This window comes from Panthera pardus, unplaced genomic scaffold (assembly GCF_024362965.1).
Source record: "Panthera pardus isolate Hobbes unplaced genomic scaffold, ASM2436296v1 HiC_scaffold_21, whole genome shotgun sequence".
NCBI lineage: Eukaryota > Metazoa > Chordata > Mammalia > Carnivora > Felidae > Panthera > Panthera pardus.
Genome location: NW_026526777.1, coordinates 40,873,622 through 40,982,742, shown reverse-complemented (window position 1 = coordinate 40,982,742; position 109,121 = coordinate 40,873,622). Strand labels below are relative to the sequence as shown.

The window sequence follows — 109,121 nt, the reverse complement described above, 5'->3', positions numbered from 1 at the left end:
CAGCATATAAAAAAGATAAACTCTGGTGTTGGGGAATGGATCAGGATTAGGTGAGGCTGGTCATTTTATTTCCAAGATTTGCTTCCATCTTCTAAGGTTTCCTCAACAAGATTTGTGAGTGGACAAACAATGTATTTACATCTAAGCCCCACGTCTTTCCTATTTCCCCCAAATTAAGTTTTATACTTAAGAGGAAGAATACTTCTGAATGGGTGATTTTGAAATGTTTTTAAGCCTTAAAAAATTATATTTTCCTATTTTTATCTCCATGAACCTTCAAAGAGTAGTCTCTTCTAATGTTCAGCACCTTCTTTTTGATATTTTCCCTATTGACATTTCTTTTAAACAGCTTAGCTAACAGACATGGAAATCCCTTTACTGTACAAAGACAACCTCTTTTTTTCTCAGAACACTCTAAAGAGAAGGGTATCTCTTTTTAGGGCATCTCTCTGTTTCGATGCTGTTTTATGGACCAATAATACAAATGAAATATGCAGTGGAACATCTCATAGCAAGACAGCTGCAACTTAAAAAATTTTAAAAATTAAAAAAAAAAAAACGCTAAAGAATAGAAGTCAGAATAAGGTTACATGTAACCAAACCAGGTTATATTTTGAAAGGGGTGAACCACCTATTTACAGGCTGTGGAAAGTTTTAAACTCTTGACAGGAGATTTTCTGTGGCCCTTCCAAAAATAGAAAAAGGCAGCTGGGTGCCCAGCCTGGAAGAAGACCCACAGATTTAAATGAGGCTTATCAGCCACTAAAACCACTCCTGGAATCCCGGGATTGGGTTCTCCCCACCTGTTGGACAAGAAATGAGAACATGTGAGCATTTGGTTACAAATCCTACTGCATTAACAAAATATTATAAGGGGCCAAGAGCAGCTGGAACTGCCTTACAGAAAAACTGACAGGCAGGAATAAGATTGATGGCAAAGAGAGAGCTGGTTTTGGAAATATAAGTGATTGCATACATTAAGCATGAACTGAAAAATTTGTCCACACTCACACACAAAAAAAGGAGGTTGGAGAGGACACCGGAAGAGCTCAGTCAGTTAAGCGCCCAACTTTTGATTTCTGCTCTGGTCATGATCTCACAGGTCCATGGGATCGAGCCCCCTGGTGGCGGGCTGTGCATAGAACCTGCTTAAGATTCTTTCTCCCTCTCGCCCTGCCCCTCCCCTGCTTGCATGTTGCATGTGTGTATATGCATGGTCTCGAAAGAGAGAAAGAAGAAAGAAAGAAAGAAAGAAAGAAAGAAAGAAAGAAAGAAAGAAAGAAAGAAGAGAGAGAAAGGGAGGAAGAAAGGAAGGAAGAAAGAAAAATAAAAATTTGTCCAAACATAAATACTGTTCTAATACATGCTAATACTTATTTTACATATATAAGTGGTTATAACTAATACATATGTATTTTATGTAACTAATTTTAGATAACATGTATGTATAAATAACTCTTGCACAAACTTTAATAACCTCAGTTATTCACACACATTGTCTTGTTTAATTCTCACCAACTCCTGTGGTGTATCACCATAATCCGTCTCTCAGAGAGGGGAAGCTGAAGCCTGGCGTCATGACATGGCTTGCTTTTGGTCACAGGTTGAAGAGTGGTAGGGCTACCCGTGGAACCTCCATCATTTGAATCCAGAAGGCATGCCTGTTCAAAGGTGCTCAAAGAAGTTGGATTCTCTTTAGAGAGAAGACTGGCATGTGCATTTCTGTGCTTTGGCTGAACCAAAAAGATAGGAGTTACCTAGTGACAAATCGTTCTGTTCGCTGGGTTCATGATTTCTCTGTTTCCCCAACTCTCAGGTTACCAGCCCACACAGGTGGGATGGGTATAACTGTGGATGTTTATATGCAGCTCTCTGCCCTAAATTAACCTGATGTCCCATCAGTAACCTTAATCCCAAATTCAGGTCAAAATGAAGGAGAAATGCATTATTTCTCCATTTTGAAATATACAGTTTACATGCAGGTAATATTCTCAAACTTTATTTTTGTCCTGTGATTAGTTTGCTTCTAGCACAAGTACTTGCTATTAGTATATAAACATATATTTGTGTTTGTGATTTTTGCCAGTTTCTGTTTATGGAGCAGACTGTAACAGATTTATAGGAGCTTGGAGATGGGGACTAAAGTCAAAATAACATTTTTGAAAGGGTAACAACCAAGAACCACTCCCTCCTCTCATAATTTGTTCCCATAAAAATTACAGAATTTTCAGGGATAATGCTTTCTTTTTTTTTTTTTTTTCTTAAGTAGGCTCCATGACCCTGAACTCACACTGCTGCGATCAAGACCTGAGCTGAGATCAAGAGTTGGACGCCTAACCAACTGAGCCACCCAGGCACCCCTTCAGGGACAATTCTGAGTTGAGTGGGAGTAGAAAGTATAGAACAATCCCTAGACCTTTCCTATTCATGCCCACCTTACCAAAAATAATGTATGACACACAAGCACAGAATAACCATTAGGACATCGGATACTAACTGATATAATTTCATAGGGTTCTATACTAGACACCTAAAATAGGTTGTACTAAATGACCTAAACCTAATGTGGATACTTTTTGGAATCTGGGATAATGTATTTTTGAATTACCTCTTAAATGTCTCCCATGAAAAGCAACTGTGACTTACAATAAAAGCATTTTCATTTAATTGTTTACAGAAGATAGTGTCAGTTTTAAAAATACATTTAATACAGGGGCGCCTGGGTGGCGCAGTCGGTTAAGCGTCCGACTTCAGCCAGGTCACGATCTCGCGGTCCGTGAGTTCGAGCCCCGCGTCGGGCTCTGGGCTGATGGCTCGGAGCCTGGAGCCTGTTTCCGATTCTGTGTCTCCCTCTCTCTCTGCCCCTCCCCCGTTCATGCTCTGTCTCTCTCTGTCCCAAAAATAAATAAAAAACGTTGAAAAAAAAATTAAAAAAAAAAAATACATTTAATACAAATTTACACCAATAAATGCCTTTTGAATCTGGAAAGCTGACCTAGTGATATGAACAGAAAAGATTAGATTCCTGACATAAATTTCTGGTTCCATCACCGACTCGTTGTGCATGCTTAAGGAAGTTATTTAATCTCTTGGTATCTTAGTTTCTCCACCTATAAAATTGGGGTAATAATATTTGCTATTAGATAATGTCAACAAAGCACTTGGAGCACCTCAGAAGAAAGGCACCACAAGTATTTTGCTATCTTAAGCATGACCTCATACTGTCTGAAGAATGAACATTACCAGGCTTGTTGATTATCCCAGCACCTTAATTCCAAACTTTTCCCGTTCAACTGCTTTCTGGCTTTACTCGTTTCTGTTTATACTCTTTACATATTTTAACTTCATTGTGCTGTGTGTATTGTTTTGAGGAAATTTGGTTCTTTGAGGAAACCATGAGACCATGCTTCAATTTGTTTGGTTTGGGTTGTTTGTTTGTTTGTTTAAACTCATATGCCTATGTTTAAGATATGAAACAAACACAGAGCACTTAAACAACTTTCTAATCATAGGAGACAACTATAGCTATGCAAATCATATTAGCCTTATCCATTCACTGCTCTTGTTTGTGTTCTTTATATTTCATTTCATATTAAAAGGTCATTTTTAGGGGCGCCTGGGTGGCGCAGTCGGTTAAGCGTCCGACTTCAGCCAGGTCACGATCTCGCGGTCCGTGAGTTTGAGCCCCACGTCAGGCTCTGGGCTGATGGCTCGGAGCCTGGAGCCTGTTTCCGATTCTGTGTCTCCCTCTCTCTCTGCCCCTCCCCCGTTCATGCTCTGTCTCTCTCTATCCCAAAAATAAATAAAAAACGTTGAAAAAAAAAAAAATTAAAAGGTCATTTTTAGCATGCACATATATATTTATATTCCTCCCTGAACACTGTGTGCAAGATTTAAGGCAGATGTTGAGACTATTGTAAAGTTTGATGTTTGTGTCACTTTCCTAGGGGAATGAGATAACATGATAAAAAGGCAAAAGATTAGTTGCTTAGGACTAAATCTGAGCATAACCTATAGTCCAATCCTCTAATACACATTGATCTCCTTGGGGAAAATGGTAAGGGTCAAATAGTTACTTCAAGAACAACCACATGACTCAAAAAGCAGAGCTGCTAATTCAATAACAATTAACACTTAGATGAACAAACCTTTGGTTTGGGGGACCTACCAGCTAATGATAGAAAATCTAATTCTCTGAGACTATTCCCAAAGAGAAAGACTTCATTGGAACGTACCCATGAAGATGTTATATTTCATACAGCAAGTATTACACTATACAACCACAGTGGGAGTCATCTGTTCAACTATAGACAGAGTATGGCCTTCTAGAGATAAAGGCTCTTTCAGAGGAGACATCCAGTGAAATACTTTGGGGTTTACAGTATTTTCAGATATTAGAAACTTTGCCAGTTTTATAGAATCAGCATTGACAGAGATTTTAAATATCTACTTCAATGTACACTCAGGTTGGGAAATCAGAACTATAGTCTGCCTTTGTTATTGGAAAGGTACTCTTTCGAACAGAGTTCTAAACATTTTTGCCAGATTTTATCTCTATAGAGAGGTGTAAATTTCATCAGGTAATGAAGTGATCCCATAGGTCAGGCACTATGTTTCCCTAAATTGTACCCATTATATGTATAAAAAAAAGAAAAAGAAATGGATATTATGATGGGATAGAATGTAGTGTGATGGTTAACAATGTAAGTACAATGTAAGCTCTGGAGTCATATGGTCTGAGTTCAAATTCTATCTTCAAAGTATAGCTTTGTGTCTTTGTTTTCTCAACTATAATAGGGAGAGAGTAATAGTATTTACTTCAAAGGATTATGAAAATTAAATGAGATACTATATGTATGGTGCAAATCATGGTGCTTGGCACATGATAAGTGCTCAAAAAATGTTAGCTATCATTCACTCCATTTATAGACTTCACTAAGCTTGAAGTGTGACACAGTTTGGGATCTCTGAGAAGCAGACTCTGACAAAACTTAATGTGCTAGATGTTTACTAGGGAATGCCCTTGGCGTGAACACCTATGGAAAGGAGGTGAAGGAAGAAGGATGGGGTTGAGGGGGGAGTCACATTATAATACAGGTACCATAGCCTCATCTAATCCCATGGGAAAGCTCTACAGTGCAAATGGTCCGTCCAAATTGTACTATGATGGACTGAGAAGGCCTGGCCCTTATATTCCGTTAATCAGTCATTGGATGTGTACCACTCTCCCCCTAACCTGGCATGACCTTGGGCAAAATGACTCTCTGCAGCTGAAGTAATCCATGAAGTGACTGACAGTGAAGGCTCTTCCCTGACCACATGCCCAGTATTTGGTGCAACACATCTTTCCTTGAAGGTGATCTAGGTGGCACATCTTTGTGTTCAACACCGGGTAGTCTGTGCAGCACTTGGGAAATAATCTCAACCAGTTATAATTGTTTGAATAAAAGTGAAGTCTTTAAAAATAAAAGTAGGATAGTGAGATGGAACAAGCCATGGAAAGATGGGAGAAAGAAGTCTATATATGTGACAAAAAGCTTTCTCGTTCTTTATAAAACCCCCAGATTTTTACAGACGGGGTTTCTGGTGACTAGAACTGCGATGGTTGGGGTTTGTAACGGAGGTGTAAGCTAGGAGAAAGTCCAAATACTCTGCATCATAAGGGTCACTTAAGAGGGCGGAAATAGAAGCCAGCCAGTTGATGTCACACAGAAAAGAATTGAGAATAAGAATTTAAGTGAACAAAAATAACTGACATTGTACCCTTTGATGTCCTCAGCACTTTCAAAGTGCTTCACATATAGCAACTGACTTCATCCTCACAATAACACGGTAAGATTTATTTACATTATTTCCCCCATTTTAGAGATGAGGGAACTGAGGCAGAGAGAAGTTAAGTGATTTACCAATGTCGTTGAGCAAGAAAGGTATGGAGCTGGGATTTGGACCCAGGAGGTCAGACTCCAGACTCCAGACAGTAGGACTTGTGCTCTTAGTCATACGTTCCCTTCTGTTTCTGTGCAATTACCAATGTTATTGATGCAAACGGACTCTTTCTCAGCAAGTCAAAGAAGTGCCATTTTGCATCTAGGCTGAGAGAGGACGAAAACAGAGGCTGTACGGTATGCAGGGACAGCTAAGACCTGGGTTACATATAGGTGTTTCAAAAAAGATGAACTGTGAATCTACACTGCAGGTCTTTAGTTACAACAGCACGATGCCAGTGTAGGCGAGTATGAGTCAACAGGACTGTGTGACGACGGTCTTCAGACTTTTGGTGCGGGTAGTACTTGGATTCCACAAGCTGAGCAAGGAGGAAAGAAAGAAAAGGGTTTAAAGGAGAGCCACGAATAAGAACCTACAAATTGGAAAAATACTCCAACCTGTATAGAGCCTGAATAGATTGGGGGGAAAGTACGGCATATGGCGTTTCTAGAGACTAGGCGCTTAGTGGTTGACAATAGATGTTTTAAAACCAGACTGCCCAAATTCAAATCTCTGCTTGTTACTTTTTACTTGGATATTCTTAAGTGTCACTGTACCTTTCTGTGCTTCCGTTTCCTATTAAATGGGAGTAACAGTACTACCTGACAGTGTAATTATGAGACTTGAATCTGTTAATACACATGAAGCACTTGAAACGGTGTTTGGAGCATGAATAAACACTTAGGCAAATAGCTGACAAAAAGTAAAAAGGGTGACAGACAACTTAACACGTATTCAAATATAAAGACCTTTATGTAGATCTGTTCCATCTATTTTGTGACACGATGAGAGAAGGCCACTTAAACTAGGAGAGATTGAAAGAAAATTGCCCATCCAGAATAAATACTGAGTGAATGTTCTCTATAAAGGAGTATATAGCATGGAGTAGATTCTCAAGTTTAGCCTAAGAATGGTACTGTCTACAATTGGGGGGCAGGGAGGGACTTAAAGAATCAAGTTTGAATCAGGTACATAGTCTCCTACCATTACACTTGCCCAAGAAACAGTCTGAAAACTAAAGAAGGTTCTCAGTGTTCTTTTGAGGGACTTATAACAAATTAGTAATAGCTATTATATATTAAGATAGTACCTGAAGTGTTAATAACTGTTATTTCTTCAGCATAAAAAATATCAACGCAATGGGAAGAAATCAGAACACATTTGTAGCAGAGCTACAAAAAGGACAAGATTGCCTAGACAAAAGACGCAGATTTTAAAATTTTGATAGTGTTTCCATCACCCTTTATTTCATTTTTTAAAGTGAAAATGAAATTAATTAACCAGTATAGCATCATGTCATATAAAGGTCTTTATAAATTGGAAGATGTATTCAGTTGTCCCTTAACCGTATCTGCCCACTTGTTGGCCTGACCTTGGGAAAATGCCGTTCCCCATCCCCACCCCATGGTCCCTGTTAAAGGAGTGACCTAGACAGCTATGCTTCATCATATATTCTTTTCAGGGATCATCCATACACTGGGTTGAGCCAAGCAAGTTCATTCTCTTTGTGCGTTTAAGTCACAAAGGGGAAGTTACTAAGGTGAAGTAAGCCAGAAGTAGAGGCAGGGGGGATGGTGGCTGAGCTCTCCATCGGAAGTCCTCTCATTCCCAGTCTCCTGTCTGAAGAGTCTGAAATGCATTCTTACAATACCCACCCCACCCCTCTTTCTCTCTTCTGCTTGTTAGCGTTTTTTTTGTTTTTGTTTTTTTGTTTTTTTTTTTGTTTTTTTACAATCAAATAATCCCTGACTTATTATGTGTCTCTCTCTACTTCAAACGGCTAAAAGTCAACAATGACATACAGAGATAAGAGTTGAGTCTACCACTGTGTATTTTGTATTTGGGGAGAGAAGATACATGAGCTAAATTGAATGAAGAGTTATTTTTAGTAGTACAGCACTTTGAAGAGTCCTCTGTGAGGTATTTTCCCTAATATGACATTCAATTAACCAAACCTTGTCATTTCTACCTAAATATTTTTTCTTATCCATTTTCTCTCCACACTCATAGCCATCACTTATTTGGATTATACTACCCTCTTAGGCATTATAAAAAGGTGTAAGGAAACTTGCTTTTTTATTATTTTTTATTTTTTTAATGTTTATTTTTTAGAGAGAGAAAAAGTGGGGGTAGGGACAGAGAAAGAGGGAGAAAAATCCCAAGCAGGCTCTGCGCTGTCAGTGCAGAGCCTGACATAGGGCTCAACCCCACGAACCATGAGATCTGAAATCAAGAGTTGGATGCTTAACCAACTGAGTCACCCAAGTGTCCCAGGAAACTTGCTTTTTATAGAAAACTCAAACTCCACATCTCAACATAAAGACCTCATGTCTTCCCAGTTTTGTCTTTTAACATTCACCTTCCCCTTGAAAACCCCTCCCTAATAATCCTTGCTTCCACCAGAAAAGAACCAGTTTCCCAGGGCATTGGTCCCCTTCCTTAAATTACTCACAGCACTACTGAATTGAGGCTGACGTAGTTATATCGCTTTAGAAAAAGGCTCAGAATAACAGGAAAAAAGCAAAGAATATACTAAGATGTCACTTACCTATTTTTAGCTAACTAGGTAGGGCGTGCAGTTTTTATTCAACCAATATGATCGAGCAGTCTCTGTCGTTATCACTGTGCATATATTTAGGATACTCTCCCGCTCTCAAGAGGTATATGGTAGTACAAGCGTGCTAACTGTGGTGTCAGGGGTAATACATGATGAATGAGAGCATAAAAAAGAAGCACCTAAATAGTATTGGGGGAAGGAAAGTAGTGAAGATTTCAGTGAAGTTCTGCCTAAAAAACTCAGCCCTGGAGAACAAATAATTAGCAAAGCATGTAATTGGGGGAAGGGAGAGGGCCTTGAAAGTCTAAGAAAGTGCAAAAGACAAGGGTACAATATGAAAATGTGAGGGGTTTCGCCCTATTTATGCTCAGGTGACAGACTCTATCTTCCCCACAATCCAGAAGAGGCTGCAAGCACACCAGGACTTCTCTGAATCTGCGCCAAAGAGAGAGAGGTATTCAAGGCAGGAGTTTCCTTTCAGTCAACAGCAACCTCAGCTTGTTTTCCGACTCGGAACCCACATCTTCATCCCAGGTGGCTAAGGCTAGTAGAATCCTCATACTGTAAGATGTTACTCTATGACTTTGATAAGGACAACATAGAATAGTCCATGATCTACTCAAGAGAAATGCTTCCTTACGTTGCCAACATACAGTCCACTTTCCAAAGACCCAAGATCAAAGGGAAACTGGATTTTTATATCTTTAGGCATTAACTAATGGCATGAACTATGCAAACTCATTTCTAAATGACAGTTCTCTTTATAGAATGAAAATCAAGTTTACTTCCAATCTTTGTCTTGAGAATTGGAGCTTTAGAAAACTTCCTTAAATACAAGACGGTCATTAAAAGAAGGGAAGCAAATTAAGTTTCTAGAAATCTGTAAGACCAGTACTGTACTGTGGTTTTTCCTGAGCCGAACTTGCCACCCAAAGTCACACTGTGCCTAATTTCTAGAAACCCTAATCCTATGTTCAAGCTGATGAGTTATTAAATTTTCCCTTCATATGTATAAGGGACAAAAATGTATATAGTCCATAGATAGATATACGGTATATGCATGGTATTAAAATTTCAAGGGGGTAGATGGTTAGGGAAAAAAAAAATCTGAAAACACTCTTTAGGGAGGGGAGAAGGACAAATTTGAGAAACACTGCTGTAGATTCTTTTGCCAAGTCAGGAAAACCTAAATTAATTCCAATATAGTGATAATTCAAAAATCCCTGGATGAAACAGAAGAGCATGGTGATTATATTTTTAACCAATGTACTTGTAAATGGCTACAATTCTCTGGCCTTTGTTTCTCCTAGCAGAAATTACTAAAATTGTTCAAGTGTAAAGAAAACTCTAGGATTAACTGGAAAAAAAAAAGGTTCATGAATCATCATTAAGTTTACGACACACAGAGTACAAACCAAGAAAGTAAATTTATTTAAATTACTAAAATAGCTTCTAAAGTCATTTACAGATCAGCTGCTACAATTATTTCTCCTGAAAGACATAAGTAACATTAATTTCTTTAAAATTATTTTGGTCAGCGAAACATTTAATAAAAACATTTGTCTCTCCATATAATATATGTGTATAAAATAAGCCTTTTCAAAAACTCTTGTTTTTAGAATCCTCTATAAATCAGATGACCTGACTTCTGACAGTCAGGAACAATTTTCAATAAAGGGTATAAATTTATGAATACGGGTTGTCCTAGTTGGAAGGAACCGGACCACACTCTACTACCAGGCATGGGAGGATCCTCAACAGGTGAATGATAAAGCCAATGACTGCCTCTAGTATTCTAAAAACAGTATTTTCATTTAAGGTTTGTAGAAATTAAAAAAAAAAAAAAAAAAGGTGTATCTAGAATCTTACGATTTTAAGAATAACAAAGCAGTCAACAGATGAGAAAGGTCAGTAATAGATGCCAGGTTACAACTGAAATACAACAGCGGTACAGGAATGCACAGTAGTACATCTCAACATTCTCCACATATGGTAAAGTTCGCTTTCTCTTTGGCTCGAAGCACTCTTAATAAAATTTATCACGTGCATAGTACATCTTTATATTTGTAGAACTGCACGCAGAAAATCAAATCCTTCTTCGATAGCCCAGGAAAGCCGGTTAACCAGTGATTTACCAATTCCTGTGATTATATTTCTTAATTCAAAACAAAGGCTTCAGGATATGTCCAAAATAAACTGCTCTGAACTGACCACACCCTTAAGAGTCAAATGAACAAATATGCTAAATCTTATTATATACATGCTTTAAAATCCTTGGGAGGACCAAAAATTTCTTAAAGGAAAAGGACACGTGAAAAACAAACCCCAGCAGAATTCACTGAGAATAGAGTTCATATGGCTATACCTGAATGACCTAAGTCTCAGTGGCTTATTTTAAATTTCATCTTGAAGATTTTCCCCCTTACCTTCCTCATTCCACAATTTCTCCTTTTCCTTGCCTCCTTCTCCTGCCCTCCAAAAACAAAGAAAACAATCCAAACACACTCAGATGACCTTTCATTACTCTTGCTCCTAAAAGTGGAAACTAAGGAACTCGCACCTAAATGATGGTAAAAGAGAATAATGGGAAAACCCACAGTTGCATTTATAGAGCTGCCTTACTAATAGCAAACTCTGTGAAATATCTAACTTATAAACTTGGGAGGATTCATAGAAAGGAGCCCAATCCCCCCCAACCTGGTCTGGTCATAACACGGCAGTAATGATTCAACCTCGAGTCTAAACAGACTAGGGGACTGCGTGTAAGTTGTAGTCCTCAGAGATCATTAACGCAGATCTTAATGGAAACAGGGAAATGATTCTCTCAAATAACAGATCATTAGGGTGAACAAATGAGTTAGATGTTCCATGTTTACCTAAGAATTTAACATCCTTTAAAAAGAAACCAGTTCTTTCATAAAGAGCTCTGAATTCTGTCTCTGGTTACAAAGGCTGAAAAATTCTCCAAATTTGAGACATGATTTTGTCTTCTGTCACCCTTTATAAGCAGATGCCACTTTTCAGGGCATTTTCAGGTTGGACAGGCAGGACCAAGTGAGAAATACGGCTCCAGAGCCCACTCAATTTATCCGGGTCCATATGTTTGTGGGAGTTGGGTGTGTCAGCGTTGGTGAACTTGACTCTGAGGAAATCTCTCACTTTTTCTTCAATCTCCTTTAGGCCTAGACTGGTTCCAAGCGTCTCCTCCTCCAACAAGACAGTCAGGACTAAGGCTACATCTTTGAAGGCTGCATTTTCATGGTCACAATACTTATAGAAGATCAAAGTGGAGCCTGCAGGCAGTGACTCAAAGCGATGTACCACCGCTGCGTTCTGGCCATTCGTGAACCCATTGCTCAGTTCCCAGTCTACCTCTTCTTTGACAGTATCACTGTCTTGAGTAGCTTTGTCCGCCCCATCAATCCGGATGGCACGGACACTGTGGAAAGAAGAGTAGGCATCAGCAATTTGTTCACTGAGACACTTCAGTGCTTCTTCAGCATCTCGAGCAGCAGTGAGCAGCAAGATAGCAGGCTGAGGCCGAGGCTGGGAGCTATTCAGATGTCTTTCTAGGAATGTAAGGCTCCTTTTCCACAGCTTCTCATCTTGACCTTGGTACTTATTCATAAGTTGTTTCATCTGGTTCTGGAACTCTTGAACAGGAGTGGTTTTTACCTCAGGAGTACGAACGAAGAGAAAACTCCCGATGGCGAAAGAAGCTACCAGAACGAGTAGGCACCACCACTTCATCTTGACAAAAGATGCACTTTTGGGTTGTCCAGCTGCTTCTGCTCAGGAAAAAAAAAGAAATGCCAGTGATCATTTTCTTAGATTCAAGGACAAACGACTTGTAAGACCAATATTAATTTCCATAGACATTAAAAGTGGAAGGAATTTAAAGAATGGAGCGGGTAATTTATTTTCTTAAAGAAAGGTTTATCACATGTATTCAAGAAAATCTCACACCCCTAGGTTTTAAGTTATGTGTGTAAGTATGCGTATGTCTCTTCAATGTCAAAATGATAAAAAGTCTTAGAGTAAAAAATAGAATTTAAATGTATGAAATGACATAAGTCAGAAATAAGATAATTTCTAACTATTATTACTACTATTAATATTTGAGAGATAAACAATACTAAAAGGTTAATAATACTAAAATACAAAATAGGTTTTTAAATTTAGGTGCTCAGAATTCACGTAGCTGATCATCCAAGGTGGAATGTTTCTGAAGCATACAAAGGGATTAAAAAAGGATGCACTGTAAGTGAATATCTTCCATATATTATAATAGGTAGCTGTCCCTTTAATTGCAGATGCCTATCTTTTGTGGAATGCAAGTTAACACCAGTAAAACTGAGTTTGCAACTCATGGAGTGCCTGGGTGGCTCAGTAGGTTAAGTGTCCCACTTCAGCTCAGGTCGTGATCTCACAGTTCTTGAGTTCAAGCTCCAAGTTGAGTTTTGTACTGACAGTTCAGAGCCTGGAGCTGCTTTGGATTCTGTGTCTCCCTCTTTTTCTGCCCCTCCTCTGTTCCTGCATGTGCTGTCTCTTTCTCTCTCTCTCTCTCAAAAATAAATAATAAACATTAAAAAAAATTGAGTCTGCAACTCATCCTTAATTATTATTGGCAATAATGATACCAATTACATTTACCTAGCACTTTCCAGTTTAATAAAGGACTTTCTCATATACCACTTCATTTAACAGGAAAACAACAATAATACTTTTTACCTTCTATTTATTTATACTACAGAGTTTTTAGAGAAATAGTTCTCAAAGTGTGACTGGTGGGTACCTTGAGATCATTCCAAGGAGGTCCTTGAGGTTAAAGCTATTCTCACAACATTAAGATGTTATCCGACATTTCCCACCATGTGGACATTTGCATTGATGGTGCAAAGAAAGCAATGGTGGGAAAAACAACTGATGCCTTAGCATGAATCAGGGTAGTGCTAATACAGTTTTTGTATTCACACCCATTCATTTAAGGTTATCAGTGAAACTGCTTCATAAAGCAAAATTTTTCATTTAATTAATACTCAACTCTTGAGCACAAATCTTAATATTTTTTTTTTAATTTTTTTTTTTTTAACGTTTTTATTTTATTTTTGGGACAGAGAGAGACAGAGCATGAACGGGGGAGGGGCAGAGAGAGAGGGAGACACAGAATCGGAAGCAGGCTCCAGGCTCTGAGCCGTCAGCCCAGAGCCCGACACGGGGCTCGAACTCACGGACTCACAGACCGTGAGATCGTGACCTGAGCTGAAGTCGGACGCCCAACCGACTAAGCCACCCAGGCGCCCCCAAATCTTAATATTTTATGTGAAGAACTGGGAAATATACCTAAAGTACTTCTGCTACCTAGCACAGCACAGTAGTTGTCTCGAGGAAAAGAACTCTGTGCAGCTGAGTTGAACTGAACTAGTACTTTTAAGAACAAGTGACAAAGAATGGTTAGTCAGACTTGAGTATTTGGCAGACATTTTCTTGAAGATGAACAAAGTAAGTCTGTTGTTTCTAGAAAAACAGCTGACAATATTTGTTGCCAATTACAGAATTCATGGTTTAAAGTGAAAATTAGGATTGTAGAAATACTGTATCTGCCACTATAAGCTTGACAGCTCCTGAATACTTAAGAACTTTTGTCTTGAGATCGGTGGTGATATCAACAAATGTTATCTTTTTATACTGTCTTAAAAATGTGTCAACATTTGGAAGATCTGCATAACTTAGTGAACCAGTATTTTCCGAATGATCAGTACATGATATTCCATTCAAAGTATAAGAAAGACCAATGGATTTTAAGGTAACAACATAAAAAGTTCATTAATATGGTCTCAGGTTTCACATTTCAAGTACCTTGTTGAGTTTATCAGAATATCCACAATTACCTGAAGACTATTAAAAATCTATATTATCAGTATAAAGCTGGAATGTGGCGTATACTGCAACCAAAACAACATATTGTAACATACTGAATGAAGAAGGAGATATGAGAATCCAGCTCTATTTTATTAAGCCAGGCATTAAAGAGATTAGAAAATACAAGCAACTGGTCACTATTCTTACTAAATTATTTCAAAATAAATAGGCACTTTAAAAATTTTTCAATTTTAATTTCTAGGTAAATACAGACAGGTATAACACACACACACACACATATACATATACACATATATACACATGTATGTATACATATATACATATATACACATGTATGTATACATATATACATATATATACGTGTGTGTGTGTGTGTGTGTGTATATATATATATATATATATATGTATATATTCTATTAATTTTGCTAGTAGAAAGCGATATGAGACCAAACCCTGAGAGTTACTGTGAAGATTTTTCTTAGTACTTATTCAGGACAATAAGGAGGCTTAGAGAATTAAAGAAACTTGCCCCAAGGCTACACAGAAGGCTAAAGTGGTCGAGTCTGTAGACTCTAAAACCCATGGTAATCCTATTATGTCATGCTATGTGCCATCTTTCTTTTGATTCAGCAAGGTTCACTTGGTTATTATTAGTAGTGCTGCTTATTAACTTTTGCTCTTAGTCTTATGGATAGTCTTATGGATAATTGTTCTTAGTCTTATGGATGTTATTTCATATAGTTTGTCCTTAAAGAATTTCACTGCTAGTAAAATATATACTTTTTCCTCTTAAGTGTTTAAAATACAATTCTTCAAATTGCTGTCAAACAAAAATTAATTATGAATGACCGATTTCAGAAACTTGCTTATAAAAACTGAACAGAAAAACTTACTTTGGCTGGAAGTTGATGGAAACTGGTTTCCAAGTTCTGATTTCTGAATGCTGTCATCTAATGATAGAAGTAATAAAGACTTATCAATTTATGGTTCATAATATAAGTATTTCCAACAGAGAAAGAAAATACAAATTCTACCATGAGAATATGAGGCAGAAATCAGCCAGAAATAGAAGAAAAAGTGGAAGATCTAAGCACCCATTAGAATGACAGCTCCTTGAGACTCAAAAGTTATTTCTTTCATAATTATTCACAGCATGCCATGGTCTAGTATAAAGCATACTTTTAATACATTTGTTTTGTGAGAAAGCCTTAAAGTATTTGATCCAAATTATTTAATGGAAGTGGTGAAACTTATAGCACAAAGTTAATAGAACAAAGAAAATAAGTACAACTAAAAGAAAATAAAACGTATTATACCATCTGAAAAACTGCCATATATTGAACTCCTGTCTGGTGATGATGCTGTAAGAAGGGGAAAAAAGGACAAAATATGGATTATGGATTACTGAGCTACTGGATAAGGGGTTTTAAGGTAAAACTCAATCTTAATCCTACTTTCTACCTCAAAATGATTCAAATATTTACTCTGGTGCTTCTGATCATTTCAAATATCAGTAATATTTTTTAAATTATAGTACAAACTTTTCACCGTTTCTATTAATAGACAATTCTGTTTTATTTAGGTTTGTGGTCAGATTTCAAAAATAATTTTCTCATGACTCCATCAAATCTCTACTTCTATCATTATTTTAGCAAACAAAATTATCCTAAATTTTTCCTTTTTCCCTCAGTGCTTCTTGGCATGACCACAGATTTTAACATAAGAGAGAGAAGAAATGGAAGGGCAACTCTCAGAAGGGAGAGAGTTACTAATTCATATGACCTACATTTGCTAACACTGCCATCTATCACTTGCCTGGGATTTTATAACTTACGTATATATAAATGACCTTCCTGGTATTTACCAAGAGCTTTCATTTGAGAAACACAGGACTAACCTAGAGGTATAAAATTAGCACTGCTAAGGTATAGAAATAGCCTTATTTTTGCTTATATGACAAAAAATCTCAAATGAAACAAAATGACGTCAACCTTAAGGCATATTGTTTCACAATTACTAGTGTAGCCTAGAAAATAACATCATTTAGAAACTTGTAGTTTAGGTCACCAAAGTTAACAACTGAATTACTAAAACAAACAAGTAAATTCCATCAAGTGATATTTATCTTGAATACCTTACTCTATGGTTACAAAGATCCAATGAGAAGTATATAATATTATAATATAGTAATACATAACTATAATAATATAAAACTATATATAACACTGAATCACTAAATTCTATTCCTGAAATAATTAAATTATAATACATATTATTATATAAAAGAATCAAATGAGACATTTTATATAACACATATAACATATAGCTACAATATATATTATACTGATTATAATATATAACATTATACAGTTATTATATAACATGTAATATTTACATAACTCAGAGAACATCTTAAATTAAAAAAAATTTTTTTTTAAGTTTATTTATTTTTAGAGAGAGAGAGGGGGAGACAGAGTGTAAGTGGGGAGGTGCAGAGAGACAGGGAGACACAGAACTCAAAGCAGGCTCCAGGCTCTGAGCTGTCAGTACAGAGCCTGACACGGGGCTCAAACTCACGGACTCATGGACTGTGAAATCAAGACCTGAGCTGAAGTCGGCCGCCCAACCAACTGAGCCATGCAGGTGCCCCAAACTTAAAATTTTTTTTAAATTAATAATCCCTTTATAATAATATCAAAAAGAACTAAATATAAGGAATTAACTTATTAGCAAAGAAGGTAAAAGACTTGTACACTGGAAACTACGAAATACTAATAAAAGAAATTAAAGCTGACACAAATAGATGGAAAGGTACCCCATGTTCATGGATTGGAGAATTAATATTCTAATAATGTCTAGGGGAGCCTGGGTGGCTCAGTCGGTTAAGCGACCAACTTCAGCTCAGGTCATGATCTCACAGTTTGTGAGTTCAAGCCCCACGTTCGACTCTGTCCTGACAGTTTGGAGCCTGGAGCCTGCTTTGGATTCTGTGTTTCCCTCTCTCTCTGCCCTCCCCCCCCGCAACACACACTATCTCACTCAAGAATAAACATTAAAGCAATCTATAGATTCAGTATAATCCTTATCAAAATTCCAACGGCATTTTTTACAGAAATACAAAACAATCCTAAAATTCACAAGGAAACACAAGAGACTCCAAATAGAGAAATTCTGAGTAAGAAGAACAAAGCGGGGTGCATCACATTTCTTGACTTCAAAGTACATTACAAAGCTAGAGTAATCAAAACAGTATGGTACTGGCATAAAAACAGACATACAGACCACCAGAAGAGAATAGAGAATCCAGAAATAAATCCATGCAGATATGGTCAACTGATCTTTCACAATGATACCAAGAATACACAATGGGGAAAGGACAGTCTCTTGAATAAACGGTGTTGGGAAAACTGGATATCCACAAGCAAAAGAATGAAACTGGGACTCTTATACCATACACACACAAAAAAAATCAATGCAAAATGGATTAAATACTTAAACATAAGAACCCAAACCATAAAACTCCCAGGAAAAAATGCAGGGAAAAAGCATCCTGACACTGGCTTTGGCAATGATTTCCTGTATATGACACCAACAACACAGGCAACAGAAGCAAAAACAGACCATGTGATTACAGCACACTTGAAACATGTGATGAGTTATGTGATCAAAATCACTTTAAGTTTTACTTTGCACCTGTTAGGATGAGTATTATACAAAAGTCAAGAGTAAGGTATATGGACAGAGGATGTAGAGAAATGGGAACCCTTGTGCACTGTAGGTGGGAATATAAATTGCTGCAGCCAGTATGGAAAAAGAGCATGAAGGCTCCTCAGAAACTGAAGAATGAAACTACCAATACGATCCAGCAATCACCCTATTGGATATATATCCAAAGGAACTGAAATTAGGATCTTGAAGGGATATCTGTACGCCTATGTTCACTGCAGTAATATTCATGATAGCCAAGACGTGGAAGTAACCTAAAAGTCCACTGATGGATGAGTGAATAAAGAAAATGTGGTATATCCAGTTAACCCTTGAACAACATAGGTTTAAACTGTGCAGGTCCACTTATATGTGGACTTTTAACACACTGAACAATTTTTTGAAGATTTATAACAATTTGAAAAAACTCACAGTCGAAATGCATAGCCTAGAAATATTTTTAAAAATTAAGAAAAAGTTAAGTATTTCATGAATACATAAAATATATGTAGATACTACTTTATCATTGACTACCATAAAATACACACAAATTACAGTAGAGTTAAAATTTATCAAAATTTATGCAACCAGACTGTACATGGTGCCATTTGAAGCTGAGGGAAATATAAACAAACATAAATATGCAGTATTAAAATTTTTTTAATGTTTATTTTTGGGAGACACTACATGAGCAGCTGAGGGTCAGAGACAGAGGGAGACACAGAATCAGAAGCAGGCTCGAGGCTCTGAGCTGTCAGCATAGAACCTGAAGTGGGGCTCGAACTCACAGACTGCAAGATCATGACCTGAGCCGAAGTTGGGACACTTAACTCACTGAGCCACCCAGGTGCCCCTAAATATACAGTATTAAATCATAATTGCATAAAATTAACATATGTATATACTTTAATAATGCCATAATTGTTATAGAAGAAACCATCAAACCCAGAACAATAAATTCCTGCTGGAGAAAACTGTGTCCAGATGTGTGTTATCTTATAGGATTTACAACACAGCTGATCAAGGAAATCATGAGAGAGATCATGAATATGGCAGAAAGGTGGGGGGTGAAGGGTATCAAGATACGGATTTTAGATTTCACGATATACTAAAAAGCTAGAATAAGCAAAATAGTATGGTACTCACACAAAAGCAGACACATAGATCAATGGAACAGAATAAAGAGCCCAGAAATAAATTCATGATTATATGGCCAATTAATCTTCGACAAAGGAGGTGAGAATATAAAATAGGAAAAAAGACCATCTCTTCAATAAATAGTGTTGGGAAAACTGGACAGCAAAAGACTGAAACCGCATCACCTTCTTACACCATACACAAAAATAAACTCAAAATGAATTAAGGACCTAATTCATTAAATGTGAGACCTGACACCATAAATGTGAGACCTGACACCATAAAAATCCTAGAAAAGAGCACATGTCTCTGACATTGTCCAGGCAACATTGTTTCTAGATATATTTCCTGAGGCAAGGGAAACAACAGCAAAAATAAACTGTTGGAACTACACCAAAATAAAAGGCTTCTGCACAGCAAAGGAAACCATCAATAAAACTAAAGGACAACTTACTGATCAGGAGAAAATATTTGCAAATGACATATCTGATAAAGAGTTAGTAACCAAAATATAGAAAGAACTTATACAACACACACAAAAATAATTCAATTAAAAATGGGCAGAAGACATGAACAAGGAAGACATTTCTACAAAGATGACATACAGATGGCCAACAGACACAGGAAAACATGCTCAACATCACTCATCATTAGGAAAATGCAAATCAAAACCACCAGGAAATATCACTTTACACTGTCAGAATGGCTAAAATCAAAAACACAAGAGGGATGCCCAGGTGGTTCAGTTGGTTAAGCGTCTAACTCTTGGCTTCAACTCAGGTCATGATCTTGTGGTTCGTGGGACAGAGCCCTGTGCAGGCTTTGTGCCACCAGAGGGGAGCCTATTGGGATTCTCTCTCCCCCAGCACCCCCCTCCACCCCACTCTGTGCCCCTCCCCCACATGCAAGTACCTTCTCTCTCAAAATAAATAAACTTAAAGAAAAAAAACAAGAAACAAATGTTGGCATGGACGTGAAGAAAAAAGAACCCTTGTTGTACTGTGGTGGGAAAGCAAACTGGTACAGTCACTGTGGAAAACAGTAGGGAGGTTCCTCCAAAAATTAAAAATAGAACTACCATATGATCCAGTAATTCCGCTACTGGTTATTTATCCAAAGAATATGAAAACACTAATTTGAAAAGATATATGCACCCTATATTTATTGCAGCATTATTTACAATAGCCAAATTATGGAAGCAGCTTAAGTATACATCAATAGATGAATGGATAAAGAAGATGTGGTATAAAAAAAAAAGTGGTATATATGTGTGTGTGTAAAAGAATAAAATCGTGCCATTTTCAACAACATGGATGGATCTAGAGAATGTAATGCTAAGTCAAATAAATAAGTCAGAGAAAGACAAGTACCACATGACTTCACTCATATGTGGAATTTAACAAAGAAAGCAAAGAAAAAAAGAGCCAAACAAAAAGATTTTTTTTGTTTGTTTTTGTTCTTTCTGTTATTTTTTTAAAGAATTTTTTTAAGTTTATTTATTTTGAGAGAGAGTAAGTGTAAGCAGGGGAGGGGCAGTGAGAAAGGGAGAAAGAGAATCAGAAGTAGGCTGAGTGCACTGTCAGTGCGGACGGAGCCCTATGTGGGGCTCGATCTCATGAACTGTGAGATCACGACCTGAGCTGAAATCAAGAGTCCACAGCTTAACCAACTGAGCCACTCAGGTGCCCCACCCCCCCAAAGAGACCTTAACTGTTGAGAACTCATGGTTACCAGAGGGGAGGTGGGGGGGGGGTGGCGAATGACATAGGTGAAGGGGATTAAGGAGTGCACCTGTTGTGATGAGCTCTGAATAACTGTGGAGTCATTCTATACTGTACTCCTGAAACTAATATAACTAGACTGCGTGTTAATTATACTGGAATTTAAAAAAAGACACGGGTCTTGGAGAAGTTCAAAAGCTAACAAACACGCCAGAGGAATTAACAGAAGATGACTTGACGGAGAAGGTGTGCTTCTCCTTGACGGAGATGTGGCATCATCTGATGCCAGCCGATGAGGAAGAAGATGTAGAAGCAGCAGCGGCAGAAAACAAACTGACATTAGATAATGTGGCCAGTTATTCAAGACTGCTTTTGACTTAACGACAAGGACCCTTTTATGATAGAGGTACTGAAACTAAAGGAAATGGTGGAAGAAAAACTGGAACCATATAGACACACTTTTAGAGAAATGAGAAGGCAAAAAAAAAAAAAAAGTGAGACAGAATTTAAGTATTTTGGAGCATGCCTGCCTCCCGTTTCATGTTCTCCACCTTTTTGGCCTCTGCCACGCTTAAGACAGCAAGACCAACCCTTCTTCCTCCTCCTCAGCCTACTCAACACAAAATGACAAGGTTGAAGACCTTTATGATGATGCACTTCCACTTAATGACTAGTAAATAACCATCACGCAGCACAATGAACTGATCTGTTGCGTGTGTATGAGTGTCTTGGTGTGAAAATCTAATAAACTGTATGGCAAGAATTGTACGAAGTGTTTTTGTGTCATCATCTTCTCCTAAGTGTTCACTGTGTAGCACACTGTGTCCAAGGCTTGTACGGAAGAGGATAGCCTATCCTTACCCAGGCATAAGAGGAGTGATAATCAATACAAAATTAATAAGGTTAGTTTTCTTACTGTTTATTAACTTTGCTCAAGGAATTATGATACCATATACCTCTCTCTCTAAGTAATTGGAGAAACTGCCTGTCAGCCTATCATCACAGGTGAATGTTTTGTTTTGTTCTTTAAAGTAACATTATGTTTCCAAATACCGTATTATGAATCTGACTGTAACAGTGTCTGCCATAAAAATTTTACAATGATTCATTTATTAGTGTATCAGTTAGGCTACTATGAGGCAATCGTATCGATTACACGAGGCCACCATAAAACAATCATACTGCTGCTTCTTCATTATCAACTCGTGACTCGTTACACTTGCAAATAAATACAAATTGCTTTTTTACACTGTATTTTCATTTTTAATGCCTAGTGTTAATAATATGTATAAAATCTACAGTGTTTTGCATCATATAAGACAATATAGCTGTAAGTTCTGAAAATTCATTTTGTGAGGAATCTAAAATAGTCAAGTTCACAGAAGCAGAGAGGTGGAATGGTGGTTGTAGGAGGGAGGGGAAAGGGAAAATGAGGAGATTTTAGTTAAAGGTACACAGTTTCAGGTATACAAGATGCCTAAGTGCTAGCAATCTACTGCAAAGCATAGTACCTATAGTTAACAATACTGTACCATATGTTTAAAAATTTGCTAAGAGGGTAGATCTTATGTTAAGTGCTCTTATCATACACACACATAGTAATAAATAAAGAGAGTGGGAGGAAACTTTTGGAGGTGACAGATACACTAACAGTATAGACTGTGGTTATAGTTTTGTGGATGTATACTCATCCCCAAGCATATCAAGCCTGTAATACATTAAACGTATGCCAATTATACCTCAATAAAATGTTTTAAAAAGTTACTATATGAGGACACCAAGTAGAGGAACCAATAGTGAAAGAGCATGTGAAACATAATACAATTGTCTTAGAAAAAAAATCCATCAAGAAAATGTTTATCTTGAATATCTTAATCCATGGTTGCAAAGATCAAATGAGATAATGTAAGAAAATTCCGTTAAGTGCTCTTCTATGATGATTTTAATGATAAAGAATAGCTAAATAACAGTTACTATCTAACACATGTAATATATATAAAATTCATAGAACACAAACTTATAAGCAGAGTATATACTGTTCAGGCAGACAGCATTCTCTAAGAGGTAATCTCTATCCCTCTTCTTATTAAAAATATCATCAGAAATAGTGACAAAAATTCCTAAAAAAACCCCAAAAAATAAAAAACACACCACACACATACACACCACACACACACACACACACACACACACACACACACCTTTTTAAAAGATAAAGCTCAAGGTTTTCCAGTCAGAAGAGTATGGTAACAATCACTCTATAAAAGTCAAGTGCAGAGGACATGAATCTTTCATAGTTGTTATTACTGATTATTACACAATATATTGTTAACAATAAATAAGTAATCATTTAGTAATTATTTACTAATTAGTAATTATTCATTTGGTATTCAGACTTAAAAAGTTGTGTTCACATATATAACAAGATAATTAGAATAACCAGTCATAGGCACTATTGTCCCCACGTTAAAGGTAAGAAAAGGTAAGAAAACCTTAACAAAGGTTAAGTGGCTTTACCAAGGTCACTCAATTAGTAAGTAGAAGAGCTGGGACTGCAGCTCTAACTCCAAACTCTTTGTATCTCTGAATTACTTTTATTTTATTTATTTATTTTATTTTCATTTTTTAATGTTTATTTATTTTTGAGAGAGAGAGAGACAGAGCATGCGCAGGGAGGGGCACAGAGAGGGGGAGACACAGAATCTGAAGCAGGTTCCGGGCTCTGAGCTGTCAGCACAGAGCCCAATGTGGGGCTCAAATTCACAAGCTGTGAGATCATGATCTGAGCTGAAGTTGGCTGCTTAACTAACTGAGCTACCCAGGCATTCCTCTGTGCAGAGACAGGTTCCAAAACATGTATATCAATGAGGCACAGACTCATAGAGGCCTGACCTCTCCCTAGATACTCTTCCCTATTCTCACTGTTTTATTACCTGGGAAATAGGAAAAATAAAGACAGTGATTCTATCTTCTCCAAAAGATTAGAAAACAGGCAGAAACCCAAACTGGGACCTGTCTACCTAAGGAACTGTGCTATCATGGGTTGACAATAAGGATGTGAAAGTCCCAGGTTCTTGAACACCTAAGTCTAAAAATTAATTTTTTTCTCACTAAAGAAGATGGAAATATAAACTTAATGAAATAATGAAATTATTAGAATGCTAAGCAAAAACCATTTTAAATGATCTTGGATTAAAGAGGAATCTGTCAGTCCATATGAAAATCACTGCAGGCCTCTACTTTCACTAAAAATATTTTCATGTTCACTGTTCTTAAAGTTCTTATGTAGCTAAAGGTCTAAAAAATTCTGTTATCTGCACCTCAGTGTGCAAACTTCTGGCATATAATTTCTATATAATTCTCAAAGCTCTGTATATGTAGTAGATGGCTATCAATCAGTATGCAGATATTTAAGCCATAATAAATACACTAAGACAAAGCAGGGACGCAAACAGACTAAGCCTTACCTATTAATTTAGCAACTAAAAAAAAATCTATTTCTGCATTCTAATCAGATCTTCAGTATAATTATTTTCCCTTCTCCATTGCATTTGCACAATGTCTTATCAGAGGAAATAAAAATTATATATTTTTGGTAACAAAGTGTACTACAGTAACCTGGAAGAAATATATCTGTTATCAATTACCCGGAATGTATAGTTAAGAACTAAGAAATAAAATAAGAACTGAGTTTTTCATAGAAAATATACTTAAACTCATCCATTTTTACTTCCAAGAGTTTATTTCTTAGATCTTCAAAGTAAGTTTTAATTCTGATACTGGTTACAAACAAAATCCTAGTAAGCTAAAAAATATTTGCTTTCCTAACTATAACAGGTCAGGAAGAGCAAATTGTAAGAAGAAATAGTTTTCTAACACCAGGTACATACAACAATAAGGAATGACAGCCAACAATAAGGCAAGGACAGAAAGTTTTTTCAGTTTTAGACTGAAGAACTCACATGTGGGGTAAAACTTCAACTGTTGGGAACAATGAATTATGACCACCACTACTTTACTGATGGTAAAACAAAGCCACAGAGGTTTGTTTACACAAGCTAACTTTGTCAATTACAGTTAGTCATTTTTTGAGCAAGAGATGGAGCTTTTTTTTTTTTAAATGTTTATTTATTTTTGAGAGAGAGAAAGTCTGAGAGTGAGCAGGGGAGGGGCAGAGAGAGAGGGAAACAGAGAATCCAAAGCAGGCTCCAGGCTCCGAGCTGTCAGCACAGAGCCCAATGTGGGACTTGAACTCACGGATCGTGAGATCATGACCTAAGCTGAAGTCAGATGCTTAACTGACTGAGCCACCCAGGAGCCCCTTATATTATCTAAATAAAAGAAAAGGATGGGGCGCCTGGCTGGCTCAGTTGGTTGAGCGTCCGACTTTGGCTCGGGTCATGATCTCCCGGTTTGTGAGTTCGAGCCCCGTGTCAGGCTCTGTGCTGACGGCTCAGAGCCTGGAGCCTGCTTCCGATTCCGTGTCTCCCTCTCTTTCTGCCCCTCCCCCGCTCATGATCTCTCTCTCTCTCTCTCTCTCTCTCTCTCTCTCTGTCAAAAATAAATAAAACATTAAAAAAAATTTTTTAAATAAAAGTAAAGGAATACCAAATGACCTTGAGATTATTGTGGTTAGAGTATAAAGAAGGGATAAAGGTGAAGGGTAACTTAATTTTTTTCTACACGGTCAAGGTTTAAAGTGGAAACTGCTATAGAAATTATGATAGACACTGAATTCAAAGCATGATTATTTCATCACATCTATATATGGTATTTTTCAGATTCTGTGATACTTAATCCATCCTAAACCTAAACAAGAAAATACTATTTGTAGATTTCATCCTTTATTACTTAATATAATGGGTATGCAGAATTTCTCTGATTATTTACATAAAAGTAAATAATGTCTGCTACAAATAAAAAACAGGTATTGTCAAAAGAGTAGAATTTCATTATCATGTACAGATTGGACTGCAGCTAATAGAACTGAAAACTTCATCCACTGGTTTTCTCCCACCACTGTTTACACTTAACACCAGACCATCTCCTGACATTCCAAGCAGATGGAAATATCGTGTAGTCATAGCTCTGCTTCAGTAATGAAATCACAATCTAAATGCCTATCTGAAGAACTAAATATTTTTGTATACTGAGTAATAAAGAAAAACAGCAAATATACGTGAAATTACTTCAGTAACAGGTAAAGATTTAGCAACTTACTTTGCATCTTAGTCCTTATTCTTGTGGATTGTTCCAACCATTCCTGAGGTTTTTTTTGATATCCCGAGCCTAAAGCAAATGCATATACCAAGATATCATTTCAATATTTTGAAAACGTATACCATACTCCTGTTATCAAAAGGTAAAACAAAGTTGGGGAAGAAAACAATAAAAGCAATAGGTTCAGAAGTAAAAGATAATGTCAAAGGATCACACCAGTGAAGGATGAACCACTTCCTATAGCAAAATAGACAGCAAATAAATATATAATCACCTAATAGACAAAACTAGGTACCAATCCTTTGTTCTGGTCTATGAGAATGACTGAGTTCAATAATACATGAACTTGGTTTCAATGTATTTAAGAAGAAAAAAGTTAACCATTCACTCTTGCAAATAAGTTACTTTAGGTAAAATAATCCTGAACACATTTCCACATCACAGAGTAATTATATACATTTGATACTAATGTGTGGCGGATTAAAAGGCAAAGAGGGTAAAATGACTTAAAATCCCATTCAAACATTTTGTTGGCAGAATAAGACAAGGTGAGAATTGCTTGACTGATAAAAGAACAGACAACCAACCACTTACTTAGCACTGAAGTTTGCTTATCAAGAGTTATGAAGTCTCGACCTATAACAGAAAACAGAGATAAGGTCATGGAATACTTGGAAATAAGAACAATGAAAATACTGCATAGACATTATACTTGTATACTATGGATACTATAAACCAAAAAATCACCACAAAAATCAAACCTTTCTTTCATCAGTCCCAAACATATATACTATATTCATTGTTTTCCCTTTTCTAAGCATCAAAGTGTTCAGGAATTGGATACTAAGTCAACTTTAAAATCAATACCATCAAAATAATGGCAGCACGTACTAAATGTTCGCCAGGTATCAAGTATAATTTTACTTAATTCTCACACTTTATGTGGTCAACACCATTATTCCCATTTTACAAATATATGGAATATATACATACATATATATACATACATATGTATATACATAATATATAGAAATAGTATATATATATATATATATATACATATATATACATATATATAAAATATGGAAGTAGTAAAGCTCAGATACAAACCCACGCAGTCCATATATGTTATGCTATGTACTGGTGTATATGGCATATACTATATAAGCAATTTTGTGGACATTGCAAAGTAGTTATGAAGTGAAAGTTATGAAGTAAAAAAAGTAGTTACTTTTTTGTTTTGGGATGGTATTTAAGGACAAATGGGATGATTAGAAATGATATTTCAAACAATTATAACAAGGGAAATTTCTAAATCTGTTCTGAAGAAATGAGTTATTTCTACCCAATGATACAAGTATTATTGTAAATTTTTCAAATTTATTTTTTCTAAATACAAAGGTAATATATACATGCTAACTGTAAAAGAAATATAATATTCTGAATTTTTTTAATGTTTATTTTTGAGAGAGAGAGACAGACAGAGCATGAAGTAGGCAGGGGCAGAGGGAGAGAGGGAGACACAAAATCCAAAGAAGGCTCCAGGCTCCGAGCTCTCAGCATAAAGCCTGATGTGGGCTCGAACTCACAGACCGCGAGATCATAACCTGAGCTGAAGTTGGACACTTAACCGACTGAGCCACCCAGGTGCCCCAAGAAATAGAACATTCTAGAAATGTGTAACTTAAAAATTCATGAATATCTACTAAGTGGAATACCATGTCGAATAAGACATATGAATATTCTTCCAGATTTGTTTTCAGTCTATCCCAACAAAAGAAAAACAGTAGACCTGTTTTTTAACATGTCTTTCATTGATTTGAAAAAGTAGGCTTCATGCCCAGTGTGGAAGCAAACCTGGGGCTTGAACCCACAACCCTGAGATAAAGACCTGAGCTGAAATCAAGAGTCAGACACTTAACTGACTGAGCCACCCAGGAGCCCCAAGGAGTAGTTTTAAAAAAACACCTCTGATGTAGGGCTGTATCTTATAATTGAGGGTATATCATAGTTTAACTGGATGATTTTTCTTTTTCAGTTATACAAAAAATAATGGCATCTTAAATTCAAGGATATATACCTTGATCACCTATTCACTAGTACACAAAGTACTCACTTTTCATAATTGTATGCATGTAGCATAATTTATATAGAGAGATACATTTAAGAGCTTCCAAATATCAAAGATTTAGCATAACAAAGGGCAAACATATAAGATGATTCAGCAAGTAATTTTCCACAAATGATTTTTTAAATTTTTTGTTTTTATGTTTTATTCTCTTTGTTGAGAGACAGAGAGTGAGCAGGGGAGGGGCAGAGAGAGAGGGAAACACAGAATCCAAAACAGCAGGCTCCAGGCTGCCAGCACAGAGCCCAAAGCAGGGCTCGAACCCATGAACGTGAGCTCATGACCTGAGACAAAGTGGGATGTTCAATCGACTGAGCCACCCAGGTGCCCCACAAAGGATTTATTTTTGTGTCTCAGTGGCTTTTATTTTATCTCAGTTTTATCCCAGAACCTGCTAAAAACTAAATATATATAATGTGAAATATGTGGAATTATATAAATACAATGATTAATAAAACAGATTTACAAAGACTTTTTCTTTAAAAACAGTTTCATGTTTCAAGAAAGGTGATGTGGAAGGAAAAAAAAAGTCCTTGAAGATTTTACATACAAGGATATTTTAGATTAATAATTAACTCAAATTCTGGGACTTAATTAAACATGGGAAAGAGGGGCACCTGGGTGGCTCAGTTGGTTGGGTGACCGACTTTGGCTCAGGTAATGATCTCACGGTTCGTGGGTTCGAGCCCTACGTCAGGCTCTGTGCTGATGGCTCGGAGCCTGGAGCCTGCTTCGGATTCTGTGTCTCCTCCTCTCTCTGCCCCTCCCCTGCTCATGCTCTGTGTCTCTTTGTCTCTCAATAATAAATAAATGTTAAAAAAAAAAAAATTAAAAAAATAAATAAACATGGGAAAGAAACAGCATCATTTCTGCTTAACCTAAGAAAATACATATCTACTTTAGATAATCTGTAAAGTACAGGAAAAAAAGGAAAAGAAAAATATCACCAATTATTCTACCATTCTAAACAAATGATTGTTATCAGCACTTTAGTATATTACTTTCCAATCCTTTCTTTTGTTATATTTTTTCAACGTATTGTGAAAATTTTCAAAATTGCAAGGCTATAAGATTTTGATATACACACCACCTAGCTTTCCATTAACTTCTTATTATACTTTGCTTTATCACTTGTTTATTCATCCTTCCAAACTTTTGCAATAGAGCTCAAATCATACTGCATATAAAATTTTATATCCTTATTAGAATATGTCCATGTAAGTAGGCTCAAACTACGTTAGTTAATTAAACTAAGAATAGTCAACAAATTTATATGGCAAACAAGGACATTCAACAAGTCACAGAAAGCAGATTTTTGTTTTTAAATTCGAATTCAAGGTTGAGTACAGAGATGAAGCAAATTCAAGATGCAGGATGAGTTTTTTAGCATTCACTATACCTCTTTTTCAACACTTTACATTAAAAGAGGATCTTCAAAAATAAAAAAACAGCATTTGACCACACACACACAGGTAGAATTTCAAGAGTTTAAAACATGGTTTTACTTACTTTGTGATGACCGCCAAAGTGATTCTGGATATTGACTTGATTTCGTAGTTTGATCTGAAAGAACAAAAGAAATAAAGTGCACTATAAAGGATATTGTACTTTAAAAAAAAATTTTTTTTTTTAACGTTTGTTTGTTTTTGAGACAGAGAGAGACAGAGCATGAACGGGGGAGGGGCAGAGAGAGAGGGAAACACAGAATCGGAAGCAGGCTCTAGGCTCTGAGCCATCAGCCCAGAGCCTGATGTGGGGCTCGAACTCACGGACCGTGAGATTGTGACCTGAGCTGAAGTCGGAGGCTTAACCGACTGAGCCACCCAGGCGCCCCAAGCATATTGTACTTTTTAAACGCATATTTTACCAAGAGAACAGTAAGTAATCAAAAGAACAAAAATATTCAGTAAAACCCCAGGGAATTCAACACTTGGGGCAGTGTTGAATATTTAATTTTTTTTATTTTAAGTAGGCTTCATGCTCAGTGTGGAATGCAACACAGAGCCCAACCACTCAGGTGTCCCAGGAACACATTTTATTTTTTTTAAGTTTCTAAAGAGCCATGTTGTATCTAAAAACTTAACTAAATAATTATCTTTTCCCTAACGACTTTCTAAAGAAAAAAAAATAGAAGATGTAGAACATGGCATGAGGTAAGGAAGATAATGAAACCTTTGAGTTGGGGAACACTTTGAAAGTTTATAATGGATCTTCTTGAAATCATTAATACCCATTTTGCCTCAGATTTTTCTTGTAAATGGTTAATATGTTACATATTTTAGCCTATTCTTTAAAAACTTATTTTCATATAAAAGTGGAATTTATAACTAACTCTGTTCAAAAGTGATCAGATTGTTAACTCGGAAGTAAAAGCATTTGACACATCCAGGTGTGGTAGCTAAATATTTTTGTTAGTGTACTCCTATTATTAAAAAAAATTTGAGCATTGATTTCTAAAACATATTTCTTTTTAATTAAAAAAATGCTTATTTATTTTTGAGAGAAAGAGAGAGAGAGCGAGCGAGTGAGCATGAGTGGGGAAGGGCAGAGAGAGAGGGAGACAGAGGATCCGAAGCAGGCTCTGTACTGTCAGCACAGAGCCCGATGTGGGGCTCAAACTCGTGAACCATGAGATCATGACCTGAGCCGAAGTCTGACACTTAACTGACTGAGCCACCCACGCGCCCCTCCAAAACATATTTCTAACATTAAATACGTGTGTTATTGAAATAATGTATTAACTAATGTGTTGTATCTATTATAAAACAAAAAGACATTTTAATTGGATGAAATAAAATATAAATATACATGAAATTCTAATATTCTCTTCTTGCATTCCAACAGATCTTTTTTTTTTAAGTTTTTATTTAAATTCCAGTTAGTTAACATACAGTGCAATATTAGTGTCAGATGTACAATTTAGTGATTCAACACTTCTACACAACATCTGGTGCTTATCACAAGTGCACTCCTTAATTCCCATCACCTCTTTCATTCACCCCCCCATTCCCTCCTCCCCTTTGGTCACCATCAATTCGTTCTCTACAGTTGAGTCCGTTTCTTGGCTCGCCTTTCTTTTTTTCTCTATGCTTGTTTGTTTCTTCTTGAACCTCTTCAAGGGATAACTGGCTCAGAAAATAATCTAAGAAGATCAGTATTCTTCTTAATATGCTCCCTTTTTTCTTCTTTAGCTAGAGTTTTCTTCTGCACATGGGTATGTGTGCTTCATTAAGAATTTATTAGAATTCTTAAAGGGATCACAGACCCTTCAGTGTATGAAGTTTCAAAGAGCTATATGCTGCTAGCAATAGCATCAAACTATTGGCTACAGGAATGGCTTAATTAGTTTTTAATTTTTAGAGCTTTATGTATACATATACCAAAACTAATAAGAACACTTAGTTTAGTGTTTACTATGTGACAGGTACCTTCTAGGTGCTTGCACATATGAATTAACCTCTTACCAACCCAGATGAGGATACTGAGGAACACAGACATTAAGCAATTCCCTGAGGGCACAAACCTAGTAGTGGAGCAGTGAAACCCAGGGATTCTGGCTCCAGAGCCCATGTTCTTAACCACTATGCTAGAATGGTGCATATCTCCTTTGGGATTTCTGTATCAAGAAAGAATGGGGAACAATGAGGAAGGGTGGGAAATATACAGAATACCAAATGCCCATAAACCAGCCTATGAGCCTATTTTTTAAATGGAATGATAAAGTAAAACACAGAATTATGGAAATTCTCAAAAGATGGTGAGGGGAAAATAGAGAATTACTCTTTCATGGGACTAAATTATAATATTATTCATTATTTACAGAGTTTCAAATTGGTTCAGCACCCTCTTAAGCCTCAATTGGTATTTTCCCCCCACGGTCAATTCTTTCCTTGAATAAACTTAAACACAAATTCACATGAATAGTCATAAACTGTTGCTACTAACTTGGTGTGAATTTGAACAATCCAGAAATAAAAGTGATTACCTAGGGATAGTAAAACTTCCTAAGAGCTAACATCCCTGATAATATAAGGAATACCACTACCAATGAGATCCGCTTCTCTGTAACATTTTAAACAAACTACAAATAACTTCTTTGAGCACAAAAATATCTTATATTCCATAAATATCAAAGCAGGCTAAAAAGTGACTTATTTGTGGGGTGCCTGGGTGGATCAGTCAATTAAGCGTCCAACTTCGGCTCAGGTCATGAACTCGCTTCGTGAGTTTGAGCCCCAGGTCGGGCTCAGTGCTGACAGCTCAGAACCCGGAGCCTGCTTGGGAATCTGTGTGTATCTCTCTCTCTGCCCCTCCCCCGCTTGTGCTCTGTCTCTGTCTCTCTCTCTCAAAAATAAAGATTAAAAAAAAATTTTTTTTTAAAGTGACTTGTTTAGATATTATATAGACATTACATGTTACTAATCAGATGCACACATGGAGTCAGTAATTTTAATAAATATTAAAAAGTATACTCTCTAAAAAAGTAGTTTTAATAAAATATTTTATGGAAGTATTTTTTAAAAAAGTAAATTCACAAAATACCTTTAGATTTTTACTAAAAACACAGCTCCTAAGATAAAGTCATATGAATATGAAGATATGTTACCTCCAGAATCAAGAGAATCCCCGGATCTGACCTTAAGAATAGTAATATCACTGTCAGAGCTGTCTTGATCGTCTTGTTCAGTTTCTTCTAAAAAGAAAGAAATAATACACTAGTATAGTCTTTCTTCTAATGCTCTAAAGATCTAGATTAAAACAAGTAATTCAACATTAAAATGAAGCCTCTTTAATTATCAGACGTAGAATCACTATTTATTACACTTACTATTCTGGATCACAAAGTTTTATATGAGCTAAAATTGAGCTCATTAATGTTATCTGAGGCATATAATTATATCTCAAGCAAATATTCTGAGTAATATCTACAAGATTATATTCTGAGGCGTTAATGTAAAGTCAAAAAGGAAACAAAGGAGCATTAATAGTGGAGAAATTTTACCTTTTTTTGGGGGGGGGGTTACATATAGTGTGTAAATTCAGCCAAAATTAGTATATGTACATGTGTGCTTACATATGAGTATCTGCGGTTGTAAAGGGGGGGATGTACACACACACTCATATACAAGCATTTCAGTATGCAGGTAATTAAAATTATGGTGGGTTTTAAAATGGACTAAGTTTTACTGTCCTATTCATAGACTGATTATGAGAATTTAGAAAAAATGATTATATTAATACCATAATCAAAGGCCAGCATATGCCAAAGTCTGTTTTCATTGGCTTTACTTAAAATTAACTCAGACAAAAGACGTTTGAAATGCATATAAAGGCTATCATCACTCACCCTATCCCATTTTATCTAAGACCCAATTATGAATTTAGATAAGCATGAACTTTTTTCCTGAAGAAAAATTTTCTTCTTTAAGTAACTATCAAAATTGTTCACGTTAATGAAAAAAAATTTAGAATATTTTAAAAGAAAATACCTCCTTCAGAAAAATTGACCTTCTGTTGGCTGCTGGTGGCTTCTAGAAAAGAAAAGCAAACACATCATACATGACATCAAAAGCTAAAGCTTAGGAATAAACAATATATAACTATATAATATATAATATGTAATCTATAATATACAATTTAGGGAAGTGAACATAAAGACAGACCAACTAAAATTTTTCTTCTGTTAAATGTTAAAAAATATGTTATTTCCCTTTAGGTTATTTCAGAAATAAGTACGATACAACCTAGAATCAGGAAGAGTTTATTTTTCTTTCAGCCGCAGGTCCGTTTGTACTCTAAACTGTAACCTGTTTGCAGAAAGTATGAAATTCTCCATTGATAAATATTCCAGTCCCTATAGGTTTACTGAATTCTCATTCTCCTATTTGCCACACTCCCCATGCCGTCTTGAGAAACCCATCATACTGGTGGAAAAGACAAATCAGTTCTTTACTGCACTAGTATGTCCAGAAGAAGAAAGGGAGAGAAACCCTAGCTCCAGCACGTCCACGTATGCTATTTTTTTTCAGAGCCAGAGAATTTGGACAAAGATAAATGAGCAACGTGTATCGAACACAGTATTTTTATATGGGCTATACTGAAAAAAAAAAAATTTAAGGGAGATAAACCCAAAGGGTGGCATTGTACAACTGGGCTAAAATATTGCTGAGTTATCTTTTGAGAAGTGGCATGAATCAGACTGCTCACAAAGCTGAAATCTTTCTTTTCAGCTTTCCCTCTGTTGCTTTTAACCCCTTTTGCTTTTCAAAAGGGGAAAACAATACCGTGGAAGGCAAGTGCCAACACATTATACGGTGAACTTGGAAATATTTTCTTCAGATCAGTTTAATTATATTAATATAACACTGGTCAAACCACCACTATGACAGGGGCAAGTGTAAATCACTATGTGAAATACATTTGCCAATATTTTTGGTATAGGAAAAAACTAACCAAAACAGCAAATACTATGTCACTCTTATAAAGCTAGGACCTGGTATATTATATTCCATTTTAATCTAGGGTCATAAGGGAAACTGTCTTTTCAATTTTCTTTTTCAAGCAGAAAAATGGAAAATCAAACTTGCCTTAGTGCTATTCTCTTAAAATTTTTTCATTAATATTTCCACTCATACAAAAAGATATCGTTCCATAACACACATATTATCCCTTTTGTAGAGTTTATTTTCATTTATATAACTATTCACATAGCATGCAAACAAAAGATGTTTTCTTAAGAGCCAATAGTTACATCTTAGTCATTATCTTAATAATAGTTACTTCCTTGATATTTGCATGCTGCCAGTTAGTTTTCAAAAATACCCTTCATATCTGCTGATTCCCTAATGTCACAAGAGGACTCTCATAGGTAAGGTTTATGGTATTAAGTGACGTGTCTAAGGGTGTCAGGATGAACAAGTGATAAAAAAGGAACTGAATACAGGCTCTTCTGATTTCTAGTCTACCACCCATCTACCACTGCATCAGTCTTATTTATAATGGTATGTATTCAGCACTTAATGATAATTATTTTGTTTTATTAATTTTCTTTTAAAGAGCAGCTTAAGATTCACAGCAAAACTGAGGGGAAGGTAGATAGATTTCCTTTATGTTTCCTGCCCCACACATGCATAGCTTCCACCATTATCAACATCCCCCACCAGAGTGGTATATTTGTTGAATAGTGGTAAAACTGATGGATCTACATTTACACATCATGTTCACCCAAAGACCCTAATTTACATTACAGTTCACTCTTGGTGTTGTGCATTCTATGGGTTTAGACAAACATATAATGACATGTATCCATCATTATGATATCATACAGAGTATTTTCATGCCCTAAAAACCCTGTGTTCCACCTATTCATCCTTCCCCTACCACCACCACCACACCCTTGATGACCATTAATCTTTTTGTTTCTGTTTTAATGTTTATTTATTTTTGAGAAAGAGAGAGAACGTGAGCAGATGAGGGGCAGAGACAGGGAGACACAGAATCCAAAGCAGACTTCAGGTTCTGAGCTGTCAGCACAGAGCCTGACACGGGGCTCAAACCCACGAACTGTGAAATCATGACCTGAGCGAAGTTGGGTGCTTAACCGACCGAGCCACCCAGGTGCCCCAATGACCACTGATCTTTTTACTGTCTCAATAGTTTTGCCTTTTCCAGAACAGTCATATAGGTTCCTCCATGTCTTTTCATGGCTTGACAGCTCAGTGCTTTATAGCACTGAATAACACCCCACCGTCTGGATGTGCCAGTTTATCCATTCACCTACTGAAAGACACATTGGTTGCTTCCAAGTAGAATAATTCCAATAATTATTCCAATTATGAATAATTCTGCTATAAGCGTGTGTGCAGGCTTTTGTGTAAACATTAAGTTTTCAACTCATTTGGGTAAATATCCAAGAGTGTAATTGCTGGATCATATGGTAAGAATGACAATGTCATGATGACATACAATGTAGGACATCTTTTCATATGCTCATTTGCCATCTGTATATCTGTTGTTGGGGTGTCTGTTAAGTCTTTAGCTCATTTTTTAAATCAGGTTTTTTTTTTATTGTTGAGTTCTAAGAGTTCTTTGTATACTTTGGATAATTGTCCTTTATTAGATGTGTCATTTGCAAGTATTTGCTCTCAGTGTCTTGTGTTTTTATTCTCTTGTCATTCTTTTGCAGAGCAGAAGTTTGTAACTTCACTGAAGTTCAGCTTATCAATTCTTTCATGGGTTGTGCTCTTTGTTTTCATCTAAAGAAGCATCAGCATACCCAAAGGCCTTTAGATTTTCTTCTGGGAGTTTTGTACAGTTTTTTAAAAAAACTTACATTTAGGCCTGTGATACATTTTTAGTTAATATTTGCAAAGGGTTTAAGGTCTGTGTCTAGATTTTTTTTTTTTGCATGTGGATATCCAGTTGTTCTAGCCATTTGTTGAAAAGATTCTGCCCTCCATTGTATTGACTTTGTTAAAGATCAGTAGACTACACGTGGATCTGTTTATGGGTTCTCTATTCTGTTCTATTCATCTATTCTTCTACCAATACCACACTGTCTAGATTACTGAAGCTTCACCGTCAGTCTTGAGGTTAAGTCCTCCTACTTTATTCTTCAATACTGTATCGGCTATGCTGGGTCTTTTGACTCTATATGAACTTAATCATTTTCTCAAAATAAGTTGTTGGGATTTTGATTGGGAATGCACTGAATTTACAGATTAAGTTGAGAAGAACTGACTTCTTGACAATACTGAGTCTTCCTATCCATGAACGTGGAATATCTCTCCGTTGGTTTTAAGTAAATTCTTTGATTTCATTTATGAGTTTTATAATTTTTCTCACATAGATCTTGTACATATCTTCTTAGATATATACCTGTAAGCATTTCGGTGGGGAGAGGGGTGCTAACTAAATTGTGTTGTTTTTAATTTCAAATTTTTCTTGTTCATTGCTGGTATGTAGGACAGTGATTGGCTTTTTTATATTAACTTTACATTCTGCAACCTTGCTATAATTGCTTATTAGTTCCTATTTTTTGTCCATTCTTTTGGATTTCCTACACAGATGATCATGTTACCTGTGAACCAAGACACTTCTTCCTTCCCAACCTGTATACCTTTTGCTTCCCTTTGTCTTACTGCATTAGCTACGTTGCTCCAGCACAATGTTGAAAAGAAGTGGTGAGCAGGGGCATCTATGCCTAAATATCCATTTAGGTTCCTTCCTATCATACCTTGATGGCTTATTCCTTTTTAGCACTGATATTAGTACAAAAGCTTCCAGTGTCTCACCATTATGTTACCTGTAAGGTTTTTTTTTGTAGATAGTGTTTATCAAGTTGAGAAAGATTCCCTCTATTCCCAGTTTACTGAGAGTTTTTATCATGAATGGGTGTTGGATTCTGTCAAACACTTTTTCTGCATCTATTAATACTATGTGTTTTTTGCTTTTTTAGTCTGTTAATATGATAGATTCTCAAATGTCGAGCCAGTCTTTCATACCTACGACAAATCCTGTTTGGTTGTAGCATTTTTTTTTTTTTTTCAGTTTTAAAGTAATCTGTATAGTCAATGTGGAGCTTGAACCCACAACCCCAAGATTAAGAGTTATGTTCTTTACCAAGTGAGCCAGCCAGGTGCCCCTAATTCTTTTTGTAGTTTTTTAAAATTCATTTTGCTAATATTTTGTGAAATACTGCATCTGTTCATGAGATATTGATCTATAGTTTTCTTGTGTTTGTCTGGTTTTAGTATTAGGGGAATGCTGGCCTTACAAAATGAGTTAGGAAGTATTTCCTCTACTTTTATCCTCTGAAAGGTACCTTAGAGAACTGGTATAATTAATTTCTTTAAATATTTGATAGTATTCACCAGTGAACTCATTTAGGCCTGGTGCTTTCTGTTTTGGAAATTTATTAAATATTGAGTCAATGTATTTAAATAGATATAGATGTATTTAAATAGATAACAGATTATCTATTTCTTCTTGTGTGTTTTAGCCGATTGTGTCTTTCATGGAAAGGGTCCATTTCATCTAGATTATCAAATTTGTGGGCTTCAACATGTTCATAGTATTTCTATATTATCCTTTTAATTTTCATGAAATCTATACTAATTTGTGTCCTTTTACCTTAGTTTACCTCTTTTCTTTTTTTATCCTTAGCCTGGTTAAAGGCTTTCCCTTTGAATGATAATTCTGCAAGATACAGAATTCTAGGTTGGTGGTTTTTTCCTCTCACACTTAAAATCATTCATTCCACACTCTCTTCTCACTTGCATGGTTTCTGAAGAGAAGTTGGATGTAATTCTTATCTTTGTTCCTTTATGGGTCAGGTGTCTTCTCTTCCTATAACTTCTTTCAGGTTTTCTTCATCTTTGATTTTCTGTAGTTTGAAAACGATAAACACCCAGGTGTATTTTTTGTGCATTTGTTCTGCTTGATGTTCTCAGAGCTTCCTGAATCTGTGGTTTGGTGTCTGACATTAATTTGGAGAAATTCTAGATCATTGTCTCAAGTATTTCTTCTGTTCCTTTTTTCTCCTCCTTCTGGCACTCCCATTATGCGTATGTTATATACAATATTTTATAGTTGTATAGTCCTTGGATGTTCCATTTTGTTGAGTCGTTTCCTCTGCTTTTTGGTTGAGAATTGTATTTGAGAATTGACATATGACACTGTGTAAGTATGTGTAGATGTTGACTTGATACATTTATATATTGATTACCACCATAGCACTGGTTAACACCTCTATCACATTATCATTTATTTGAGGATTCTATCAATATGCCCTCTAGCACAGAAATTTTTTCCTCAGCCAAGTCCAGTCTAATATGTCTATCAAAGGCGTTCATTTCTATTACAGTGATTTTGAATCCCTTGCATTTCTTTTTGCTTCCTAGGATTTCCATCTCTGCTTACATTGTCCATCTGTTTGTGCATGCTGTCTACTTTATCCATTAGAATCCCTAGCATACTAATCATAGTCGTTTTAAATTTCTGGTCTGATTATTTCCAACACCCTTGCCATACTGGTTCGGATGTTGGCTTTGTCTCTTCAAATTGTTTTCTGCCTTTCATTATGTCTTGATACCATACCTTAATGTTAAGATTTTGTCTTGATGGTGGACATGATGTACTGGTTAAAGGAACTTCTGTAACTAGGTCTCTAGTAATGTGATGATGAGGTCCAGAGAGAAAGGGAAAGGGCTTCATAGTCCTATAATTAGGTCTTAGTCTCTTAGTGAATTTATGCCACAAATGGCTCTCAGTGTTTTTCTTTTCTCCTTAGGTGGGACATGTTGTCTACGGTGGCCTGGAATAGAGTATTTTCCTTTCCCCAGGTCAGTTGGGCTGATAATACCCCAGTAGGTCAGGTTCTGGGTAACTAGATTGCCCTGAAGGCAGGCCTTATTAAGAACAGAGTGCTCTGGCATATTTCAAAATGATTCTTTCCCCCCCAACCCCCGCTCCCTGCTGAAGCATGAGGGGACTTTTCTCTGATATTTACTATGGGAATTTGGTCGAGCCCCTGGAGGTATACCTCAAAATCTAGTGGGGTACTCCCCATGACTGGGTCCCCTTGGAATATTTAACTCAGACTTCTGCACACCAAGCCTCCTGCAGTTCATCAGTTACAGTTCAGATTTTGCTACCCCAGAACTGGTTCCTGGAGACATCTCCACTTTTGAGCCTGAGCTCTTGGTAAGCCACAATTTCCTGTATTTGCATCTTTCTCCAACTTTGAGGGCAGGGGTTTGCCCTGCGTTCTCTCCTTTCTCACAGATCCAAAAAAGAGCTTTTGATTTTTTAGATGTGTTTATTCGTTGCTAGGTTAGCTTCTTACACGTGGAACAGGAGGGAAACCAAAAGTCTCTCTCAATAATTTTTTGAATTAATGACAAAGAAAAGGCTGAGGGCTGAACTCTTCTAATACAAGAGGTTCCAATAACTTCTAAGTGTAACTCGTTTAAAATAGAGCTTTGCAGGGAGCCTGGGTGGCTCAGTCAGTTATGCATCTGATTTCGGCTCAGGTCATGATCTCGCAGTTTGTGAGTCTGAGCCCATCTGGGAGTCCCTCTTTCTTCCCCTCTGCTCCTCCCTCGCTTGAGCATACACATGTTCTTTTTCTCAAAATAATAAATAAACTTAAAAAATAAGATCTAACAGTAGCTTTGCTAAAGTTACAACTATATTTGAACATTATGTTTTATATAGTTTAAAATTATTTGGTATAGCAAAATTTTAGGCTAAATTGATTTTAGAATCTGTGTGTTTCTTCACTGAGTCACCAGAAAGAAAATGAATAGTGCAGTAATCCCTCCCTTTCTGATCCTGATATAATTTATTTCCATGTACTTTTTAAACTCCAGGTCAATTTGTTCAGAGCCAAATCACCTAGTAATTAATCACTCATATAAAAGTAAAATTAAATCTCCTTTATTGTTTATGTATGTGTTGTCCAATTAGCATGGGGAGAATTTAAGAATATTTTTTAACCAACTTATATAAGGGAGCTCCCCATTTATTTTTTATATCATTATATTTCAAGTATTTAATATATCATGGATTTCTGAACACTTTAATCTAGTGTCCAAAGGTCTTTTCTTTAGAATTTTATGTTTCTGGGGCGCCTAAGTAGTTCAGTAGGTTAAGCGTCTGACTCTTGGTTTCAGCTCCGGTCATGATCTCGTGGCTTTGTGAGTTCAAGCCCCACATCAGGCTCTGTGCTGGTGGCATGGAGCCTGCTTGGAATTCTCTCTCTCCCTCTCTCTCTTCCCCTTCCCCACTCATGCTGTCTCTCTCTCAAAATAAATAAATAAACTTTAAAAATTTTTTTAAAGAATTTTATGTTGCTAACAATATCAATAGTATTCAAAGGGTGAACAATAACTTGTTAAACAAGGCTGTCTTCAATATTATTACTAATATTGTGCCTTATGCATAATCCAATAATATCTTATGAATTAGATGTTCTATACATTTGACAATAATCATCATTGTTATCAGTCTACTCGTTGTCTTGGCTATAGACTTTTTAACTGTGGTTTTCATTTTCTGGTACATGAAGGTCAGGAATTTCAAGTCCTCCTAAATGCCATTTCCTCCATGAAACCTTCCCAACCTCTCCTGCAGAATAAGGCACTTCTCTTCTAGGCTATCAAATACATATACCACCATTTTAACACTTACAACATTAATTTATCTAGCTTGTTTTTTTTTTTTTTCTTTTTTTTTCCATTATCTCTCTAAGAGCTACTACTCTAAGAGCTAGGGGAAAAAATTATCATGGCTCTTTATGGTTCCAGCATTTAGGCCAGTCACTGATACATACAGAAGGTGGTTAAAAATAAATGTTTGTTTAATAAATGAATAGACTTTTGTATCACAGAATAAAAACCTTTAAGACTTTTGCTAAAATTGTTCATACCATGACAAAAAAAAACCATGACTTAACAACTCAAGAAAATAGTGTGAAATTAGTGCTTAATAATGAGGTTTCATGCAAGGTTTTAAACATTCTACATTTTCACCTTTTTAACCCAAGCCACAAAGAATGCATAAATATTTAAATACAATCTGATGATGAATCAGTAGCATTTAGTACCACATGAGAAGTTTTCATTTTATTTCCCTGTTTCGCATTCATCTTCATTTTAAACCTCTTGGCTTCTACGTGTAGAAGGTTAAAATACTTTTTTTTTAAAAAAGGTATTACTCTTCCCTATGCTTATGCAGAAGCTTTGAGAAATTCAACTCTTATTTGGAGTAATGATACCTTCAATTAAAAAAAAGTTAAAATATTATAAAAGTTGTAGCAAAACAGAGAAAGAATAGGCTGGGTCACAGTAGATCTTCCCAAAGCTGGGGACATCCTGGCTAAGGTTGGTGGGGTTGCGGGGGGGTTTAGCCTTGGGCCTGGGGTGGCAGCTTCACCACCTAGGATCCCCAGGACCCACCACTCCCCCAACTGGTGTCCCCCAGATTCACGGTGAGAACATGGCACTGGCTCTTAGTTCTGACATACTGGCCACTGACCTCGCCTACACCTGGTCCACAAAGGGATGCGATTTCACCGGGCCCACAAGACCTCTGAAAAAGCCGTCTTCACGGCCTAGACCAAGGGGGTCGCCCTCAACCAGCTGTGGCCGAAGGAGCTACGGACTGTCAGCCCCCTGTTCTCTGGTGGTGTGAGCCGCCTGTGGTACTCAGGCCACAGCATGGAGCAGTATGCTGCTCTGGGTGGCACGGCACGCGCCAGTGAGCACTGCTGTGGGCCCAGGAGGCCTAGAGCCCTCGCCACCCGGCTCCCAAATAAAGTGGGCCCAAAAGGAAAACAAAATTATACAGGCTGTGGCATTTAGTAGACAAATGGCAATAAATAAAGGAGCTGTTAAGGAGGTACCACTTTTCCAATGATCTCAACCAACTAATAAAAGGACTTTCAGAAGACCTAGGGCACTTGTTTGTTGTAAGAATAGATCACATACAACCATCTCTTCAGGCAGAGACAAACCACTAATTATACCACTTTCCTTTCCTCAGCTACAGTTTTAAAGGAAAACACAAAGTTCCAGGTATACCTGTACTATAAGGTTTTCTATTCCTAGAGACTTATTGCATGTGTTGGTGTGAGCAGTGAAGTGAAGGATACTCAAGGAACTCATACTTTGTATTTTGTCTGGGGACAAAGACATGAAGGTTTCACAAATGAGACTCTGATGCTTTCTCAAAGAGAAGGCTAGACAGAACACAAGAGTCCGTGTGTCTCCCATCTTCTTACGCTGTCAGTACAGACTAGGGTGGAGTGCTTTAACATGGATTGGAGTGCTCAATCTATGTTGAGGCAAGTATGCAACTCTCTGAATTTACTCTTAGAACAAACAAATGACCGTTTGGGTGATTTGCTGTCTTTATTCCTGCCACCGGTATAAACCAGGGAGCGGTAAGCTTTTTCCATAGAGGGTCATATAGTAAACATATTTGAGGCTTTGCTAGCCACACAAGGTCTCTTTTCTTAGCTCACAGGCTGTGCAAAAACAGGACTGCAGGTCAGATTTTTAACTAGAGGCTGATCCACAGCATAGACACCTTTAAGAGTGGTACCTTTAAGATTATTCAATGCCAATATGTTTTTGAGAACAGAGGCAGAGTGGGGCAGCAGGAAGGAGTAGAAAGAACAGTCTGGGGATATTACTAGTATTCAAGCTCCATGAACAGTCATTTTTGATATTCTAAGAGGTACTAGCATTACTATAAAAAAGAATCAGAGGAGGCCATTTTCTGTTAATCCCACAGAAATGTTCTTTAAACTGGAAAGCACTTTTAAAAGTTACTTCTCACTATAAAGTACTTATAAAAATCATTTCTAACTCTAGCATAAAGAGTAAAAGTGGATTATTTCAACTTCAAGTTCTTTACCAATTAAGAAACTATGACTTAAAAAATTTTTTTTAAGTTTTTAAATAAAGCACTTGAGAAACTCTACTGGGTACCAGTACACATGATGAACTGCATACTGTAAGGATCACTTTCAGACACTATCCTGAGGTCTCCAAGAAGTCAACCCGAGTTTAACTGAAAGATGAATTTTTAAAAAGTTGCAGCTATTTTTTTAAAAAAGGGGAAGTTTCCTTCGTTTTGACTCATCTCTAAATTTAGAAAAATACTGTAACTTAAAACTAAGTCTAACCACAATCAATGTAGGTTCTCTTAACGCTGTGGATCTGGGTATCTCATGTCCTACACCAAAGCAAACACTGGAAAGTGAATCTCTAATTCACTTTCTAACTCAAGAAAAACTATGAATTGGTAAGCTGATATTCCTTTTTCTCACAGAAATGTGAATTCAACAAAGTCTAATAAAAATTAAAATGTGTTTGTATTACATGTTCCTATATGAACTTAAATAACAAAAGACATAATTTCAGACAGAATTAAGAATCAGGGCAATAAGAAAGGTCATAGCCATAGGCACAGTGTCCCACAAGCTGAGAAAATGAACAAAGAAATATTCTCAAGCCAGTGACCAACTGTGTATACTCCTGTGTTCTGATCCTCAGAACCCTTGAAAAGAACCTGTAAGAATTAGAGATAAACAAACCTAATTCACTCATTTTAGTATTTCCATTTGTTTTGTATGCCGAATCTGCAAGAGAGATAGCAAGAAAATGATTAGAGCTTAAGAGGAAATGCATCATGTGGTCCTTTACCACAGGTTCATCATCAAAACCTTAACAGATCTTTGTCATTGTAATACTTAAAACGACAGTTATCAAAAAAAACCCATCCTAATTCTTTCTTAAAGAGAAGGATCAAGAAGTAGAAACCTAATGTGAAGATAAATAAGGTTCTTCTTTAGTTCCCATGATAAAGCACCCCTATGTGCTAATGAACTCTGACAAGGAAGCAGAAGTAGACTGCTTGGATGCCTTTACTGGTTATCTCTCACAGTCATGAAATCAACTTAAGGGCAATACTTGTTAGAGGTTTTCATCAAAAAGAAATGTAAATGAGGCAGAAAAATTTGATAGCACTGAGCTAGAAAGCCTCGGTCTTGATTTTTTTATTAGCATTATGCTGGGAAGAATAAAAAGCCCCTGATCCTAGTTTAAAATCATCATACTAACAAAAAGAATCATAGAAACCTCTTAAAAACAATGAGGAAGGCCTTTATATATATGTGTGTGTATATATATATATATATATATACACACACACATATACACACATACACATATGTATGGAAAGATGTCTCAATAGATTAAGTAAAAATAAAAACACAATAAGAAGGTACAGAAAAGAGTGTTTATTGGGCTAACATTTGTGATAAAAGGAAGGAAAATATCATTTATGCATGAATTTCTTTGTAGCTCCATTAAATATCTCTAAAAAAAGACCTAAGAAACTGAAAACACTGGTTCCCTCTAATGAGGAGGCTAGGTGGGTAAAGGACAGAGGGACAGGGAGATTTTTCACCATGTATTTATAATAACTTTTAAATTTCGAACCATATGAATACATGCACTAACCTATTTAAAAATAAAACTCTATTTACAAAACATTTAAACCAACAGACAAAACAATCTCTTACCAGGTCTTGGGCTTCTTAGGGGGCGTCTACACAGGCTGATTACAGGATCTTCACTCAGCACTAATATAGGAAGAAAGAACATTAAAAAATATATAAAATGTCAAACATACTAGATTTATTATACAATTATCTATTTATTCAACAAAGGTTTTTCTGAACCCTTCATTATTTTAAGTATGGGAATGTAAAACTGAACTACCAATTTCCTGCCATAAAAAATTTATGAACATGATAGAAAAAATATGCAATTTTTCTCAGCAGATCACATTTATATAAGAAAGGAATACCAAATAAAACTCTTCTAAATTTCTCATATGAGAACCAAATTTGTACTGTAGCACCAACTCAATTATTCCATTTGAGGCTTATCCTCATTATGGATTATTCATGGCATACTTTAATTTAGGGGTTAACTTCCTGAGAGTTAATATAGTACCTCCAACTATTTAACCTTGTGTGTGTGTTCAGGAAATGCAAACTCTAACTTTTTAGTTTAAGTGTTACCATTAGCCAGGGTTTCAGACTGTCTATGGTTCAATGGTATAGGGCTAATGGGGAAGCCAATCCCATCATATAAAATGTTAACCTAGAAAGCCAAGCTGTGTTCTCAAAAAACATCAAACATTATCTAAAGTCCAATATATATCTGAATTTGGATTATATTATGTTTGTTTCATTTATCTTTATAAAAAACATCATGGAGCCCCTGAGTGGCTCAGTTGGTTAAGCATCAGACTCCTGATTTTGGCTCAGGTCACGATCTCACGATTTGTGAGTTTGAGCACCACATCAGGCTCTGCACTGACAGTGTGAAGCCTGCTTGGGATTCTCTCTCTCTCCCTTTCTCTGTCCCTCCCCTGCACATGTGCACATGCTCTCTCTCTCAAAATAAATGAAACTTAAAAACAACAACAACATTGTGTTTGGCGCTGTAGGAGAACAGTGAAAACCATTCTGAACTGGTTATCACTGGTCCCCGCCATTACACTGACTGCCTATGTTTGTTTTTACAAAACTGACTTCACGCAATTTCCCCATTAAGAGTATCCAGAAGAGAAACTGTGATGGGCCAGGCACTTGTTTGTTCGAAAAACACTTATTGAACATGTTTCTATATATCTTAAAGACAGAGATGTAGAAAAGCAATTAAACTTCTGTAGCTCAAAAAGGCAGAACTAAGATCAACACACAGAAAGTAAGAGAAAAGTTAGCTTTTAATTACTTAAGTTATTAATGTTGTCTCCAAAACAGAACAGATAGTGAGGGAATGATTTTCACCTCACTGAAAATGATCAGGCAGTATATGAATGGATGCTAACAAAGGGATACTTGCATTGATAGAGACTTTGGGTAGATGAATTCCCTAAATCTTCCAGCTGTAAGATTCTATGAAATATCTATCTCAGTTGCTAGTATTTCAAACATCAGGTATTTAAAACTTATAAAAATAGTTTTTAAAATAAATTTTGTACATGTTCATAATCCCATTATTACAACTACTTTCCTCTTTTTCTCTTCTGCATTCTCACCTTTATCAGGCTTAATTAAAACCTAAAACTCAACTTAATCTATAGACATCAATTACTACTTTTTTTCCCTATCTTTTAAGAAGTATTTCCTGGGGGCGCCTGGGTGGCTCAGTCGGTTGAGCGGCCGACTTCGGCTCAGGTCGTGATCTCGCAGTCCATGAGTTCGAGCCCCGCATCGGGCTCTGTGCTGACAGCTCAGAGCCCGGAGCCTGTTTCAGATTCTGTGTCTCCCTCTCTCTGACCCTCCCCTGTTCATGCTCTGTCTCTGTCTCAAAAATAAATAAACGTTAAAAAAAAAAAAATTAAAAAAAAAAAAGAAGTATTTCCTGTATGCTCTATTATGTACATATCCTTAGAGAAGATGCTTCAAGGAGACAGAGTACCAAAGAGAGATATTATTAGAGAATAAAAGACCAAGTACCCTTATTTTGTAGCAATCTTCTTCCCTTGTCTGCTTTTGCTCACTGCTGCACCCCCAGCATCTAGCATGGGGACTGGCATAAAGTAAGTACTCAGTAAAGATCTAGAGAATGAATACTCCAAAAAAATCAAATGTTCAGCAGCCAGAGAATCAAATGTTCATGACAAAATGGTAGATATTCAAAAATAATTATCTATGATTATTTAACTAGAAACCACAACTGTTGGAACAAAAATACCTATTTAACTTTAGGAAAAGTAAATGAAGTTCTCCCAATATAATTTTATATTGTAAAATAGTTCCATGATTTCCAGAAAGGAATGAATCTGACCACAGAACAGTTATGTAAGAATACATGGACTGGGGCACCTGGGTGACTCAGTCTGTTAAAAGTGTCCAACTTTGGCTCAGGTCATGATCTCACAGTTTGTGAGTTCAAACCATGCATCAGGTTCTGTGCTGACAGCTTGAAGCCTGGAGCCTGGAGCCTGTTTCAGATTCTATATCTCCCTCTCTCTGTCTATGCTTCTCCCTCACTCAAGAATTTCCTCTCTTTCAAGAATAAACATTAAAATAAATACATACATACATACATACATACATACATGGACTGAACTGAATGAACAACTCAATGACTATTTCAATGTGAAAACATTTCAATTCTGGAACTTCAAACAATAAGAGTTCAATCTGTATCCCTGTTCTAAACTAATCAGTATTTCTCATGGCTTAGAAAAACAGGAAGGCAGATGATGTAGTTGTCTTTAGTAGGTTGTTTTAGAAGGTGGCCCGTTGGCTTTGGTCTTTATTCTTAAGGGTATTTTTGGATAGATTTCTCTCAGTCCACACCAGTGGTCCTATATACAATTACAGCACTATTTTTCAACATGAAAGTTAAACAGAAAGTCTATAAGGGGAAAGGTCTACTTAAAGTAGTACTCCATCAAAGAGTGACTACTATTTACATAATTCCTCCGCTAGACACACATTATAAGCATTTGTTCAATAATTCCCTAAACTCTTTCCTTGAAGCATGCCAAGTGCTAGATGCAGGATGATATTTAAAAAAAAATTTTTTTTTTTAACGTTTACTTATTTTTGAGACAGAGAGAGACAGAGCATGAACAGGGGAGGGGCAGAGAGAGAGGCAGACACAGAATCTGAAACAGGCTCCAGGCTCTGAGCTGTCAGCACAGAGCCCGACGCGGGGCTCGAACTCACGGACCGTGAGATCATGACCTGAGCCGAAGTCGGATGCTTAAGCCACCAAGCCACCCAGGCGCCCCTGCAGGATGATTTTTAAAAGTACCACTGAATTCTTGGGGCGCCTGGGTGGCTAAGTTGGTTGAACATCGACTCCTGATTTCAGCTCAGGTAATGATCTCACCGTTCGTGAGCTCAAGCCCCACGTCTGGCTCCATGCTGTCAGCATGGAGCCTGCTTGGGATTCTCCTCCATCTATGTCTGTCCTTCCCCTGTTCACTCTTTCCCTCAAAATAAACAAACTTTAAAAAAGCTCTTTTATAAATAAAGAAATAAATAAATGTACCACTGAATTCTTAATATCTCAAATCTCCCAAAGATGTAAATATCCTCATTTCTACTTATATGCACGCTACACTACTGATACATTCCAGGTAATTTATGCATAGGTTCCATCAATTTATCATCTATACTGAGAAATGTTTTTTCTTTTCCATTTCTAATTATAACATAAGCTTCTTGAGAAAAGGAAATGCTTAAGCAAAACTTTATGAACTTCACACCTCTTGTAAAGTACCATAAGGGGCAGGGAGCGGGAGGGACTCCTTGTATCTGTGTTTTACTGTGTACAAAATATGCATGCACTGTATCATTTCCTCAGTGGCCTTGCAGGTTAGGCAGGGGAAATGATAGGATAAAGGCCTGTGTCTCAAGGTGGGTGGGTAACACAAGCAAAGTCCAGTGCGCTTTGCACAACATTATGCAGCTGTGTACCTCGTTAGTGGTCCTTAAACATAGACCTAATGTGAACTCCAAAAGACTGTTCAAGGTATTTTATTATATAACAGTTTTATAATGGTCTATAGGCTGGTGTTCAACAGTCTTCATTCTATCAATTTACTTAAATTAACACCATAATTTTTATACGTTTACTCTAAATTTTAGAAAAGTTTGCTTCTCTAGGTGTAAGAGATAAGCAAATAAATATGCTATGATAAAATTTCAAGAATATGATTTTTCCACATGGCTGGGAAAATCTATAGCATTTATTACTCAAAGCATTTTTCTAAGATAGTTTATAATCTTAACCCAGTAACATAGGCAATGCAAGGAATTAAATATAAAGGGTGTGTTTACTTAGAACTAAACTTGAACTAGATGTACCTTATTCTAAATTGAGAACAGACTAGGTCAAATCATAAAGCATAATCTTATTAGAAGCAATGGCTAAAGAAACAAGTCAAGATAGGAGTTTTACTGTTGTGGGACTTTCTTAATATCAAAAACAGCAAACTGAAAATAAACAGAACTAAAAACCAAAGGAACTAAGCATTAGCAAGTGAACTAAATCCATTTCCTTGCTTTCCAAAAGAGTTTTAACAGCTTTTAAAACTTAAGTAGACTGTCAACATAGCCTAAGTCTATGTTACATTGATAATAAAATGCAAATGTTTTTACACTTTAACATCTCTGAAATTGAGGGGGGCGGGGTGCCTGGGTGGCTCAGTCTGTTAAACATCCTACTCTTGTTTTTGGCTCCGGTCATCATGTCACGATTCATTAGTTCGAGCCCCATATCGGGCTCTGTGCTGACAGTGTGAAGCCTGCTTGGGATTCTCTCACTCCCTCTCTCTCTGCCCCTCCCACATGCGCTCACTCTCTCTCAAAATAAATAAACTTTAAAAAAAAAAGTCTTTAACATCTCTGAAATTGGGATGCATCATACAATCTATGGGATGTTACAGTTTAATTGGCAGCATTTCTTCCTTCTAGGTGGTACATAAAACGATGGTGGATCTTACAACTGATGACATTTTAGATTTGATGAAATATTGACCATATCATGCCATGATTTGACTATACAGATCACTCAATCCATTTTATTTTTAGTTTCTTATTTATTTTAAGTAGGCCCCATGCCCAATGTAGGGCTTCAACTCACCACCCTGAGATCGAGAGTCTTCACTGACTAAGCCAGCCAGGTGCCCCCACTTAATCCATTTTAAATGGAAGGTAGTGAGACATATTCACTCACAGCACACTTAATGAATTTCACTGAGTGGCTAATTATTACATGGGAGAGTGACAATGAGGTACTTGGGGAAAATGAAAGGGTTTTGAAGAAGACAAATCTGGAGCCGATTTTGGCTGTCACATTATCATGTAAACATACAGAAGGGTCTTAGCCTCTCTGAGCTTCAGTTTTCTCACCTATAAAATGGGCACATCTATCCTGCAGAGTTATGTGAATGAATTACCATATCCAAAGTGGCTCGTAATTAGTAGATACTCAAGTATCCATTCCATCTTTTCATGACATATACCTATATGGTTTAACTCAATAAACTATAGAGAAGATTCACTGTAATTCTGAATAAGTTATGATTGGGACCCTTGATGAACCAGGCTATAGTGTGTACATTAAAAAAAAGAAATGAAAAAGATGGCAGGTAAGGCAAAAAATAAAATCACTCTTCTTACCTGGAATTTCTTGTGTTCTCTGGATAGTTTTCTTTGAGACTGTTTGGCTTAAAATAGTTTGTGAAGATGGTTCATCCTCTAAAGAACAGAAATGACAACTGTCAAAATTCAGAATATATGATCTGGTACAGATTATGCACCTTAACGGTAATATAAAAGCAAAAATGCACATAATTCATTTCTTTAGCAATGTGTAATTGAGCCTACCAAAACTTAGGAATTTGGGTCTAACTACTCTTGAGGCAATATAAAAACAAATTATTTACCTTTGATGCTTTACTATAAAAGTCTACTACTTTAGAAATTTAAAAGATGGGCTACAGTTTCAGAAATGATGTGGGAGAAAGCAGAGGAGTGAAAAATGTTTAGACCCTTATAGATTTTTTTTACTAAAATAGAGGTAAATCCTTCATGTGTTAAAAAAGCTGATAAAACTGCACCAGGTTCTGTGGCAGAGTCCCTATAATGTAACATTTACTGCCTACTTGTGCAAAGCATTCCTCAGATACTGAAGGAGGTACAACCTAACTTCAATGATGGGATCTTTGTCTTCAGGTTTCTAACCTTTAAAGAAACACACACTAACCTATATATGAGCTAAACTGTCTTGAGTACCTACACCCAGTAGTAACTTACACACCTTTAACATAAAGTTTTCCACATCAACGCATCTTCAAACGTGTCAGCACTTCAGGTGTCAATAGGTATGTGCTGCCTATGACTGCTCTGAGCTGAAAATCCACCTCCTTTTCCTGGCCATCAATGGTTCACCGCTAATTATGTAATCCCATTGTGATTCAAACCCTCGGATTTTTACCTCATAGGTGCCTTACGTGGGGCTAAAACAAAACTTCACCTGTGACTCAGGATTAGAAGGGGAAGAGGGAGGTGGGTGGGAGAGGATGGCTTAACGGAGTTGATTCACCTGTGACTTACCTAAAACTATACGCTCACTTTGTCAACATCCTTTTGGCCCATTTAGATAAAAACTAAGAATCCTGTTTCGTCAAGCTACTTAACCAATGAGGTTACACGGAGGAACCTCAAGTGGCGAATTTTTGCAGAGATCACCACACGTAAGACAGAGCGATCAGCTCAAAGTTCAGGATAATTGACTTAGCCCACCTCGGTGTAAGTACCTGGGAGGGGTCTCAGTCAATTCATCAACTACTCTATCCCTTGAAACGCCCACTCCCCAAATTTCCCTTCCCTCTCCCCTGACCTGGGTAGCGTTGGAAAAAGACTGGAAGGTTACATTAGAACCATAACTCTCAGCTAGGGACTTCTGGCTTTTCAGAGTTAAAGGAGGAAATGGAAGTGGCTTTGGTAGCAACATCCGCAGGACAGAGGAAACTGAAGTGAAACGGAGTCCCAAGTGTTTTGATGTCGCGCCTGCCACCTAACTCGTCCACTCTCCGTGACGGCCTGCAGATAAAGGCAATTCGGGACGCCCCTGCTCGACGCACAGGGATGCGCAGAGCTCCCGGATCAGGTCGCTCAGCACGACTGCCTACCCAACCCTCAGCCGCCTGCACCTCTTGCCCGCCTGCGGTGGGGGCGGACCCCGCGTGGGGGCGCCCGTCTATCCGCGCCGCGGAGCCACTGGAGCCCCGGCGGGGATGAGCTGGGCGGGAGCTTACGCCCGCCCGACACGCGCACACACCGCTCGCGCCCGCGCGCCTGCGCTCGCTCCCCGGCTCGCGGCGGAGACTGTTACCTCCGTCGGTCTCACCTTCAGAGGAATGAGAGTCCCGTAACCCTCTCCTGGTCGTAACCGGAGACGGCTCTAGCAGAGGCTGCTGTGACTGCTGCTGCTGTAGACGGGTAGTCCTTCGCGTCTTCATCTCCTCGGCTTCCTGGAGTCGCGGCTGCCTCCTCTGCCGAGAACGAAGGTAGTAGGCGCTTTCTCTCACTTCCTCTTTCTCAGAATCAGGCCGGAACTCTTCTAGCGGGACTCGTCTTCTCGCCGGGGACTTTTCCTTGGCTACCCGGGGCTCGAAGTCGCCGTACACTTCTGGCGGCTCTTCCGAGAACCTCACTTCCCGCCGGCCGAGGCGCGACGGCGAAGGAATTCCGTACGCAGGCGCGTCACTGCCGCCGCCATTTTGAGGGGCGAGCCGGCGCCTACCCTCCCGCAAGGGGGGCCGGGGTGTGACGTATAGCCCCCATCCTTCCCTCCCCGGCTCCTCCCGCCTCCCGTCGCCCGCCATAGTTGTTGACGTAGCTTGAGTCGATCGCGAAGGTGGATTTGAGGTCCCTAGATTCTCCTGCCGTGGGTGGCGACGACTTTTCGGGGTGTCGGGCGGTGCTCGCGGCGGTCAGGGAGGCAGTTGAGAGTCGCCGTGGCCTCCGCCTGCGTCGTCGCTGCTGTGCTGCAAACCCGCCTCTGGGCCCATGGTGTGTCCTGAGGGCTGTGGGAGAGGCAGTGCCTATGCTGGGTCAGCTGCTGCGGGTCACTCCCGCCTCCTGGCTGAAGGCACCAAAGAGGAGGAGAAGAGGGAGGACGACGTCGCTGTCCTTGGCCTTGGGGGAAGGTGGGAGGGGACGACGGAGAAGGGACAACTGGCTGGGCAAATTGCCTTTCCTGAGCCCAGCTGCTCGTGGCAACTGTTGCCCGCACGCAGGAGACGCCGGTCCTGGCCCCCTCTTCCGAGTTTCTGGGGGAAGGCCGAGCGAAAGTCGGGGGGGGGGTGGAGGTGGGGAGAAGTTTCAGTCCTCGCCCCCAGGCTGTTGCGCAGTTTTCCTGGAACCTTTTTGGTCGACGGCTACCTTAGCCATGCCTTTCCAAACTTATTACTGGAGTGATGATATAAAGATCCTTTTGCAAGGGCTATCTTTTCTTGGAAATTTCTTAGTTTTTAAGCCCCTTGTGAAGGCAGCCAGTTTTAAATTTTGAGTCACCTGTTGAGAGTGCAAAGTCGTATCTGCAGGTATACGCTCGGGTAGATTTCCATTTGCAGAATGTATGCAGTCTTATTCCTGGCTTTCGTGTTAAAGCTGTATTCCAGCAGCACTGTTCAGAAACATTAGTGCTGTGTTATGGACGTTGAGAGATGAACAAATAACTTTGATGAAATAAGAGCGCTGTAATTTTAACTTATGGCCCATTCTTATTTTGATTCTGGGCATGACTTGATCTACTGACTTTGATTTTAGGGTTTCTTGCGTTTAGTTTATTGAATAAGAAAGCATGATAAAAGCTGTTTGTCTCAACTCTTCATATTTACAGATGTGGATAATCTGCAGTAACTAGCCAAATTTAGACATATAGAAAGTCAATAATTGAGAGAAAAGATTGTTCCCTCAAACATATACAGTTGTCTTGGAAGACTTTCTAGAACTTATTTTAGTGAGTAGGTTTAAGAAATTGTAATTTTGGAAACCAATTACTGACTCATTCTGAAATTTTGGAAGATGTTTATTTCAAGTATTTTAAATCACCTTAGAATGTTTTTCAGTGACTCGTTTGCTTAAACTGGGCACAGATTTCAATTTAATGAAAGCCTCAGGTGTATTATATTTTCACTAATTGTCCATACATTTGGCTAGATAGTTACATGCTTTAGAGAGTCACCTAGGTTTTAGACTGTTAGGCTCAGTAGTTTAGTTCTGTTTACAATATACAATATAGCCAAAGAAGCTGGAGGAACAGTATCAAAGGAGATGCTGTTTTTTGTTTTTTTTTTTAACTTTTTAAGGGAAAATTAAAAGTGTATTCTCCTTTGTCCGCTTGGGATAAATGGTATTGTATGTGGAAAATTTGTGAGTCTTAATTCTTTTCCGATAAAATGCTGAAAAGTACTGATACTTGGTAATACCTGGCTTTTATTCACGATTTAAGTAACCCTTTCTCTGTAAGGTGCCTATTATAGTGCTCATTAACATATAATTGTAAAAATTCTTTCATGTAATTTTTAAAGGATATAAAACTTTAATAGTGTTAATATACAAAGTTCATATTATGAACATCAGTGCATATTAAGTACGTCTTTAAAACATGTACCAGTATAGTCTCTACATAGATACTTTGGATACAAACTTTAAAACTTAGGTTTGGGGACATATTTAAAAACAAAGGACAAGAGGTTCTACATGTTGCTGAATAATCAGAAGATGAGAGGTTCTACCTGTTGAATAATCAGTATGGTGGTGTTTTGAAATTTTAAAATGCTTGTAAAAGCTTAGGAAAGAAACTAATGGCTTTCACTTTCCAAAGAAACAAATCATGAGAACATTAAGTAAAGTTAGAGGCATGGTAGCTTTAACATTAACACGTATATTTGCTTAGGGTTTTCCCTCTTTGGTCTAGATAATAATCCATAATCCTAGCCCTGGCATAGGCTAGGATTGTCTCCCACTCCTAGCAATCTTACAAATACCAACATTTATCACTAACTGTGAAGTGAGGCTAAACTCTTATGAAACCAGATATTCTGCTGTAGATGTTTTCCAAACTGTAAGAGTGGCCCCAAAAGACTTGACGTTAGAGGCAGTAGATTCATAGCCAGTAGTGGAAGGGGTTTGCTGGGTCACCATTACCAAGAGGGGGCATGAGCTCTGGTTGTTAAACAATTACTTTGGGAACGTGAGAGATGTGGAGGAATTCAGTGGCTGGAAAGAGAAGACAGGTTAGAGAAGAAATGATTATAACAAAGAATACACTCATTTAATTCATATATTTATCAAACATCTATTCTGTACCAACGTAAATGTTTGATAAATAATGAGTGTATTCTTTAGCCTTAGAGTATTTGCCATATATGAGGGAAGATCTCTATTAAAAATTATAATTCAGATTAAATGGCATCAATTTGTATACCTAGCTGTTATGCCTGAGTCTAGAAATCTAGTGTTGTTGACGCTGGATTTCTAAAACAGCTCTTTTCTTTATTTTTTTAAGTTTATGGATTTATTTTGAGAGAGAGAAAGTGTGAGTTGGGAAGAGGCAGACAGGAAGAGAGCTATAATTCCAAGCAGGCTCTGCGCTGGCAGCTTGGAGCCCAATGCAGGCTCGAACCCATGAACCATGAGATCATGACCTGAACCCAATTGGACGCTTAAGTGACTGAGCTACCCGAGCACCCTTAAAGCAGCTATTTTAAAGTACACAGTTTATTTTAAAATAATGTAATTTTTGTATATGAAGGGTTTTTTTTTGTTGTTTTTAGGGTAAGCAGAAATCTAGTTACTGAGAAAGCATTTATCAATTCATTGTGCATCATCACCTATCTGGTCAGATAGGGAAATAACTCTATTATCTTAGCAGAAAGGCAACACTGTTCCTTTTTTTTTTTTTTTTTAACATTTTATTTATTTTTGAAGAAGACGGAGTATGAGCAGGGGAGGGGCAGAGAGAGAGGGAGACACAGAATCTGAAGCAGGCTCCAGGCTCTGAGTTGTCAGCACAGAGCCCGACGAGGGGCTTGAACCCATGAACTGTGAGATCATGACCTGAGCCGAAGTCACTTAACCTACTGAGCCACCCAGGGACCCCAACACTGTTCTTTTCTTTCTTTCTTTCTTTTCTTTTTTTTAATATTTTTTCATTTTTGAGACAGAGAGAGACAGAACATGAATGGAGGAGGGTCAGAGAGAGGGAGACACAGAATCCGAAGCAGACACCAGGCTCCGAGCTGTCAGCACAGAGCCCAACGCGGGGCTCGAACTCATGGACTGTGAGATCATGACCCGAGCTGAAGTCGGACACTTAACCAACTGAGCCACCCAGGCGCCCCTGTTCTTTTCTAATAAGGAAAAAATTAAAATATTAAAGCAAGTTCAAGAAATAGTAGCCAACTCCATTTATTTCCCACTCTCACAAGCAAATGGAAAGTATTTTAGACAGTTACTGCAAATGAAAATGTCTAGCTGGAAGTGTTAGACTGAAATTAAGTGAAGTTAAATTCAATGAAATGAGTAGGATAGAGTAAATACTGTTCCACTTATTCTTTATTGATTTAGAAATTGCAGTCAATTATTAAACAGTATTTAGGAATCCTGTGACTTTTGCTGAAAGAGAATGATTGAGAGATGAAGGCACCAAAAATCACCACCACATAAAGAATCATTAATCGAGGGGCGCCTGGGTGGCGCAGTCGGTTAAGCGTCCGACTTCAGCCGGGTCACGATCTCGCGGTCCGTGAGTTCGAGCCCCGCGTCAGTCTCTGGGCTGATGGCTCGGAGGCTGGAGCCTGTTTCCGATTCTGTGTCTCCCTCTCTCTCTGCCCCTCCCCCGTTCATGCTCTGTCTCTCTCTGTCCCAAAAATAAATAAAAAACGTTGAAAAAAAAATTAAAAAAAAAAAAAAGAATCATTAATCGAATAAATATTTATCTTCTGCAATGTACTACACAATCCCTCTTCTAGGTACTGGGGATATGGTAGTGAAAGAGTAGACCAAAGGCAACCCTCCCTGCCTTGGAGTTTATATTCCACGGGGGTCAGATAAAAATCAAAGTAAAATAGTGTTTTGGTCACAAGTGTTACAGAAAAAAAAAGAGGAAAGGGAAACTGAGCTTTAGGAGAGTAGGTTTCTTCTGTGTTGTTTTGAGTTAGTGTACGTCAGGTACAGGAGATTTAGACTTATTTGCCCCTAACCAATCGTGTGTTCTTCGCTAAATTCCTTGCCATCTCTCAATCTGCACATTTATGGGATTGACCAAAATATTTATTTTTCATCATTTATTACTATAACTTAGCAGGTACCGTTAGGTACATTAGCATGTTTACGGACAAATGAGGTTTGTAAGTAGCCTTGTCCCCGTTTGACAGGAGCAGACTGAGGGTTAGATTAAGCAACTCGTTTGAGGACACTCACCTTGTAAAGGTAGAGGCCAAGTTCCAAGCCATGTCTAACTGGTACTGGGCATTATTGGGTAGTGTCCTCACAGTGTTGGTTCCATGGGTTGTTCCGCGGTGTCTTGCAGAGATGCGCGCTTTCCTGTAGGATTGCAGGGATATGGTCCCGGGCGGTTCTGTGGTGCGCATTCGCCACGCCTCTCACCCTGGCATTGGCCAGCGGGTGGGGAGTGGAGAGAGGGGCGTGCAGACTGGGGAGGAGGAGGGGCGGGCCGACTACCAGTCCCAGCATTCCGTGCGTCCCTCTCCTCCCCACGAAGGTCTTCGTCACGTGGACTGGGACCGGGACGACGTTCTGATCCTCCACGTCCGAGGTGGGGTGCAGCCCGGCGTTGTGGGGCAAAAAGAACACCGAAGGGCTCTCCAGACGTTGACAGTCGACGATTTAAGACCCTGCTAGAATTTGTAAGTAAGTAAAATGTATATACAACTTTTACGTGTGTTAATATTTGATCTGAAAGCTTCTTTAGAAAGATTTTTCCAAAACGATCCCTCCCCGCCCCCACCTCCCTACAGCAAAAACCTTAAATGGGGAAGGTTGGGGGCGTATTTTTTTTTTTTTTTTTTTTTTTTTTTTTTTTTGGAAGTAAAAGAAGAGAAGCAGAGTCTTGTAAACGTTAAACAGAATTAAGGTGGGAATAAATGTTTGGGTTGGACTTTGAGACGAGAAGCAGAATTTCTATAAGGCTCAAAATGTAAACGGGATATCTGACTACCACTGCGGGTGGTGATTACTCCCTTTACCTGCGTGCTTAGCAGGATCTCGTCCTACGTCATCTCAGTCCTTATAAAGTAGTGCCACCTCCCTGCCCCACCTTTTTTTTAGCCTTAATGGTGCTAAAAAGGGCCAAGGTTGAAGTTTAGTTAGACGCTACAATTACTCATTTGTTTATGTATTATGTACGTATTCTCAGTTGTATTTCATACCTTTTGAGAAAGTTTACTCTTTTCTTTCTTCAAGAAAGTGTATAGTACTCCCTAAAAAAGTGGGGCAGGGAGTGAGAGGAAAAAGAAGAAAGTGTGTAGTATTCTCTACTTTATCAGTAGTGCTTGTTAGACTTTATACACGGTTACAGGAATGAGTTATCTTAATCTGATTCTATATACCACTTTTAGTTTTACCGGTTTTTAGACTTTAAAACATTTTATTTTAGATCCGTATGAGAAATCTTTGTCTTTTTTTTTTTTTTTTTTAAGAATTAGGGCCGTGGAATCTATCCATATTTACCAGTTTTATTTTTTAAGCACATGATTAGCATATAAATGGTCAGTGGAAAATCATTTAATGAGAAAAGGAATTTCATGGTAGAAGAACTAAAAATCTCAGGAGTCTGTATAGATTAGAATGGCTTGAAAATCTGACATTTGCTATGGAAACTTTTAAGTGAGCACCTCTTCTCAGTAATGTTTATTATGCTGAAGGCAGAGTCCACAACTTGATTACCAGTTTTGTTGCTGCTTTATCACATAACCACGAATGACTCATTTAAGCTCTATTTCATTTGTTTTTCTTACTAGCATAGAGATAATACAAGCCTGAGAGCTCCTATAACTCATGAATACAGTAACTTATGAAGTTAGTTAATAATATTTGAGGATTATTGAGTATTTTAATAAGGTGTTGTGTCTTGTATATAATTTGTTTTTGCCTGAGAAGTTATTTTAAACTATACCATGGAAATCTACGTTTCTCTGAAATGCCTCTTGAATTTCCTAAGGGGAAGTTTGCTCAGAGACTCCCTATCTGCTTCTGCTGTTACTCATTTCGCATTTAGAATTTTAATTGTGTTAAAATTTAATTAGTATTCTACATCTTATGACTACTATTGTGTCCCACAAGAGATAATTCCGTAGAGTGACTATACTTTATCACAAGTTTTGTACAGCAAATCAAGCATTTTGTGAATAAAGAACAGTGTCCCCAACATTGGTTATAAGCATAGAATTTGGAGTGAGAGCTGTGTTTGAATTCCTGTTCTGTCACTGTGTGACTTGGGCAGGTTACTGTATTGCTCTGATCGCCTTTCCTTGTCTGCAAAGTTAGAGATTCATAGGGTTATTTGGAGTATTAAATGGGATAGTTTAAGGACCCAGCAGATGGGAAATTGGGCTGTTTTCCTCTTTACTAACACCATGATTTTGGTAATCAAAATAGGAAGAAAATCCACCTATAATTATAATACTTCAAAAGATTAAATTGTGGGGCACCTGGGTGGTTCAGTGGGTTAAGCATCTGTCCGGCTCAGGTCATGATCCCTGGTTCATGAGTTCAAGTCCCTCATGGGTCTCTGTTGACAGCTCAGAGCCTGGAGCCTGCTTCAGATTCTGTGTCTCCCTCTTTCTCTGCCTCTCCCCTGCTCACGGTCTGTCTCTCGAAAATGAATAAACATTAAAAATTTTTTTCAAAAGATCACACACACACACACCCCTCTCATTTAGCCCTTGATCGTGGGCATGTGTAATGTGAATGTAATAACCTTTTTTGCAGAAAGTCAAATTTAAAAGATTGGTTAACTTCTGAGAGTTTTGTTTTAGTTCTGAGAGTTTTGTTTTAGTTCTGTAAATAAAGCTGTCTGGGTCTGCCTTTATTCTGATCTAGTGAAGAAACAGCATAATTTTCTTTTAACACGGTTTCCATTTGCTCTCCTCATTTCAAAAAATACAATCTCTAGGCCCCTGGGTGGCTCAGTTGATTAGGTGTCCAACTTCAGCTCAGGTCACAATCTCCTGATCCGTGAATTCCAGCCCCACACCGGCTTCTGCGGTGATACCTCAGAGCCTGGAGCCTGCTACTTTGGATTCTGTATCTCCTTCTCTTCCCCTGCCCTGCTCGCTTGTGCTGTGTGTGTGTGTGTGTCTCAAAAATAAATATTAAAATAATAAAAGTAATAAAAACCTCTAGTGACACTTTTATTTAATAGTTTTTGAGGGCTTCTTGTGTGCCCTCATTATGGCAAATGCTGCTCGTTAACTCTTACAGTGCCTCTTTCTTCTAGGTAGTGTTACTCCTTTTTGTGGTTAAGAAAATGAAGGCATAGAGAAGAGTTCAAGCCAGGTACTGGAGCAGTCGGTCAGGCCTAGGCAGTCTTACTTCAGAGGAGAGTGCTGCAAGGGGTTTATTTTTGCAGCTTCAGTGTGTGGATTTTAGGTCCTTTATGTAGGCAGGAATTGATCCTGGAGGCTGACCTACAATTTCTCTGTATATAAAAGTAACAGTATTTGTAACTACTGTGACCACATTAAAAACAGTTTTTATAGGAAAATGATGAAGAATAGGGAAGTGTTGAGTGCCTGAACAGAAGAGGCATTCACCTATAGTTTTATTAATTGTATCAATGAAAGTATGATTTATATACAAGATGAATTATTAACAGTAAACTTTTTTTTTTAGAGATAAACATAGGGTTTATAGTGCCGGAAAACTATTCTTTTTTTTTTTTTTTAAACGTTTATTTATTTTTGAGCCAGAGAGAGACAGAGCATGAACGGGGGAGGGTCAGAAAGAGGGAGACACAGAATCGGAAACAGGCTCCAGGCTCCGAGCTGTCAGCACAGAGCCCGACGCGGGGCTTGAATTCACAGACCACGAGATCGTGACCTGAGCCGAAGTCGGCCGCTCAACCGACTGAGCCACCCGGGCGCCCCAGGAAAACTATTCTTTAAAGCGGTGTTTCTCAGACTTTGTGGTGAAACATTAGAATGATCTGGTGAACCTCTTAAAACACAAACTCCTGCACCAGCCTCTCAGAGATTCTGGTTTAAGTAGGTCTGGGGTGGGGCCCAAAAATGTGCATTTCTAACATGCTCCAACATGACACTGATGATTTCCAGTTAATAAGTTTAGTAAGGAAACAAATACTAGTGGTGGCTGTCCAAATTGTTGGCTTGAAGTGAAACTGGTTTTTGAACACTGTTTTTTGATAAAAAGAACTAGGATTTTTGGAGACATAGTTGACTCCAGGGCTGGGACAGGGAGCCTGGAACATCTTGTAGTGCTTGAAATTCAGGAAATGATCAAAAAAGTTGAGGGTCCTGGTTGAAGGCACACAGGAGCCAACTTGAAGGAGCTCCTAATGGCCAAAGTTGGAGCAACAAAATGAATGCAAAAACATTATATAAACCCAGATTGAGGATCATCAGACAGAATAAGTGACCATTACTTTTCAAAAAAGTGTCAAGGTCACAAAGACTAAAAGGTCACAAAAGACAAGAAACTATAAATTACAGATTGAGGAACTGTCTCAGTTTGGAGACGCAGGAGAACTAACAATTAAATGCAATATGAGATCCCAGGTTGTACCTGGAACAGAAAAACAACATTAATAGAGAAACTGGTGAAATTTGAACAGTCTGTAGTTTAGCTGATAAAAACCAATGATTCTTGGTTTTTATAATTGTACTTCAATTTTATGAGATATTGACTTTGGGAGAAACTAGATAAAGGATGTAAGAGAACTCTGCAATATTTTTGCAACTTTTCTGTAAGTTTAAAATTAGTTCAAGGGGTGCTTAGCTGTCTGTCAGTTGGTAGAGTGTACAACTGTTGATCTTGGAGTTGTGAGTTTGAGCCCCACATTGGATATAGAGATTATTTAAAAATAAAATGTTAAAAAATATATATCATTAGGGTGCCTGGCTGGCTCAGTCATTAGAGCATGTGACTCTTGATCTTGGGGTTTTGAGTTCAGGCTCCATGTTGGGTGTAGAGATTACTTAACACCTCTTTAAAAAAATACAATGTATTCAAAATAAAAAGTTTAATACAAATGTGTTGACTTAGTGTAGATAGTAAAGGTGATTAGCGGAGTTGAGCTAAAACTGGGAATCCATTAGTGTACCCAAATGTTAGCAAACTCTTTGATCCTTTGTGCTTTGCTTACTGCCTGTACTTAGTCCACCCAAATCTGAACTACAAGTCAGGGGAGTTGGGAGGGACTAAGAAGGGTAAAAAGGATAAGAAGGAAAGGAAGTGTCTTTACTCAGAAAATATGTATGATATTTGAACTGTTCCAGGCATTTAGTCCTTATTTAAGAAACAGTTACCTAAGGAAGTAATTGGAGTACTTCTTTTTCTTTCTTTAGTACTTTTTCAAATTCCCTTTCAAATATATGGAAGTACCAATTAATAGAAATACTGGGAAGTTGTGGGAAACTGTGAAAATAATACAAACATATTATGACAACAAATATGGTACAGAGGACTGGGCAAGACTTAGAAAGCCTTAGAAATTTAGTTTGAAACACAGACAAATAGCTGGTATAAGTATAGAAATACTTAAGCTTGGCACTGAGTCTCACTATTGAATGACTCATATTAACCTTAAAGGTTTGACTGCTGGTGTTTGAAATCGAAACTGTAACAGAATTTGAAGGATGGCTTTTGGTCCATTAGGGCAAGGTCAGTTGAAATGTACCAATAAATGTCTAAAGCAGTTGTTCCCCTTTAAGGTATGCTAGCAATCCATACATACACCTGTTTTATCTGTCAGTTCCTGGGGTGAGGGGAGAACACTCTGCAGCTGTTTTCTAACTCAGGATAGAATTTTTTTTGTTCGGCCTGTGTGTTCTTCATAAGAGGGAACAGTGTATGTGGTAAGTAGCACTGAAATTGTCATCCATATGTCTTCTCTACTGATCTCAAGACTGCCAGATTAGAGCTAGTTCCTCACAAAACAATCTGAAGACTTCTTTAAGGAGCATTTATTTTCATAATAAACTTTTAACAGAATTATTTTAGATTATGTGAACTTAAAAAGAAGTTCCTTTTTATGCCCATACTCCTTAATCTCCTGTCATCTAAATTCTAAACTAGTTACAAAATATGAAACTTGAAAGATTTGAGTTTGTGTATGAAATGTATCAGAGATATTGTTTTCTATAAAAAGTGGACATTTTTGATTATTGGTTAGCCTTAGGATATAATATTCCATGGGAAAAAAATATTCAAAATAGGAATTCAGGGTTTAAAGCATTTACATTTTTTGTTGTTTTTTTTTTTTTAATATTTATTTTTGAGAGAGAGAGAGAGACATCCTGAGCACGAGTGGGGGAGGGGCAGAGAGCTAGGGAGACAGAGTCTGAAGTAGGCTCTAGACTCTGAGCTGTCAGCACAGAACCCGACACAGGGCCCAAACCCACGAACCTTGAGATCATACCCTGAGCCAAAGTCGGACACTTAACCGACTGGGCCACCCAGGTGCCCTTGTGTTTCTGTCTTTTGATTTTATGTATCATGTGGAGAGTTAGCTAAGGCGTCTGAGGGATATGTTTTCCTGGAGAAGTCACCCCAATCCTGACTCAGTCTGAGACTTAGATTATCATATGATAAAAAGAATGAGACAATTCTTATCTGTCATAGGCAGATTTGAGCTTGCTTCCTAACATCTATTCAGGAAATAGTGAAGAATAAAATAGAATCAAAATATTTAATGAAGGTGATTAGTATGTATTAAGCTGCCATTATTAGTAGATATACATTTCAGTGGATTAAATAGAGTTGCATTGGGACGCCTGGGTGGCTCAGTCGGTTGAGTGGCCGACTTCGGCTCAGGTCATGATCTCGCGGTCTGTGAGTTTGAGCCCCGCATCAGGCTCTGTGCTGACAGCTCGGAGCCTGGAGACTGTTTTGGATTCTGTGTCTCCTTCTCTCTCTGACCCTCCCCCGTTCATGCTCTGTCTCTCTCTGTCCCAAAAATAAATAAACTTAAAAAAAAATTAAAAAAAAAATTAGATAGAGTTGCATTTTCATTTTTCAGTTAAAGTGCTGTTTTCTAAATTTTCTTCTAATAAAGTTTCAGGAAGAATTATAAATTTACTTTAGTTCTTACCAAAAAACCTGATTTGTGTTTTTCATTTGTATGACATTTATGCAGTGGAGAAACTCTTTAAACTTTGGCTTTTAAAACTGTTGTTGGTTAAAAGATTTGTTTGAAAACCTTGCTTTTTCTATGGGCCTTCCAGAATTTCCTAGGAACTCTACATGCAATCTTTTTATATCTGTCTGAAGGCATTTAGCCTTTACCCAAAGTAGGTTTCCTTTCTGGATTCCCTGGACACGTAGAAGTCCTGTAAGATTTTCTCTATGTATCCACAGTACGTGGCTTTGGGCCTAGTACATGGTTGTTTTCCTCAGGAACTTAAAAAATTACGTTTAATAATCAGAGTAATTAATGGTGGTTCTCAAGGTATTTTCAGTATTTCTACAAGCCTAATAGTAATCATATTTACTTTAAATCAGCTACTTTTAACTTAAGCTAATAATGGAATTGAGGAAGGAAACAAATCCAGAATATCTAAATCTTTCCAACTTGATGATAGAGGAATTTTGACTATTTATCTGTAATTTAAAATACTGAAAATTTCTTAACCAGTGCCAGTAACACTATCTTCTTTCTTTCTTAGAAGTTCTGATTGGCAGATTGACATTGGCAGATGTCTAATAAATTTTTTTAATGTTTATTTTATTTTTGAGAGAGAGAGAGAGAGAGTGTGAGCAGGCAAGGGGCAAAAAGAGAGGGAGACAGAATCCGAAGCAGGCTCCAGGCGCTGAGCTGTCACCACAGAACCCAACGTAGGGCTTGAACTCCGGAACTGTGAGACCATGACCTGAGCTGAAATCAGACACTTGACCGACTGAGCCACCCAGAAGCCCCAGATGTCTAATTAATACAAATGAGAAAATGAAATTATTACAGGAATGCTGATTGTTTAGACATCCTTCCAAAATGAGATCTGAGGAAGGGTGTGCTAGGAATAAAAATTGCATTTGGTAGTAAAATGATTGGGAACCATTAACACGTAATGGTTTTGAACTACATCAGATTCCTTTGGGAGTCTAAAAATACCTCTTTCTAGGAAAAAAACACATGTGTACATAAAACATTTTGTATGTAATTTCAGTGGATGCAGGACCCCCTAAACCTATCCTAGATCTTACTGTGTGAAAGTGGAAAATTGCGATAGGTGATTTTCTCCACCCCTACCTCAGTATATACACACTGTTGAAGAGCAGCAAACAGCTCATATATATGAAGAGGCTTCTTAAAGCTTAACTGTTCCTACTTCAAAAAGGCTGTGTCTTATAGTAGCTAGGAGTACAGGCTGTGGAACCAGTCTGCCTGGATTCAAATACTTATTTTTCTGCAGTGACCTGTGTGACCTTTGCAAGTTGCTCAACCTCTCTGTTTCCTTACCATAAAATTGATTATTCTAAGGATTACATGAGTTAATACACGTAAAATGCTCAGAACAGACAATGGCACTCGGCGTTAGTTATTGTTAGTAAGCATTATTATCTTACAGAGGATTACTATTGAATACCTGGCCAAGTGAGGTTTTCTGGGCTACAACTTACTTAGAAGAAGGGTTCCTTTTTCTAATTTAGTACAAAAGCACCATATGAAATAATGTCCCTGCAAAACGATGCATGTCTTTATGGGAGTATGCCTAGGTAAACTTTCTTTTCCATATCAGTATTAGGTAGGTCTCATTTCTGTGAAGAGAGAGTTATTTACAATTTTATAAGAAAAACTAAGATCTGTATCCTTCTGTAAGGCTTTTTTTGGTCCTCAGTATATTAGCCACCCTCTGGGCAAAGTAACTGCTGCTGCTCTTCTGGTCCACAATGTGAAATTTTGGTTCTGCCTATTAATCTCTTTTTCTAGCCCATTAGTATTTCCACTCTAATCTTTTTAAAAATTATAACATTGAATAGAGATTCTGTAAGCAATTAGGTTTTATGATACAGTGAACCTTGTGCCTCCAAAGAGTTAAAAAAATATTTGTGACAATATTTGAAATATTCTGTATACCCTTCCCAATCCCATCCCCTTTTCTCTCCCATCAAAAGTAACAATTCTCCTTGTGTTTGTTGTTTTCTTTTTAGCTTTATTGAATATTTATTCCTAAATAATATATTGAAACTTGATGTAAATGAAAATGTGTAAGTTTGTGTGTGGGGGGGTTCTACTACTTTCAGTTTTTTTAGGTTAATATTCTTGAGTTTCATCTGTGTGTATATGTACGTAATACAGGCATACTTTGGAGACTAGTGAAGACTTTTTACCTACCACTGCAGTAAAGCATATATCTCAATAATGTAAGTCAAATCAGATTTTTGGTTCCAGCGCATATAAAAGTTATGTTTGTACCATAGTACGTTAATTATGCAATAGCATTATGTTTTCTTTAAGTGTACATACCTTTATTGCTAAAAAATGCTAACCATTATTTGAGCTTTTAGTGAGTCATAATCGTTTTGCTGGTGGAGGGTCTTACCTTTATTTTTTTAATATAATTGATTGTCAAATTGGCTTACATACAACACCTAGTGCTCATCCCAACAAGTGCCAGGAGGGTCTTACCTTGATGTTGATGGCTGCTGACTGATCAGGGTGGCGGTTACTGAAAATTGGGATGGCTATGGCAATTTCTTAAAAAACAACAGTGAAGTTTGATGCATCCATTGATTCTTCCTTTCATGAATGATTTCTTGGTAGCATGTGATGCTGTTTGGTAGCATGTTACCCACACTAGAACTTCTTTTCAGCACTGTAGTGAATCCTCTTAAACTGGGCCACTGCTTTATCAGCAAAGTTTATGTAATATTCTATATCTTTTGTCATTTCAACAATCTTCGCAGGAGTAGATTGCATCTCAAGAAACCATCTCTACGGATTGCTTTGCTCATCCATAAGAAGCAACTCCTTCATCCATTAAAGTTTTATTATGAAATTATAGCAGTTCACTCACATCTTCAGGCTTTACTCCTAATTCTAGTTCTCTTGATGTTTTCTACCACATCTACAGTTACTTCCTCCACTGAAGTCTTGAACTTCTCAGTCATCTGTGAGGATTGGGACCAACTTCCAGAATCCTGTTAATATTGATGTTTTGGCCTCTTCTCATCAATCAGGAATGTTGTTAATAGCATCTAAAATGGTGAATCATTTCCAGAAGGTTTTCATTTTACTTTGCCCAGATCCATCAGAGGAATCATTCTCTGTGGCAGCCATGGCCTTACAAAACATACTTTTGAAATAATAAGACTTGAAAAAAAAAAAAGGAAATAATAAGACTTGAAAGTCTAAGTTACTCCTTGATTCATGGACTGCAGAATTGACATTGTGTTAGCAAGCATGAAAGTAACGTTAATCTCATTGTTACATATTCCTCAGAGCCCTTGAGTGACCAGGTGCATCATTAATGACCAGTAATATTTTGAAAGAAATCTCTTTGAGCAGTAGGTCTCAACAGCGGGCTTAAAATATTCAGTAAGCCATATTGTAAACAGATGTGCTGTCATCCAGACTTTGTTCCATTTATATAGCAAAGACAGAGTAGCTAGCATAATTCTTAAGGGCCCTAGGATTTTTGGAATGGGGGAAAAAGAAGCCTTTTGCTTCAACTTCAAGTTACCAGCTGCATTAGTCCCTAACAAGAGAGTCAGCCTGTCCTTTGAAGGTTTGAAGCCAGGCATTGATTTTTCCTCTCTAGCTGTGAAAATCACAGATGGCATCTTCTTCCAATAGAAGGCTGTTTTAATCTACATTGCAAACCTGTTGTTAGCATGACCACCTTCATTAAGTAAGTTAGCTGGATCTTCGGGTTCACTTACTGCAGCACCTACACCAGCACCTGCTGCTTCACGTTGCACTTTGATCTTGCGGAGACGGCCTCTTGCCTTAAACCTCTTGAGCCAACCTCTGCTAGCTTCAGACTTTCCTCGTGCAGCTTCCTCACCTCTCTCAGCCTGCATAGAATTAGTCAGTGAGGATTTTGCTCTACTGGGCTTTGGCCAGAGGGAACGCTGTGGCTGGTTTGATCTTCTATCCAGACCACTCAGACTGTCTCCGTATCAGCAGTAAGGCTGTTTCACTTTCATAGCACTTGTGTGTTCACTGGGGCAGCATTTTTCATTTTCTTCCAGAACTTCCTTCACTTTCACAACTCTGCTGTTTGGTGCAAGAGGCCTGATTTTCAGCCTGTCTCAGCTTTCTATATGTCTTTCTCAGTAAGCTTACTTATTTCTAGCTTTTGATTTAAATGAGAGATGTGCAACTCTTCCTCTCACTTGAACATTTGGGGATCATTGTATGATTATTAATTGGCCTAATTTCAATATTGTTGTGTCTTAGGGAATAGGGAGGCCTGAGGAGAGGAAGAGAGATGGGGAAACAGCCAGTCAATGAAGCAGTCAGAACACACACAACATTTATTAAGTTCAGTGTCTTACATGGGTGTGGTTTCTGGCACCTCGAAACACTTACAGCGGTAACATAAAAGATCAGTGATCATAGATCACTGTTACAAATATGATAATAATAATGAGAAAGTTTGAAATATTGTGAGGATTTCCAAAATGTGACACAGAGACACGAAGTGAGCAGATGCTGTTGGAAAAATGATAGTGATAGACTTGCTTGATGCAGGGTTGCTGCAAACCTTCAATTTTTAAGAAATGCAGTATGTGAGAAGCACAGTAAAGGAGAGTGCAATAAAACAAGATATACCTACCTCGATCTGTTTATCCATTTTACTGTTCATAGTCATTTTGGCTGTTTGGCTGTTACACGCAGTACTACCGTGAATATTTACATTCATGTTTTCAAATGCAAGTGTGCAAATTTTCTGGGTTATATACCTAAGAGTGGAATTACAGAGTTCTAGGAAATGCACACCTTCAGCCTTATTAGATAATGCCAAATTAATTCCAAAAGTGGTTGTACTAATTTATGCTCCTATTATTAGAGTGTAAGGATTCAAGTTATTTGTATTTACCATTTATGTTTTTTGGGCACATAAAAACGAGTACTTCTCTGACACATAGTACTTTGTAGGTGGCTGTGCAGTTGTTCCATACAACCTTATTTACTTGGGTAAATAAAAAGCCAAAAAGCCCTATTCTCAGGGATTTTATGTTTCAGTACAGACAAATGGCTAAAATGTTTACTATATCAAAATGGAAACAACAAAGCAAGGAGAGGGGACGTTATCTCGGCTGCTCTTGGATCTATATGGGGATTCGAGACTCAGGGGATGAAGTACAACTCCGAGGCCCTGGGCTTTATTTAGTGGTCAGCATAAACAGAGATACAGGTATGATGAGCTTGGTTGGGCCTGGTGCTTTCAAGCTGATAATGTCAGTGAAGCTGTGGGTGGGGGGTGGGAGTGGAGTTTGAGAATCTTGCCAGGAGCATTTCAGGAGGCCCTCTTCACCTATCAGTGGTAAGGCTTAGGAATGAGGGAAGAGGCTGGTGATAAGTAATCTTACTCTGAGCACTTAGTGCTTTGGGGTCCCTTTCTGACTCTTGGCCCATAGTGGTTTAGAGGATCAGGGGAGGGGCTGTCTTGTCTGAAACATGAGGAAAACTAGAGTTCTTGAATTCAGGAATACTTGGGTCTCTAGTGCTTTGTGGACTCTTGAAGTTGAGAAATGAAGGTTGGGGGAAGGGTGGGTTTATTTTGAGTACTTGGAGCTTTAGGTCTGGCTCTTGACGCTGCCAGTGGAGACATGGAGTCCTGGGGGAGGGGTGGTTTTACTGAGAGTATGCAGTCCCCATTGTCAGACTTGTTGATTTTTGCCAGTCTGGTGGATGTGGAATACTGTCTTGTGCTTTCAATTGCATATTCCCGTTTCGCGCCAAAAATCCACAATTCCTTATCTTTTCAGTGTTAGACTTAGCCATATAACTCTACTAGTGACTTTTATGTTGAGCCCCACGATTGTGTGGCTTTATTCATTTGTTCCACGTACTGGACCTGCAAGGTTTCCCAATTCAATAACTGAAACTTACTCTGGTGCTCTTGTCAGTGGACCCTCAGCTGTTCAGTGTTGTCACCATAAAGGTTGTTAAGTCAGGATCCCTGCATCCCTTCTGTTGTTCACTTCGAATGAGGAGCTGAATTGGTAGCCCGCACGCATCCATTGTTACCTAACCTCAAAAAGTACATCAGTATATTTACTGACTTTGTCACCTCATCTGGGGCTCCCATCAGAATAGGAGCCCTGTGTTGCAGCACTGTCAGAAACTCTTCAGTTACCTTTTAAACTTGCCATTTTAAAATCTGAGAATCACAGCTACCGTTGATAGTCTGTAAGGAAGATGCTTCGGCCAAACCACAACTAAGGCTTTCACTCCTCTGCTTTTCAGGCCAAATCTTTATATAGTCTTAGCACTCACACCTTTCCCTGTGTCCCTTAGTGCTCTCACAGGATCAAGCCTCAGAACTCACAAAACACTGCAGAAAAACAAGGTATATGTTGTACTCTGGCACATAGTACTTTCTAGGTGGCTATGCAGTTGTTCCATACATCCTAGTACCCGACCTTATTTATTTGTTGCATTCAGTGTCATGAAGGAGTATAAAAATGATGATAGTATCTATAAATTCCAACTTATTTTCTAAATATTTTCCAAGAATTGCTCAGGACTATTGCTCAAGACTATACCTGACTTGCCTTATTAAACATTATAATGTGCATAAACCTATAAAGATAGATGTGGGTAATAAGACCTGTCCCTCGTGGTTTCTTTTTCAGCCTTCAAAAGGATTGCCTCCAACTTCCTATAGTTAGCTTTTAACGATATTTCCTGATGATTTTGTAAGCATTTTCCTGGATGGATTGAAGTCTGTTGTAGAAAGGCTGTCACCATTGTTAATGTTATCCCACACATTACAGGAATATCACATATGTCACCCATTTCACAGAAGAGATACACAAGAAATCTCAAAGTTTTACCAGATTAAACATGATTATACAGACTTTATTATTACTAAAATGCAAAAGGAGTTAACAAAAAGAAATCTAGTCCTGAAAATACTAAGCTAATACAAATCTTAAATGAACCAAAACCCTTCCTAGTGCCCAAAATAAGCATAACTCCCAACAGATACATTGGTTTGAACCCATATAAAATTGTCATGGAGAAACCCACAAGACAATTCTCATCCACCTTGACTGGCTCAAATGATTTCCAAATGCATGTTTCTAATAATATTGTGAGCAACTCAAAGCCCATATGAGTCGTCTGAAGTTTTATCATTTACAGGTATGTGAAGCATTTCCAGACCCTCCAACCAACTCAACATCAGCTACTTCTCTGTGTCCTGATTAAGGTCCTCCCAAGAAAGACTTCATTGGATCCACGCTCAAGAGGACTCTACCAGGTTTTCCTGACCCCCCTCCATCACTGTAAAGTGCCAAGGCGTTAAGACTTGGGTACCTGTATTACAACAACAAGTGCCAGCGCCCACAAAAGACCCATTGGACCTGTCCGCTCCTCTGTTTCACCAAGCAGACGAAATAATTTACCAGCAAAGCAGAGTAAGCCGAGTGCCTCTGCATGATACCACCAGCTGATAACACACAAGGAGAAATAACTAATTTAGACTAGAGCCCCATCTTTTCTTGAGAAGCTGGGATTTCAAGGAACTATTCTGAGATCTGTGCTGCTAATAAGTGACTGACAACATTATAGACGAAATCGGTCCCTGGGTTCAGAGACTGAGTTGCAGTTGAGTGAAAAACAGACAACGAAATCTTGAAGAATTGCACGGAGGTGCAAGCCAAATTTAACTCTGGTTGCCAAGTATTTTCAGACTGAGACATTGCTAAACCAGACCTGTAATAGGACCTGGTTATTTGGGTATCTGTGTCATTGTTGCCTCTTACTGTTACATTGCTTTCTGTGTTGTTTTTCTAGGCCCAGATGTTCTCAGATAATTCACATTGCCCTGACTGTGGACAACAGTGGTTCCCTAGTTTAGAACTAGGCCATTGGTTGTACCAGACTGAACTTGTTGAAAATGAATGTTACCAAGTATTCTTAGACCGTATTAACAGAGCTGATTATTGCCCTGAGTGTTACCCTGATAACCCTGCTAATAGAAGTCTTGTTCTTCCTTGGTCTTTCCCACTTGAGTGGGCTCCCCAAAATCTTACCAGATGGACCTTTGAAAAAGCTTGCCACCCATTTCTTCTGGGTCCTCCACTGGTTAGAAAAAGGATCCATGACTCTAGAGTAGCTGGTTTTAACCCTGCATTGCAGTTAATCTTGACCAGAACAGATAAAACCTTGAACAAAAAACTTGGCCAAAACAAATAACTTCTTAAACATTCAAAATCATGGAGACTCTAGAGTTTTGTACTCGTAGCCCAAGGAAGATGGAAGAAAGACTCCTTTCTAAATATGATATAGACCGTCACTACCTTGGGGACCTGCTTATTAAATTGTTGGATCTGCTCCCATGGTCTACACATATTTTGTTCAGCATGAATTTAGTTAGTATTCCAGCCAGACCGTTCATCTAGAACCAGTCTAATCCATGTTCCCTATGTTTTGGAATTTGCTTACCCCTCCTAGAAAGCTCCACAGCCTTATTGTGGACATATGACAGGGTAGTCCTGGAGGAGAGGCCCTATACTGTGTGTACCATAATGATACTTCTCGTGATAACTTTTGTGGGAAAGCATCCTTAATAGCTGGATTGTAGATTATTCCAGTAAAACAGCTAGATATTTTAATAAGAAACTACATTGTTCTAAATTCCATCTCTTATACATTAACCCGTGGTAACACTTACATAGGTTATACAAAAACGTACAGAAATACCATTATCTATATTCACTTGGCTCTGCATAAGCAAAGACTATCCTGTCTTTGTGGTGACTGAACTTAGAATGTCTTCCCCTGGAAATGGAAAAGTACTTATACTATGATACGAGATAGATGATGAAAGGAGGTATCAAGCTTGACTCCATAGATACTATGAACAGTCTAAGGGAAGCATCTCTCTCAGAACTAAGAATGTTTTGCTGGACATTGACCACATTCTGGTCTTCACTTGTTTATGAGAATCATGGAACCACAGTATAGGAGAAACGTAGAAAAATCTGTTGAAAACATCTCAGAGGCCACTGAACAATTGTAAAATCCCTCTTGAGATACTAGATAATTTAGTGCTTGTGTAGCGGCTCAACAATGTTCATAAGGTCCCAGGCTCTTTCTGTTCTTCCCCCCTGGGATCCTTATGGAAGCTTTTTGTCCTTATAGTTGTTTCCCCAGTGAGTACAGTGTGGCTGTTGCTGTTACAGACATTTCATTCCCAATCAAAGGCTGGAAGTAGGACACAGAATGCTTTTTCCTTTCAAGTCTTTTTTATTTGGGAAAAAAATATTTCTCCGAAGTCCCTTGCAGATTTTCTTCTTAAATCTCATTAGAAGGTACTGGTTCACAAGAGAGCCTGAGAGGCCTGGCAAAGGGGAATGGGGTGAGCAATGCCTGGGTAGGATATATTGTGTCCCCTAATAAAATCAGGGCTCTTTTAGGAAGGGATAAGCAAGGAATGGCTGTTGGTATGCGACAAATGCCTACCACATGTTGTGCAACCTGAAGTTATTTGTTATTCTGTATAAAGGATGTACCCTGGAGATCTACCCTGTATCTGCCTTATGTCTATCAAAATGGAACTTCTCTCTTGTTACATTGCTGAATAAAGTGTGTGGACTGCTATATTGAGTGAAGACTAGTTAGTTTATCATTAACCCTTGGTTAATAACTCCCTTCACTATCCTAAAGCTCTTTCTAAAAAGTGAAGTTTTATTTAGAGGTATTGCTTTTGATCAATATTATTGTCGCCTAAATGTTTTCAAACACATACTGACAAACACTCTACATATGTGCAATTTTAAGTATCGGCAAAATGTTTTAACCAAAGATGGTTTTAACTAATGTCTCCTTTAAATAGTAGAAAAAATGAAATGGATATGTACTGTTGATTTTCAGACTAATACCTAGATGAGCTTGTGAAGATATGCAGATTTCTTGATCTCACAGAAATTTTGATTCCTTAGGTTGCTCTTGGGGCCCAGGAATCTGCATTTATAAATAGTGCTGCAGGAGATTCTTATGCAGGTGCTGTATGGATACTTTGAGAATTACAGTGGCAGCACCTCTGTGGTGTTTAGTTATCTGGCTTTAAAAGGAAGGAAACTGAGTACTCACAATACTGCATGGTAGTGATAATTATTGTATTTTGCTAGTGACATTTAAAGAGGTTTCGTGTCAGACTAAAGGTTGCTGTTGATATTTCTGGTTATAAGTCAGTCACATTTTTCTCGAAGTACAAATATGTTCTAAAATTAATTCTCAAGACAAATGATCTAGAGGGTTATCCAACATTTTAGATTATGTGAGCCGAATTAATCTGCTTCCATACTGTGGCAGAGTTGATACTGCTACTTATATATAATGGTGGCCATTTTAAAAATGACTTTTATGAGTACTTCCTGTTATTTGATGGCAGACTTAGGAGTGGAAAGTTAAAAGAAACATGCTGGGGTAGCCTGGGAAAGAAATATCTACTGAAGAGGAGGGTATCTTGGGTTGTGGGTGACTGAGTTAAGATCTCTAAGTGATAGGAGAAGGAAGCCCAGGCAGGCAGGAAGGCATAAAAGAATTGCGTGGAGTCCGGAGTATGTGGCAATCAGCATGCTACATATATCTGTAAGAGTGAGATGAGCCATATGCCCTTCCGTCTCTTCAGTCTTTGACAGCCCTTGATTCTCCACGGAATCTTAACACAACTTGAAAATTGCTTATTACAGAAGAAAAACAATGGCCTTTGCAGCCAGTTGACCTGTGTTCATCTTCGAATTCTGGCACTGTTAAATGACTTTGGGCATTTTAACCTCTCTCTTCAGTTTCTTCATCTGTCAAATAGTGCAGTAATAACCTACCTCACAGTGTTCTGGGGTTGAATGTGATAATATATGCCAAACATATGGCACATAGTAAGTCTTTAGGACTAGAAAAAGTATAGGAGAAGAGGTAGAACTCAGAAGTGTAGGGATAAGGATAGAGTCTTAATTTTAGAACTGGGATTAAATCCAATTGTTAGAGCTCAATCCTGAATTACCAAAAACTTCTTAAGTCCCTTCCAATGAAGGACTCCCTTGATCTTGGTACTGAGGTTGACGTTGTAGTTGAGTCCAGTGGTGTTAGGTATAAAGATTAAGAAGCCTATGGGGATGGATGCTCTCAAGGAAATCCTTGTCACATTTTTTAGGCCCGTTTACAGTCATAATTGTGGTAGATGTAATTGCTGTGTGATTTGTTCTATCACCTGAGACTTTCCACAACACTAAAATAAGCTGTTTGAGAAAATTTGAAGGATATGTGCAGAATCACCCAGGTCATATGTGCTAGAGTCACAATTCAGACCTAGATTCAGGGTACTTTGCAGTATGTTCACTACAAGTTTTTTTTTTTAGTGTCACGGTTAAAAGCTTGGGTCCCACCATCAGATTGAGTTCAAATCCTGACTCTGCCTTTACTAGTTGTGTGTTCCTGGGTAAGGTTCTTAACCTCTCTGTATGTCCATTTCCTTGTCTGTAAAATAGTAATAAGACTATTAATCCATACATCATAAGACTGTTGTGAAGATTAAATGAATTAATACATGAAATGCTTTGGATGCTGCTCGGCATAAAGAAGACGCTCAATAAATGTTAGCTATATATTTTTGTTGTAGATGTTTCATATGTTGTAGCCATGGCAGAAGTATATATTATTTGAGGGCCAAGAGAACCTGATTTTTATCCCTAGAGCCTAAAATGACAGGATTCATTAAAAGTGTTTAAAGGCAGAAAAAGGTACATATACTTATTGGGCCCGGACTACCATACATTTGTCATGATGGCATTTATGTCTAAATTACCATCCTAGATTGACTGATACTCTTGTATCTTGGCTGCTAGGCTTCTAATTCATATTCTCTCTCCCTCCTCCTCCCCCTCCCCTTTCTCTCTCTCTCTCTCTCTCTCTCTCTAATTTACCACTTAGTGTTGCAGATGCCAGTGCTTCCTGGTACTTGCCTCTTCCTTCTTCCCCAGGTCTCTAGGTCTCCGTCCCCTCCCCTCACTGGTTCCCATGGAGGTTACAGGATGAATAGAGGTTGGGTGAGGTCTTGCTGCTCTCCCAGCCCTGATTTTGTTCTCAACGGCAGCTTTTTCTTGTCCTGTCTCCTTTCAACTGGTTATGACAAAGTGCATGGGAGGCTGTCGTTGAAGTATACCTCTGTAACACAAATTCATTGCTTGTGAGCTCAAAGAGTTACCATTACAGGCTTTGCCTTTTGATTTTTTTCCTCACAGAGCTGATCCATTTTATTACTCATTTAACAAAAGTAATAACTACATCAAACATATAGAAAAATCCAGAAAATAATACTCACTAGGTACTCAGATCTAAAATACGTTAACATTTTGCCACATTTGCCTCCATTGTTTTGTTTTTTTTTTTTCAAGATACAGTTGACACAGTTGAGACCCATTCTTGTCCTCCTCCTATTCCTGCCCTTCCCTCAGCAGAAGCAAGCACCAAATGGAAGTTTATGTGTATCCCTTCTGTTCATGTGTTTAATTATTTTATATCTGTTTAAGCAGTGTACAGAACAATAAAAGAATTGACTGCTTTCAAAATTTTATTATTCAGTAACATCAGTAACATTTATACATAAATATGATGTGCACCAATTTGTAGAGTTTCTCTTCGACACTTAATTTTGTATGTTGGAGTCTGCTGAAGTTGGTTGTATTGCTGCAGTGCAAAGGTCATGCGTTACCAGACAATGAATACATACCCAGCAGTCACCATTACCATTGGTGCAATGAGATGGAACAGAAAGGATACATCTTAAAAGAACACAGGGCAGCCACATCTGCAGAGGAAGCAGTGAGGCAAATTTGTGTCCTTGTTTACAAAAGTCCCAGGATGTGGAAATTAAGGAAGGCATCCCTCAGCCTACCATCTGGAGCATTTTCCATAAATGGAGACTAACCTGTTTAACCTGTTGCAAGCCCACATTGAGACTGTTAACGCAAATTGATACAGGTCTTGCTGCAGGTTTCAGGGTCACAGGGAAGTGCAAAAAGTAGAAAAATGGATCATAACCTCCACATATGTGGGACATTGAAAAACAACATCTTACAATGGAACTTTTCAGGGATTCACTGAAAGTAAATCTTTTGTGCCACGTGAAGCACACAGGTCTTCATCAGTTCCTTTTTGCCAAAGATCCATCAAATGGAAATGATGGTATAATCATGGACACAATGATGGAATGGTTTTTCCCACAGCTGCAAAATCTCCAACATCCCCATTTTCCATCAGGATGAGGCTCTGCCTCACTTCCATTATGCAGTCTAGAGTTTCTTAATGTACACATTTCATGGCATGGATTGGATAGTGCTCAAAAAGTTGACCTGCCTCTGGAATATTGGCCTCCAGATCTCCCACCATGTGACTTCTTGTGAGGATGTGTCAAGAACCTCTGTGTTTGTACCACTTCTTGTAGCATTGAGGGAATACCATTTCAGCTATGAACAGTGTGACATGTTTGTTACAAAGGGCCTAAATGAAATGGGCTACAGGAATGTGTGCCTTGTGACAAGAAAGGTATTTACTGAGCAGTTTTAAGATTAGAGAAATACCTGCGATGGTTCCTTTTGCAGAGTGTTTATTGGCTGCATCCTAGTTAGCAAGTAATACATTTTTGAAAGTGTTCAGTTCTGTTTCTTGGAAACCAAATTGAGGGTATCCTACATGCAATAAAATGTACAAATTTTAGGGACGCCTGGGTGGCTCAGTCGGTTGGGCGTCCGACTTCGGCTCAGGTCATGATCTCACGGTCTGTGGGTTCGAGCCCCGCGTCGGGCTCTGTGCTGACAGCTCAGAGCCTGGAGCCTGTTTCAGATTCTGTGTCTCCTTCTCTCTGTGACCCTCCCCCGTTCATGCTCTGTCTCTCTCTGTCTCAAAAATAAATAAACGTTAAAAAAAAATTTTAAAAAGTACAAATTTTAATTTTGATGACAAATGTTAACTACCTTAATAAAGATACGAAACACTTTACTAAACCCAGAAGCTTTCCTCATGCCCTTTTCCAGTGAGTACTCCTTCCCCCAGTAACCACTTCTATGTTTTCTGTCACCATAGACTATGGTAAATAACCATTTGCCTATTTTAGGACTTCATATAAATGGAATCATTTGGCAGATACTCCTATGTGTGGGTTTTTTTTCATTCACATTTCTTAAGATACATCCATGTCGTGGCTTGTATCAGTTCATATTTATGCCATTTGTTCTTCTTTTGAATCACTCTATATAGTATAAGTTTGTTTCTTAACTTGTATGTAAAAATTATAATACTGCACTTTTACAAATTTTTGAGATATGTAATTCATTGGTTTAATTGCCATAGATAATGTTACATTGTAAGAATATGCCACAGTTTTTTTTTTAATCCTCTTCCTTATTCATGGACATTTAGGTGGTCTCATTTTTTCCCTCATTTTAAACAATGCTGCCACAAATATCAGTGGGCACTTGAGGGAGAGTTTGTCTACGGCATGTGTCTAAAAGTGCAATTGCCAGTTTGTAGAATCTGCGTGTCTTGTCTTTACCAGATAATTGCCATATTGCTCTCCAGAATTGAATAGCAGTTTACTCATTGCCAATAGAGTTTAAAACTCTCTGTGTATCCATATCCTCACCAACACCTGGTGTTGCCTGACTTGTTTGCCAGTCGGTGCTTGTAAAATGGTATTGTACGTCATTGTTAATTTATTTTGCATTTCCTTAACCACTCTTATTGATTCATTAGACTGCTAGGTTTCCTCTTCATTTAACAGTTTGTTCACCTCTTTTCCCCATTTATTTTTTCATAGCATTATCTGTCTCTTACTGATTTGGGGGAGTCTGTGTATTCTGGATATTAATCCCTTGCTGATTTTATGTGTTGGCTGATATTTTTCCGGTCAGTGAGTTTATGTTTTAACTTTGATTTTGATGATTTGTATAGAAATTAACATTTTAAAAATGTGATCACATTTGTCAGATTTTCCCTTTATGGCTTGTGTATTTTATTTTATTTTATTTATTTATTTTTTTTTTTATTTTTTAATATATGAAATTTACTGTCAAATTGGTTTCCATACAACACCCAGTGCTCATCCCAAAAGGTGCCCTCCTCAATACCCATCACCCACCCTGCCCTCCCTCCCACCCTGCCCTCCCTCCCACCCCCCATCAACCCTCAGTTTGTTCTCAGTTTTTAACAGTCTCTTATGCTTTGGCTCTCTCCCACTCTAGCCTCTTTTTTTCTTTTTTTTTTTTCCTTCCCCTCCCCCATGGGTTTCTGTTATGTTTCTCAGGATCCACATAAGAGTGAAACCATATGGTATCTGTCTTTCTCTGTATGGCTTATTTCACTTAGCATCACACTCTCCAGTTCCATCCATGTTGCTACAAAAGGCCATATTTCATTTTTTCTCATTGCCACGTAGTATTCCATTGTGTATATAAACCACAATTTCTTTATCCATTCATCAGTTGATGGACATTTAGGCTCTTTCCATAATTTGGCTATTGTTGAGAGTGCCGCTATAAACATTGGGGTACAGGTGCCCCTATGCATCAGTACTCCTGTATCCCTTGGGTAAATTCCTAGCAGTGCTATTGCTGGGTCATAGGGTAGGTCTATTTTTAATTTTCTGAGGAACCTCCACACTGCTTTCCAGAGCGGCTGCACCAATTTGCATTCCCACCAACAGTGCAAGAGGGTTCCTGTTTCTCCACATCCTCTCCAGCATCTATAGTCTCCTGATTTCTTCATTTTGGCCACTCTGACTGGCGTGAGGTGATATCTGAGTGTGGTTTTGATTTGTATTTCCCTGATAAGGAGCGACGTTGAACATCTTTTCATGTGCCTGTTGGCCATCCGGATGTCTTCTTTAGAGAAGTGTCTATTCATGTTTTCTGCCCATTTCTTCACTGGGTTATTTGTTTTTCGGGTGTGGAGTTTGATGAGCTCTTTATAGATTTTGGATACTAGCCCTTTGTCCGTTGTGTCATTTGCAAATATCTTTTCCCATTCCGTTGGTTGCCTTTTAGTTTTGTTGGTTGTTTCCTTTGCTGTGCAGAAGCTTTTTATCTTCATAAGGTCCCAGTAATTCACTTTTGCTTTTAATTCCCTTGCCTTTGGGGATGTGCCGAGTAAGAGATTGCTACGGCTGAGGTCAGAGAGGTCTTTTCCTGCTTTCTCCTCTAAGGTTTTGATGGTTTCCTGTCTCACATTCAGGTCCTTTATCCATTTTGAGTTTATTTTTGTGAATGGTGTGAGAAAGTGGTCTAGTTTCAACCTTCTGCATGTTGCTGTCCAGTTCTCCCAGCACCATTTGTTAAAGAGACTGTCTTTTTTCCATTGGATGTTCTTTCCTGCTTTGTCAAAGATGAGTTGGCCATACGTTTGTGGGTCTAGTTCTGGGGTTTCTATTCTATTCCATTGGTCTATGTGTCTGTTTTTATGCCAATACCATGCTGACTTGATGATGACAGCTTTGTAGTAGAGGCTAAAGTCTGGGATTGTGATGCCTCCTGCTTTGGTCTTCTTCTTCAAAATTACTTTGGCTATTCGGGGCCTTTTGTGGTTCCATATGAATTTTAGGATTGCTTGTTCTAGTTTCGAGAAGAATGCTGGTGCCATTTTGATTGGGATTGCATTGAATGTGTAGATAGCTTTGGGTAGTATTGACATTTTGACAATATTTATTCTTCCAATCCATGAGCAGGGAATGACTTTCCATTTCTTTATATCTTCTTCAATTACCTGCATAAGCTTTCTATAGTTTTCAGCATACAGATCTTTTACATCTTTGGTTAGATTTATTCCTAGGTATTTTATGCTTCTTGGTGCAATTGTGAATGGGATCAGTTTCTTCATTTGTCTTTCTGTTGCTTCATTGTTAGTGTATAAGAATGCAACTGATTTCTGCACATTGATTTTGTATCCTGCAACTTTGCTGAATTCATGTATCAGTTCTAGCAGACTTTTGGTGGAGTCTATCGGATTTTCCATGTATAATATCATGTCATCTGCAAAAAGCGAAAGCTTGACTTCATCTTTGCCAATTTTGATGCCTTTGATTTCCTTTTGTTGTCTGATTGCTGATGCTAGAACTTCCAGCACTATGTTAAACAAGAGCGGTGACAGTGGGCATCCTTGTCATGGCTTGTGTATTTTATATCTTGCTTAAGAAAACCTTGAGGTTATAAAGATATTCGGTATTTTCTTCTGAAAATTCAAAGTTTTGCTCTTTATACTTAGGTCTTTAATCTGAAATTGACTTTTGTGTCAGGTGGTATGTAGAAATCTTAACTTTTTTTCCCATTTGAGTTGTCACTTGACCTCAAACTACTCATTAATGCATTCTTTCTCTTTTGTCACTTACCCAATTTCCTTTATGTATGTATGTATGTATTTCCTGGCTCTGTATTCTGTATATTCTCTGTCTGTTCTTGCACCAATGCCCTTATTGTTCTTATTTCCTATAGGTTTATAATAAGTCTTGATATATCTGATAAAGATAGCCAGCCCCCCTCCTTCGGAATTACCTTAACTCTTCCTAATCCTTTACTGCTCTTTGTGAATTTTAGGGTCAGCTTGTCCATTCTGTAAGAAACAAAACAACAATCAAAAACTTGTCTTAAGATTTTGTTTTAATTTACAATGAATCCGTAGATTAGTTTGGAGACAATTGACATTATTGGTTTAGAGTCTTACTGTCTATGCACGTAATATATTTCTCTACTTAGGTCTTTTTTATGTCCTTTAATAAAGTTTTATGCTTTTCTTTCTAAAGTTTTTTTTTTTTAGTACATTTTTATTGAGGTATAATTTACATAGCATAAAACTCACCCCACTCTATAAAGTTCTTGCATATATGTTGTTAGGTTTTTTTACCAGGTACCTTTTAATTTTTATTTTGAGATACCTTATAGTTATTGTGTGGTAGCCTGTTTGCTTTCTAAAATTTTTGTCCTGGTGCATAGGAAAGTTTTACCCGTTGTTTTCTCGGTTTGGGCTGGCAGGAAAAAATTGTCTTAAGAAATCTGAAAAAGACTGAGGACCTTTTATTTTCTTTCATGAACTAGGATAGGAGAGAAACCCTCATTGCAGCATATGATGGTAATGTGAAAAGGAGAGCTGGAAGCCCAGTCTCAGGCGATTGAAGAAGATAAAAGGGTGACAAGGAACTCTCCAAATCTTAGACGTGTTCCTAAATGTTCACACCAGCAGAAAGGAGGCCTGCCTCTAACTCCTCCCTTCCCTTCAAGTTTATAATTGGTACCACTCTATACATTCATGTATCCATTTACTTATTCATATTATTTTTAATTAAAATAGGGAGTTCTTACTCTACACTAGGCTAATACCATACATGTGGAATTAAAATGTTATTTTGTAAAATTAAATTTTACAAAAGAGTGCTGTGAAAAAGACATAAAGTTAGTTGGGTAGCCTTGCAACTAGGCTATCAATGTAACACTTTCTAAACCTCTTTTTCACATATATTTTTATATTTAGTCCTCATAGCAGTCCTTAGTCACTTTTACAGATAAGGAAAGTATTGTTCCTGACAAAAAATGATTTAACTATAAAATGATAGAACATTTTATTATGAGTTGCCTCTGATTTTGATTCCTTTTGTATATAGTTCATAGTAACTTCTACATGAGTCATCTTTGAGCACTGCACGGAAAGGCATTGTATAAAGCGATCTAAAAAGAATACTGCGAGAAAACCACTAAAAAGGCAGTGACATAACTCCCGTGTTTATTTCCTACACCTGACACCAAGGCAGCCGCCTTAGTTTGTAGGTACTCCCTGTGCATTGTTACTTAATAATGATAAATGAAAGCTTCTAATAGGCTGAGAGATTGATATGGGGCAGAAACTGAAGACGTAAAGGAAACCTGCAGTGATTAACTGAGCAGTGACTTAAATTTCTATTCTTAGAATTACTCTTCATTCCATTTTCAAAGAACTTCTCTTTAAGATTCTGGCCATTTGGCCTTTCTGATCCTTTCAACACAATGGAACATATTAGGAGATTATGGCATCCATGCAAGGTTAATAATCTGAAACTTTTTTTTCTACTTGTAGTTAAGGATTTGGTGATCCTCACTAAAACCAGAAAACATTTCTTCATCAGAAAAGTTTCGAAGAGGAGCTACTACTCAGAGTAAACAGATTGAATAAATGAAGCTGAAATCGGCATTTCTCCCATGTATGAATAAAAAGTCATTTAATTCTTTTCATTTTATTTTAGTCACTATATATGCCTTGTTTCCTGGGTCCACGGGAAGCATGAGTCTGTTGGGACTTGGGACAAGAAGAAAACAAGACATCTTCACAAGAAAAAACAGACATTAACAAAAAGTATCCCAAAGTCTGAAGAGCTAGAACACAAACATGGCCGACAGAGGACTTAGGGATCCTGCAGAGGGTAAGACTAGTCTGTACAGCAGGTTCATGCTGTAGGAATCTAGACCTGTACTAAGATCTCAGGTGACTGAAACCTGAAGTTTGGAAGTAAAGAAGTTAGCTTAGTGGATTAATTTGTTATGATGATGATTCTTTTTTATTTGCTGAAGTCTACCATAACATCAGACCTGAATTATAAGGAAGGTTAATGTTTTAGAGATCCAGTAGTAGGAACCCATAGTGTTAGAAAAATACATGCATCTTAGAAAGGGATGGCAGACCAGTTTTTAGAGCTGTATTTTTTTTTTTTAAATCAAGAAAACAGATGTGCCATCTGTTTAGAGATCTTTCAATTCTAGGGAAAGATGAAATTTAAAGTCTTCATCCTGCTTGTATATATATGTAAGAGCTATCAAACAGGCAAATTATGAAGTAGATATTTCAGAAGAGAAGGGCATATTTACTTAGACCTTTTACTGAGGATATTTTAAAATATATAAAAGTAGAATACTATAATGAATTCCCATGAACTCAACATTTAGTTCCTTTATTTAAGTCTATTTAAATTCCAGTTCATTTATACCAGTTAATAATTTACAGTGTAATAATTAGTTTCAGGTGTATAATATAGTTATTTCAACATCTAAATTTTTTTAATATTTTTTTACATTTATATTAATTCAATTTTTTGTGAGAGAGATAGAGTGCAAGCCAGAGAGGGACAGAGAGAGAGAGACACAGAATCCCAAGCAGGCTCCAGGTTCTGAGCTGTCAGCACAGAGCCCAAGATGGGGCTTGAACCCATCAACCTCGAGATCGTGACCTGAGCCGAAGTCGGACACTCAACCGACTGAGCCACCCAGGGCCCCCTCATCATCTAAATTTCAGTTATAACCTGTATAATGTTGATCTTGTTGCCTGCCATGGAATATTTAAATACGAATCCAAGGCATTATATCATTTAGTTTATATCTCTTAAAGATAGATTTTTTAAAGTAACTAAAATAGCATCATACCTGGAAAATATATTAATAATTGTTCCTTAATATTATCACAAATTTAATCAGTATGTACACTTCTCCAGTTGTCTCAACATCTTTTTTCTTTTTTTTTTTTTTTTTTTTTTTGCCTCCTTAATCTTTTTTTTTCTCCACAGCTGGCGTTTTTTTTTTTTTTTTTTTTTTTTTCTTTATAATGGGCCACTCTCTGTATTTGATTGGTTTATCTTTTAGGTTGCTTTTTTTTTTTTAGGCTTTACTATAAAAAATACCACACATACATAAGAGTAGAGAGAGAGAGATGAAATGAATCCCATGTTCCCATCAAATGGCTCCATCTGCTGCCAACATATTGTTTCATCTGTAGTTTCTCACTCTCCTTTATCACCCATATTCTTGAGGCAAGTTGTTGACATCATGTAATTTTAGCCATGAATATGTGAATACTTACCTCTAAAAGGATGCTTTAAAAAATTATCACAATATATTGTACTTAAAGGATGACCAGTAATTCCTAAGTAAGAAGGAATATCTGGCATTCAAATTTTCCTGATTATCTCATAAATACTTTTTTTTGTCTCTTGCTGTTATTAAAGTAACAGAAGTCTTTTGTCCCTTTGAATTTTCCCATCCTGGGTTTTACCAATTACGTTCTGAGGCATGATTTAATATATTCCTCTATTCCTGTATGTCATGGCAACTGGTAGGTAGCTCTAGAATCTTGATCATATATCAGTTCGTTTGTTTGGCAAGAATACTATACGTGAGGGGCGCCTGGGTGGCTCAGTCGGTGGAGCGTCCGACTTCGGCTCAGGTCATGATCTCGCAGTCTGTGAGTTCGAGCCCTGCATAGGGCTCTGTGCTGATGGCTCAGAGCCCGGAGCCTGCTTCCGATTCTGTCTCCCTCTCTCCCTGCTCCTCCCCCACTCACAGTCTGTCTGTCTGTCTCTCAAAAATAAACATTAAAAAAAAATTAAAAAAAAAATACTATACGTGTTATAGTGTACTTCCTACTGCATTGAATTGGGAGGTTAATGATGTCTGGTTTTCCCTGTTTTTGTGATGTTAAAGATTGATCAGCTGGTTCAGCAGTTGTGAGTCTGGTTCATCCATTATAAAACTTCTCATAAGCCTTTTGCATAATGGTTTTAGTTGCTACTGATGATTATTGCCTAGATACATTATTTCATCAGGGAAGAGGATGTGTTTAATACACAAAAATTGGTTTTGTTATTCAAAATAGTTTTACATTAGTATTATTTGTTAGATTTATTAACACATAATAAATTTGTCTTACCTTTAGTGGAAATCAAGAGAAATAATGTTTAGGAAGAGTGCCTTGCTAACCATAAAAATCTGTATACATTTTACTTATTATTCAGTTAGGGACCTTCTTAAAATACAAAAAAATAGGGATGTTATTTTTAATTAAAATTATAAATTTTTATCTCAATAGCCTCTCAAGAGGATTTGAAAAATGACCCATCAGTAAGTTCTCAGGCACAGGAGACCATAGTCACAGCAAGTACCACTGAAGAAGCTCAGACCCCAGACCCTGTCTCTGGTCTTAACAAAGTCCACCAAGAGGTAGAAAATATAGGTCCAGGAAGTGCAGACGCAGGTGATCAATCAGAAGATTCAGATGAAACAAATTATGGGAACTATCCAAAGGATAAAACAGAACATGAGAACAACCAGAGCTTTCAGGATGAAGAGCAAGGCCATCAACTCCCTGATTCAGAAAGTCCAGGTGAAAAACCCTTGGATCCAGAACCCAGCTGTTCTCCAAGTGACAAGGTGGGAAGAGATGATGTGCTCTTACGAAGCGACTCTGCAGCCCTCCCTGAGGAAGTGAGCAGCGGACCTGGAGTTGCACAGGAGCCACCTGCCATGGACCCTCAGGATGCCCCAAGCCCTGATCGTTCCCATGCAGGGCCAGAGAACCAGGGCACAGTGCGGAGGCGACTGCTGGCGCCAGGTAAGGGAGCCCACTGGACTTCTGTTTCGTATTGCTCTGTCACTGAGGACACAGCATAGGTCAGGGGCCTTTTTGTCAGCTTCTCTTTCCTTCATAGGACCAAGGCCTTTGGGCCTTGCCCAAGGTCACTTAAAGACATATGACTGAACTTAGAATGAGGTTTCTCATCTCCTAGACCATTTGTAGCTTATGTAGCTTCCAATACATAACTACTTATGTAGCTTCCAATACATAAACTGCATTTTTAAGCAATATTTTTATTTACTTACTGTTTGTAGTAATGTAGTAAGATTAAAAAAAGGGGGGGGCGGTGGGGGAAGGCCTGACTTTTTAAAACTTTACTAGCTTTTTCTTTAATTCTTAGGAGCATATTTTTTATTTACAATTTTTTAAAGCTTTTACTTTTTGGGGAACTAAACACTACGTAAATCAAGAGATGGATACATTTAAAAACCAGCATCAGTGGTACAGTGCCCTTAACTCAGTCATATTTTAGTTTTATAAGACTTTGAGCAAATCTGTTAATTTGTCTCTATATGATTTTCTCCTCTTGTATATTAAGGAGAATAACCATCATATCTTCTCTTATGAAGATACTGTCTTCCTAGTGGCTAAGTCCTTAGCTGGAACTCAAAAGACACACAGATTCTAGTTGTGGTCCTGCCACTTGCTAGCTTGGGTGACCTCGAGCAAGTATCTTAACTTCCTGGTACTTCAGTTTCCTATTTGTAGAATGAAGAATTTGGACAAGAGGTATCCAGCTCTCACTGTCTATAATTCTATGTGTGGATATGTATTTTATAAGTACTTAGAAGAGCTCAGTCTAAAATGCCTATTGGCCAATGCAAACAAACATAAAATATTACACATTCTGTTCATCAGGGGCTTGACTAAGGGCTGGAAATTCATGTTTCACTATAAATCAGTGACCTATCTCAAATATATGTTTCGTTCATTAATCGTTAGTATAGTCTGTAACTTCAGGGAAGTCAAGAACTCTCTCTCTCTCATCCATTATGTCTCTGTGGCACCTGGCACAGAGAAGCAACTTTATGAATAGCTGTTACATGAATGAATGAATGAATGTGACTTGTATGAACTATTATGTCCCATCAGATTTCATCATATGCAGGTTCACTGAGTGGAGGAAGAAAATATTGTTTTAAAAATGCAGTCTGTGTATGCAGAGCAGCTTAATATAATGGAATGAACTAATCTAGCAGATGAGAAATCTTGTTCTAAACTCAGCCACATCTCTTTTTTTTTTTTTTTTTTTTTTAAGGTTTATTTGAGAGAGAGAGAGAGGGAGGGAGGGAGGGAGGGCTGGGGTGGGGGTGGGGGAGAAAGAATTCCAAACAGGCTCCACACTGTCAGCACAGAGCCCGATGCGGGGCTTGAACTCACAAACCCAAGTTCATGACCTGAGCTGAAACCAAGAGTCAGACACTTAACCGGCTGAGCCACCCAGGTGCCCCACTTAGCCACATCTCTTTATGTGACCTTGGGCAAAGCCCTTCCCATCCCTGGGCCTTTTGTCAGGATAGGTAAGGTGGGGTTACAGTAGGTGATCATTAAAGATCCTTTCATATTCTATGCTATGATACCTTAAGTTCCTATATTTTAGTATGATGTGAATAAATACACTATCCTTTATAGGTGAAGATGATTCTTTTCTTTTTTTAAACTGTTTCATTTATTTTTTTTAATGTTAATTTATTTTTGAGAGAGAGAGCCATGAGCAGGGGAGGGACAGAGAGAGGGAGATAGGATCTGAAACAGGCTCTGCGCTGACAGCAGCAAGCCCAATCCCACAGTCTCACAAACCATGAGACCGTGACTTGAGCCATAGATGCCTAACCAACTGAGCCACCTAGCCACCTGTTTCCTTATGTTAATAGAGTATACCGTTTGAGTTCTTTTTCCCGTAAGCACACACCTATACCATAGAGTGCCTTCGAGTGCTACACAATAGTGCCCTCCTTTTTTTTCAGCCACACATTTTAAGATCGGTGTCTCACCCCACACCTACATTTTTATGTAGTTCATAAATTTTCTTAATCTTGTATTTCTTACTTTTCATGATTCCATCATTAAGAGTTCCAAACCTACTTTTGTACCTGTACAGTAATCTCTCCTGTCTCAAAACTTAGGGCCTTCATTATGTGTATGCTTGGGGTCTTGAGCCACGTGACTTGAACCCTGGAATTAGAGTGTCCTTGCCCTGTGATGTTGAGTCTTGTGTACAGTTAATGCTTCTTTCTTAAAAAAATGTTTTATTATGTATGCTTTATCTTTTAATAGCTGCCACATATTTATTTATTTAAAGTAAACTCTGCGCCCAGTGTAGGGTTTGAACACACAACCCTGAGATCAAGAGTCTCATGCTCTACTGACTGAGCCAGCCAGGTGCCCCCAGCTAACACTTCTAAAATCCCTTTTTACTTATTTATTTTATTATTAATTTTTCTTTTTTTAACATTTATGTATTTTTTGAGACAGAGAGAGACAGAGCATGAACGGGGGAGGGTCAGAGAGAAAGGGAGACACAGAATCTGAAACAGGCTCCAGGCTCTGAGATGTCAGCACAGAGCCCGATGCGGGGCTCAAACCCACGGACCGCGAGATCATGACCTGAGCCGAAGTCGGACGCCCAACTGACTGAGCCACCCAGGCGCCCCGTAAAATCCCTTTTTAATTTTAAACATTTTGTCGAAATACGTTGTAGATAGGTTTGGCCGCAATATTAGGGTGCTCGTTTCTTGTCCTTGATGTAAGGGCCAGTGAGGACTTCATTTTATTGTTCTACGTAAAATAAAAGTAATAGCCTTAAGGAAAAGACAGGAAAAAAGTTAGCTTTGTATAAGAAAGTATAGAAATCCCCTCAGCCTAATAATTCTTTGATTTGGTAAGAGGCCTAGAGTGTATGATACCCCGTTAGCATATTGTCTAAAGAGAACGTTCCTTTTCCCCAGCAGAGGCTGAAAGTCATCAACAGGAAACACAAAGGTTGGAAGAAAAGAAAGAGAGTGCACTGGATACCAGAAGAAAGATGAATAAAAAAGATTATTTGCGTTATGGTGAGAACAAAATTGGTCCTACTGTTACGTGTCGATTCACATTCAGAAATCCTCAGAGAAAACACCTAGAAGACTAGCATTTAAACAATTTCATTGTTTTAGTATTTTTGTTTTGTTTTTATTTTACTTTGTTTTAATTCCAGCGTACTTAACATACAGTGTTCTGTTAGTTTCCAGTGCGCAGTATAGTGATTCGCAATTCCATACAACACCTGGTGCCCATCACAACAAGTGAATTCTTTAATCCGCATCACCTATTTCACCCGCCTCCCCTCTGGTAACCATGTTGTTACCATCCTGGTTATCTGGTAACCGTGATATTTTGCCATCCTGAACAAAATGAGAATTCCCATAGGAGGAAGGACTTTTCGTAAATAAGAAACTAAAATACTTTTTACAGAGTATTAACTTTCCACGTGGCATTTTTACATTTTGACCCTTTAGGAAAAAATGGCCTATTAGAAGTAATAGGTACTTTGAGAGGGAGGAGGACTATCCTGATCATTTCTAAATTGCATCATTAGTTATAGCAACAAATACATAAACTTACCTTTTAACAAAATGTATCATCAAATAATTAAATCTAAGAAATTAGAGAAGTGTTTCTGGTAGACCTAAATTAGCTCAAAGGTTAAAGGATTCAGGCGAAAGAAAGTCACCACAATTAGTAAAATCTGGCAGTATCTCTAACTCATTTCAGTTTACCACAGATTTTATTTCTGATCCACCTTCTCTCTAATTTTGTGTTTTATTTTCCCATTCTCTGACAGGCTCCATCTTTTTTGGCTCTGTGGTCACGACTCTTGTTTTACTAAATTGGGGTAATAGCTACTATTCCTCTTCAGCCCAGCAAGTGCCCAAAAATCCAGCTTTGGAGGCCTTTTTGGTTCATTTCAGCCAACTGAAGGATAAATTCCCAGGCCAGAGTTCCTTTTTGTGGCAGAGAGGACGTAAATTTCTCCAGAAACACCTCAATGCTTCAAACCCCACTGAGCCAGCCACCATCATATTTACAGCAGCTCAGGAGGGAAGAGAGACCCTGAAGTGCCTGAGCCACCTCGTTGCGGATGCCTATACCTCTTCCCAGAAAGTCTCTGCCATTCAGATTGACGGGGCTGCAAGAACCTTGCAGGACAGTGATGTGGTCAAGCAGTTGGTTGACACGGAGCTGAGCTCAGGATTTGAGAATGGCCAGAAGGCTGCTGTGGTGCACCACTTTGAATCCCTTCCCGCAGGCTCTACCTTAATCTTCTACAAGTATTGTGACCATGAGAATGCTGCCTTTAAAGATGTGGCCCTGGTCCTGACTGTTCTCCTAGAGGAGGAAACATTAGAAGCAAGTGTCGGCCCAAGGGAAACTGAAGAAAAAGTGAGAGATTTCCTCTGGGCCAGGTTTACCAACTCAGACACTCCCAGCTCCTTCAACCACATGGACTCTGACAAATTGAGTGGCCTCTGGAGCCGGATTTCACACCTGGTGCTGCCTGTCCAGCCTGTGAGGGACATCGAAGAACAGGGGTGCCGGGGTGCCTTTTATAAGCTAAGCACAGAGTTGGTTTTTGAGGCCTAGATTTATTAAAAAGTTAGTTGAAGAGCCTTCTGTTTCTGTGGAAGGAGGTTATGAAAAGCCTGGAGAACACAAATGAGCTTATTTTAGAAAAAAATTCTCTTTTTTACCTTTTGTAAAATCTTTCTAAGCTTGACAAAACTTGACTTTTTTCCCTGGCCTTTGAAGCAAATCAGGTTTGAAATCTGCATAGAATATATAACTGAGGCTTTTTTTTTTTTTTTTTTTTTTAATCCAGAAATAGAGCAACAGAATGATTGCATGGGAAGATAATCTTCTCAGAATGACTAAAATGATTTTTGTTTTCTTGAGAGTCTAAGGAGTCTTTTGGGTAGTGTTTGGACTGAACTACAGCAGTTACAGTATGAAGCAAGGATAATTTAAAAAATGTTTTTTCTATCACATATTAAAATATTTTAAAAACTGATTTTAATAACCTAGTCATGGGATTACATCTTCTACTAATTTGCATTTTTGAATAGTTTGAAAAGAAATATGAATTCAAGTACTGAACTGTATGTAAGGCACTGTGCTTTTATTCCATTAATGGGCTAAGGTAAAAGCAACTGTTCTTAAGAAATGTTCTTGAAAATTGGGAACAAGGGAAAGAATTAACTATAACCATTGGAAATGAAGAAATTCCAATTGGCTGTATCTTTACTTCGCTTTCTTGAATGTTTTAGAACCATGATTTCCAAGCTATGTCTACTGGCAACCCTATTCTTTTTATCAGGGAGGTTCTGCATTTGATTGCTTCAGGTAGTGGGATTCTCCATAAGATATAATTGGAACAAAGAGTTCCACTGATAATGAAATTTGAAAATTGCTGATTAAGTGAAAAAAAAATCTTAGAAGATAGGAAAATGGGTAGGAAAATGATGAATGTATTAGAACTCATGAGTTGGAAGAGGATGAAATACAGGTTTATTGTATAGACATGCTGTTTATGAAAGATAAAGACCTATAGATGAACAGCAGAATGTATAAACTAGTATTTACTAAGCATATATATATGTATATATATATATATATATATATATATATATATATATATATATATACATACACATATATATATATTTTAAGCGAGTGTGTGCACAGGAGCGTGTGTGCAGGAGAGTGAAGGGGCAGGAGAGGATAGAGAAAGAGGCAGGGAGAGAATCTCAGGCAGGCTCCACGCTCAGAGCAGAGCCTGACGCAGAGCTCAGTCTTGTGACTGTGAGATCATGACCCGAGCCGAAATCAAGAGTTGGATGCTTGAGGCGCCTGGATAGCTCAGTCGGTTAAGCAACTGACTTCGGCTCAGGTCATGATCTCGCGTTCGTGGGTTTGAGCCCCGCGTCGGGCTCTGTGCTGACAGCTCAGAGCCTGAAGCCTGCTTCGGATTCTGTGTCTCCCTCTCTCTCTCTGCCCCTCCCCCGCTCGTTCTCTGTCTCTCAAAAATAAATAAACGTTAAAAAAAAAAAAAAAAGCGTGGGATGCTTAACCTATTGAGCCACCCAGGCACCTCAGTATTTGCTAAGCATCTCTCTGATGGTTTTGTTAATTTCTCTTAATCATCATTTCTGTCTCCCCTGAAGGGAGTTTTATAATTGTCTAGGATGACAGTTTGAGTACAATTTAAGCAGAATAGAGTTTAATAACTAATTGAATAGGTTTTATATGGGTGTGGTAGCATAACTTTACCATGCTGGTTTACTTGCTGCGCAGTGATGGCATATTATATAATGCAGCCCATTTCTTAACTAGATGGTTAGAAATGCAAGAGATACTATACTTAGTAAAAGGAAGCAGACATGGAAAATAGATTCTAAGAGGTTTTAATGACCAGTATTAATTGTTGGACCGTGTTCTGTGATTGCAAGTAAGATTGAGAACAGTGTTTATGGAGACAATAGTTGTTGGTTTGCCTTGCAGCTCTGAAAGCAGAACTCTAGTAAAATTATCTTGACCCAGCGAAGGGTCTGTTCCATGGCATGGCATGGCATGGCTATAGGAACTATCATCATGATCCTGTAATATTTCAACTAGGTTTCGGCCTCTCTGCTGCTGTGAGAGAAGAATATGTATATATAATGTGTGTGTGTGTGTGTGTGTGTGTGTGTGTGTGTGTGTGTATCTTCCTAGTGTTTCCGAAAATCCTTCCAGGTTTTAATCATGTGATTTCTTTTGTACATTAATCATATTGCCAATTAAAGCATGAAAGAAGTCACATGATTAAAGCATGTAAGGATTTTCAGAAACACTAGGAAGATACAGGGATCTTTATTGATACCTAAAAAGAGATCACAAAGACATAGGGGAAGAATCTATTGGAAAATATCTGTCACAGGAAAAACACATAAATCTGTTCTAACCACGGTCTTAAGTGGTGTTCAGATGAGTGTAGGGGCACACCTAAAGGAACTATTTTCATTTGTGACTCTGAAGGAATCTTTCAAATAGATTTGAGGAAAAACCTGCTTGAACAAGAACATAAACCATAGTGAATATAGTACCAATATCAATCCAATATAAAATCAGAGGAAATTGAAGAAAAATCTATATACTAATGTTTGAATTTTTTTTTTTTTTTTTTTTTGTATTTCTAGATCTCAGGTGTCAGCTAGCATTCTGTCACACAAAACCAATGGTGCCTTGTAGAATTGTTCTGTTGGTCTGCTGACCTGTGCTACCTCAGATCTATGAAGAGCCAGTATAAAATGTGCATATATATCAGTGATTCGGAACACAGATGAAACAAAAATTTTAGTTTCTTCATTCAGTTGAATATGGTTTTTCATTTCCTTTTCATACGATTAAGAAAAAGGTTTTAAAATGGCACTTTTTTTTTTAATGTTTAGCCTGTATTAAAAAACACTTTTCCTTCCATGTGTAAGTGCAATCATCTGAAGCTATTGTCAGTTTTCTGTTCACTATTTCAAAACTTATTTTAAAAAGCAGTATATTAACTCTGGATCTATTCATGAATAAAATGATTATTTTTAAAGCATAAAACTTTATATTTTTTAAATGTACCAATTAAAATCGATTATCTAATGTACTCTTAAGTTCATTTCTATTCAGTTCTTCTTTTTTTAAGTTTCCAGATTTTCTTTTGCATATCTAGTAGTTCACCTTTCATTACTTTTACAGTTTGTTTATTTTGTTTGTTTGTTTGTTTTGACTTAGAACAGTGACTTGTGGACCTATGATACCATACATCATTGTTTAATTATTATCACAGAACAATTCTAATGACTACATTCTATGTTAATATAAATTGCTTCTTGAGTGGTACCAGAGTTCTAGAAGAAACTGGTGTAGAATCAGACACTGTCTCTGGACTTTGGAGTTTTTTCCCCTGTGAGGTAACTTTAAGTTTCCCAGCTAGCTTCCAAGTTGGCAGAGAAGTTCCAGGAAATTCTTATCACTGAAGGTAGTAATTGCTGTTGTTTCTATTTTTTAAATTAATAAAAGTTTCAGTGTAGTTCATTTGAAAGCCTCCAAACTTCAGGTGGTAAGGCTCAGCAGGCCTGTGACCTATCATCATCCAGCCAGTGACTCAGTTGAACAGTGCTAGCTACTGTGGTGCTTTGGAGCCTTTCACGGTTTTTAATTGTTGGAGTTATACTTTTATCTGTTAAAACAATAAGCATAGTGAGCATTGATGTTAAAATAAAACAAACGTGAAAGTGATCATCAAGGTGATCTTCACTGGGACTGTTTTTTGCATGCATCTGACCAGAATTTTAATGTGTAGCTTACATAGGTGTTGAACATTTCAAAATCTAATGTTAAATAGAAAACATATCCCATTAGGGTTATCTTTAAATGGAAATGAAGCTTATATCCATGCAGTTTATTTGTAGAGAAGTATTTAAAAATAGCAACATGAAGAAACCATTTTTTAGTGTCTTCTATCATTTCTTTTATATCACCACTTACCAGTAAGAGTCACTTGGTGGCCTTGATTGCCAGAAAAGCCTGCTAGCCCATCATGCAGCCAGTCCAAATAAGGACTGACTGGCACCCATGAGAAGCCACCGCCACAGAATTTCCAGGGGTGGGGCTTCCACAGTGGAGGCTGTGCAGCTGTTTGGGATGGGTGCAAGCCCCACATGCCTTGAGAGCCCCGGCACCACATCCCTTGATGACGTGCATAGGCCACGCAAGTCAGGGCAGCCAGAGACCTGGAACAGAACAAGTGTCTGAAGCATCTGTGTCAGAGGAGCAGGCTCTTGGGCATCTGCCAAGTCCCAAACGTTAACCTACACAAATGCACATGTTGCCCTGAAGACAGAGCTAGAGGAATCTAAAGTGCCTTGTCATGGCAGGGCTAGGCTAGCTGGCCCAGATATCCTACAGTAAGAGACACCTAGGAGGCTTCATTGGTGGAGAAGCCTGGGGTTCCATCAAGAAGCCAGTCCAAATAGGAACTTCCCAGTTTGAAGCGACTGCCTCAAGAGTTTTGGAGGGTAGGCTCCCTTCACCCTGGAGGCTGCACCACAGGCTCTGAAGACACAATATCCCAAGGCCTGAGAGGGTGCTGAGTGGTACTGCATATGAACGGACTGTGCAATTTATGGTGGCCAGAGACCTGCGACAGGTCAAGGGTCCAGAGGCCACATCACAGAAGCAGGCTATTAGGGGTATATCTGCCTAATTCAGACCTTAACCTGCACGGATGCATATATTTTCCCTTACAACAGAGCTGGATAAATATGGACTTCGTTGCCAGGGCAAAGCTGGAGTGAGTATGTTCCAGTTACAGACACCGAGGGGCTTGATTGCTGTAGAAGCTTGGGACCACATCAGCCACATCAAAACAGGGATTGACTATTTCCAGGTTTTTTTTAGACTTTTTTCTTTTTTTTTTTTTTAACATTTATTTATTATTGAGAGACACTGAGAATGAGCAGGGAAGGGGCAGAGAGAGGGGGAGACACAGAACCTGAAGCAGGCTCCAGGATCTGAGTTGTCAGTACAGAGCCGGATGTGGGGCTTAAACTCACAAACTGTGAGATCATCACCTGAGCCGAAGTCGGACACTTAACCGACTGAGCCACCCAGGTGCCCTGACTGTTGCCAGTTTCAAGCTGCAGCTTCACCGATTTCCGTGGGTGGCCTTCCACCACACAAGGCTACGCAGGTGGTTGGGGACCAGCCTAAACTCTAGGTCTGTGGGACCACGGCTGCGGCTGCCAAAGGCCAGCTGACCAGGTGAGTATGTGACCGGGCCCATATGTGGGCCATGCGATCATGGTAGGCAGGGGCCAGATCTCATGAATGGGCCATTGGGGTCAGTGGCATTTACTGCATTTCAAACCCTAACCTTGACAAATACGCATATTCTCCCTGAAGGGAAAGCTGGAGGAATCTAGACTGCCTTATAAGGGCAGGGCCGGGCAGGCTAGCTGGGTTATCCTCCACTAAGAGACTCCTGAGAGCCTAGACTTTTTTTTTTTTCCTCAAATTTTTAGTTAGTTGGGGACGCTTGGATGATGCAGTTGGTAAAGCATCCAACTCTTGACCTTGGCTCAGGTCATGATCCCGTGGTTCATGGGTTTGGGCCCCTCATTGGGCTCTGTGCTGATGGTGTGGAGGCTGCTTGGGATTCTCTCCCTCTCAGCAATCCCCTGCTTGTGTGTGTGCTCTCTCTCAAATAAACTTAAAAATTAAATTCTAGTTAACATATAGTGTAATATTGGTTTCAGGAGTGGAACTTAGTGATTCATCACTTACATGTAATACCCAGTACTCAACACAAGTGCCCTCTTTAATACCCATCACCTATTTAGCCCAACCCCCGTCTCCCTCCCTCCACAACCCTCAGTTTGTTCTCTATACTGAAGAGTCTCTTATGGTTTGCTTCCCTCTTTTCTCCCTTCCCCTATGTTCACCTATTTTGTATCTTAAAGGCCACATATGAGTGAAATCATGTGGTATTTGTCTTTCTCTAACTGACTTGTTCCACTTAGCATAATACACTCTAGCTCCAAACACATTGATGCAAATGGCAAGATTTCATTCTTTTTTGATTGCTGAGTAGTATTCCATTGTGTGTGTGTGTGTGTGTGTGTGTGTGTACATACGTATATAATATATGCCACATCTTTTTTTTAAGTTTATTCATTTTGAGAGAGAGAGAGAGAGTGTGTGTGTGTGTGTGTGCAAGTGCACGGATGGGGGAGGGGCAGAGAGAAAGAGAGAGAGAATCCTAAGCAGGTTCCTCCCTGTCAGTGCACAGCCTGAGTGGGAGCTTGAACTCATAAACCGCCAGATCACGACCTGAGTTGAAATCAAGGTCCAGCGCTTAACTGACTGAGCCACCCAGGCGCTCCTCTAACACATCTCCTTTATTCATCAGTCAGTGGACATTTGGGCCTAGATTCCTGATGAGCCCTGGATCCCATCAAGCAGATGGTCCAAATGTGGACTTAATAGTACCGGTTTAAAGCCTCCCATTAGATTTTCGAGGGGTGGCTTCCTCTGTCCTGGAAGCCACGCAGGTGGTCGGGGATGGGCTTGAACTCCACAGGCCTGTGAGCTCTAGCTGCCCAAGTCTGGCTGGCAGTGTGTGCTGTGCACATATGGGCTGTGCAGGTCAAGGAAGCCATGGAACGTGGAACTGGCAAGTGGCAGGAGAGGCAAGGTCTCAAAGCAAGCTCCTGGGGCACCATGGCATCTCCCTAATTCCAAGTCCTAACCTACACAATTACCTATATTTCCCCTGAAGGAAAAGCTGGGCGAATTTGTACTGCCTTGCCAAGGTGGGATGGGCAAACTGCTGGGATATCCTTCACTAAGAGACACCTGGGAGCTTTGACTGCAGGAGAAGCCCAGGATGCCGTTAGGCATCCGGTCCAAATGGGGACCGACTGTCACCATTTTAAAGCCATCGCCTCAGATTTCGAGGGGCGCTGCCTCTGCCCCGGAGGCTATGCAGTTGGTCGGGAAGGACTGCTGTTACGGTGCGTACTGCTTGTGCACTGTTTGCACTGATGAGAGGAGCCAAGGACCTGGAACTGGGCAATGTCAGGAGATCTCAAGAGGGCTCTTGCAGGGATCCATGGCCTCTAACTAATCTATATAAATGGAAATGTTCCCCCTGAAGGCAAAACTGGAGGAATGTAAATTGCCTTGTCAAGGCTGGATTTTGAAGTCGGGCCGGGGGATTTTCCAAAAAGAGCCACTTGGGAGCCCTACTTGCTGTTGGAGCCTCACCTCATCAGCTAGCCAGTCTCAATGGGTACTGACTGTGGCCAGTTTAAAGCTGCTACCTCACAAAGATTTTCAGGGGGTAGGGGGTAGGCTTTCTGCACCCTGAGACCAATCAGGCAGTTGAAGTCAGGCTGGAACTCCACAGGCCTGGAGTGCCCCTGCAGGCCAAGGCTGGCTGAGAGATATCAGGATAGCCAGGTGTCTGGAAGAGGGCAAAGTTGGGAGAGGCCTGGACAGGCAGGACTATGGGGGATAACTGTCATCTGTCTAGCTCTAATCCCTAACATACACACATGGGTACATTCCCCTGAAAGCAGAGCTGTAGTCCTCAGGGCTGCCGTGCCAGGGCTGGACCCCGGGGGCTGGCTGGGGTATCCACCAATAAGAGATACCTGGGAGCCTAATTACCACTGTAGCCCAGTCCACATCAGGCAGCCAGTCCTCCAGGGGCAGGACAGTAGCCCACTTCAGCGGTGCCTCAGTCTGATTTTCAGCCGGGGATCTACATCTACCTTTGAGGCAATGCAGGTGGTTGGGCCTGGGCCCTAGCCTCACAGGCCTGGAGGGCTCGGCTGCCCAATGTTGGGTGAAGGGACATGCAGGTTAGGCTTGCCGGGGACCTGGAAGAGAGCAAGCATCAGGAGAGGCCGAGGTCTAGGAGAAGGCCAGAACGTTGGCCTGATCACAAGGTCTACGTCCCATTGTGTGATATTCCTCCAAAGGCCGATCTGGAGGTTTTTCAGCTCCTTTGTGAGGGAGAGGCTGGGCAGGCGGGACAGAGTATCTCTTGATTGGGAGGCAGTTGGGAGTCCTGGTGCCTTGTGAAGCCTGGGACCATCAGGCAGCAAGTCCGTGTGGAGAGTCACTGGCACCCTTTCACAGCTGGGGGCTCGGAGCAGTTTTCTGACAGTGGGCTTCCTCCACCCTGGAATCAATGCAGATGGTGGACATCCTGCCTGAGCTCCAGAGGCCAGAGGGCCTTGGCAGCCGAAGAAATGCTGACCAAGTGTGGATTGCACATGAGTGGGCAGTGCAGGTCCGGATAGCCAGTGACCCAGGACAGGGCAGTGTTGGGTGAGAAGAGACGGTGGTAGGAATACATGGCATCCGATTAATTCCAAGTCTTAACCTACACAAATGTGCATATTCCTCTGAGGCAGTGCTGGAGGAATGTGGACTGCCTTGCTAGGGTGAGCCCGGACAGGATGGCTGGGGTACCTCCAATAAGAGACACCTGGGAGCCTTGCTTGATGGAAAAGCCTGGGACCCGTCAAGTCGCCAGTTCGTATTGGGACTGTTAACCGGTTTCAAGCTGTCATCCCAACAAGATTTTAGGGAGGTGGGTTCCCTCTGCTGTGAGGCTGATCAGGTGGTTGGGCTCCAGGTGCAGCCCAAGGCTGGATGACATAGAGTGGACAGTGTGTATTCAGTTTGCAGAGGTCAGGATAGCCAAGGATCTGGAATAGGGCAATGTCTGGTGAGGCAGATTAACAGGACGCGACTTTGGGGTATGTGGCATCTGTTTAGTCCCAAATCTTCGTCTACGCAAATGTGCATACTCCCCCTGGAGGCAGAGCTGGGGGATCTGGCCTGCCTGGCCAGGACTTGCTTCCTGAGGGCTGGGCTGGGTATCTAATAAGAGATACCTAGAAACCTTGATCGCAGCAGAATCCCAGGACCCCCGTTAGGCATTCAGGCCACACGGAGCCTTACTGTCACCACTTTAAAGCTGCTGCTTTAGAAAGATCTTCAGTGGGTCAGCTACTCTGCCAATGGAAGCTATGAGGATGGCTGTGGACTGCCTGAGTTCCACAGGCTTGCAAGGCCCTGGCTGCCCAAATCTGGTTAATGGGGTGTGTATTGCGCATATAGGATGTGTAGGGCAGGGAAGGCAGGATTTGGGAAGCGGGGAAGTGTGAAGAGAGACTAGAACACAAATGGGCTCTTGGTTGTCCATGACATCTGCCCAATTCCAAGCCCTAACCTACACAGGTGTTCATATTTGTCTTCTGAAGCCTGTGCTGGAAGAATCTGGACTGCCTGGTCAAGGTGGAACCTCATGGGCTGGGCTGGGTATCCTTCACTAAAAGACACCTGGGAATCTTGATTACTGGTAAGGCTGGGACTCCATCAGGCAGCCAGCCCAAATGGGGACTGTCACCAGTTTCAAGGTGCGGGCCTCAGAAGGATGTTTTTGGGAGGTGGGTTTCCCTGCCCTGGAGGTTATGCTCATGGTTGGGGATGGCCCAAGCTTCATAGGCTTGGAGGATCTGGCTGTCCTTGGCCAACTGAGGGAGCATATATGGTACATGAATGGGCCTTGCTGTTCATAGTGGCCAGAAACCTATTACAGGAAAAGTGTTGAGTTAGACCAGGCCACCGAGGTGAGTTGGCAGTACAGGGCGTCTGAGGAATTCCAGGCCCTCATAACAAATGTGCGTATTCCTCCTGAAGACTGTTTTCTTCGGGGAGGCAAATTAATGCTCAGAGACTGAGTTTGTCTTTGTCAACAATGTATTTAACACAAGGCATTTGCAAATTTCACAAGCCAATAGCATACAAGATAATGTGTTTTAATAAACCATAAAGACATAATCTGAACCAATGATAGAAGAATCACACTATCATTCCAGTAAAGGGGAGATGAAAAAAAAAAAAAAGTCCAAATTTAGTTGGACCTTATATAAAGGAGATGCACCTTTATATGAGCTGGTATTGGGAGAGCCAGCTTAGCCAACTGGGAGCTGACTTCCAGCTGCCAGTGCAAAAGTAAAAGTCCTGCGTTGATGGAGCCCAGAGCACGTTGCTAAGGAACAAGGGTGATGGTGTTGATGGGCAAGATAATCTTCCAGGAGCCGCTGCGTGGTTTTTGCCACTGCTGGCAAAAGAGCCTCCTTTGCTGCTGGAACTAACTGCCCCATGGTTTTCAGGTTGCTATTTCAGCCAATTGTAGCCTCCCCCAGACCAAACACGGTCCAATAGTCCTCACAAACTCTCCATGGGGCGGGCACCTGGGTGGCTCAGTTGGTTAAGTGACGGACTTCAGCTCAGGTCATGATCTCATAGTTTGTGAGTTCCAGCCCCACACCGGGCTGTCAGCGTAGAGCCAGAGCCGGCTTCAGATCTTCTGTCCCCCTCTTTCTCTGCCCCTCCCCTGTTCACTCTGTCTCTAAAAAAGAAGTAAACATTAAAAAAAAATTGGCAAAGTATTAAAAAAAAAAAACCCTCTCTGTATTTGCAGTTCTAAATGTCTGCTTGCCATAGTTGTTTCTTCACATGTTTTTATTGACAAGCCCTAGTGGAGCCCCTCAGCAGCTGAGTGACTGAGCTCTTATCTGCAAGGACAGATGAGATGATGACATCCTGACACAACTTACTTCATTTTGTATCACTTTGTTTTGATGCAAAATGAACAAACCTTTCAGAATTCCTAAAAAAAAAAAAAAAAAAAAAAAGGAAGAGAGTTTTATTAGAGCCCAAGGTAGAACATCTGCCCAGGATACACAATCTTCGCAAAGATCTGGGAAAGGAACATTTGGTGTAGGCTTATATACATTTTTTACAGAAAAAGTTACAGATTATTAGACAAAGGACATTTCATAAAGTTGCAGACCTTAAGTTTCTAGTATATGCAGGGCTGACTGACTTTAAGCTTATGGAAACCAGGGAAGTTTCTTCCTTCTTATCTTTTGTGTTCAGAATGCTCCATTTTGGTTACTTTCTTTAATGAAGTAGATGTACAATATGTGCTCGGGGCAGAAATAGAGCCCATGCTTTGAGGTTTTGCTGAGTCATTTTGACCTTCTTAACTGTTGAAGTATAGCTTCCCTAGGAGCCCAGGAGCAGGGCCCACAAGCATTAAAAGTTGAAAGTTTCCATAATCAGTATCAAAACAATTTTACTTCTTTTAAAAAATTTTTAAAAGTATTTATTCATTGGGGCGCCTGGGTGGCTCAGTCGGTTAGGTGTCCGACTTCAGCTCAGGTCACGATCTCGCGGAGCGTGAGTTCGAGCCCCGCGTCAGGCTCTGGGCTGATGGCTCGGAGCCTGGAGCCTGCTTCCGATTCTGTGTCTCCCTCTCTCTCTGCCCCTTCCTCGTTCATGCTCTGTCTCTCTCTGTCCCAAAAATAAATAAACGTTAAAAAATTAAAAAAAAAAAAAAAGTATTTATTCATTTTTGAGAGACAGAGTACAAGCGGGGAAGGGGCAGAGAAAGAGGAAGACACAGAACTCAAAGTAGGCTCCAGGCTCTGAGCTGTTAGCACAGAGCCCGACGCGGGGCTCAAACTCACGAACCGTGAGATCATGACCTGAGCCGAGGTTGGACGTTTAACTGACTGAGTCACCCAGGCGCCCCAAAACAATTTCACTTCTAATGTATGATTTACATTTGTTGTTAGATTTTTTTTTTAAAGTACCTTCCTTCCCTCCCTCCCTTCTTTCTTTTCCTCCCTTCCTTCCTCCCTCCCTTCCTTCCTTCATCTCCACACTCAATGTGGGGCTCAAACTCATGATCCCAATATCTAGAGTCACATGCTCCACCAACTGAGCCAGCCAGGCGTCCTCTACATTTATTAGAATAATTTCAGGACATCTAATATTTCTCTGGTTATTTTAATAGTTTCTTTATCTTCCATTGACCTAAATGCCTTTTTACCTTCCATTGACATATTTATTACCTGTTCTATTTTTACACATCCTATCTTGTCATGTTACTTATTTTTCCCTTGACTCCAATAGGCTAACATGAGATTTGGCTTAGGGCATACTATCCTGGCCCAGTTTCCCGTGTTGTATGTAACTGGTAAAGAAGGCATCAAGGCCATAGTCAAAGGTCCTTGTAATCATAGGTAGGTATATTCAAAGGTCCAGCAGTTATAAAGGTATTTTGGTTCCATTCCAACAACATATCCTTACAAACATGTTTTCCTTCCATCATAAGGGACCTTTCTGTGGCCTATAGACTCCATTCTCCCTTTTGATATCAGGGAACTGAAAAAGTGTGGTACCCAATGTCATGTTTCACCCTTCAGGTGTCAATATCTGATTTCATGATTTCACAGCTATCCAAGGAATCACAACCACTTAGGATGTGTGGTATCTACTTTACTTCTGGTTGGGTTGTCTATTATCTCAGGTGACCAATATCGACCTGAGATTATAGCTTTTCTAAGATTTCAATCTTAACTTCAACATTGACAATCTACAGTTAGAGAAACATACATTATGGCACTTTTTTAAGTGTTTCATTATTTTTAGCATTTTCTCCAACTGCTTTATGTCAAATTCCCATTGCTCTGTTTATTTCCATATGAAATTCATTTATGTTTTGTAATATATTGCTAATTTTATCCATCCACATACACAATGTTGACAAAGCTGCCATGCGTGTGTGTTCAATTGAGATTGTTTGCTTTCAAAATTTTAAAAATCTAATGTGATTTGATCGATCTGAAATTGAGAAAAAGTGGCTGTCACTGTTCTTCCCATTAAACCTCGTATGAGTCCCATAAGGAACTGTAACTGTTTCTTCCCTTTTAGCAAATCTGTTTTGGGCATAGATTGTAAACTGGGCATAAGTGAAGGTGGGTAAAACTGAGCAGAATTTGGGGATCTATGTCTGGCTTGAAAGTTGTTTATATTAAATTTCAGGGTATAGGCTACTACTATAGGTCCCGATACAACTGGGAGAGGTTTTATTAACATAGGTTCCCATATTCTTGGGGTAGAAATCTGTGATGTGAGATAGAAGCCTGATGTATATACCATGACAGATAATGATATGTATACTATGCTAAATTTCCTATGTGTCCTCCATATACCTTATAGGGTGTCCTTGTTCTTTTAAAGTCTGGACATAGTGACTAAGGATCTATTCCTTTTTTTTTTTTTTAAGTCCCCATGCCCAGTGTGGAGCCCAATGCAGGGCTTGAACTCATGACCCTGATATCAAAACCTGAGCTGAGATCAAGAGTCAGATGCTTAACCGAGTGAGCCACCCACACACCCCAGGTTCTATTCTTATTTTTATTTTATTTTTTTAAGCTTATTTATTTTGAGAGAGAGAGAGCGAGCAAACATGAGCAGGGGAGGAGCAGAGAGAGAGGGAGAGAAAGAGAATCCTAAGCAGGCTCCGTCCTGATGGCAAGGAGCCTAATGCGGAGCCCCAACTCAAGAACCCTGAGATCATGACCTAAGCCAAAACCAAGAGTCAGACACTTAACCCACTGAGCCACCCAGCCGCCCCTACCCTTATTTTTGTAATAGGTGAATAGGGATTAAAGAATATAAATTGGGAGTGTAGTAAATGATCCATTTTTTTGTCTATTTATATTTAAAGATCTAATTGCCCATTCTGCATAATCAGCAGCTGCTTTTTTTCCCAAAGAAATGCTAGCACACAAAGTAAATCAGGAATTAAATTGGGTTCATTTTTATGGAGTCTCTTGCCATGTGTGCAATGCTGCATTTGATTCGGTAAGATAAGTATGAAAGTCACTGCCTGGTTGTCTTGGTATATACTCTGGGTTGTAATAACCAAAAACCAGTTAGCAGTTCAGGCCAATCTTCATTCTCCACATCAATATCTCTTAGGGGTGCTATAGCAGCAGGTGCTATAATTTCCCCAGTACTGTATATATCATTATGTTTTTAAATCAATACTTTTCCTTTTCATTTAGATACTGGGGGATTAATTTAGATGAACTAATTAGTGCTAATCCTTATCTCCGTGGATGCCTGCAATACTAATTTAATAGGAATTTTCCCTCGTTCAGGATTCTTGTTGATTCTTGCAGAAATTAAAGTGGAGGTTGGGACTGCGTTATCCGCTTCCCTAAGTATTTGGTTTCTCGTGGATTGAAGGTTTCCCAGAAAACAGATGGTGCCAATAATGAAGGGTGGCAGAGACAGGTGGGGCTTGGTGATGCTGGTGAGTCCTCAGTTGCAATAAGGTGAGTGGAGGGAGTGGAGCATGTCACAGACAGTGGCCTTGTATCTGGACAGTGCCACAGAAGGTGGCATTTCAATTGGAAATTGCTGGTGCTGTGGGAGGAGCATCCGTTGCTACCATAGTGGGTATGGTATCCGACAATGGCAATAGGCCGCTTGCTGTATTGCCCGCTTAGGAATATTAATAGTTAAAGATGCGGGGCGCCTGGGTGGCTCAGTCGGTTAAGCGGCCGACTTTGGTTCAGGTCATGATCTCGCGGTCCGTGAGTTCGAGCCCCGCGTCGGGCTCTGTGCTGACTGCTCAGAGCCTGGAGCCTGCTTCAGATTCTGTGTCTCCCTCTCGCTGACCCTCCCCTGTTCATGCTCTGTCTCTCTCTATCTCAAAAATAAATAAAACGTTAAAATTTTTTTTTTTAAATAAAGATGCATAGCAAATTCATGCCCACAAAATAAAGGTAGTGTCCTATACATTTTTAATTCTTTCTTGATGTTGTTCTTGCCACTCAAGAAACCCTGTTATCATGGCCCAAAGCATGATTGCCTAGGCTAAATATTAGACACCTACTATAAAAGATGGTGTTCTTCATGCCTGAAATTTTTATAGAAGCACCATATTATTTTCTTTAATTGATGTAATATGCTTTTTCCTTTGGTTCCCCAGTAGGTTTTATTGGCAGTAGGTGCTACTAATAAATAATGATCAATACTTTTCCTTTTAATTTAGATTCTGGGGTTTTTGATTTGGATTAATTAGTGCTAATTCTTATCTCTGTGGGTGTCTACAGTACTAATTCAATAGGAATTTTTCCATCATTTTTTAAATGGGTGTTTTTCTGCATTTTTATTTATTTAAAAAATTTTTTTAATGTTTATTATGTTTATTTTTGAGAGCAAGAGAGACAGAGTGCAAGCGGGGGAGGGGCAGAGATAGAGGGAGACACAGAATCTGAAGCAGGCTCCAGGCTCTGAGCTATCAGCACAGAGCCCAACGTGCAGCTTGAACTCACAAACGCACAAGATCATGACTTGAGCCACAGTTGGACGCTTAACTGACGAGCCAGCCAGGCACCCCTATTTATTTATGTATTTTTAAATGTTATTTTTTTTTTCAACGTTTTTTATTTATTTTTGGGACAGAGAGAGACAGAGCATGAACGGGGGAGGGGCAGAGAGAGGGAGACACAGAATCGGAAACAGGCTCCAGGCTCCGAGCCATCAGCCCAGAGCCTGACGCGGGGCTCGAACTCACAGACCGCGAGATCGTGACCTGGCTGAAGTCGGACGCTTAACCGACTGCGCCACCCAGGCGCCCTAAATGTTATTTATTTTTGAGAGCGAGTGAGAGAGAGTGTGAGCAGGGGAGGGGCAGAGAGAAAGGGAGACAGAGGATCCAAAGCAGTCTCCGCAATGACAACAGAGAGCCCTGTGCAGGGCTCGAACTCACGAACCATGAGATCATGACCTGAGCCGAAGTCGGAGGCTTCACTGACCGAGCCACCCAGGTGTCCCAATTATTCCGTCCTTTCTCTATCTATGGCTTAGAGATCTTGCCACCTCCCAGACTGTTTCAGTCCAAGCTTTCATATCTGGATCATTAGTAAGCAACCTAAACTTCTGCCGGAGTAAGCCATTATATCTTTCAATTGACCCAGAGGCAGTTGGGTTACAGGACAAGAGGAAATTCCACATCATGCCTTGTTCCATAACCCATTCTGATATTCCTCTTTCTGTGAAGTGGGTGCTCTGCTGATTTTATGAAGGCTGGGATACCATAGGAAGCATCTCTGTTTCTAATGCTCTGATGACGCACTTTTGATGATTTTTTCTGTGAGGATAGAGTAATCCTATTCCTGACCATGTGTCTACAATGATGCACATGTACAGTTTATTGTCTGATGTAGGCATGGATCCTATATAATCAATTTGTATAATTTTTTTTTAACGTTTATTTATTTTTGAGACAGAGAGAGACAGAGCATGAACGGGGGAGGGTCAGAGAGAGGGAGACACAGAATCCGAAACAGCTTCCAGGCTCTGAGCTGTCAGCACAGAGCCCCACGCGGGGCTCGAACTCACAGACCGCGAGATCATGACCTGAGCCAAAGTCGGATGCTTAACCGACTGAGCCACACAGGTGCCCCTCAATTTGTATAATTTTGAAGGGTCTGTCAGCTGTCATGTCATCTGAGTATTCATTAACGACCCCAAGCTTTAAATTGTCAGCAATTCCCACATTTTTAAATTTGAATCCGGAGGTTTATGGTAGGTACATACATATTCCTTGTCTCCAATTATGCTCTAGTGACATGTGTGCCAGCAGGCCTGTTCGGTTATGTGGCCGTGCAATGACCCTATCATTTGGCCTATCTCTGTTCAGGTTGTGCGTTCCATTGCGCTTTCTGCTTATGTATGGTTGTATTTTTAATTGGTTTCCTCAGCCACACATCAGTGTGTTTTTTAAACACAAACTTTGGGAATCTTCACCTCTTTATAGTTTTCCTAGTGAGTTTGTCTACCCGGTTATCAAATTTGGTTACTTCAAACTTGTTCTTCTGATGTGCAGAGACATGTGTGAAGAAAATGGAGATGTCAGCCAGTGATATTTTTCGCCATGTGTCCTTACCCCATATTTTCCTATTTCCTATTTTCCAGCTGTTTTCTGACTATGTTCCTGACCAAAGAGTTATTCCATTAGCTATTGCTCATGAGTTTGAGAAAAGATAGACCTCATTCTGGTTCTCGTTAGCAGATTCGTACCAATTTTATGGCTCTTGTTTCAACATCTTGTGCTGACTCTCATTAGCTCTTAAGGCCACAGCTTGCCAGTGGACTCCATGTGGCATTATGGGGACTGACCCACCGATAAACCATGCCTTGTTGGGGCGCCTGGGTGGCTCAGTCAGTTAAGTGTCTGACTTCAGCTCAGGTCATGATCTCACAGTGCGTGGGTTCAGCCCCACGTCAGCCTCTGTACTGACAGCTCGGAGCCTGGAGCCTGCTTCAGATTCTGTGTCTCCCTCTCTCTCTCTGCCCCTTCCCAACTCACACTCTGTCTGTCTCTCTCAAAGATAAATAAACATTAAAAAAGATTTTAAATAAAA

At 38.8% G+C, this 109,121-nt stretch overlaps 3 protein-coding genes across 9 annotated transcripts; 2 read left to right on the top strand and 1 right to left on the bottom strand.

The window, feature by feature from the left end:
• Positions 1–9,950: 9,950 nt before the first annotated feature.
• On the bottom strand, positions 9,951–53,500 carry TOR1AIP1 (torsin 1A interacting protein 1). 4 transcript variants are annotated; one of them, XM_019428156.2, is made up of 12 exons: positions 52,795–53,499; positions 51,063–51,140; positions 45,429–45,488; positions 44,439–44,483; positions 33,826–33,867; positions 32,943–33,029; positions 29,846–29,899; positions 26,803–26,844; positions 26,209–26,277; positions 15,742–15,786; positions 15,319–15,375; positions 9,951–12,330 (listed from the first exon to the last, which is right to left on the bottom strand). In XM_019428156.2, exons 1-12 carry the CDS (start codon positions 53,270–53,272, stop codon positions 11,543–11,545), a joined length of 1,845 nt encoding a protein of 614 aa, XP_019283701.2. In that variant the 5' UTR covers positions 53,273–53,499; the 3' UTR covers positions 9,951–11,542. The 4 variants fall into 4 exon arrangements, with proteins under 4 accessions (XP_019283701.2, XP_019283729.2, XP_019283721.2 ...); XM_019428184.2 differs by lacking the exon at positions 15,742–15,786 and having other exon boundaries at positions 52,795–53,500; XM_019428176.2 differs by lacking the exon at positions 44,439–44,483 and having other exon boundaries at positions 52,795–53,497.
• LOC109254378 (torsin-1A-interacting protein 2) lies at positions 51,959–74,433 on the top strand. 4 transcript variants are annotated; one of them, XM_019428252.2, is made up of 2 exons: positions 51,959–52,193; positions 71,971–74,433. In XM_019428252.2, exon 2 carries the CDS (start codon positions 72,631–72,633, stop codon positions 73,024–73,026), a length of 396 nt encoding a protein of 131 aa, XP_019283797.1. In that variant the 5' UTR covers positions 51,959–52,193; positions 71,971–72,630; the 3' UTR covers positions 73,027–74,433. The 4 variants fall into 4 exon arrangements, with proteins under 4 accessions (XP_019283797.1, XP_019283787.1, XP_019283777.1 ...); XM_019428242.2 differs by lacking the exon at positions 51,959–52,193 and adding an exon at positions 52,844–52,954; XM_019428232.2 differs by lacking the exon at positions 51,959–52,193 and adding an exon at positions 58,213–58,324.
• On the top strand, positions 58,216–94,863 carry LOC109254375 (torsin-1A-interacting protein 2-like). Its single transcript, XM_019428207.2, has 5 exons — positions 58,216–58,328; positions 84,092–84,268; positions 86,701–87,222; positions 90,198–90,299; positions 91,070–94,863. Exons 2-5 carry the CDS (start codon positions 84,235–84,237, stop codon positions 91,867–91,869), a joined length of 1,458 nt encoding a protein of 485 aa, XP_019283752.2. The 5' UTR covers positions 58,216–58,328; positions 84,092–84,234; the 3' UTR covers positions 91,870–94,863.
• The last annotated feature ends 14,258 nt before the right edge of the window (positions 94,864–109,121 follow it).

Bases quoted from the DNA above. Each gene is read 5' to 3' on its own strand.
- TOR1AIP1 (XM_019428156.2), bottom strand. From the start codon at position 53,272: ATGGCGGGCGACGGGAGGCGGGAGGAGCCGGGGAGGGAAGGATGGGGG. The intron at 51,141-52,794 runs GTGAGACCGACG...TCTGTTCTTTAG, and splicing joins GGACTCTCATTCCTCTGAAG to AGGATGAACCATCTTCACAA. The intron at 26,845-29,845 runs GTAAGTAAAACC...TTTCTGTTATAG, and splicing joins ACTTTGGCGGTCATCACAAA to GTCGAGACTTCATAACTCTT.
- LOC109254378 (XM_019428252.2), top strand. From the start codon at position 72,631: ATGTTCTCAGATAATTCACATTGCCCTGACTGTGGACAACAGTGGTTC.
- LOC109254375 (XM_019428207.2), top strand. From the start codon at position 84,235: ATGGCCGACAGAGGACTTAGGGATCCTGCAGAGG. The intron at 84,269-86,700 runs GTAAGACTAGTC...TTATCTCAATAG, and splicing joins ACTTAGGGATCCTGCAGAGG to CCTCTCAAGAGGATTTGAAA. The intron at 90,300-91,069 runs GTGAGAACAAAA...ATTCTCTGACAG, and splicing joins AAAAGATTATTTGCGTTATG to GCTCCATCTTTTTTGGCTCT.